Source organism: Stomoxys calcitrans, chromosome 1 (genome assembly GCF_963082655.1).
Source record: "Stomoxys calcitrans chromosome 1, idStoCalc2.1, whole genome shotgun sequence".
NCBI lineage: Eukaryota > Metazoa > Arthropoda > Insecta > Diptera > Muscidae > Stomoxys > Stomoxys calcitrans.
The window spans coordinates 24377740-24515938 of record NC_081552.1 but is presented as its reverse complement, the minus strand read 5'-3'; the positions used below and the strand labels follow the sequence as shown (position 1 = coordinate 24515938).

General features: G+C 38.6%; 7 protein-coding genes across 12 annotated transcripts in view; 5 read left to right on the top strand and 2 right to left on the bottom strand.

Moving 5' to 3' along the window:
• Positions 1–6941: 6941 nt before the first annotated feature.
• On the bottom strand, positions 6942–9167 carry LOC106082089 (trafficking protein particle complex subunit 12). Of its 2 annotated transcripts, none has more exons than XM_013244414.2 (6): positions 8972–9167; positions 8606–8913; positions 8204–8542; positions 7897–8142; positions 7665–7840; positions 6942–7602 (listed from the first exon to the last, which is right to left on the bottom strand). In XM_013244414.2, the coding sequence occupies exons 1-6, from the start codon at positions 9105–9107 to the stop codon at positions 7221–7223; spliced, it is 1587 nt and encodes a 528-aa protein (XP_013099868.1). In that variant the 5' UTR covers positions 9108–9167; the 3' UTR covers positions 6942–7220. The 2 variants fall into 2 exon arrangements, with proteins under 2 accessions (XP_013099868.1, XP_013099869.1); XM_013244415.2 differs by having other exon boundaries at positions 8978–9167.
• Positions 9168–25284: 16117 nt separating this feature from the next.
• Positions 25285–42325, top strand: LOC106082105 (mRNA (2'-O-methyladenosine-N(6)-)-methyltransferase). 3 transcript variants are annotated; one of them, XM_013244435.2, is made up of 5 exons: positions 25285–25360; positions 38758–40825; positions 40894–41019; positions 41083–41211; positions 41274–42325. In XM_013244435.2, the coding sequence occupies exons 2-5, from the start codon at positions 38775–38777 to the stop codon at positions 42055–42057; spliced, it is 3090 nt and encodes a 1029-aa protein (XP_013099889.1). In that variant the 5' UTR covers positions 25285–25360; positions 38758–38774; the 3' UTR covers positions 42058–42325. The 3 variants fall into 3 exon arrangements, with proteins under 3 accessions (XP_013099889.1, XP_013099888.1, XP_059225189.1); XM_013244434.2 differs by having other exon boundaries at positions 25290–25484; XM_059369206.1 differs by lacking the exon at positions 25285–25360 and adding an exon at positions 28776–29954.
• Positions 42326–63188: 20863 nt separating this feature from the next.
• LOC106082086 (peroxisomal membrane protein PEX14) lies at positions 63189–64613 on the bottom strand. Its single transcript, XM_013244408.2, has 3 exons — positions 64287–64613; positions 63893–64201; positions 63189–63829 (listed from the first exon to the last, which is right to left on the bottom strand). The coding sequence occupies exons 1-3, from the start codon at positions 64389–64391 to the stop codon at positions 63383–63385; spliced, it is 861 nt and encodes a 286-aa protein (XP_013099862.1). The 5' UTR covers positions 64392–64613; the 3' UTR covers positions 63189–63382.
• Positions 64614–65306: 693 nt separating this feature from the next.
• Positions 65307–66714, top strand: LOC106082085 (metaxin-2). Its single transcript, XM_013244407.2, has 2 exons — positions 65307–65673; positions 65737–66714. The coding sequence occupies exons 1-2, from the start codon at positions 65566–65568 to the stop codon at positions 66532–66534; spliced, it is 906 nt and encodes a 301-aa protein (XP_013099861.2). The 5' UTR covers positions 65307–65565; the 3' UTR covers positions 66535–66714.
• Positions 66715–80922: 14208 nt separating this feature from the next.
• LOC106082111 (E3 ubiquitin-protein ligase mind-bomb) lies at positions 80923–90048 on the top strand. 3 transcript variants are annotated; one of them, XM_059370637.1, is made up of 8 exons: positions 80923–80958; positions 81027–81133; positions 86271–86831; positions 86888–87556; positions 87620–89038; positions 89106–89375; positions 89434–89706; positions 89788–90048. In XM_059370637.1, the coding sequence occupies exons 3-8, from the start codon at positions 86433–86435 to the stop codon at positions 89926–89928; spliced, it is 3171 nt and encodes a 1056-aa protein (XP_059226620.1). In that variant the 5' UTR covers positions 80923–80958; positions 81027–81133; positions 86271–86432; the 3' UTR covers positions 89929–90048. The 3 variants fall into 3 exon arrangements, with proteins under 3 accessions (XP_059226620.1, XP_059226621.1, XP_013099901.1); XM_059370638.1 differs by lacking the exon at positions 80923–80958 and having other exon boundaries at positions 80990–81133; XM_013244447.2 differs by lacking the exons at positions 80923–80958; positions 81027–81133 and adding an exon at positions 82276–83290.
• A 2832-nt stretch (positions 90049–92880) lies between these two features.
• Positions 92881–94345, top strand: LOC106082084 (small ribosomal subunit protein mS31). The gene is made up of 2 exons (XM_013244406.2): positions 92881–93028; positions 93087–94345. The coding sequence occupies exons 1-2, from the start codon at positions 92991–92993 to the stop codon at positions 94216–94218; spliced, it is 1170 nt and encodes a 389-aa protein (XP_013099860.2). The 5' UTR covers positions 92881–92990; the 3' UTR covers positions 94219–94345.
• A 6256-nt stretch (positions 94346–100601) lies between these two features.
• The window catches only part of LOC106089962 (phosphatase Herzog), a 342933-nt gene continuing 305335 nt past the window's right edge, over positions 100602–138199 (top strand). The window contains exons 1-2 of the mRNA XM_059360243.1: positions 100602–101489; positions 108074–108436. Of these exons, the coding sequence (XP_059216226.1) occupies positions 108364–108436 (73 nt within the window). The 5' untranslated portion in view covers positions 100602–101489; positions 108074–108363. The remainder of the gene's footprint in view (positions 101490–108073; positions 108437–138199) is intronic.

Genomic DNA, 138199 nt, shown 5'->3' with positions numbered 1-138199 from the left:
CAAAAAATGTTCTCAATTGATACCGTTAACATTTAATCAAAAACGATAACTACAGATAATCGTTTATAATTCGTGTCTTCTTAGTAGTTCTGTTCTTGGTTCTAAACTATATGGGAAGAGAGTAAAATTTGGACTTTCTACAGTTATCGATTGTTATCTATAGTTTTTTGAAGCAACGATGTGCTGTTTAGTAAGAAAAGAGCATCTTACGTCTTCTCTATAACACTCTACACAACATAACGCTATAGAGTTTCATAAACATTTTGAGACGTAGATGTTAAAACTAACTATATTTGGAAATGCCGATCAAAACTTGTGTGAACGGCCCTAATCGCTTTTTATCGAGGGCAATTCAAGGCAACGGCATGCTGCATAACTAAGTTAGTTATACCATTTTGCCCATATAAGGCGCTACGTGCTATCCAGTCAAATAACGCTATCGATAAATTTCAATAACATTGCATCAAAATCGATAACAAGTGATAAAAGTTTATAATTCATGTCTTCCTAATTGTTCTGTCTTGACTTAATATATGTTGAGTAAAAACTGGATTTTCGACAATAATTGCTTGTTATCGACCGTCAGCTAAGGGATCGTCTGACATCTACTCTGTGAAGTTTTACACAACATAAAGCTATAGAATTTCATTAACATTTTGAGGCGCAGAGATTAAAATTAACCAAATTTGGACATTTTGCTTAAACTCATGTAATCGGACATAATCAACAACGTGCTTCATAGTTAAGTAAATAAACCCATTTGGTCTATCTAAAGGTCTACAGTGCTATCCAGTCAAATAATGCTGTGGATATATATCGATATACTCAATCAAAAACGACAACTTGCGATAAATGTTAATGATTCATGTCTTCTTAATAGTGCTGTCTTGATTTTAATTTATATTGAGTAAAATCGGGATTTTCGACAATAATCGTGATGTCGCTAGTTAGCTAAGGAGAACGTCTAACGCCTTCTCCGTAAAGCTATACACAACATAAGGCTATAGAATTTCATTAAAAATAACCTTATTTGGAAAATTTTATCAACATTTGAGTTATCGGTCATAATCATTTATTATAGATGGTAATTCAAGGCAACGACATTCTGCATAGCTAAGTAAAGTATCTCATTTGCTTTATATGTAACCTCACACAGTTATTCAGTCAAAAACTCTCTCTCTATAATTGCCGGTAACAATCAAACAAAAACGATAACATAGGATAATTGTTAATATTTCATGTCTTCTTAGTAGTGCTAATATTGATTTTAATTTCTTAAGTATAAAATAACGTTGAACAACAGTTATCGATAGTTTTTCATTTCTGTGTTTTATTTTAGAAGTACTATATAGTGTAAATCACGATTAATCGTTTCTTATTATCTATAACTACATGTTATCGAGAACTTAACAGTACAACTTTGCACTGATAGTCTATCCAGAACATCTGACTTGCACTGGATAGGACTTAAAAAAACACAGCAATTGTGATGTGATGTGTTGTTTTTTTCTGCGGTCGATAGCACCCGATAATTCTCATGTCATACGATAACTCATCGTAAGTCCTGTTTGTTGTTTAAAGATTGCTTGCTTTATTTTAGCCCTATCCACTACGAGTCAGATGTATCGTATAGAATTCATTGCAAAGTGCTCTTCATTGTGCTAAAAGCATTTATCATCCTATAAAGCTCGATAACACTCAATAACGGTTAATAATCGGCGATACCTGTCGCCTAGTTCTGTTTTACTTTATTGATTGGATTTTAGTTATCTCAACAAAAAGTAAACACTGGAAATTTGGACGGTTATGGCTTGTCATTGTTAATTATGCAAATCAAAGATTTTCTGCTCGATCAAAAAGATTGTTCTATATCGCGCTCTATATACCTATTCAGTTAACCGTTGCTGCCAATAACGGCCTAAATCATGTGATACCTCTTCATAAATTCTCTTTTGCTTCCGGGTTTTATCTCGAATATAAAGTAAACTGTATTTTTGATTGGCAACGTTGTCACCGATAGTTATCCATACAGTTTTTGCGAAACAGCTTAAATCATTAGACTTACTCTAAACGGCATAGCTTTGCAATAAAACTTTGGCGATAATTTCTGTTGCTTCATGCATCTGATTTACTATACTCTATAAAATGGACATAGCTTTTCAACAAAACGTTCATATAACTTTCGACCACAAGCGATAATTTCTGTTTCTTCATAAAAGAAGAGCATCTAATTTAGTCTTTTTAAAATAGACAAAGCCTTCCTATAAACTGTGGCTAAAAACTTTCGATAACATACAATAATGTCTCTTAATGTAGGAAGGCTAAACTAGACAACAATAAAACATCCCCGATAACTTTTGATTATCGTCGATAACATGCAATAATTTAGGTTTTTAATGTGGGAAGAGCATCTGATTTACTCAATATAAAATAGACTTAGCTTATAAATAGAATGTATCCAATAACTTTCGATGAGCATCGATTACAAGCAATAATTAATTTTTAAGCAAGAAGAGCATCTGATTTGCTGTGTTTTATTGCAGCTCTAACCAGTGCAAGTCAAAAGTTCTGGATAGAATTTCAGTACAAAATTTTACTGTAGATAATAATAACCGATTAATCGTGCTTTGGAGGTCACCGTAGCGCAAAGATTAGCATGCCCGGGGTCAAAATTCCGGCGAGAACAGCAAACAAAAATGTCAGCGGTGGTTATCGCCTCCACATGATGCTGACGACATTTGTGAGGTACTGTATGCCATTTGGCATGGCAGCCATGTAAAAACTTCTCCACAAAGAGGTGTATCACTGTGGCACGCCGTTCAGATTTAGGATATAAAAGGCAGGTCCTTTATCATTGAGCTTAAAATTGAATCGGAGAGCACTCATTGATATGTGAGAAGTTTGCACTTGTTCCTTAACGGAATGTTCACGAGCAAATTTGCATTTGCAATCGTGATTTGCACTTTTAAGTGCCAAAATAAAACACAGCATACATAAAATCGATATAACTTTCCAAAAAACATTTTCGTTAACTTTCGATTGAATCGATAACAAACGATAATACTTCGTTTATGAAGAGCGTCTGATTTTCTCAATAAAGAAACAAGCAATAATTCACGTTTTTTCACATAGGCAAACATCTGATTTACTCAATATAAAATGGACATAGATTTCCAATAAAGATTCGCCTATATTTTTCGATTACGTTCGATAACAAGCTATTACACATGTTTCTTCAAGTGGGAAAAGCATCTGATTTGTACAATATAAAATGGACGTAGATTCCCAATAAAGATTTGCCAAAAATGTTCGATTACGTTCGATAACAAGCTGTTACCTATGTTTCTTCAAGTGAGAAAAGCAACTGATTTATGCAATATAAAACGAATATAGCTTTCTATAACAAGTTTTGTAAAACTTTCGATTAGATTGATAACAAACGATAATTAATATTCGTGTAAAAAGAGCATCTGATTTATCCAATATAAAATAAACATAAATTTTCAGCAAAACGTTGCCGATAACTTTCGATAACAGACCATAACTCAATTATTGCTTTAAAATTCAGTGTACTTTTTTCGTAATTCTAAATTTCCAACTGTTCTCGATTGTTTGCTATTTCATGTTTAGCTTTGTATTTTGTTACAAAGCTACAGTGATCGTTACTCAAAAAAGTAGTTAAAGGTATGATCCTAGCAAACATAAAATGTAGAGGAAAAGAAGACGTTGTACTATTCGGTTTCGAGTTTTATCTTTATTTTGAGAAAGATAAAATATTCACACACTTAAGGTTATTATAGGAAAATAGTCGATTATAGAAACTCTCGAGAAAGGTTGATCTTACTAATTGTGAGTGGTTCAAGAAGCCCGTAGGAAACAATTTTCAAAAAACATATATAAGACAACGTTAGCAAGAGTTGTCGATATCATGCAATAGTAATCGATATAATGCAATAACAACCGATAAAAGCCAATAACTGGTATTTAATAATACTACATTTAAAAAGCCCTAGTGTACAGTGTATGCAGAGCTCTAAATTGGACCCATGTATTGCAAATCATTTGTTACTGGCTATATACTATACAGTTAATAGTCCAAAAATCATGATTATGCAGACTTCGGTCCTAGGTATGAAAAATTCTGCACACAAAGTTATTTTACATTTAAAAGAAAAATGTTTCGTACATAATCTAAATAATTGATATGGTAATGAATTGTAAATATTTATATTAAATAGAAATAAGTCATAAAATGACTGTTTAATCTACTCAAAAATCTTTTGTAAATGTTTTGTAATTCTCTGTCTCCAAATTACTCATAGTCGATGTAAATTTAAGTTTATGCCAATACACAAATGCAATACGAAAATAAAAATATAAGATAATACGAGTATATTTGAAAGAAACAGATTTAATAAAAAAAACATAAAAAAAATCTATTAAAAATGAACTTGTTTTACTCATTTTTCCTTAAAAAATTTTTGTGTAAGCATTACTTCTTCAACAAAGCTGTGATGTTTGGCTAAAAATGTTTTAAAAAAATTTTTTTATTTTTTTTTTATTTAAATTTATATATATTTTTTTATATTCCAGATCCTGGAGCTATTCTCCAGGACACAGTCGATGCTACTATGAAATTTTCTCTAAAAACAAAATTCAATGAAATCTTCGGGGAGCGAACCTGGAGCGAACCCTCTCCTTACCCTAAAAGTACGACCCAAAAATAAAAGTGAACCGATCGGGACAATATGGGATTCAAATGAACGGTATTCAGGAGTAGACTACGAATTTCATATTAAAAATTGGATCTAAGTAACTGGAGGGCCGCCCTGACCCCAAAGCCTCCTAAAATAGGTTTATTGGACGATAATCACAATATGGGACTCGAATCAAAGGTAGATTACAAAAATGGGCAGAAAGAGGGAAAAGGCTTTTTAGTTTGTTGATATTGGAAGGGGGCGGACCCTCTTCGATTACCCCAAAAACACCACCTAAAATCAAAGTGGACCGATAGGGACAATATGGCTATCAAATGAAAGGTATTGGGGAGTAGAATACGAATATGGTATTAAAAATTGAAATCAAGTATGCGAGGGGGCGTCCATCCCCAAAAACTCCCCCAAACAAACATAAATATCAATATGTTACTCAAATGAAAAGTACTCGGGACTACTGATGAAAAGATGAGGTCCAAGTAATTGGGGGTCGCCCCACTCTCAAATGGGACTATAATTCGACACTAGCTAGATGATCCTCAAATTAAAAGTATTTGGTAACAGATTACGAAATGACATTAAACGTTGTGCCCAAGAATCTAGGTGGTGCTTTACCTCCTAAAAATGACTCCAATAGTTTATTTGATCCTTTAAAACAATGGGGGATCAAGTGATAGATATTTTTAAGTGGAGTGCGTCATTCAAATTTGTGCTCAAGTGGCAGATGGATGGAGGCGCCCCCCATCAAACGGCTGTATACACCAATCATGACAGTATGAGGTTAAATTCAAAGTATAAGGTCAGATCCAACTCTGCTCATATATCTAGCGGACCACCTCAACCCAATACAGCTGATCAATTATAATGACCTAACAGGACATTGCCGCCATACTCCCAAAGTTATGACGTTCAGTGTGATAGGAGCAGTTGCAAATCTTAACATCAAGGTGGCCGCCATTTTTAGCTCATCGACATGGTGCCTTCGTTTCCTAGACAAGCCCGAACAAGGTGCTGCTGTCCAACACTTTCATGTTCAAAAGTTTTACCTGGCTTAAGTACTAAGAACTGTCGCCGCCGTACCTAATATAAAGACCGGCAAATTAGTTCTTTACCACTAAGAATCGTTTAATATGGCAATTTGATTTGATTACAAAAAAAGACTAAATAATGACTATTCAACAGGTACCTATATAGCAAGTTATAGACTCGGCAACTAGCACATTATAGGGGGGTGTCAGTTCATTGAAGCGGCGATGGGTGTACTGTCTGAAGCCGACCCAATCGGTCTTCTTTTGATTGATAAACGTTCGGCGCTCGGAGGTTATGAAGTCGGGGGGTCGGTCGATGTTAAGAATTATGGTAAGGTGGTCTGATCCCATAGAGGTGACGGCTTCCAAGGTTACGTCACTCAGGAGATCAAGGGATGCAATGAAAATGTCTGGCGTGCAAAACGTGGAGCCTTCAATTTGCTATGCCAAAACTATGCCGCGCTGGTCGTTACCTAGGGGAGAATGCCATAAAACGTGATGCGCATTAAAGTCTACTAGAACCAGACGATTATGGCCAGATAGTAGCCCACTTATGTCGGGCTTGTAAGCCTGTCCGTTAATTGGGTCACAGCTACCAACCGGCGGTATGTACACGTTGTATAGCTCTATCTCGGCAGTACCGGACCTAATTGCTACCCCCATGCACTCCATATAGGGGTCACTAGCAGCGAGATGCGTCTATACTGCACGGAATGGTGTATCACGAAGGCCAATCCCCCACCTTCATTCCTTGAGCGATCCTTACGTAGCTCATTGTATATGTGACAACTTTGCAAGCTGCATGTGTTGTTCAGCTTTGTCTCCTGGATCGCTGCAACCTGGACCGTTGCAATTCAATTGCAGAAATTATTGCAATTCAATTGCGTATATTGTTGTTGTTGTAGTAGCAGTGTGTGGTACACAGCCCTTGCCGATGAAGGAATTCATCGGGTCAATCCGGTACGTACAACCGGCTGCCATGGGATTGGTTGCGTATATTGCCGCACGGGAGAGGTCGAGGAGGTCACATAGTCCGACGACGATGACGCAGAACCCACTCCATGCACGGTTCTGGCAAACTAAACGGAACCAGAACTTGAATTGATCAACAAACATTGTTTCTTTATGGTACATATATTCGTGTAAGATTACTCAAAGTACTCCCTCATCTGTTTGCCCAAACAACTTATAGCATTAGTAGGTTGACTAGATCATGATTACTATTTATCAAGAGTCAGCATTCCTCTTAAACTCCTTCCTTATTCTTTCTATTCAATAGAAATATTGATATTTATTGAAATATCGTGAACGTAAATATCTCTAATAAATAATGATAAATTAAAAATTGTTATACAATGGAGGGATACATACATACATACACATGCCACAAATACTTTGCTATTATAATAAATGTCTTTTTTCTGCTTCCAATCATTTCTTAAGCAAAAATCCAATCAAATCATCCAGAGGTGGCTATTTAATTTGGTGTCTGTAACTTTAAACAAATCTCTAAACTTATATTCAAATCAGGTTTGTAACGATTAATTAGGCGTAGGAGGTTGAGTTTTTTGTTTTTAGAATTATTCGACTCCAACTCGTAGAGGGTAGAGAGATTAACCAGCAAACTCTCATTGAGGGACTTTTGAGGATTCAAATTAATGGCCCTTTCGAAAAGTGTAATGGCTTCTTTTAGCTTTCCTGCATACAAAAGACACACACCCATATTGTTAAGAATCATTGTATTGCCCGATTCTAAATGTAAAGCCTTTTGGAATGTGGCATAGGCTTCGGGAAAATCATTTTGGGCCACAGTAATAAGGCCCTTGTCCACCAAATCACGTATATCAGGTTGGGAATAGCTAAAAGAATATTTTTGGAAAACACAAGTTATTAATATGGCCATCCAGCAATATTTACATACATCTTTCTTAATCTTCGAGCTTCGGCAAACTTCTGCTCGGCACCAAAAATATCACCTATCTGCAAGTATATTCTGCCCCAAGCCGAAAATAGAGCACGTCGTTCCTCTTTATCCAAATCCGTGCCATCGGCTATCATGGTGCGCAAAATGTCATCAATAAGATTGTATTTTTTTAACTGAAATATGTCAAATTAGAAATTTTTTAAATGTACATCAAGGTCTCCAGCCTTACTATGATAGCACAATTAACAATGGCGTGCAGAACTCTTAGTTCCCTTTTCTTCCAAAATTCCTGAGCTTCTTTTGATTGTTTGGAGGCAAAATAAAGTTTGATATCATTTGCAATGACATAAAGCTCCGACAAACGATCTAAAGCCAACTGAGGATTGCCCAAATAGATAGGCATTTCGGCCAATAACAGACGAAAGGAAAAGCAAGCTATGGAGCCCGTTTTGCCAGCATACATTTCCGGATAGAACTGTAAAAATTATGAAAAGTAATAAAATATCAAAAAAAAAAAAATGTCCACACCTTCCTACCTCAAAGAATACATCTGGTCGATTTAGTCGATCAAAAGGTTCTGCCTCTTTCTGCAGCAGCTCATATTCCCCCAGTTTAGCCAACAAAGCCAGACGTGTAAACCACAGTTGCAAAGAATGTGGTGAATGCTTGGCAGGCTGGCCAGCGCGCCCATATCCTTGCCCATAAATAGTTAATAAACGCCCAGTTAAATTGATGGCCGATCTATAGCAGCCAGATGCTATAAGAGATCTTAAGCCTCTTTCATCTTGGGTAACGTTATCTGCTCCGGGTATTTTACGGTTTGCCATTTCAGCCTCACCCAGATGCTTAGAAACTGCCAAGGCTATTAAATCCGGCTGTAGCAAATATGAAGTGAACATTCCATTTAAGTTGGATTTAAAAAAGTTTTGACAACTTACCAAATCTGTGGCAGTTTGTATTCCCGGTGTGGTTAAAAGCAGCGGTTGACCACCACTTTGGCTAGCTGGTGATTCCCAGAAATTTCTCACATCATCGGGCATTTTTAAGTCTTCTTCTAACTCTGCTTGATTTTCTATATACTCCGGAGTTTTGAAACCTCCAGTGAAATTGTTCGAGGTTAAATTTACTGCATTGCCAGTTGTGGCATTTGCAGGATGCACTACAGGAACTTGAGTTGTTGTAGTCTGGTTTTGTTGAGGATTTATTGTACTGTTAAGCTTTGGAGTATTCTGTTTTTGTGTTGTGGCTAAAGAACAAAAAACACAATAATTTTTACATCTAATTATGTCTACAAATCTTCAAACCTGTACCCGTTTCCATAGTTTGTCCCTTATTTGACAGCAGTTCATCAAAGAAGCTTGGCGGGTCATTAACAAAATACTGACTTAGACTAGGTGAAGCTGCAGCATTTTGCTGATTATTTACATTTTTATTTTCCATATTTAAATAAATCAAATCCTATTCCTTTTTTTGTAAACAGAAAAATTGCCCTTGACTCGATCAGCTGTACAATGTTTGTATGACATATTGTCCAGTTAGTCTAAACGAAAACGTAACATAACTGGTTGCTAGAACGTCCCCAAGGTCAAAACAGAATGAGCGCGTTGTGCTTTGTTTTTGAGCGTCACGTTAAAATATGCAACTGTGCACAAAGCACAATGCGTTCATTATGTTTTGGCCTTTAACATTGTCATATCTGCTGCAAAGTGGATTAACGAAGGTGGTCTCCAAAAACCCCGTTTACACTGCTCATTAAATCCGAATTTAAGGCTCTCGTCAACTGAGGTCGAAGAACAGTGAGGTCGAAGTGTGTGGAATCCCTTAATAGACTCCGGTTTCACGACATATATAGTCCTAACATGGTTAGCAGATACGAAGGCATCGTATTGGTGCTCGACCAATTCTTGTGTATATGTACTCGTCACCGAGTGGATTCACCTTTTCATGGTGTTCCAACCCATCAAACTTATCCTAAACTATTGACAATAAATTGTAAATAATTGCACAGAGAAATCAGAAAACAGGAATAACAGTTTTCTAAATAAAAATTTTTGGTTTTAAAATTTGTTCAAACTTTAAAATTTATCAGCTGACACGAAAACGGAACGTCAAATTTTGTTTTTACTGAATTCTAATTTCTGGTTACGGTCGACAAACGTTCGGTAATTGTTTTCTTGTGTTTTCATTAGGCAAAATAAAACAGCTGACACATTTTTCTACATTTACGAGAGCATAACCAGGCCTCAAGACATAAGGTCTGATTGGTCTTCCTAATATCGTAAAAGTAGCACAGATTACATTCATGGAAGTTGGCATATCGACTGAGGTATTTTAACCAATTCCTCTTTATGTTCCTTCGTAAATAGAAACATAATTTGCAAATTATTACCAAATTACGCTCAATTGTGTTGAAAAAGTTTGTAAAAATTTTCTTTATCTCTTGGCCGTTTTTATCAAGATTAAACAATTATTTTTTATTTAACGAAAAAATTGTAAAATGTTAACACAATACCCCAAGCAAAAAAGGCAATTTCATACATGTTTGATCGTAAACTATAGGGGTTACTAGAAAAGAAGACCAAGCAGTTTGACCATATTGTACAATTCCTATAATCTTTGGTGGTCTCACGTGAACAGCTGAAAACAGCCGGCCAGTTTGACGGTATTAAGGTGTCAGTTCTGTGTTTACATTCACAGCAAACTACCCCATTTTTTTTGCACGTTCTTCTTGTTTGTGTTCTCTTTCTCTAATTATACTTGCACATGTACACACACGAGCGTAAGTTTCTTTGGCTGTGTTGAGAACAATGGCAATTTTGAAATGACATCTTGATGATGGATTGCACCATATGATTTGTGGTTGTACAATCTTTAATTGTTTCGGCATGTATCTGCTGCTTAACAATACTGTGGGGATGGTAGCGCAAATTCCCACTAAGCCCCAACAAAACTACCTTGATTGGAAAATGCCGTAAATTGAAATGTCAAAGTGATTTTAGAAATAAACTTTGTTTTACAGCTTATCTTCTTCAAATGTGTTCTATATATTTGTATTTTCATTACAAAATACACTGTTTTGTTGGTGGAATATCGTATCAAATAGAACATCTTTTTGAGATTTTAGAAACAAAAATCACAGCTGTGTTTTCCAGCCTTTGAAATTTAGATTTACTGCAATATCAAAACAAAAATAAAAAAATTTTACTCAGCTCTTCGCATGACCTCGCCTTATATATGCATCCTGACTTTAAAGCTGCATTAAGTTTTGTGAATATGGGCATTAGGTTAGGTTTAAGTGACAGTCTGCCATCAGACTCACTTTCGTTTTCGTCCATTGTGATACCACAGGAACAGAAAGAGGAAGATGCCTTCTAGTTCCTGCCATTGAACCATCCAGATCGCTTTAAAAGGCCCAATAACTTGCGAATGTTCACATCAGCTAAATCAAATGAGAACCTAAAGTGGAACTCCTTCTGGCTGCTAGTGTGGGACAAACACACATAAGGTGTTGTATAGTCTCTTCTTCTTCGTTGTCGTCACAGCTTCTGCAAAAGTCGTTGCTGGCAACCTTCAGTCTATCAGCATGTTTTCCGATTAGACAGTGACCTGTCATGACGGACATAATGACTAAGACGTCTGTTTTAGCCAATGACAGCAAAGCGGTAGACCTCTTCAAGTCTAGATTAGGCCACGTAGTTGTGGATACTCACTGCTGCCTCTTTGCGACCGTCTATCATTCGTTGTCCTTTGGGCCTGGTCCTGAAAAGTTAGTGTCACAACCTCTTCCGGTGCTACGTTGTCCGTTTGAGAATTATCCGGGAAATGTGTATCAACGAATAGTTCTAGTGTTTCCTCACTAGATATTGTCCATACATTCTCTGACTTTGCATACAATTCGGAAATTGGAAAATTCCATCAGCTGGGCTGATGACTTTACGTTGCATCATGGCGAAACAATTAAAGATGGTCTCATTTGTACAACAACGTCCACCGTTATGCCATCAAGCTGACCGACGTTTTGCCAACACACACACAATAATTTATGTGCATGTGTGTATACTTGTGCGTACATGAGCAGAGTTCTCCCATATGCTCTGCTCATGTACGCAGAAGATAACAACAAAGAGAATGCAAACAAAAATCTGTCATCATAATACCGTCAAAGCTGGCCGGCTGTTAACACCCGCGTGAGACCACCTTGTTTAATCCGCCTTGATCTTGTATAAATTTGCAAGTCAGATGTTGTGGATAGAATATCAGTGCAAAATTGTACTGGTAAGTTATCGATATCATGCGATAACAGATAATAAAAAAACGACTAATCGTGATTTGCACTATAAAGTACTTTATTTTTTTATAAGAACAGAAACATGTCTGATATTCTTACTTTAACTTTAGGGTACTCCAAGGATCGGTCCACTAGGGACCCCTTCTAACTATGGCGCGAGTATCAGAGTTGCACTAGTCACTGATTTTGGCAGATAGTGCATTCAATAGTTTGTTGTTGGGCAACTGCCACTACCTGTAAATGAATATATATCTTGATTCTAACCATGTTTATTGATTCAAACATTTGTTTGCAGAGTTGCATTTTTCAACGCAACGCTCAAAAACAAAGCTCATTGTGTTTGACCTTAATGGCAGGTACTATGCATGACATAATTAGCAGCTAGCGTACTGTAAACAGCTGAGTAAAATTTTTTTCTCGCGAAGTGCACTACCTGTCAACGAGTTTTTGCTGTGTGTCTGTATTGTAGTGAAGAACCATAGCACGCACATCCAACGAAAAATGACGCGCGCTGATTACTGATTTTGGCAGATAGTGCACTCAATATTTTGTTGTTGGGTAACTGCCACTACCAGAAAATGAATATATTCTGGTACTATATACGTTTTTTTTGAAAACCCATTTTTTCGCCATTACTTGTTTGAAACAATACACAAATAACAATGATAAAATAACTTTTTTAAAATTTTACCAAAAGTAATAAGGGAATGTTCCACTGAATGAAATCAGCAAGTTGTTTTGATTTAAAATCTATTATCTAAAAAAGTAATCGGCGAGAAATATCGCCTTTAATGCATTTTGACGGTTGTTGGGACGAAAAGTCGAACTCAGCTCTAGGCATGACAATAATTACCAGGTAGTGTACCGTAAACAGCTGAGAAAAATTTTTCTCGCGCATTGCACGAGTTCAACGGGTTTTGGTTGTGTGTGTGTATTATAGTTAAGAACCACAACACACACAAACAACGCAAAATGGCGTGAACTAGTTACATACTGTTGCGTGTGGGGCGGGGGTGACTCGGACACAGGCATGTATGGGCATGGGTGTACTATTCGGCCGGTCGCCGGCATGAAAGGGTTTTCAGCGCATTCCATGGGAATTCCGCGTTGGTGCTGTCTCCCACTTGTATGTCTGGTGCCACCTTTGATTTAGCGGGGATGCCGCAGGGATCCTGTGAATGGACCCTGGCCAGATATATATTATTTTTGATTTAATTATTTGCATGATGGCTCGTTTCGGCGAGCAGTATTATTGTCTCATGGATTAATTCCACGTAGAATTCCAAATTGGCACGATTGATGCTGTGGCGAACTGTGGGTTTGTGGCAGGATGCCTTGGATAACGCCGGCCAAAAAGGTTTTTTTTTATTGGAATTTTCGGTCTTGCTTGGTGATGCTTGTGCGTTGGTGGTCGACGAAGAAAAAAGCAACGTGTTTTTTTCAACATCTGATTATATGGTATTGCCATCAGATAACATTGACGGAGTGACGGAGTTGCCACTGATGGGGTTGTATGTGGCAGCGGCCTAACCTAAAAGCGTCTGGCGGAGGGACATAATGGCTGCGGTTTTTGTTGGTAGGCCCAAGGCAAGACATGTAAACACAAAATAAGAGGGAAAATTTGTGAAAATGGGGGGAAAACACGAAGAGCGTCACCCGAAAGAGGGTATAAAAGCGACTGGGGCAGAAACGGCGGAGGGTAAAAGTCGTCGTGAGTCGTTGGAGAGACAATTAATTTCAAGTGCAGTCCAGTGATCACAGTGTTAGCGTCAATCGAATAACGTGTGAATAACAAAAGGCAGACGTTGATTTAAAACAGCCTAACATAAGATAAAGACTATTATTAAAAACATTTTTTTTATTAAAAGAGTAATAATTTCTTTTATTAAATATAAAGTTGGTGGCAATTCTTTAATAGCCCACAACCAAACCAAATCACTAATATACTGGCCTCCAAGATCCGTTGACGGGGGCCAGCGTTTTTGTGTTCCAAGGCTTCCTTTTTGATGTCAAAGCTTCCATTTTGTGTTCCAAGTCAGCTAAGTGTTGTGCCAAGCCTTATCCCATCCACCAAGGTGCCTGTGCGAAGAAATATAAAAAAAAAAATAACCAAGCAATTGCTGCCAAAAAGGTAATAAAGTTTGAAAAGAATACTTACCAGGCAGGCTGTCTCAATCCAGAATTTGGTCATCTGGCCATGTATAATTGCCTCTAAGGCAACCCCAATCAAAAGCTGAAAAAAAGGGACCACCAAAAATAATTATAATACAATAGGTTAAGATATGTGTTAGTGTCGTTTGTGGTGTTAATCTAAAGTTTTTTTTTGTGATTTTGTAAAGGTTATTAAGACCAGTTGTATTAAAGAGAAGAGTGAGTGTAGGATTTGTACGTTATTTTTTTAACTTTCTAGACAGGGAAGTAATCTAATTGTATAGATCTCATAAAGTGGAGGTCAGAACCTGATTAAGAGAGCTCTTTTAGTTAGATAGGCATAAAGTAATATTCTCGCGCCAAAAAGGCCGATAACTACTGTCTAAGTTTTTTTTTTAAATTAGCAAATCTGAACCAATGATTCACAAGTAAAGTTAATCTGGTTTTAGTGACTTATGTGTGTTAGTGTTTTTTTTTGTTATGTTTTGTTTTGTATAAGACCTTTTTTTTTTATATACCCAAATTATCAACATTTTTAGCTTCAAAGTTTTAACTAATAATTCCTCTCATTTTTATATGTCAATAAATGTAATTTCTGTAATCTGTGTATAAGATCAATATGATGTGCTAATTTGTTTTCGATGAGGAGGCAAACTGAGGTTATAGGTTGATAAGGTGAGTGTGTGTGGAGTTCGGGGTTCTTAGGACGATGTGGGGTGAAGGACATTAAGAACCATGGAAGGGCGGGCAAGTGTAGGGGCATAAGACCAAGCTCCTTCGTTCAAAAATGGTGTGTTATGTGTGTATGATCGTTTTTTTTTTGTTTGTCATTTTTTTTGTGTGCATTTTCTGACAAATTTTAGTGTTCGTCCCTCGGGCTAAGTGTGGTGGGTTGGAACCGTCTGAGGTCTTGCCGCTAGCTGCCGGATACCAACTTAGCGCCGTTAAGGGGGTACGTAACAGTATGGCGCCCAAGCGAAAGAAAGATGGCCAGCCATAGGCTTCTAATAGAAGCATCAAGCCGCGAATTGTGCGCGCTAAGTGACGCGAGCCAACATAATGGCGGCGAGACAATGGCTTGGTCAAGTATATGAATTACAGTGCAATACCAGCGAAGCATAGTGCAATAGCCAATAGGAAAATAATAGCTTAAAGAATTTATCGCATTTTTAATACTTTTCTATATTGCTGCCACAATTATGAAAGTAATTGTGTATAAAGTGCAATATTAGTTATAGATTATTAGAAATTAGGATATTTTCTTCCAGTACCTACGGGTCAGTGCAATAGCTTGTTTGTCTTTGTGTAACAAATGATTGTATTGTGAACGACCTTTGTATTTTGAATCCGTGAATGATAGAGTAACGTCCATAGTTTTTATGTCTAGGATATAGGGAAAGGCAGTGGCTAAATTTGTATCTATTAGAACTTCAAATGCTTTGCATTGCCAGGAATCATGATCACGAGATCTTTTATTTTAATTTCTATATTAAAAAAATGCCGTGAACCAAAATTCTATTCCCGTATATCTTTCCTTTTTGTAATAATTGTCCAGTCTATCGACACACCTTTTTGACAACCCTAATGGGACACTTAGAGAAATAAACATCCACACACTTGACTCCAATCAGCCTTGAAAATAAGACTTTCAGTGAGCCTCCTCGAAAAATTTATGTTTGTCAAGTTAATTAATTTGTTTGTGTATCTTAAACTAACCCATTTGTAGCGTTTAATATCTATCAAACCGTTGTATGTACTAATTTTTTTTATGTTTATTTTTTTTTAAGCCAACATTTAAACACCAAAAAAAAAAAAAAAAAAAAAAAAAAAAAAACAAAATATATAAAAATAACTAAATAAATATATAATAATACATATACATATATAGTAAAATAATAATTAAATAAAAATAATAAATAATCTATAAAGAAGAAGAACATAGTTTATAGGTATAAGAAGTTAGGCATAGCTTTGATTTGGCCAATGAGTTCTTCTACTGAGGGATTAAGGAGAAGCAAACGCGATAGACTCTCAGCTTTCGATTTAAGTAGGATATCGGTGCAAAAGCCGCCAAAATATAGCAAAGACACCAAAGGTGATAGAACCAAGAGCGTTGACAAGATGCAGGGAAACGGGCAGATTAGAGACCCCGCGATTATTGATATGTCACATACAATAAATGCACCGCCACCATCCACTAGTGGACAGGCGATCAACCAGGGGAATAGGGCTGTCAATGGTTCGAATCCTGCGGGTTCAGGTGTTCCAATGGAGGAGGGTGGTCCCGTCAATAGGGACATTGCAGACGAGCGCGGCGGTAACACGCAACAGATATTGCGGGATCTGGTACAAGAAAGCGTGGGAAGGGAGATGCAAAAGATTTACGCCGCAATCGGCAAGTTAAGTGAGACAGTGGCCTCTTTGGCCAACAATAGGACCCAGCCAGAGGCAGCCGTGCCTATGACGAATATAGATCGCTCGGTGGCAAGCAGAGCATCTACGTCTCCTCCCACGTATAGAAGTGACGGAGTTTCAGACCATCCTCAGAATCATATGCCAATTAATAATGGGTCCCAGGGACACAATAGAGGCTTCAAGATAGAGCGTTTTGGTCTTAATTTTAACGGCAACCCTAATGGTTTGTCCGTGGACGATTTTGTCTATAGAGTTGAGTACTTCCAGAAGCACTACAGGTTGAGTTGGGAGGAAATAATGGATGAGATCCACATTCTCTTGTCTGGCCCTGCATTGGAATGGTTTTGGTTGCAGCAACGAAACAAAACCGTTTCCGACTGGCCATCTTTGAAATATGCGATGTCAGAGAGATATCGGACCAGAAGATCCTGTTTTGAGGAAATGAGGGACATTTTGGAAAGAAAACAATTGCCAGGAGAAAGCATTGACGCTTTTTTCCACGATCTGAATTTGATGCGGTCTAAGCTTGAAAGACCTGTTTCTGAGTACGAAATGATAGGATTGGCAAAAAGAAATCTACGGAAATCTTTATCAAGCATAGTTTATTCTATGAATGTCTCTTCGTTGGAGCAACTCAGGGTAGAATGTCTCGAAATAGAGAAGACCTTCTTCAAGAAGGACTTTCAAGTAGTCCATCCCCCCATGAATAGGGCTATGCGAGTCAATGAGATCACTGACGAAAACGATGATTTTGAGCCCATTGCGCAACAAGAAATTTTGGAGGAAGTTGAAGCCATAACAAACGTAATAATTTGCTGGAATTGTCAGACTCCAGGGCATATATTTAGGGATTGCCCCTCTACTCAACGAAATTTGTTCTGCTTCAAATGCGGGAAACCAAACACTACAAGTCCTAAATGCATCAACTGTAGAACGGGAAACGGTCGAAAGAACCTGGTTACAGCGGGAAACCAACGTTCCACAGAGAGGCCCGCAATGCCCACACAACAGAACTAGAGGAAAAGGAGTTGAACGAAGCTAACTATCCGGCCATTCGGCATTATTTACCCGTTGAAGTAAGAGAGAAACATTATGAACAAGTTAAAAGGAGAATTTTTGGGGACGAAGACAATAACGCGGTGATTACTACCGCAAAATCAGCAAAGAAAGATAATAAAGAGAAGAACAATAAAAGAATAATAAAAATGCGAGAAAGACATAAAGAGAACAAGACACTGATAAAGCTAATTTGCGAATCTCTGTCTAAGTTTCAATCCACACGAGACCCTAGACCCTACGCCGTTGTTGAGCTGGGAGGCCGGAATATAAAAGGTCTGCTAGACTCAGGAGCCTCAATTAGTTTATTGGGGAAAGGATGTAGAGAATTGGCAGAAGAAATCGGATTGGAAATAAAACAATACTTTGCAAATATAAGAACGGCCTCAGGCCAACCACACAGAATATTGGGTAAGGTTCACATCCCCATAAAATATAATAATAAAGAAGAAGAAATATGCTTGTATTTATGCCCAGACTTGGAGCAGGATCTATATCTAGGGGCAGACTTTTGGAGGGCATTCAATCTAGCGCCCGAACTTTTTGCAATCGAAGAAATAAATCCTGAACTTCAGAAAAAAATTCATGGTGACTCAAGCCAAGAATCTGCCAATATGCACGAGTTATCAGCAGAACAGAGGTTGGAGCTAGAGGAAGTAGTAAAGAAATTTCCCTCTTTTGAGGAGAAAGGCCTGGGATGCACCACTCTCGAAAAGCATGTTATAAAACTGGTAGAAGGCGCTGTTCCCGTGAAGGATAAACATTATCCCCTATCACCAGCAGTTCAAGAAATTGTCTATCAGGAGATAGACAACATGTTGGCACTTAAAGTGATAGAGGAAAGCGATGGACCCTGGAGCAACAGGACAACTGTGGTACGAAAGCCAGGCAAGAATAGATTTTGCCTGGATGCTAGAAAATTGAACGCACTAACAATCAAAGATGCTTACCCGTTACAAAATATTGACGGCATTTTAAGTAGGATAGACCAAACATACTTCATCAGCAGTGTCGACCTGAAATTTGCTTTTTGGCAAATCGAATTAGAGGAAGAGGCAAGGCCATATACAGCCTTTACAGTTCCAGGTCGACCGCTGTATCAATTTCGCGTCATGCCCTTCGGGTTATGCAATGCGGCCCAGCGCCTTTGCAGACTCATGGATAAGGTAATACCCGCACGCTTGAAAACTAATGTCTTTATCTATTTGGATGACTTACTTATTATCGCCGACGATTTTAAAACTCATATTAAGATACTTGGAGAAGTTGCCGATTGCTTACAGAGGGCCAATCTAACCGTAGGTTTGAAGAAGTCCCTCTTTTGCTTCAAAGAATTAAAATACCTGGGCTTTATCATAGGTGGAGGTACGTTAAAAACAGATCCGGAAAAGGTAAAGGCGATATCCGAAATACGTCTACCGAAATCGCCGAGGGAAGTTCGCAGTTTTTTGGGAACAGCTGGCTGGTATAGAAGGTTCATCAAGGACTTTGCCTCTATATCAGCCTCGCTGACCGATACATTGAAAAAGGGGAAGACATTCACGATGACCCCAATGGCAGTCGAGTCTTTTCGAATATTAAAACAAGCCTTAACTTCAGCCCCGGTACTTAGACATCCGGATTTTTCAAGAGAATTCTACATACAATGCGATGCTTCGGATACTGGGATCGGAGCAGTACTATTTCAAAGAAACAATGAAGGAGAAGAAAATCCAATTGCCTTTTACTCCCAAAAATTAAATTCTTGCCAGAAAAACTACTCAGTAACAGAGAAAGAATGTTTGGCAGCAGTTCTGGCCATAAAACGCTTTCGACCTTATGTCGAAATGATGAAGTTTACCGTCATTACAGACCATGCTAGCCTGAAATGGCTTATGTCTCTAAAGGATCTAAGCGGACGGTTAGCTAGATGGTCCCTACAGCTACAGGCGTATGACTTCGCAATCGAGCACCGTAAAGGAACGGAAAATATCGTGGCTGACACGCTGTCAAGAATGCCGATAGAAGGGGTAATCGAAGTAGAAGAAATTGATAATGAAGAGTCATTGGATTTTGAAACCACCGCGTTTGAAAGCGAGGAGTATGTAGAAATACGAGAGACAATTTTAAGCCACAAGGAAAGACTTCCAGACCTTAGAGTAGATGGCGAGAAAATATACAAACGAATGAAAACGGATGAAGATACTAATGTGGAGTTTGAGTGGAAGTTATGGATTCCGCAAGATATATCACATGTTTTGATCGAAAAAGCTCATGGTGATATGACGTCAGGCCATGGTGGAATTGCCAAAACCTTGGGCAGGTTACGAACGTTTTATTATTGGCCTAAGATGGCAAGCCAGGTACGTCAATATGTTCGTAACTGTGAAGTCTGCAAAGAGACAAAACCCACTAATCAAATATTACGACCAGAGATCGGAAATGAAGTAATTACAGAGAGACCATTCCAAAAACTCTATATCGATTTCTTGGGGAAATATCCCAGGTCCAAAAAAGGAAATGCGTACATTTTTATTGTAGTGGACCATTTTACAAAATTTATTTTTTTGTACGCTATGAGAGAGGCAACGACCCAAAATGTAGTGCAGTACTTAGTCCACGAAATCTTTCATAAATTTGGAGTGCCAGAAACCATCCATAGCGATAATGGAAAGCAATTTATCGCTAAGGCATTTGAAGAAATGATTGAAGCCTACAAAATAAACCATATCAAGACCGCATTTTATTCTCCTCAATCGAACGCGGCGGAAAGGGTAAACCAGTCTGTACTGGCGGCAATTAGAACATACGTCGAGAAAGATCATCGGGATTGGGATTTATATCTCTCCGAAATAGAGTGTGCCCTACGCACAGCAGTGCATTCGGCCACAGGAGTAAACCCTTTCTTTGCCCTCTTCGGATTTAACATGTATACCAGTGGGACAGACTACAAGCTGGCCAGGAAATTAAGATCATTGACAGACCACGAAATCCTGCAGTTACAAAAGGGTGACAAACTAGCATTGATGAGGGAAAACATTGAGAGGAACATGCACAGTGCGTACGAAGCGAGTGCCAAACGGTATAATGAGAGAGCCCGTCGTGTGAAGTTTGTCCCCGGTCAGGAAGTGTTCCGTAGAAACCACCCATTATCGGATTTCAAAAACAATGTGAATGCCAAGTTTTGTAGAAAATTTCTGAAGTGTAGAGTAGTCAAACCCGTAGGAAATAATATGTACGAGTTGGAGACACTACAAGGCAGGCCTTTGGGATGCCACCATGCAAAGGATATTAAAGTATAAAATGAAGTGCAATATGACTGTGATGACTAATGAAACCAAGTGCAATATAGGTTAATGAATGTTGTGAATTGTCCTATATGTACGAGAGTGAGTGTCATCGAAAAGTCATAGACTTGCGTTTGGGGATACCCGCAATTATTCTGAGAGTAACCTATCCCGAGAAGATTCACTGAGTTCAGAGGCTAAAAGCTGTAAGGTTGAACGTGACTGCACCTGGAGTCTAGAAACATTACCAGCATTTGTGGTGTAACCCGAGCCGTGAATGGTGCTTTGACCCACGGAGGCTACTTTCGGCCACAGGGTAATGAACATAGTTCAACCAGCCAGCGAAGCTATCTGAATATCAGTAAATGATCTGAGTAGGATATGCCCGGCTTGTGAGATCTCAGGGCATGGGAGTTCCCCACGTACTACGAACTATGAAAATTTTTTTTTTTTCTCAATTTGTTTTTCTAAGTGCAATTTTTTTTATGTTCTGATTTGACTTCTAAATCCTCAAGCTGACTACCGCGGTTGTTTTTTAGGTAATTTTAAAATCATTCAATATTCTTTAACCCGGCTGGACCTTGAAACCGTGTGTTTTTACTAATAAACTTCTCTGAGTAGAGAGACAATCATCCGCGACCATGTCATTCTTCAACATGTGGTCATACATGGCACTAACGTGGGTTTGCCATTTCGACGTCCGGTTTAATGTTTATCATATTTTTTTTTTTTCTCTCAACCATTTTTTTTAGTGTATGACAGCTCGGCCCTTTTTGGTTGCCATTTTTCAACCTATTTTTAAATTTAGAAATTTTGATCCAAGATATTAGTCAGTTTTCGTACAAAATTTTTGAATTTTTTTTTTTTTTCCTTTAAAAGATTTGTATTATTTCTTTTTAACTTTGGGCCCACAAAAGTATTTTCAAAGAAAATTTATCAATAATTTTTTTTTGTGAGTAGAATTTTGTTTGACATACGATTCTGAAGGAATATTGGCTGTGAATTTGGGTGAACGGACCTTAAAGTTTTATTTCTTCATTTTTTCGCTTATTTTTGTTCGAGACTTTCCTAAGGGTTAGTACTCTATTCTGCTAGCGGGCTAGCCGCCAAATTTTTAATTGTTCCCCGAGCGGAATTTGACAGCAATCAAATGGTTTTGTTTCCTGGACAAAACACGTTCTTTTTTTTTATCTGCACTTATTGTTCTCTCTATTTAATTTATTTTTCACAAGTTAGTAATGCAAAACGAATCATTAAAAACAATGAAAAATACAAAAAGGATGCCGGTAATGGTTTCAAGTGTTTCCACTTACGCCTTTTTTGTCATTTCCGTACCATAAACAGAGTACTACTTTTTCAGCCTGTTTTCAGCTTGTTTGTAGCTTACGCTTAGCGATGTTTTTTTATATGGAGTTTGACAGCGTTCCGCTCGAAAAGCTGAAAAGAGTACTCAGCGTAAAGCACGATTTTTATGATTATTGTTTATTAGTTGGAGATATTTTCTCTATTAATTGTCTGTTCGATATATTTGTGTTAAACGAAATTATCGTACCTTTTTGTTTATTCAGTTGTTTTTTAGAGAATAAGGCGTTGAGACTTTATGGTTTTTTTTTTAGATGAAGAAAGTGAACACACTTTTTGGGGAACCCTGTCTTAACGAAAAGGGAAATATTTGTTTTATTTAACCTCTTTCGTGAAAATCTCAACGGCAGCCCTGGTGGTGCTGCTCACGGATGTATGAGGTGGCCATTGGCAGGGCCTTTTGTATGAGTTGGGTTTTTGTGTCCACAGAGGATCTATTGGGATTGCACTTACCTGGTGTGTTATGGATGGAACAAGCCCCGTGTGCTTCATGCGCTCGTGGAGGGTTTCAGATCCAAATTGCTTCCTGGAGGTCACCTGGGGATAGAGGCCAACTTGGTTCATTGGATCAGAGGGATTGTTATTATGTCACATACTTACCTTAATTTGATTCCACACACGCACATCGACCTTTTATTTGGAGACCAAGGAAAAGGCCGAAGTTTTGTTGCGTGTGGGGCGGGGGTGACTCGGACACAGGCATGTATGGGCATGGGTGTACTATTCGGCCGGTCGCCGGCATGAAAGGGTTTTCAGCGCATTCCATGGGAATTCCGCGTTGGTGCTGTCTCCCACTTGTATGTCTGGTGCCACCTTTGATTTAGCGGGGATGCCGCAGGGATCCTGTGAATGGACCCTGGCCAGATATATATTATTTTTGATTTAATTATTTGCATGATGGCTCGTTTCGGCGAGCAGTATTATTGTCTCATGGATTAATTCCACGTAGAATTCCAAATTGGCACGATTGATGCTGTGGCGAACTGTGGGTTTGTGGCAGGATGCCTTGGATAACGCCGGCCAAAAAGGTTTTTTTTTATTGGAATTTTCGGTCTTGCTTGGTGATGCTTGTGCGTTGGTGGTCGACGAAGAAAAAAGCAACGTGTTTTTTTCAACATCTGATTATATGGTATTGCCATCAGATAACATTGACGGAGTGACGGAGTTGCCACTGATGGGGTTGTATGTGGCAGCGGCCTAACCTAAAAGCGTCTGGCGGAGGGACATAATGGCTGCGGTTTTTGTTGGTAGGCCCAAGGCAAGACATGTAAACACAAAATAAGAGGGAAAATTTGTGAAAATGGGGGGAAAACACGAAGAGCGTCACCCGAAAGAGGGTATAAAAGCGACTGGGGCAGAAACGGCGGAGGGTAAAAGTCGTCGTGAGTCGTTGGAGAGACAATTAATTTCAAGTGCAGTCCAGTGATCACAGTGTTAGCGTCAATCGAATAACGTGTGAATAACAAAAGGCAGACGTTGATTTAAAACAGCCTAACATAAGATAAAGACTATTATTAAAAACATTTTTTTTATTAAAAGAGTAATAATTTCTTTTATTAAATATAAAGTTGGTGGCAATTCTTTAATAGCCCACAACCAAACCAAATCACTAATATACTGGCCTCCAAGATCCGTTGACGGGGGCCAGCGTTTTTGTGTTCCAAGGCTTCCTTTTTGATGTCAAAGCTTCCATTTTGTGTTCCAAGTCAGCTAAGTGTTGTGCCAAGCCTTATCCCATCCACCAAGGTGCCTGTGCGAAGAAATATAAAAAAAAAAATAACCAAGCAATTGCTGCCAAAAAGGTAATAAAGTTTGAAAAGAATACTTACCAGGCAGGCTGTCTCAATCCAGAATTTGGTCATCTGGCCATGTATAATTGCCTCTAAGGCAACCCCAATCAAAAGCTGAAAAAAAGGGACCACCAAAAATAATTATAATACAATAGGTTAAGATATGTGTTAGTGTCGTTTGTGGTGTTAATCTAAAGTTTTTTTTTGTGATTTTGTAAAGGTTATTAAGACCAGTTGTATTAAAGAGAAGAGTGAGTGTAGGATTTGTACGTTATTTTTTTAACTTTCTAGACAGGGAAGTAATCTAATTGTATAGATCTCATAAAGTGGAGGTCAGAACCTGATTAAGAGAGCTCTTTTAGTTAGATAGGCATAAAGTAATATTCTCGCGCCAAAAAGGCCGATAACTACTGTCTAAGTTTTTTTTTTAAATTAGCAAATCTGAACCAATGATTCACAAGTAAAGTTAATCTGGTTTTAGTGACTTATGTGTGTTAGTGTTTTTTTTTGTTATGTTTTGTTTTGTATAAGACCTTTTTTTTTTATATACCCAAATTATCAACATTTTTAGCTTCAAAGTTTTAACTAATAATTCCTCTCATTTTTATATGTCAATAAATGTAATTTCTGTAATCTGTGTATAAGATCAATATGATGTGCTAATTTGTTTTCGATGAGGAGGCAAACTGAGGTTATAGGTTGATAAGGTGAGTGTGTGTGGAGTTCGGGGTTCTTAGGACGATGTGGGGTGAAGGACATTAAGAACCATGGAAGGGCGGGCAAGTGTAGGGGCATAAGACCAAGCTCCTTCGTTCAAAAATGGTGTGTTATGTGTGTATGATCGTTTTTTTTTTGTTTGTCATTTTTTTTGTGTGCATTTTCTGACAAATTTTAGTGTTCGTCCCTCGGGCTAAGTGTGGTGGGTTGGAACCGTCTGAGGTCTTGCCGCTAGCTGCCGGATACCAACTTAGCGCCGTTAAGGGGGTACGTAACAATACACAGAATTGCACTAATCACTGATTTTGACAGATAGTGCACTGAATATTTTGTTGTTGGACCACTGCCACTGCCGGTAAATGAATATTTCTTGGCACTAGGCTATATCAGGATTCACTAATAATAATTCAGTGAATCCTGAGGCTATATATGGCGTATCAAATATTACGTCGAGAGCTGGCAAAAATAGCAACTCTGTATGTTGGCAAGGATCCATGTGGCAACGCGGTTCAAAATAGCTGCAATATGGCAACAAACCTCTGCAACAACACGAACCGAACATCGGCTACTCAAAACGATATCGCACTTCGGTCGTGGACGAACGGATGGAGAAAAAATTCTTTTTCAAGCTCCACAGAAAAAAATCACGTAAATTTCTCTGTTGATCTGTTTGTTTTTGTTTATCAAAACAGTACTTACTAGATGCCTTTGATAAATGTTAACAAGTGTTGCGCGTAAAATAATAAAATAAATTAAGCCCGAATTGATTACGGTGAGTTGTGCAAAGCCACCAAACAAAAAAACGAATACCAGCCAACGCGAGAAAAATAAATGGAATAATTCTGTGGTTTTTCGGTGGCTTCTTGCCAAACAACGAAATATATGAGGTTCAACGAACAAAATTAAACAAAAATTGCCATAAATTTGTATGGATTTTATGCAATAAGTAATTTCAACAAAAGCTGGAAAGCAGCAAACCTCTCGAAAAGGAAAAATTCAATGTATTCGTTTTTCTCGTAAGATTTGTGGCCCACAATCCGTGTGTATACGCCGTTCCCGTATGAGCAGAGACAGCAGCAAAAAAGAAAGTGTAGAGAAATTTCTGATACAATTAGTGGCGGTTTTTTCTTTTCGGAGTTGTTTCCCCCCCAAATTGTGGAACACCAAAAGGAATTTTTGTTATGTTGCAATTATCAAAGGCAGTATTGAATGACATGAAAATGTTGACCACCTTGTATTTTTTGGGGGGAAATTTTCATTGTGTAAAAAAAGCGCGCAATTATGTGACGTCGACATATTAACACTTGACACAACTAGTGGGGTCCGGTTTTGGATGAGCAGCATTAATAGTAATTTTTCACTTGGCGGGATTTTTTTTTTTTGTATATCTTTTGTTATTTCTTAATCTCTGCGGCAGTTTGGAGAGGGACTTGATAAAAGCGAAAGGTGCTGTCTTAAAAAATTAGGATTTTGTAAAATATTGATATTTGTTTTTTATTTTATATGTTATTTCTCTTGTAGTACTGTTTCGTCAAAACATGTTTTTGTTCATAATTTTCTTCTCTTTGAGTGTTCTTTTATTTTTCTGGTCATTTTTGCATTTATTTGGGTTTCCTCTTCATATGTTCGCCCTTTCTCTTTTCCTCTTGCTACATTTACTCTCACCCAGCTCGTGCTCTTTCATTGTATGATTTGTATATTCTCTGTGGTCCGCTCGCTCTTTGGTTTTTTTTGTTTGCATGTATATTTCTTGGCTGTGGATTTCGGAGAACTACTATTTCATCTATTTACTCTCGGTTTTATTTTGTGGTATGTTCGAAATACACACAAACTTGTTGATTGCTTGAAAAAGGCCGCCTCATTTCAGCAAGTGCTAAAAGAGAATGTTGTTTGATTAGAAATTGTTAGTTTCTTTTAAGATATTATGATTGATTGTTGATTGTTCATATGATGTGCCCATGTAAACATTAGTAAACTGAAATTTGTTTGCAATATTTCGTTTACCCAAAAAATACTAAAGAATTTGTCGGTACAGTAAATGGGTGCCTTACTGCAGTCTCAAGCGAATAATTGTTTTGCATGTACATACGGAAATGTAAATGGTAACCACAGAAAGCCGAAAGAAGGGCAAAACTAAATTAAAAAAATTGTGTTAACATGATCAAATTAGCTTGACACATCCCTTTGGGAAAAATCGTAAAGAATTACGAATTGATGGGCCAGTCATACCAGGCAAACAAAAAATAGTGATTTGATTTGATTTACTCATTGTTTTCGCACACAACAATAAACTTATAGTACCTATGCTAAGTTATAATGGTTAGCAATATATTTATTCACAATATGTAGGTTTTGACATTGGTTGGTATAAAAGATAATAAAGTATAACAATATTTTAATATTGGAACCAAGGCGTATTTATCAGGTGGCCGCATTAACCCAGCTGGGAGAATTTGGTATGTCAACTAATTTTTGAATTCGCCGTACAAAAATATAAACTTCAAATAAATAATTTATAAATTGCACGCGTCTAGCAACCTCATTCAATATCAGTTACACTCAGGGTACTTAGGTCTATTTTGTCGCCCCGAAAGATTCAAAAAGCGCAGAAGAACACTGATAAAATTTACGTCAGTACAATGCTTGACATTAAAATGAAGAAGATTAGAAGCCAACATAGATGACAAATCGGCCAGGCGGTAGGGTGAATCTACCTCCAATATGCAATTTACAGCTATAGTAGTCCAAAATGGCAAAAGGTCAATTGCATGAAGACAATTTAGACAGGACAGGTTTTTGTGTAGCCATAATCCCGCATCCACTCGGAATTCCAGGGCAGTCTCACAATAGTTGCTCAACCGTCTATGACTCCTCCTTCCCCCACAAATCAAGATTAAGACCGCCATGTGTAATGGCTTTTAAGACATTCAGTAGTAAGAGCGGCAACCCCATCACATCTAGGAGAGGTCTCAAAATACCAAGTTACCTAGTTTTTTGGCAACATACAATATTCACTCTGAACGGCCACACCTTGATGACGTAGTTATCATAGTGTGTTTTTCTCGTAGCCAAGAAATTTTGACTGTCCTTTTCAACTGGCCTGAAAATCCGACAGATATCCAAGAGCCAAAAAGGGTACACAACCCGTCCTTGTGGTGATTGAGCTCTAATCACAATCTTCCTTCATCAACCATTTGTTGGTATTCACTTGGTAGGTATCTACAGCTACAATAACCTTATAAAAACTATTTAAACCTGCCATCTTGGTTTTTTGTGGGTTGTTGTTGTTGTAGCCACATTTTTATGTGGAGCTGGCAATCGTCGTCAGGTTCCTGTAGCAAGTTCGTTCGGGTCCAAAGGACCGATCGCCGCGAGAACAGGGTTCCCATTGGTTATTTAAAGGCTTCAATAAACCGCCTTCTCATATCGACCTCTCACTGAGACTCCGCTCGATACTCGATAGTGGCAGCAATGAACACCACACAGATTGGACCTCAATGTTCCAGCCAGTTGTGGTTAAAGCCTCTGGTGCTAATTGGAATTTTGAACATTTATAAATATGTGTTTTCTTGCTTCACACAAAAATTAATAAACTTCTTTCTTCTTGCTCTGATTGGTCGAAGCAAATTTGCCGCAAATTTTAAATGTCAGGGCGAATCGAATTTTCTTTGCCCTGTTTACAAATTTTGACATATCAAGTACACTTGGAGAGTTTTGCTCTTTGTTATAACGGTAAAAGCTAACGTATGTATGTATGCATATGAAAAATGTCATAAAATATTATTTCAAACCAATTGTTAAACGCAGGTAGTATGTGTAAGATCGAATATTTATTGAGCTATACAGGCACATAAGTCAAATTGGAAGATTGCTTTCTATGGAAGCTTTATCTGGTTATGCATCGATTCGTACTATGCTTGACATGCATGTTAAAAGTCATAACGGATAAAAACTAGGCCCTCCAAAGTTTCAAGTTACAGAATCAGAATCATTTGTTTAGAAACGGCTCAATAGGAATGAAAGCGGCTTCGTCTGTCATAACGGAGTAGAGCCTTAACTATACAGGCTTGTCGACGAAGGCTAAATTCATCACATGCTATAGACGGCGCATGGTCTTCAAGACCGGCATTTACTAGTTAACTATTTGTTCTTGTCGTATCGTCATGAATGATGTATAGATCTGACTGATACGATGCTTCATCTAGATTCGCCGCCGCATAGTTTACAGTGAACGTCTTACGGGCAGTCAAACAGGTTTCTTTGTTTGCAACTTAAATGGTGTTGGTAAGCTAATCGAGGACATTGTGTCTACTTCTGGCTTGTGCTGAGGACTGTGCAGAGGATGTCAAATGTGACACTAAGTATAATGGAATAGCTGGGTTGTAATCGAAAGGGCACCGCAGTAAATAGTGTGACTGAGGATTTGTTGGTGAAAGGCTAAACTTTGTCGGGGATTTTACTCCACATTGGGGGATACCCTGTTTCACTCTGATTAGCTTTGGCTGAAACCTATCTCCGTCCTTTGTGCTCAGTGATTGCAATCAGTGTTTGGTGATACATGTTTATCTGCTGTTGCGATGATGTGGCATGGTCATTTGCAATATAGATGCTGATTCTTAGCAATTGGAAATTCATAAACACTCGCGAGGAGTAGTGTCTCAAGCCACCTATCTAATTAGAGATTGATTTGTACAATTCTGTCTTTGGCTTTAGTAGATGGTTCGTTGCCCTTTTCCAAACCTCGCAAACTATAGGAGTATTCACACACATATTGAAGGCTCTGTGTTAGGTACTCGAAAGAATTGCCAGCATCACTTTAGAAAATTTTGTGGGGCCCAGTGCCTTGGAAGTTTTGTCGCTGCAGATGAGTTTTGCAACTACGTCCACGCTGAATTGTTATGAATGTTCATCGGCTCAATGACCACGGAAGCTGCAAATGGTTTTGCTCCCGCTCTATTACTCTCAGAATGCGAAATAATTTGACAGTTAAACACTCCACAGCGTATGAGACCTTAACGTCCTTCCTACTGGGCTTCAAGTTTTGTGATTAGTCAGTCATGCTGACATATCGCTTTCTGAAAATAAAAAATACAAATAACTTAAATTTAGGGTATTCTCTCTTGTAGATTTTTTTAATATAGCCTTCAAAAATAATAAAATTAAATGTCATCACAGGGAAGACTCAACAGTGATTGGGCTCGTGTTGTACTTTGTGGATGGAATAAGATGCGGTGTCCCCGCGGTATGTAAAGAGAATTTTGCAACTTTTTGTGATTAGGAAGCGCTCTGTTGTTGTATGATGGGGTTTTTGTTGTCACATATTGGGTTTTTGTTGTTACATACAACATTCATACTTGCTTGTAGGGACAGTGATCCCAAACTCCAGCCTATTTAGATTAACTGCCTCGTTTCGGTTCATAGAACCTATTGTAACCATTGCCAGTCATACTCACGCAAGTTCATCAGCGGCGTAGTGCTCAAATCTCCACCTCGTGTGAAGGCCACCGTAGCATGTCCGTCTGTGACATTGAAATCGAATCCTGGTGAAAACATCAGAAAAGTTTTTCAGCATTAGCTATCCCCTGCCATGTAAAAACTCGTTTCCAATGAAGTGTCCCACAGAGGCATGCCTTTCGGACTCGAATATAGAAAGAGGTCCTTTATTTTTGGTCTTAAACTTGTATCGGACAGCACTCATTAATATGTAAGAAGTTTGACCCCGTTCTCTACAACAGTCGGTTGACTATCTACATACATAAGTGTAGCTGTCAACATATTTTAAAAAGATTCCTGGCCAAAACTCACTATACTTATAATTCTATCTGATAATGCTGTTTTGTAATTATCCACTTAAAATGCCAACACCCACATTAACATTTGTTTTGGTGCCATATGTGACATTAGGGTGATGACGTTTTTACAACCTCGTTTTCATGTACCATATTTGGATGGATTTTCGTATTTCGATAAACACGGGTGCGTCTACAAAGATCTGGGTCTGAGTCGAGTGGGTCTGGCTGGGCAGTTAAACAGATGACGTACATCTTGCACGTCGGCATCAATCCTTGCTCTATAGGAGTTGAGGCGGCTGCATCTGCCAGAACGTAATGGAGCCAGAACTACTCTGGTTTGCCGGGGGAGGTCAATTTCTTCAGGTGCAATGGGAGGCGGTCGTTCTCCAAGGACTACATTCACCCGGTAGCTATTTACCGCATCTGCTAACGTGTCTGCATGAGTGTTGTCTGGATCTGCTTAATATGCCGCTTGAGAGGTGCTCTCTTGCAGCGCTGAACCTCACGCTCTAGATCGTGTAGATCTACCTTAAGGCTTATGGGCGGTGGATATCTATCCACATGATGACGATTTGGATGGTCTTTGCGATAACAGCCCAAAAGGTATTGCCAAGAGAGCATGCATTTATGTCTTCGCACCGCACTGGTAGGATCTTCTTCTCCACATAAGAACTATGGAAACAGCCCGTCGTAGTTCGGGGCGGCATTCTGACAGATCTGAATATTGTTTCACTGCGTGTCACAAAGCTGACGCGACCACACTGGCGCTGCATAACTTACCACAGACTGGACATTTGCTTTGTACGTGGTCAACATGGTTTCTTTGGCTGCATCCCAAGTGCTGCCGGCAAGTGACTTGAGGACCTTGTTTCTACTTTTGACTTTTTCGCAAATTGCTGTGGCATGTGGAGAGAATGTGGAATGGAATGGATAATCGGTAGAGGTTAAACAGTACCGGAGATATCACCCCACCTTGGGAAAATCCCTGTTTCACTCTACAGTGCTTCGACTTCTTATCCCTAAATTCCACAAATGACTGGCGGCCACACAGATAATTCGCGACCCAACGTTTCAAGCCTCGCTGGAGGGACGTGTTGGCGATGTCCTCAAATAATTTGGCATGGTTGACCGTGTCGAATGCCTTCGATAGGTCCAGTGCCACGAGGATCGTCCTATCACATGGCGTGGGTTGATTGAAGCCACGGCAAATGTGTGCGGTGATGGCATGCTTACAATCGGCTGCCCTGGAATTGACTAGCTCTAGTGTAAAATTATGTAGAATTATATAGGATCATCAAACGCACGAGGAAGTTAAATATTCACGTCGTCATTGGAGAGGATCAATCTTAGTTGGAGGTTGTCCTTGTTGCGGCAGGAGTTGTACAAGTCTTGCATAACATTAATCACACGCTCACAGCACTGGTTCTTTCGGAAAATGTTGATTTAATCTCCATCAATTTTTTCCAGTGGGTCTTCAGGAAAAATGCACTTTAATTTTTCATTTTTTAAATTAATGAACAGATTTTACGCAACCTGTTCCGGCCAGAGCTAGAATTGCACGAAAGATCCAGCGTAAATTGCAGATGTTTGGAACCCGCCACTTTAAAATAAGTGAACCACAGCATACGACGATAAAGCACCCGATACCCATTATGTTGCCTCCATCAGACCTTTAAAATATACTGAGGGTCAATTTTCTTGATTGACTTGCATGATAAAAAATACAACGACGCCCTCCAAACAAAAAACTTAACCCTCAGTATACTTTTCAGGGTATAAATCCTGAAGGAGGCAACATAATGTTTTTGGGGTGTTTTCCCCAAAAGCACCCTTTCCATAGAGATGTAACGGAAAATACAATGACAGCATTTGTGGATCACAACATGTCAACGTTGATCGCCGCGGGAACAGGTTGGCCATTGGTTATTTAATGGCGCCAATAACTTGCCTTGTCATATCGAGCATTATAGGCACTCAGTATTTGTGCAAGAGCCGGTGCCGCCCGGCCTCTCACTAAGGCTCTCCACTCGATACCGCTGATTGTCCGCGACTGCCGTTGCAGCTACTTCGCATGGAGCAATCCACTATCCGCAACCTGTGGACGCGCCCGGTAGCTCGCAGCCAAGCTTCTCGTGAAAGCAATCAATGTTTCATCCTGTTCGGTGCTCACAGCTATCCCATGGTAATTTGTAAGTGGTTTGTGCGTGACGGGAAATAATTGCAAAATCCGTGAATTATATGAGATTTTATGTCAAAATTAAGATCACCGTTCAAATCCCAACATGTCTACGAATATTCAGGTTCAGCCTTATGCAAAAGTAATCACTTTCTCTTACTCTCCTAACTTTTGTTCCTACTATTTTTTTTTTCGCCACTGTACAAACATGAGTATTACTTGACCATCTTACTGGCTGTAATTTATAATGCAATATTCTTCTATATAGAAGGACTAGCCGAACCGGGCCCGCTCCGCTGCGCCTTCTTTAACTCTCTTATATCTTTTAGGGTTGGGACACTTCGCCTTAAATGTGTATATGGAATTCGTGCCACTGAACCCTATGTCCGCCTAAAACGCTGAACGCCCGGGTTCAAATCCTGGCGATAACATCGGACAAAATTTAAAGCGGTGGTGACCCCCTCTTTATGCTGGCGACATTTGCCATGCATGGTTATGTAAAATTTCTGCCCAAAGAGATGAGTTTTAACTTTAACCGAAAAACTTTCATTGATGTGTGTCCCTTCTCGGTTCCTAGGTAAACTTTTACTCCACTCCCAAAAAGTACTATATTATCGTATTGCTAAATATTTCCGGTTTAGAGAGACACTTGACCCTTAATGTAAATATACGCTTGGTGCTCTACTTTCAAATACATTTTATATGAGCGCCATAATGGCATGATCGGTAAATATGTTCTATTTGAGGGTGGGATGGACCCCAGGGACTTTGTCCCGAAAATGAGTATCAATTTTCCGAAAATCAATCAATTTAAACATCAAATAGCTTTTATATAATAGGGAGGTGTTTTCAGGTGGGGCAGTTCCCAAAACACATGGCTCTTCAATTGGATATCAAATTCGTTTTTTTCTCTCAAGCACCTTTCGTTTGAGCTCTATATTAGCGTGATTGGTCTATATACCCATTTGGAAGTCCTCCGAGGCACCGGACCCCAACAATAGAAACCATGTTTTGTTTTGACTGTAAGAGTGCAAACAAAATTTCGAACGAATCGCATTACCAATCGCCGAGATCTGGTGGTTTTAAAAATTAGGGTAATGAGAAGTGCTTTTTAGGGGAGGGATGGCACTCAGACATTTCGACTCAAATATGAATATCAAATTCGTGCTGCACTCCCAAATCCATTTAATGTGAGCCTCATATTGCCATGGTCAGTAAATGTGAAATATTTGGAGGGTCTTTTGGGGCTGGGGCGGCCACCGGCACTTTGCCCTGAAAATGAATATCAAATTCGTTCTTTACTCCCAAATGCAGTTGATTTGATCTCCATAATGCCATAATCGGAACTAAAGTTCAGTTTAGCGGGCGCTTTAGGGCGTACCCCCAAACAATTGGCTCCAAAATTGGATATCAAATTCGCTTTCTATTCTCCAATACTTTTCATTTAAGTCCCTTATTGTCATAATGGGTCAATCAACCTATTTGACTTCTTTTTGGAAAGAAAAGCGCCACCTAGACTTGAACACAAGTTTTATTGTAATATTCGTAATCTACTCCCAAATACCTTTTATTTGAGTCCCATATAGACATGGTCCGCTAATATGCCCATTTTGGGGTACTTGGGAGAGGGGCGACCTCCCATTTTATGCCATATTTGTAATCCACTGTCGAATATTTTTCATTTGATATCCATATTGACATGATCGTCGATCGTTTAGAGGAGTTTTTGGGTTGGGGAGGCCCGCTGGGTACTTGGGCCCAAATTTTAATTCGATACTCGTTTTCTAGTCTCCATTACCTTTCATTTGATACCCATGTTGTGCCTAATGGTCCACTTTTGGTTTTGGATCCATTGCCATCCAAAATCAAAAGTGGTTGCGCCCATCCGATATCTAAAAATTATATAGCCTATGTTTCCTTCAAGACAAACTTAAACAATCTGTGAAAATTTAAAGAAAATGGGTTCAGCCGTTTTTGATTCGACGGAACAAACAAAAAAACCGAGTCCCATATAGTCATAATGGGTCATATGCCCATTTAAGGAGTTTTTGGAGGGTCGGGTGACCCCCAATATTTCGATCTGAACCATATTGACATTTAACGCCCAATATGTCTGTTTGGGGGAATTCTAGGGTTGGGACGGCCCGATGGGTACTTAGACCCAAATTTTAATACCATATTCGTATTCTATTTTCCAATACCTTTCATTTGATATCCATTTTGTCCCGATCGGTCCACTTTTGATTTTGGGTGATGTTTTTAGGTAAAGAGGGTGGGTCTTCCCCCTTCCGAAATCAACAAACTATAAAGCCTATTCCTCCTTCATGATTCCATAATCGCAATCTACTCCCAAATACCTTTCATTTGAGTCCCATATTGTCATGATCGTCCAAAAAACTATTTAAGGGGGTTTTGGGGTTGGGGCAGCCCCCCAGTTGCTTGGACCCAATTTTTAATATGAAATTCGTTCTCTATTTCTGAATACCTTTCATTTGAGTCCCATATTGTCCCGATCGGTCCACTTTTATTTTTGGGTAGTACTTTTAGGGTAAGGGGGAGGGTCCGCCCCCGTCCGATATCAAAAAATGATATAGCCTATGTTTCCTTCCAGAGCCTTAAATCCGGATCTAATGAGCAGTGTAAACAGGGTTTAATCAATTAATCCAAACGTGTAATGATATATAAGCAAATCGCTCTAACTTTTTTATTTTTGCAAACTCGAGATGGCCTACACAGTGTCAAAAGTACGATCATGTACTTAGAAATGTCGAATTCTTACCGGAGGTTATTCAAGAGTATAACATTTGCGCATGATTATTCCATTAAGGAACAGGGACAAGTGTATACTGCTCTACTAAGTTTGTTCGCTCTGTGACAAGCTGTTCTAATTCGTCAGTTATTGACCCTTTCGGCCAGTCATTAATATGAGAGAAGTAACCCCGCTGTTCCTTAAATTCGCATAAGCGTAATTCATTTACAAACAGAAGAAGCGGGAAATAGAACAATATTTCGAAGCTCTTATTAAATATATGGAATCGTTCTTAAATACCTGCAAATTCTATCTCAATAATTATACGAACAGACCTAATACAAATACACTCCAATATGAATCTAATTACTATAACAAATAAATAGAAATTACAATAGTTGAAACCAACTTTTTAATGTGAACTTAACATACGAGCGAACTAATTGAAAGGCGTAGACATCCAAAATGAGTATGGAAATATTAAAAAAATAATAATAATAAAAATTATAATAAAAAAAAAAAATGAATACAATATTACTGCGTTTACTTACTTTTCCTGTTTTTTTTAGATTTTATTTTCTCTTTAAACTCTTATGCTAAGATATCATTAATTTCAAATCTTGTTCACGCACCACAATACAAGTTACCAATAAAAACAAACTCAATATTTAATAAAAATTAAAAAACAAAACCAAATGTGTTTTAATTTCTTCTTCACGACAGAGCATTAATTTGCCTTCTGCCAAAAATTAGAACTTTCCACTAATTTTGTTTGTTTGATATCGCCCTATTTGGCTTTAGCTCACTTGCATTTCTATTTTATTTTGAATCGTTTCGTTGTTTTTGCTTTTATTGGTCTTTGTGCGTGCCCCCTATTGTCGTATTTTTGAAAAGCAGCAATCGCAGTATACCCCACCGTTTACAACGAATTCTGAAAGACATCTAAAATCATACTTTAGCGTACAATCATTATAGACTTCTTTTTTTCGAACAAACGCAATCACCCTCCCCCCCCCCCCCCCACACACACACACACACACACACGCAAACACGAACACAGAGAGCCCCACATCCCATACACTTAATACACATATACAACAACCGAACGACGAGATTGGAGAACGGCTAGCCGAGATACGAAGGCAAAGGTAGACCCCATTAATATAAACACTAACAATTCTATAGGCCCCTCAATCTCATTGTCTGTCTAAAGAGCATTCAAACAACAAGCCCAAACAATTATATTCTCGCTTGCATATTGTGGAGATTAATTTAAGAGTTTAGCAAGAAGAGCAAGTAGAGGAGTAATTCAGTGTAGACGTCGTGCAGTATTTCCAAACACTGGTTTAAGTTGAATGAAAAGGGAATCCTCTTTAAAATACTATGTACATCTATTAAAGAATTAATGTAAACATTTTTCCAGCAAAACATTTTTGAAAGGACTTTCAAACAAATAAATAAATGTATATTTAACAAAGCGAAATATTTTGTATAATCCCGTTTTCGTTTTTTCATATTTCAAAATTTGCCCATGCACATTCCATTAAAGAACAGGGGCAAACTTTTCACATATCAATGAGTGCTGTCCGATTCAATTTTAAGATCAACCATTAGGGATCTGCTTTTAAGCCGAGTCTGAACGGCGGGCCAAAGTGCGACACTTCTTTGGAGAAAATTTTTTACATGGCATAGTACCTCACAAATGTCGTTAGCATTGGAAGGGAATAACCACCTTTAAAATTTTTTCTAATTTATCGCCAGGTTTCGAAACTAGGCGTTCGGCGTGGACATGCTAACCTCTATGCTACGTTGGCGGCCTCGGAAAAAATTTTACGTTTCGTAGTTAATTAGCGAGATATTGGTGTATAAATACGCCAAATATGTGTAGTTATATCAAATCAATCAATTGCGTTTATATTAAAATCAATAAAGTTGCGTATAGGACAATTTTATATTGATTGTTTTGAAATAGTGTAGTGCTGAAGACACATATGGTCTAACAGCTGATTAATGAGCAAATAAATGAAATTACATTCTTCAAAGCTAGCAGCAAAGAATGATATAAAAGAAAGATACACATATTGGAAGCTAAGTCTGGGTTAATAGAACTATAATGGCAACTATTTTTTGTTTTGTAGCGTGTTAAAGAAGATATACAGTTTTATAAATCATTTTTTTAATATTTTTGGATATTGTTTTTGCATTCATTCTCTTGTATTTGTGAATGTATTAAGAGTACGTTTTAAGAGAGAGAGCCTGAGAAATTTATTAGACGTCAAATGTTTTTTAAAGAGAAACCAAAAAGGGTGGGTAGAGGTGCTTTGCTTTTCTAATATACAGCTGTTGCATTTGAGGCATCACAGGTGAATGATACATACTTCGGTGTTTTCAATAAGGGCGCAACAAAAGTTGTTTTTAAATAAAACAAAAACGGTTGTGGAAATCAATGAAATTCTTTATTTCTGCGAATGTTCGTTCGATGCCATTTCATATGGAACTCGATTTCTTTCCAGGCATAAGCATAAATCGGCCGATACTGGTGCAATTTCGCGTTCGATATTCGTACTTGTTGGGATAGACCATAGACTTGACGTAGCCCCACAGGAAATAGATTAACGTAGCCCCACAAGAAATAGACTGGACCATTACCTGAGATAACACGTTCTTCAAACTTGTTTTCAATAAATTGATTGTGACATTCGCTGTGTGGCTTGTGCCGTCGCCCTGTTGGAACCTCATGTCCTCCAAGTCCATATCATTCAATTGGGGCCAAGAATATTCTGTCATCATTGAACGGTAGCAATTCCCATTCACAGTAACGTGCCGATCTTGATCATCAAGCAAGTAGTACGGCACAATGACGACGCCGGCCCATAAACCGCGCAAACCGTAACTTTTTTGGGATGCAATGATGACTTAAGGATTACATGTGTATTGTTGTCTGACCAATAATGCATATTTTGCTTATTGGCGAAGTCATTCCGCCAGAAATGAGCCTCATTGCTCAATTGGACGTAGCGCTCTTAACGTTGAGGCCACTGTATATCGTATATCTTTCCATCATGAAGTGGCAAATGTCAAAAGAGCGGCAATAAATATGGCGTCGTGTGCTATCCCTATCGGTCTACTATTGTAGCATCCCTGAGAAAACCCAGTTGTTTTTGTTTTTATAACATGGAGGATAACAATGTTAGATTTATTAAAACGAACTTCAACCAATAAAGTATTTGGTTTTAGCCTTTTCCGGCTTAATGTCTTTTGCTAATATTTAAATACTCTTATTATATTTTTTAATAACATGTCCTTCTTTTATCGCTCCATCTTGCAGCATAGCGCACCATTGCCATGGCAGCTAATAATAATCTACACAATCTTCATGGTATGCATCCGCATGGAACGCAACAAACAAATATGTCCCTAAACAACACCAACACTGGCGGTGGTGGCTGTTTAATGCCACAAAGTGTTATTGCTTCGACCGGCACGGTTAGCCCTATGGTGTCACACATGAATATGCACACAGCACAAAATCCCATTAATAATAATCAATCTGCTTGGGATCAGCTTACAGCTTCTACACACAATACAACAACAACAGCAACAACAAACTTGCATAATACTAATAATCACTCCTTGGTAGTTGGAGGAATAGTATCCCAAACCCCATCGATGTCAACGACAGCAGCATCGAGTATTTCGGCATCTTCATCCACAACTTCGCTAACATCTTTAATACATCCCGATCCAAATGCACCCTCAACTAGTGGCAGTGCTATGACTAGCCTTATAACTGGAGCAAATTCGCCTGCGGGGCCTACATGTTCGTCACCCTCGACCCCTATAAAGTCCGGGCCCAATCCAATGGAACAAATGGCTCATACACCTCAAGGTGGGCCGCCACCCATGTATTCGGCTGGTGGTGGTTATGGCGAAGAATTGACAGCTGAATTGGTCAATCAGGGTTGGAGGAAATTTTGGTCTAAACGTGAAAACCGCCCCTACTATTGGAACAAAATAACCGGAGAGTCATTGTGGGAAATGCCTGGAGCAAGACCCTTTGATCCTCTCACAGATCCCTTAGGCATTTCACATCCTACTGGGCAAATACCACCAATGCATCATCCACATCATCCCCATATGCAACAGCAGCAGCAACAACAACAACACCATCACCAACAACAACATCACCATTTGAAACGCAGACCCTCTGACGACATGCATTTGCACCCTCATGGACATCATCAGCCACCCATGAAGAAATTTGTTTTGGCCGGGCCCTGGGATCTGGAAGTTGGCACTAATGCGGTGATAGTAGAAAGGCCGCCCACACTCTTGCCGCAACCTCATCCCGAGATCGAAGCGCTGCGCGCGGCTTACACTATGAAACTGGTAAAAACCTACGAAGATCTCTGCATGCGTAGGGAGAACATAAAAGCTCCAAAAGATTCCTTTAATAGATGGTTAATAGAACGTAAAGTAATTGACACCGGCTGCGATCCCCTTTTGCCCAGTAATTGCATGCCTGAAATATCACCGTCTATGTATAGAGAAATAATGACCGACATACCCATTAAGATAGTTAAGCCGAAATTTACGGGAGATGCCCGTAAGCAATTGTCACGGTACGCAGAAGCAGCCAAAAATATCATCGAGTCACGCTCAGCGCCAGCCGAGTCAAAGAAGGTGGTTAAGTGGAATGTAGAGGACACTTTCCAATGGCTGCGACGCACCGTCGGAGCAAGCTATGAAGATTTCCAAGATCGTTTAGCCCACTTACGGAGACAATGTGAACCACACTTGACCGAAACCGTTAAGGGCTCCGTGGAAGCTTTGTGCGCAAAAATCTACCATCTGTCAGCAGAGCATGCTCGCAAGATAAGGGAGAGACACATTGCTCTGCTCAAGGAGCATGGAATACCCGAACCAACACCACCACCGCCGCCACCGCATCTTAAAAAGGTCTGGTGTTATCCCATACAATTTGCTGTGCCGTCTCCTCGAATGCCGGCTATTGAATATGTCCAGGACAGAGATCACATGATCATCAAATACACACCATCCACCCTAAATCAACCTGATGCTCAATATATAAACCTAACCCACTTGCAGAAACTGGAGCAACTGTATCGTTATAATTGTTTTGATGATAAAAAATTCGATTTATTCATAGGTCGAGTTTGGTGTCTTCTAAAACGCTATCAAACATTTTTGGGAAATGTATTAAACTCTTCACAAGAAGCCGAACTGACACAGGCCTCATTGCCCACACCAGTCTTTGAGTGTTTACATCGGCATTTTGGAGTTAGTTTTGAATGTTTCGCTTCGCCATTCAATTCATATTTTCGCCAATATTGTTCTGCGTTTGCCGATACAGATGCTTACTTTGGATCCAGAGGGTATGTTATCGATATACGATATTGTTGTTGTAACATATTTCTAAAGTAAAAAATCAATTTAACATTAGGCCATTTTTGGATTTTAAACCGGTGTCGGGTTCATTTCAAGTTAATCCTCCTCACTGTGAGGAATTAATAGATGCTGCTTTGGCCCATGTGGATAAATTACTTTCAGAGTCCATGGAACCACTTAGGTAAGACTAGGCCATCCCAAAGAGTTTGAACCCTTACCTATGAATGGCCTTTTTGTATTTTAGCTTTATAATTTTCTTACCAGAGTGGAAGAGTATATCTAAATTGGAAGAAAATATTTATAAGCGTCGCTCTATGGTGGTTCTTGGAATGGCTCACGAATATCGCCATGGTTATCAGCACATCATACCAAAGTAAGTATTGCTAACGATATATAAGAATTTTTCTACAAAAGCATCATCATCTGTTTCCCTAGAAGTGACGTAAATGTCAAATGTATGCAAGGCACTCAGGTAGTTTGGCTACAAAACAGTGCCGGCAACGCTCGCTGGGGTCCCAATGAAAATCGCGTTGAAGCATTGAGAGAAGCCTTCCGACCGCAACGGGATCGCGAGCGTGAACGCGAAAGGCAACAAAAGGCAGAAAATGCCGCCATCTCGTCGTCCACTCCACAGCCATCAACCTCCTCCCAGGGCTCCAGCAGCTCATCATCCCTGGGCCATGCATCACCCTCTTCCAATTTATCAAGTTCTGTAGGCAGTGGCGGATCAACGCCACAACATCAACAAATCTACACCACAAGCAATACAACTACCATGGGATTCTCACCCGCGGCTTCGACACTAACAACCTCTAATACAACTCCCACGTGTATGGCTTCGCCTTCGGGAGCCTCAACCTCTAGCGGTATTTCTTCAATCAGCAGTTATGGTGGCGGTGCTGGTATGTCACCATCTCATCTCTCGCCTCATACGCCGCCTTCCAATTACCATGCCTCAGCATCGCCGGCGCTTAGTTTACAAAGCGATTGTTCATCGCCAACATCATCTACAACATCTCTATCGCCGGCACCTCTTATGGATGGCGGCCATGCTACTACTTCGGCAAATGTCTCCATAACAGCTACGGCAGCCGCTGCAAGCTCAGTATCGGGCGCTTTTGCTTCATTGGTAAGTGGTAATGGTACAAATGCTGGACCGTCAACAACTGGCGCTATTACAACATCAACTGCACAAACAGTTATAAATTCGGCAGTTTAAATTGCGATAAGCCAAGGAGCCTAATAGGTATTTTTTTAATTTAACTTTAACAAATCAAAAAATACACACACACACACACACACAGGTATGATTATGAAAATCTTGCAAAAAAGAGTATGTGGCAACGAAGAGAAATTGTTTTTTAACTACATATATATTTTGCGAAGAAAAGTGTTCCCAATTGTAAAAAATTTCGTTACAAAAACAGCAAGTATTGCTGTAGAATATATCAGAGTTTTAGCCAAGGGCCACTGAGTTCAAAATCGTATACATTATTGTGTTTTCTCTTCAATTTCTTTGCATTTTTTCTTTCCTTTGTGCAGGAGATAAAAAGTCTTAAAGGAAAATACACAGGTCAAAAATTTTCATTTCGGTTTTACTCAGTATGTTAGACCCTATTAAAAAATGTACTATTTTCAGAGTGATCTGTATGAATAATAATATTTCAATAATATTTCAGCGAAGTGAGCATTACGTATAAAAGGTCTAACATTGACACTCCAAAACGATACCTGATAACCCTGATAACAAATTTCCATTCGTATTCGGAAAATTCTAAAAGCTTTTTAAACAGTTGCCATATGGCTTCACCAGGCCTTTTGTATTTCTAAATGGATACACCTTTGCTCCCGAATCTCCAACGCAAGTTTTTTTTTGTTGCTATAATGTGTTTCACCTTCCAATTGAAATTTGCCACTTTCAAACCATGAAGACAGCTTAGGTTTGCAAAGTCTCTGGCATTTCTAATGGATTAGTGCTTGGTCTACAATTCTTCACCCTCCTCAACCTCATCCGCTCTAAGGCTACAATGGCCACTTTTAAACCTTGCTGTTAGCCGCTTTACTCGGAGACCATAGGCCCTTTGTGTTCGCTACAGAAGGTAGAAGAGAAAAAGTAGAAGAAAAGAAGATGGATATACATCACCATTTAAGGTGCAACAATGCATAAACGCACATAAGAAAAAGAGTAAGGAACCAGGCCGTAACGGAACTGGAGAGGTGGGAAGGAATTAAGTCACGCAAAGAGGTGTTCCTCGTAATTTTGAGGCAGTGACACAAAATATGCTCGAATCCTCGTTGTCTTTAGACACCCTGTAGAAGGCCGCCTCTCCTTATGCCATGTGCGCGGTCATATTAGAAAGATGCTACCTACCAAGAAAAGAGGATTCACTGATTCCGGAGCACAATCCATTTGTGGCCATCTTGTCGGCCGCCTTGTTTTCCGCTACCACTTGATGGGCCGGAACCGTGCGGAGCCTGGTAACCTTTCCCATGATTCGAGGAAACTGCTTGCATCTTATAACCAGGCTCGAACTCACAGAGTCGTCCATAAGGCCTTTGGAATATGCAATCCACAGGCCCAGCACACGACTCTTTCGCGGGATGGCTGTGAACACCACAGTTGGTTTGTGTGGTGTTCATCATCATAGCGATAAGCTCGGCTGGAAGCTACGGGCGCGTCATCAAAGTGCGGATAGTGGGATGCGGAGTCGCAGCAATTGCAATCGCGGACAATTAGCGTCAGCTAGAAGACGGGCTCTTGTCTAAATACTGGGTGTCTATGATACTCGATATAACGAGGCGTGTTATGTGCGCCTTTACATAACCATGACGTTCCCGAGGCGATCGTAGCCACGTGACACAGAAGTTGGGTTGTTGCAAATTTTGCCCATGAACATTCCACTAAGGTACAGGGGCAAACTTCTCACATATCAATGAGTGCAGTCCGATTCAAGTTTAAGCTCAATGATAAGGGACCTCCCTTTTATAACCGAGTCCGAACGGCATGCCGCAGTCCGACACCTCTTTGGAGAGAAGTATTGCATGGCAAAGTACCTCACAAATGTTGCCAGCATTAGGAGGGGAAAACCACCGCTGAAAAATTTTTTCTGATGGTCTCGCCAGGATTCGAACCCAGGCGTTCAGCGTCATAAGCGGACATGCTAACCTCTGCGCTACGGTGGCCTCCAGTCGTAACAGAACACTTCGTGCAAAATTTCAGCCCAATCGGATAACAACTCCCAAGGCAGCCGATTGAACGTACCGGATTGACCCGATGAAGTCCTTCATCGGCAAGGGCTGCCGCCTCAGTGTACGACACACTGCTACAACAGCAGCAACAACTGCGACTTGTAGGGGTTCAAGAAGTCAAGCCTAAAGACCACTTTATAAAGAAGCTATATACAAATCCGAACCGATATGGCACATTTGCAACCCCCAACTACCTACATCAAAAAAAAAAAAACAATATACAGCTAGCTTTACGCGTTTGACCGCTGTCTTGATTTCGACAGACGGTCGGATGAAGGGACGAACAGACGAACGGACGGGTGGTCATGGCTAAATCGACACAAAATTTCGAGACAATCAAGAATATATTTACTGTATTATACCCACACCATCCCATTGTCGTCGGTATCCAATAAAAGTAAAAAAAGTAAAATTTCTCATCTCCAATAAAGGCTGGCACTATGTTGGTATTTTACAGTTGAAAAACATGTTTTTCCAGATTACTTTTTTGAAATACTACAAAAATCCCAATGATAACATGAGTAATGCCTTACTGAATGACATCAGCAATTCCTTTGCTTCAAAATCTATTATCTAAAAAATGTGATCTCGAAAAATATTGATTTTCGTCGTGTAAAGCGAATATAGTACCAACCATAAATTGGGGAGATTCCTTACTGCAGTACACCCCAGTGCAGGTGAATATGGGTTCTATTAAATCACACCTTTTCCAAGAGAAGCCGCCGACATTAAACTAAACTAAGGACTATGCGTTTGCTCAAGAAAATCTATTTTAAAACTATACTCATAAAATTTCCCCTAGAAATTCTCCAATTTTTACTTTTTCACTCATCAAAATTCCTGTACCCCCAAAGAGAAAATTTTTTCCCCGATCACAAAAAAAATTTCCGCTATTTTGACAACATTGAGTATGGCATTCATCGCCTCTCTTGGAGCTCTCTGCAGAGCCCAAATGCCAAACCAGAATTCCATAGGTGAGAATTGGTCGAACCGCTCTAAATATCTAGTGTACTGTCTCTGCCCTAAGACCCCAACTACTTCCTCTCGAATTTTGACAAGAGTAGAGCGCATTTAGTCCCCGTTTGACCCATTCCTTAACGTTTCTTCTCCAACCTAGTTATTGGTAGAAAAATAACGCCCAAGCACTTGGGCTCTAGAGAAAGCTGCAATTCTACTTCTGGGGAAAAGCATCAGCTCAGTATTTCTGGGGATAAAACCCCTCCTAGCAGAGTTCCTCTAGTCCCAATCTTCCAAATCGAACCCAGCCTTTCAGCATCGTATCAACCCAAAAGGGGGATTCTCATGTCCACCATAGCGCCCTGCATGGATTCCACCTTTAAATTATTAAAAGCCAGTTTTTGGTGTAAGCGTGCTGCATACCAGTGAAGGGTCAGGACGTGTCAATTAATTGTTGTTGTTGTACTGAAATTTACTTGTGGAGGTAGCGATCCTCGTACAGCTCCTATAGGTGAGCAGGCTTGTTCCGGTCCATAGGACCGATCGCAGCGGGCACGTTGTTGTTGTGTCAGCCACATTTGCATGAGGAGGTGGTTCATCGTTAAGCTCTTACGATCTCTTACGACCGATCGCAGCGGGAACATGACGGCCATTGGTAATTTAAAGGAGCCAATAACTCGCCTTGTCCTATCGAGCATTATAGGCACTTAGTATATAAAAGTCGGTGCCATTCGCCCTCTCACTGAAACTGTCCACTCGATACTGCTAATTGTACACGACTGCAGTTGCAGCTACTCCGTATGGAGCATTCCACTATCCGCAATCTGTGGACGCGACCGGTAGCTCCCAGCTAAGCTTCTCGCGATAACGAAGAACACCACACAGATTGGAGCTCAATGTTCCAGCCTGTGTGATGCTCATAGTTATCCTTTGCGGGCAGCGGAAACGTGATGTTCATTGGTTATTTTAAGACGCCAATAGCATGTCTTTAGCACTCAGCATGAGCATATAAGCACTTAGTATTTAAACAAGAGCCGGTGCCTCCCGGCCTCTCACTCACAAGAGACTGATTGACCTGCGGTCCATTCTAACTACCTAGATGAGACTGTCTCTGTCCAGAGCCCGGTAAATTTATTGATCACTCTTGTATGCGTCTCGCATAATGTTCCTGACCTAAGTCTCCCAAGAATAAGAGACTGATGTTCCTGTGGTCCTCACCAACCATCTAGAAGAGACTAAATTCGGTTTTGAAATACAGATTTTCGATTTTTTGAGCTTCCTATAGTAATCGATTTATAAAATTTTTTTATAAATCGATTTTAGGTAAACGATTTTAGGGAAAAAATCAATTTATTGTTAAATCTTGTTCACATATATTGTTCCTGACCTAAGTCCTCAACTTCTACATATAGATGTACTACAGGAGTATAGAAGATTTAGTCCCTTCTACACTCTCTTCTCGAAGCTACTTTTCCAACACAATCTTTGGCCAAGAATTAAAACTTGGAATTTACACTTATGGGATGGGTAGGTAGATACATACAGTTGTGTTCAAAATAATAGCAGTTTGCTCCTCTGAAAAACAAAAACAAAATATTATTTTTTTTTTAATATTTTTTGTATGAAGTTTCTTACGTAAAAGGAATTATGAATCGTTTCTCTAAGTTTTAAAACAATAAAATATATAATTAAAGCTACAATATTCAATTTCATTGAATAATTTTCCCCCAAAATTAACTGTTCAAAATAATAGTATTGATACATAACCAACCCAGTACTTTCAAAGAAAATGGAACAAAAGTTGAAAATAACTTCTAAAAATTTTAAAAATTATTTCTGTGCCTAGAGTAGTAAGCTGTTTTTTGATGTCTTCGGCATATCTGTGATGCATGGTGTCCCAGTATGATAATGGCATCTCTTTACAAGGTGATCCGGCATTCCGTTCTCTGAAACATAATTTCAATGTCTCTCCATAAATGCTCAATGGGATTGACGACAGGAGACTGAGCAGGTCACAGCTTAATCGGAACCCCATTGACCTGAAAGCACCCCTTGCCAATTTACTGGTATGTTTGGCGCCCATTTCAGAAGCATATTCCAGCCTGCATAATCTAACATTACTTGCTCCAAAGTTGTAACATATGCATAATGTCTTATATTTCATTATTGGATCTATACCGTTGTCCAGAAAGCTCTCACCAATCAATACTTTTGCTCCACCATGTTTGACGCTAATTTCGTTTACTTTTCGTAGTTTTCGGCTAATTCTCGCCTTTCTTTGGAAAAGTGCTTACTACGTCCCACTATTTACGGAAATTATGGTTTAAAATTTATTCAAAACCATTGCAACAGATTTTTAGCCATTTTCTATATTCAGTTTTTACTTTTGTATTTAATTTTATAACAAATCATTCGTACTCCTATTTTTTTGAACAAGGCGATTTAAAGACCAAACGACAAAATAATCAATGCCACTAAAAATATAATATTTATTATAAGCTTTTATTTGTAATTTTATTTTTTACTAAAATTGTTTTCCGAATACCCTTAATTATATATCACTTAAATTGGATGTTTATATACCAACAAATTTGACTTGTGAAAACATGAAGTGGTAACGCACCTATTATTTTGAACACAGCTGTAGATCTATATATATATATATATATATATATATATATATATATATATATATATATATATATATATATATATACAGATAAAATTCGACAATGCTTTGAGAGCTCATAAAATGTTTGTTTTGCCGATTTAAATGATAATTTAAAGATCAAGCTGAGGACTAAAAATACATTGGTTGGGTTGTGGGTATCCAAAAATCGGTCGGTAAGGGCCTAACTTTGCCGCGTTCGACCTGTTTAAAACAAAAAATCTTCACATCACATCTTTACAGGGTGATCCTGGTCTCACGGCATTCCATAGCTCTACCGCATCTGGCATTCGGTTCTCTGTACCGAAGTTTTAATGGCTCTCCATAAATGTTCAATGCGATTGATGACAGGAGACTGAGCTGGTCACAGCTTAACAAGAACCCCATTGACTTGGAAACCAGCCCTTGCCAATTTACTGGTATGTTTCCGGTCATTATCTTGTTAGAATACCAATTTCAGAAGCATATTCCAGCCCACATAATCTACCATAACTTGCTCCTAAGTTGTCTTATATTTCATTATTGGACCTATACAGTTGTCCAAAAAGCTACAAGCGAATCAATACTTTTGCCTCATTTTGTTTGACCGTCTTTTTTTGTAAATTGTGAAAGGTTAGGTTGGAGGCTACTATGTCGAACTGGATTGCCTATCGGTCTATGAACATCCGAAGTAGAATACCGGCAAGAACACTAGAAAAAAGTTTCCGTTGCCATCACTAGTTAAGGAATACCTGCAGACAGCGCCGAAATTTGTTGGCGCTTTATTCATATCTCTCGATAGGACTCGGCTAAAAGCAAAAACTTTAATCAAACAACCCTTATAATACATAAGAGAAGTCTCCCTCCTGTCTCTTTATGGAAAGAATGCTAATGTTTAAGTCGATCATCAGGGAGTGATATTGTTGTAGAAGCAAGCAGCAAGTACAGCTGTTTATATATATAACCCTGGTATTTGTGAGGAAATTCCTCCGCCATTTCGAACGAAGAAGGTTCGGTTAGGTTATTTCATTCGATACGAAAGCACACTCTATCACGTATGGGTAGAGATGGGCGATGGGTAAATAACCAAAGGTATTTACCCGGTAAATTGGGTAAATATCCGGGTATTTACCCATTTATATCCAAAAGCTGGGTATTTATAATTTTTTGAGATATCTTGGATATAAAAACATTTTTCAAAAAATTGTTCATTGTTTCGTGTTCTTTGTATATAAATCTGATCTTCTGATCTCATAAAATCGGATTTTAGCCGCTATATAGACCGATCTCTAGACTTAAAGTCTTGAGGCAAAAAATTGGAAATTTTTCATCCGATTTCGATTAAATTTGGCACTGTGAGTTCTGGTAGACCCGTAATCTTATCTGTGAAGTGTGGTTCTATATTTGAATATAGCTTCCCTATAGACCGACCACCCGATCTCCCGATATAGGGTATTGAGGCTATAAAAGATCAATTTATTACCCGAATTCGATGAAATTTGGCACAGTGTGGTAGATATGTGCCAAATTTCATCGAATTCGGGTTATAAATTGAATTTTTATAGCCTCAATACCCTATAGTGGGGGATCGGGTGGTCGGTTCTAGGGCAGCTATATCCAAATATAGTCCGATCTGAACCTCACTTCATAGAAATGAATAGGGGCCTACCAGAACTCACTGTGCCAAATTTCATCCAAAAATCGGATGAAAAATTACCAATTTATTGCCTCAAGACTTTAAGTCTGGAGATCGGTGTATATAGCGACTATATGAAACTAAGATCCGACCTTATGAGGACACAGGAGGTCAGGTTTATACACAAAGAATACGAAAACATCAAAAATTAAAAACAGCAAAATTAAAAATACCCAAATAAATACACAAAAAAAGGTATTTATTGGGTATTTGCCCAATAAATGCCCAATCGTTGGATATTCACCCGGTAGAAACCCATTTCTACGTATGGGGCAATTCGGCCTCAGGTTTGACTGCTGTTGTATAGAATTTCAGCACTTTTCTTCAAAACACTACAACTTTTGGTCTATATAAAAACATTCTCCTTCAGTTGCCTGATCTGCGATTAAGATAAATTTTTTTTTAAATCTATCACTATTTTGTATATATAATTTTTGTTTTATTTTTCAATAGATGTTAAGGCTTAAAAGTTTGAGTAAAACTTTAAAAATCACACAACATCTAAACGTTACACGCGCATATATATAAATATATATATATATGCAAATTTAATAATATTTAAGACAGATATCTAGAGATGAATCATCTAAGTTTGTGGCAATTTTTTCTAATGATGTTTTTTCTATATCATAGAAATTTTATTATTATTATTTTTTTATAACATAATTTATAAAACTTCTCTATATAAATTTAATTTATAATTAATTTACACTTCATACAATACTATAAAGACTACACATATTTCAGATTTATTTTTCATTATCTCATCGATATCATCGCCCATTTAAATGTACAAACGAAAAAACTGAAAGAAAAAAAATTATTATGTTATTCAACAAAAAATAAATAATAAAATAAGAGTAAATATAAATAATATAAAAAAATAAAAACAAACAAAATTAGATAAAAAAATTAAGATCACTCAACAAATCTCCTTAAACCCAAATAAATTCCATAAAAAAAAAAAACAAAAACAAAACGAAACGAGTTTTTTAAAACATAGAGAAGAAAATTAAAAAATGATGTTGAAATTTTTCTCAATCCAGCCCCCTCCCCCCATCACGCTCATTAATATGTACCCTCTTTGAAGACATTATTAGCAAAATTGTGTAAGTATTTGAAAGGAACAAATTTTGAAATGAGTCTTAAATAAAGAAAAGCCTTTTTAAAGCATTTCCTTAAGCTTTAGATTAGCTAAAAGAATTAAACTAACACTTATAATAAAAATACCATAAAAACAACAAATCCTTTAAAAAAAAATTACAGCATTAAAGTAAAATAGGTTTTCCATTTTTTTTTTCTTAACTCCAAATATTTTATATTTAAAGAAAAAACATCAAAATTTCAGTTAACCCAACATCCACAATTTCAATGAATTTGGTAATTTTTTATTTTTTGTAATCATCTATAAATTCCTATTATTTATATTGAAATGCCTACATTTTGTTTATTGGCACAACAACCCCCTCCCCCATAATATATAAAATCCATACTAATATTTAAAACACAAATACCACATTTTTAGCAAAATGATTGAAAATCGTCTATATAAGAGAAACATTTTTTGTTAAACTATAAAATAACTCAATATTCGAAAATAACAAAATAACAAAATAAAAAAATAAAAAACAAAAAATTGTAGTTGCAAAACAATATATGTGTTTAAATTGCATAGTGAGGCTAGGCAATGACGGATTATTTGCTTCTTTTTGCCCGAATGGAGAAGTTTGGGCTGCGGGTATCCTGCCTTCAGTATACATACACGGGTGGGTTTAAATGAGAAAGAGGCACCGGATCAAGAGTCTGGGAATCGGGGCGTAGGTCTTCGTTGTCTTGAAGGTGCTGGGGACGATTTCGTATGCGTTAATTCGGCCACGGACAGTCAGGCGATGATGAAGGCTCTGGTCCCAGACTTGTGTCGTCAAGACTGGTGTGAAGATGCAAGGAGCTTCTCCAAACCATGGGGAAGGCTGTCAGGCTTTGCTGGGTTCCGGGCCGACGAGCTGTCCAGTAAGTGTTGTTGTTGAAGCCACACGTTACAGTTATTCGCATCGACTCTTCTTCACTTTTCTTCTGTGTTTTTAGTCTTTTATACTCGCACTCTCACTCTCCCTCTCTGAGATCATTTTGAGCCGTAAATGGTTGTTGTTGTAGCAGTGTGTACCACATTGAGGCGGCAGCCCTTGACAAGGGCTTTCAGATTTGTTTGAGACAGATCCCAAAAATTCCATACTATTGGGTTGCCCATAAGTAATTGTCGGCAATATAGTCGGCGTTGACAAATTTTTTCAACGGCTTGTGTCTCTGTAATTGCATTCTTTTCTGTCAGTTATCAGCTGTTACTTTTAGCTTGCTTTAGAAAAAAAGTGCGCGAAATTTTGTTTACATTTGTTTGGCGTCAATTTTAATATGGGTACCACATGTATTGAAAGAAATTCATTTAACAAACCGAACCAACGCTTGTGATATGCACCTTAAACGCAATGAATTCGATCCGTTTTTAAAACGAATCATAACTGGAGATGAAAAATGGATTGTTTACAACAACGTTAGTCGAAAACGATCATGGTCCAAGCATGGTGAACCAGCTCAAACCACTTCAAAGGCTGATATCCACCAAAAGAAGGTTATGCTGTCTGTTTGGTGGGATTGGAAGGGTGTGGTATATTTTGAGCTGCTTCCAAGGAACCAAACGATTAATTCGGATGTTTACTGTCAACAATTGGACAAATTGAATACAGCCATCAAGGAGAAGCGACCAGAATTGGTCAATCGTAAAGGTATCATATTCCACCAGGACAACGCTAGACCGCACACATCTTTGGTCACTCGCCAAAAACTGAGTGAGCTTGGCTGAGAACTTTTGATGCATCCACCATATAGCCCTGACCTTGCACCATCAGACTACCATTTATTTCGATCTTTGCAGAACTCCTTAAATGGTAAAACTTTCGGCAATGATGAGGCTATAAAATCGCACTTGGTTCAGTTTTTTGCAGATAAAGGCCAGAAGTTCTATAAGCGTGGAATACTAAATTTGCCAGGAAGATGGCAAAAGGTTATCGAACAAAATGGCAATTATATATTTGATTAAAGTTCATTCTAAGTTTTATTAAAAATGCATTTACTTTCTTTTAAAAAATCCGCAATTACTTTTTAGGCAACCCAATAATTTCCCCAAAAAATTCCCAATTATATTCGGGTGTGTGTTACCTTACTTTCACTTTACGAAAACTTTTCACTTTCCCGCTGTCAAAATTAGCTGTTTTGTGATAGCAGGGAAAAGCAATTTTTCGAGCTCCCGTTCGAAAGATGAAAATATGATTTTTCTTGCAAAGCTATATGATTTGGAGATTGTAATGTAAACAAACATTGCTTTAAACCGCAGCAGTGGATGTTTTTTTTTTAAACAAAAACAAAAAGTGAGCTCGTAGTCCTATGTGTCCCGTTATGATACCAATAGTTATACTGACCTCCATCTTGCTTCCTTTCAGAAATAGCCTCGTCTTCTTATCTGGATCTGGACCTGAATCCCATAGGATTTTCGCCGTCCTACCGACCGTTTTGCTGGTCCACAATGTTCGTCGCCCACTCCCTTAACTCGGACTGCGTCGACCCGAAAAGCTTTGGGTTAATCAAGTTTATTGACGGCAGTCCTCTGGTCTTCACCGCCAAATCGTCTGCCCTTTCATTTCCCCTTACTCCGTTATGGCCCGGCATCCAAACGATGCGGATTTTGCCTCCTCAGAGAAGGCGTTAATCACCTTCTTACACTGCAAGTCTGTTCGTGACCTTAGCGTCCTGCTTGTTATTGCCCTTATGGCAATTTTACTGTCGGTTAAGATGTTCACACTCGACGTCCTCGCGTTAGCACCACACCACTTCACGCATTTCATGATCGCCCGGATCTCCGCCTGCAGGACCGTTTTGTGGTCAGGCAGTATAAAACAGATCTCAGTCCCTGGGTTCTCAATGTAAACCCCCAGGACTACTCTGTCCTCTAGCATTGATCCATTCGTGTAACATGATCTTCCAGATGGCAATACTAGGGTTCCGTCAATCCATTACTGTGCCGATGACAGCAGTGCCTCGCACTTGACTTCAAGGTTCACCTCAGGTATCCGAACGGAAACTTCTTCCCTTCCTTGCAGGTTTCCTATCGTCGCCTCGATTATACTGCGATGGTATGAGCTGCTCCCATCCTCAATCTATTCTCCCATCGCCTTAAGTCTCATAGCAGCAGTTGCTGCCTCACGCCTAATCTGTATGTCAATGGGTCAGATATCCCCCATACCCCAATAACACATCTTAAAATCAATATGGGTATCAAATTATCCAAAAAACTCCCCCAAACAAAGATATTGGACGTAAATATCAATATGGGACTCAAATGAAATGTATTCGGGACTAGACTACGAATATAACATAAAAAATGAGATCCATGTAATTGGGGATCGCCCCACCCCCAAATGGGAATATAATTCGATCATAACTAGATGAGCCTCAATTGAAATGTATTTGATAGCAGATTACGAATATGACATTAAACTTTGTGTCCAAGAATCTAGGTGGTGCTTTACTTCCTAAAGCCGCTTCCAAGAGTTCATTTGACCTATTAAAACAATGCGGGATCAAGTGATAGATATTTTTAAGTGGAGAACCTTATTCAAATTTGTGCTCAAGTGACAGATGAAGTGAGGCGCACTATTGTCCAACACCCCCACCAAACGGCTGTATACATCAATTATGACAATATGGGGTTTAATTCAATGTATAAGTTTGTGGACTGCGAATATGAAATCTTTATTCTGCTCATATATCTAGCGGACCACCTCACCCCAAAACAGTTGATCAGTTATAATGACCTAATAGGACCCTGCCGCCATTCCCAAAGTTGTGATGTTCAGTGTGATAGAAGCAGTTGCAAACCTTAACGTTCAGCTGGCCACCATTTTTAGCTCATCGACAAGGAGCCTTCTTTTCCTAGACAAGTTCAGACAACGTGCTGCTGGGCAACACTTTCATGTTCAAAGTTTTACATGGCTTAAGTACTAAGAACTGTCGCCGCCGCACCAAATATAAAGACCGGCAAATTAGTTCTTTACCACTGAGAATAGTTTAATAAGGCAATTTGATTTGATTTTTAAAAAAAGACTAAATTATGACTATGCAACAGGTAGCCATATAGTCAGTTATAGACAACTAACACATGATGATCAATTTTATAGGCGCTAAGCCGCTCCCCTTCGGTCCTCAAAATAATGGAAATTAAAGTACAGGAATTTCGTTGCGGTTGTTTACTGTATTATTTTTTAAATTTCCCACCCTAAGACGAGTCTTAACAATGGGTGTTTTAGGTATTTTAAGTGGCTATCTTTGCCATAGATAAAAATTTATTTAGTAGAGTGCGAATATCTAAGTTTGTGTTAAACTGTTAGAAGGGGAGGCTCAACGAACGTACACAGAATCAGAGCTATTGGAGAGTAGGTTACGTTACAGAGATGACATTTTTCAACGTCTTGAAAGCGAAAGCTCAGTGGAGCATGTTTGATTGAAAATTTAGCTGAAAGATAAGAAGCCGCCTTTTTACAGTCGAGCCCAAGTAGCCGATAAGCACGCATTTTTTTTTTTTTTTTTTTTTTTTTTTTGTTTTGTCACTCGATTTGTTCGCCAAGTCATTGAAAATAGCTGATTTTTAAGAATTAAAATCGGGAAATCGGTTCATATGGGAACTATATCATGTTATGGACCCATTCAGACCATATTTGGCACGTATGTGGAAGGTCATAGTAGATGTCGTTAAAATAATGTTTAGCCAAATCGCATAAGCATTGCGCCCTTTAGAGGCTCAAAGAGTCAAATTAGGAGATCGGTTTATATGGGAGTTGTATCAAGTATTTAAACGGTATGAACCATACTTAGCACAGATGTTGGAAGTCATAACAAAATATCTTATACAAAATTTGAGACAAATCGGAGAAGAATTGCGGCGTTAAGGGGCTCAAGAGGTCAAGATCCAAAATCGGTTTATATGGCAGCTATATCAAAACATAGACCAATATGACCCATTTAAAATCACAACTGACCTACTCTAATAGAAAGTATATGTGCAAAATTTCATGCGCCTAGCTTTATCCCTTCGAAAGTTAGCGTACTTTCGATAGATGGACGGACCGACATGGCTAATTCGACTTAGGATGTCAAGGCGGTTGTTGGGTCTCAGATGAATATTTCGATGCTTTACAAACGTAATGACGAAATTAGTTTATGATGGAGGGTATAACAAGAAAAACAAATTTAGTGGTCTAGGCCGTAAGTTTTTGTACTGATAATGATAATGATTATTATCGCAACTATTATTGAAGGAACACCCAGTGATGATATTTTTGGCATGGGTAAGCCGAAGATGCTTACCAAATGATGACAATGTGATGGGAATCAACAGCGAGCATCTCCAACAACAAATTCAGCGCCATCTATTGGGAGATAGAAATTATTTGAATAGCCAAGCAAACCCGAACAAAGAAAAAGAGCGCGAGAGGTACAGGAGAGTGTGTTCAAAGTTGATCATATGATTTTCTCTACTGTTTTGACAAGTTGTCTGTCCTTCGAATAAATAAAATATTCGAATAAATAAAATATAAATTTGTGTATTTATTTATTAGTTTGTTTATATGTTCCGTATAGACTCAAAAACGGCTGAACCGATTTACACGAAATTTTCACAGATGGTAGAGTTTGGGCCCCCGGATTATTTGATATCCGAAGGGGGAGAGGGTTCGCCCACATAACCCATTTTTCAAAACGCCAAATTTCGGAAATGTGTATACCGATTTGAGTGAAATTTTGAATGCTACCTTATGATACCCTAAAAACACGAAATTGGTATACAATTTTGGGGTCAAATTGCTTAGGGGGACGCCCCATCCCAAACCCCACCCGGACGGACATGTTTACCAATTGGGACAATATCGGTATCAAATGAAAGGTATTAAAGAGTATAGTACGAAATTTGCATACAAATTTCGTCCAAAGTGTTCGGGTTGTCCCTTAACCCCAAAATCCCCCCAGCAGGACTCACCGCTTTTGGGCAATATGGGTATCAAATAAAAATAAAAATTTATTCCTTGGTGTCTGAGGGGCCTCCCCACCCACCTAAACCCAATACCAATTGGGACAATATGGATATCATATGAAAGGTGTTTGGAAGTTGAGTACATCTGTTATAAGAATTTGGTCCAAGGTGTCTACGGGGCCTGCCCAAAACCCCCAAACCCTAAAAAATGAAAAGGTATTTGGGAGTTGACTATGAATATGGTATACATATTTGCGATAAAGTCTGGGACCGGCCTACCCACTAAATACCCATCAATATCAGTAGAATACGAATCTGATATCGAAATGTGGCATCAAGCTTCTGAGGGTCCACCCCTCCCCAAAAAACCTTCCAAATAGGACTTAATTACTGACCATGGCAATATGGGACTCAAATAAAAGGTATTTGAGAGTACGAATCTGATTTCCAAATTCGGGGGCCGCCGGTCGCCAAAGAGGACAAATTTTCGACCATTGCAATATGGGGCTCAAATGAAAGGTCTTTGGGATTAAAGCACGAATTTGATATCAATATTCGAGAAAAGTGTCTATGGGGCCACTCCACCCCCATAACAACACCCAAATAGGACGTATTTGTTGACCATTGCAATATGGGACTAAAATAAGAAGTATTGTATAGTATAACACGAATCTGACATATATTTTCAGAGCCAAGTCACAGAGTGGGCTCCCCACCCCCAAGAACACTTCATAAAACTGTCATGTTTGGCTACTATGGAGATATGAGGCTCAAATAAAAGGTATTTGGGAGTAGATCACGAATCTGATTTCAGCATTAGTCTTGGGGACGTCCCATCCCCATAGCAACCCCCCAAATAGGACGTGTTTGCTTACCATGACAATTTGGGTCTTAAAGAGGGTGGAGCTCGATATTGACAGTTTTTAGGGCCCATACCCCAAACCGGACATATTTGCTGACTTTTGCAATAAGGGGTTTGAATAAAAAGTATTTGAGATTAGAAAACGAATTAGATATCCAATTTTGATGCCAATGGCAATATGGGTTTAAAATGAATTATATTTGAGAGTAGAACTTGATGCTTATAAAGGGTGATTTTTTTGAGGTTAGGATTTTCATGCATTAGTATTTGACAGATCACGTGGGATTTCAGACATGGTGTCAAAGAGAAAGATGCTCAGTATGCTTTGACATTTCATCATGAATAGACTTACTAACGAGCAACGCTTGCAAATCATTGAATTTTATTACCAAAATCAGTGTTCGGTTCGAAATGTGTTCATTCACCGTTCAGCGATGAGGCTCATTTCTGGTTGAATGGCTACGTAAATAAGCAAAATTGCCGCATTTGGAGTGAAGAGCAACCAGAAGCCGTTCAAGAACTGCCCATGCATCCCGAAAAATGCACTGTTTGGTGTGGTTTGTACGCTGGTGGAATCATTGGACCGTATTTTTTCAAAGATGCTGTTGGACGCAACGTTACGGTGAATGAACACATTTCGAACCGAACACTGATTTTGGTAATAAAATTCAATGATTTGCAAGCGTTGCTCGTTAGTAAGTCTATTCATGATGAAATGTCAAAGCATACTGAGCATCTTTCTCTTTGACACCATGTCTGAAATCCCACGTGATCTGTCAAATACTAATGCATGAAAATCCTAACCTCAAAAAAATCACCCTTTATATTTTTAGGGCTGTGTTCGGGGGACCACCCCACTCCCCAAAACACCCATATGTCGGGCATATTTACTGACCGTGTCAATGTGGAGATCAAATGAAAGGTATTAGAGAGTAGAGCACGAAATTGATACCCACTTTCGGGACCAATTTTTTGGGGGTCTATCCCTTCTCAAAACATCACACAAACAGCAATTATTTACTGACCATCACAATATGAGGCTCAAATAAAAGTATTTGGGAGTAAAATATGATATCTATATAGCTTTCATTTGATATCCATATTTTTTCAATCGGTAAATTTGTCCAGCTGGAGGATTTTGTATTAAACTTTTGAATACCTTTTATTTGATACCAATATTACTCAAAGCGGTTAGTGTCCTGTTGGGTGGTGTTTTTTGGGGCGAGGGGCCCCCCGACACTAAGGTTAACATTGTAATGCCAAGTTCGTACTCTGCTCTCAAATACCTTTCATTTGATACCCATATTGCCCAAAGCAGTGAAAGTGTCCTCTTGGAGCCAAACTCTACCATCTGTGAAAATTTCATGAAAATCGGTTAAGACGTTTTTGAGTCTATACAGAACAGACAAACAAACAAACAGAGCGCAACAATTTCATTTATTTATAATAGATGAATTTGTGCTTGTTTGTCAGTTTGTTTGACTCAAAAACGGCTGAACCGATTATCTTGAAATTTTCACAGATTGTGTAAGTTGGTCTGGAAGGAGGGAGGCGAACCCTCCCCCTTACCCCAAAAGTAATATAATGCGCCTGAGGGAATCCATTAAAGGTAGTGCTCGTGAAGCTGTGGAATGTTTATTGGGAAGCTCTGCCAATGTTGAAGCCATAACGAATAATTTAAGGGAAACCTTCGGCAGACCGGAACAACTAATCAAAAGCCAGATTGATAAGGTCCGTAAAATTCCCCCTTTGGTCCATGATAATTTGGAGGCATTAGTAAGTTTCGCCAATAAGACGACAACCATGGCTACGTTCTTAAAAAACGCTCGTGGAGAACATCATCTTTATAATTCATCTTTGTCAAGTGAGCTGGTGGCCAAACTGCCGATTAATCGACAAATGGAATGGGGTGAGAAATGTCTGTTTTTAAAAGAAGCTCCTTCTATTTTAGATTTCAGCCAATGGTTAGAAACTTTACGTCGTGTGGCTGACATCGTCCACAATACCTTGCCATATGTACGAAATGTTTCCACTAATCTTCGCCAAGTCACACAACCAAGCCGAAAGTTCGCATGTGTCGCCGTTAAAAATTGTACTGTCTGAACGTCAGTCGAAAAATGTAAACACTTTCTGGAAATGTCTTGCGACGAAAAAGGGGAAAAAATAAAAATGCTAAAAAGCCTGTTTCTTCTGCCTTAAAAAAGGCCACCAACTTGGCCAATGCAGGTATAAAAAACCATGTGGAAAAAATAAGTGTTCGAAATATCACAACAATTTGCTTGATAACGATGTTGCGGACGCTGACAAGAGCGGTAAGAGCAATATAAATCCAGCACCATCACAACAGCCCGAGCAGAGAAATTGTTATTGCCCATCCGAATATGTAGAAAATTATTTCTACTTATGCTTTTATAGATGACGGTGCAAATGTATCCATGCTCGATAAAACAATTGCCAACGATTTAGATCTTCATGGTAAGCATTAACAATTATCGTTACAGTGGCTGAATGAGCATGGTGTGGCTCAAGACTCCGAAGTTCTCGATGTGACACTTAGTGGAATCGGGGAAGGAGATAAAAGATACACCATTAAAAATGTTTATACGACGTCAGACCTATCTTTGCCAGTACAAAGTTTTAATTTGGAAAGTATTGTAAAATGTGAAACAAATCTTGATGTATCGAAAATAAAATTTGTTAATTACAAAAATGTTCAACCCAAATTAATACTTAGCCTACATCATTGCTTTTTAACACTTCCCTTGGAAGTGCCCCGCTTGTTGTCAGCCGCTGGACCGATCGTAACCTCCACCAGATTGTGCGTCATCATTTATGGACCGACACCAGTAGAGAAAGCCCCACATACAAAACATGTCCTTCATGCCCGAAAACGTATGTTCCCCAATGACACTAAGGAAGATCCCATATGCAAAGGTACTTTGATATAGAGACACTCGGTGTAAAAGTAATTACATCAAAGCCTTTGCCATCAGAGAATAAACGTGCACTACAACTTTTAAACGAATTCTCAAGAAACGTTGATGAACGATACGAGTGCCGACTTCTTGGAAAGAAAATTTGTCCCCATTCCCAGAATCGTATGAAATGGCCCTAAAACGTTTGTATTATGTGGAGAACAAAATGGCCCGCAACAGTGAGTATGCGAGTGCATATCGTTTAAGAATCAATGACTGAAAAGGTTATACCAGAGGTAAACGAGAAGCCCATGAATCAAGACCATGTGTTTTATTTACCGCACTTTGGAGTGCAAAATATAAACAAGAAGGGATTCCGAATTGGTTTCGACCTACACTACGTCGACGATTACGTCGATTGTTTTGACACTGAGGACGAAGCTGTAAGTTTTGTAAAATATGTTATCAAGTTTCATAGTGCTGGTGGATTTGAGCTAAGAAATATCATTTCCAATTCGGAACGGGTGGTGAGATCTTGTGGACAATCGGCCAGCGGAGGAAACAGCGGTGAGTTTTTAAATAAAGGTAATATAGAAAGAATTTTAGGAATACACTGGGTACCAAGTCCAGATGTTTTTTGTTTTCGTATAAATTTCCATAAAGTGGAGAAATCTATTTTAGAATTTACCAAGGATCCCACCAAACGTGAAATGCTTTCACTAAACATGTCAATTTATGACCCATTTGGATTCTTATGCGAATTTATGATTACATCAAAAAATTTAATGCAACGAGTATGGAAGGCAGGTATCGGTTGGGACGAAGAGTTGCCTATTGACATTTAGAGGGATTGGAACCTATGGTTGATGGAATTTGAAAATCAATTCCGGATTCCACCTTTTTATTGCCAAGATTTTTTCAACACCACGGCTGATTTGCATATTTTCACTGATGCCAGCGAAGAGGTAAGTGTGGTGGGAATTAAAGTCGTGTTTGTAACGGATATCATTTGATGCATTTGGCTGTTACATCAGAAGATCCCGACCCATTGACGCCAAACCACTTTTTATTGAGCTGTGCAAATTCAATCCAAACACCAGCGCCATATGAACCTCGTCTAATGTGTCTTCGTAAGCAATGGCGTATTGTGCAAAATTTGAAGAATGGTATATGGCATCAATGGATTCGGGAATATTTGCCGGAGCTAACTTGACGTAGAAAATGGTGTCCTCCTTCTCATCCTGTCAACATTGGAAACCTTGTTTTCATCTGCGACTCAGACATTTCCCGTTCTCAGTGGAAGCGTGGAAGAGTTGTTGAATTGTTTACTGGCAAAGATGGCGTGGCGCGCTCTGCAAGAATCAGCACCAATTCCGGTTTTTATAGAAGGCCAATATCCAAACTTGCCATTTTAGATGTGGATACAGAAGATTTGAGTGGTGAAGCCTTCCCATCCGGGTGGGTGGCAAAGATGGTCACCCCTGAAGTGAGTGGCGAAGATGGTCACCCCTGAAGTGAGTGGCGAAGATGGTCACCCCTAAAGTGGGCAACGCAAAAAGGGTTGGATGTGGTATGAACCGCATCCATTGAACACTAATTATTATTGCAGTCTGATCATACACAGTAAAATTGATAATGTATTTGCAAATTTAGCGTCATTTGTGATAGTATGAAAGCCTTTCAGGCCTTGATTATTTCCTTTTTGCTTGCACAACTTAACTAAACACGTAAGGTTAACCTTTATAACTTGTTAAATTTTTATAAATTTTTACTTTTATTTTATTAGCGAATAAACATCACACAAACATTTGTCATCAATCATTTAAACAATGAATTGTCTTGTTATTTGTCTTGGGTGCCGACAAGGATTGTATTACTACCTTTTGATTGGTAACTTGTTTGGTTTATTCACTGCCGTCAGCCATAAGCAAGGGGGACGCACCCAGTAGCTCCCAGCTGAGCTTCTCGTAATGGCGGTGAATACCCCGGCACGGCCTTGGATATTGAGGTCCAATCTGTGTGGTGTTCATTGCGGTCACGAGAAGCTTAGCTGCGAGCTACCGGGCGCGTCCGGAGGTTGCGGATAGTGGAAAGCTCCATACGGAGTAGCTGATATGGCAGCCGCGGACAATCAGCGGTATTGATTGGAGAATCTCAGTGAGAGGCCGTGCGGCAGCGGCTCTTGCATAAACACTGAGTGCCTATGATAGTTCACATGACAAGGCGCTATCTTGTTCCCGCGGCAACGAGCTTGCTCACCAATAGAAGCTTGGCGAGGATCGCCATCTCCACCTACAGACATGTTGTTACAACAATAACATGGCGAACACCACACAAATCGGAACTGAGTGTTCCAACCCGTGTGGTGCTCATAGTCAACCAATGCCGGGACGTTAAACTATTAAAACGAACTTAGTTTTTCAAGCTACCTACCTAAGCAAGTTTTTTCACCTTTCCTATACAGAAATCGATGGAAATTACAAGAAAATTATTTATTTTACTCGTATCTTTAATTGTTCGTTTTTTACAAGAATAAATTATTAGAAGTAATAGCAAAAAGGCCTACAAACCAATTCTATATTAAAGGAGAAAAGATGAAAAATTACATACAAAAGCCTAGGAAAACTTACACATGTATGACTTTAATAGTAGAAAAGAACTAAAAATTTGGAGAAAATACATAACTTTTAAGGTATTATGTTTTCAAACACTTCTGTTACTCTTAAAGAAAGAAATAGAAAGTATTTCAGAATTTAAGAATACCCTACTTGCTTTCCTTTGTAGCCTTTGTTTTCAACGCTGCAACAACTTACATTTACAAAGACATACATACGTGACAAAAGCTGTAAAGGAAGCCAATTCAAATAAAACTATAAAAAACTATTACAATTAAATGAACAAAATGAAGATGCAACCAAATGGAGCATAATAAAGCAAAAAAGGACAGACTTACAAACACATAATTAATTTCAGTGTATATTGCCCTTAACACAATCTTATCAGACCAGATACATAATCTATTTACTTCAGTAAATAAATACGCTAGAAGAACATTCACACAATTATTGTGTGCATCTTTCATATATATATAAATGTATGCAGTTGCTTTTTTTTAAGGAAAATTAAGCCTATTTTGTATGATTTTACATAATTTCTAAGCTGGAATCACTGTTTTTGGTTACCACCTCGGTCTCGGATGAGCCTGAGCCGGAGCCTACATCATCATTTTTCTCATTATCATCCGATTGACTGTCTTTGTGATGACGTAGGTGGTGGGGAGAAGACGAAGACAGTTGCCAAGCTGGTATAGAAGCAGGTCCACCTACAACGCCAGACACCAGGGGTGAAGCGAATTGTTTACGATTCAATAATAAACCTTTGATAGCCTCCAAATCGCTCTTAAATTGATTAAATTCTCGCATAAATTGTTGGGTTTGATCGCGTTGTTCCCTAGCCAAGGACTCTTTGACTTGGGTCAACTCTGTTTTGACTTCTCCAATGCGAGTATCAACTTTTTGGTCAATATCTGACAAAGCTTCGTCTGTGGTTTTCTTCTTTTTGTTGCCAAATAAAAACGGTTCCAAGAATTTCTATAAAACATAACAAAGTACGCTATTATAGCCAAAAATATTCTGCTTTCATTGCATACATACCTTCCAGAAAGCATATATTGCATATGCCACTCCGCCTAATAGGGCCATTGAATGCAATATCTCTTTGAGACGGCCCAAAGCTGTAGTCCTCATGGGCTGTATGGCAAGTTGAGCATGAGTTTGTGTGGCATTTATGCCCATATTAATTACGGTCGGAGCATTGGGATCTTGTGTAAACACCCCGGCTCTTTCGCAGGCCATCTGTATCTCTTTTTCTGTAAGACCTTTGGACCGTAGAAATTGTTGTTTTTGTACTAGCGTAGTATGGCGTACTTTGGAATTTGTTAAAAAATTAACAGCAGTAGTTATCTATATCCAGATTAAAAATTTATTAGATTAGAGCTGCATAGACAGATAGACATGGGGACATCCAATTGTCATATGAGAAACTTACCAAAGCCTCACGTGGAGCCTCAATACATCCCGCCTCACCACATCCTTCGTTGTTGCCTTGTTCCATGGTATTGTCAAATAACACGGAATCTGTGTTATTTGACATATTTATACTTAATTCTACGGCGAGATTAATTTTAAACCACTTGTAAAATGTAAAGACAAAGAACTAAACGGCACTATTTCTCTTCTTCTTTCGTAATTTGTTTTCTTATATCACTTATCTTTAGTTATTGGATAGGTGTTTGCCTCATTAATTTATTAATTTAATTTCTTTTTTGTTTTTCGGTTTTTATGGCAGTCGATACAGTGAACGAAGCCGGGGCCTTTTCGTAGACGGCGGCGGCGGCTTGGGCAAACAAAGTAGTTGGTATTTTGGTTTGTGAAGGGTTAAGATGCTGCAACAGTAACAAACAAATTAGCATCAATTACAAATAAATATGAATGAAAATAATAAGTTTTTAGATGTAACCTAAAGCTGAGTTTTCTATTCAGCTTTTCAAGCGGAATGTTGTCAAACTCACTATAAAAACAATATTTCTTTCACAACATGCAACTCAATCAATCTGTATGAAATAATAAGGTTTGTGAAAGAATGTGTTGCGCTTATGATCTTGCAATTACAACAACAACATTTGGATAAAAGTGGAAGATGCTGACAAAGGCTTTTGGAAAGTTGTGCTTATTTAACAGTCAGTCAAATTTAACAACAGTCAAAATACTACAAAATCTAATTATTTTTACAGATAAATTTTGCATTTGTCTCTTTTTAAACTGTTTTGTGTTTCATTATATATTAATTACGAAGGGACACTCGTCCCTTTGCTTGAAATTACAAAAACACATGAATTTCAGTACCACCCACATTTGTGTGTGTACGCATGCTCGTAAGCAGCTAATACATTGTTTGATGCCATATTATTTTTTTATATGTAAATGGCAACATTTTGGCTAAAGAAACCCAAAAAAATCAAATGTGGTAACATTGACAAACCACCGAAATAAAGATTTTCGGAAATTTTTCCGTAAAAAAGAACGTAGTATCAGCCTTTATTTGCAAAAAGTTAATTGAATAGAGAAAACAGAAAGTGCAGATAAAAAAACGTGTTTTGGTATGGAAACAAAAACATTTAGCTGCTGTCAAATTCCGCTTCCGGAACAATAAAAATATCCGCGACTATTCCGAAAGCAGAATAGAATAGAAGCCTATTACTGACATCGATTTTTCACACGAACAACTGTCAAAACGCACCCTTCTTACATGTCGCTCTGTCTAAACTATGGCCATTATCTGGTTAGCAGATGATCGGGCAACACTAGTCTGGAGCTCACGTCATTTCTTGTCATATTTTTATTTTTGTTCAAACAGACAAAACAAAAATTATTGTGTAAGCTCAAAAACTTGAACATTTTAACATAAAGTATACTCTAAATGACTGTCTATAATGCAGACATCACAACTGCTAGTCGAATATAATACAAAGGAAAAGATGAGCGAACCATGGCCTGAAAATGCAACTCTCTACCAACCATACGAAGCCGAACAGATACTGTTGCCGGAGAACTCCAGTTGCCTTGCTGTCAAGGCATACCTGAAAATGTGCAATCTCCCGTGTGACGTGAGATCCTGTGCTAATGCTGAGTTTATGTCACCCGGCGGTAGAATGACCAAATTGCCGGTGCTACAAGCGGGAGCTTTTGTTTTCGCAGAATTTGAACCTATCGTAAATTTTGTGGAGCACAAAAGTGGTGCTATTGGCCAATCATTGGACGAAGACGAAAAGGCAGAAATGCGTACCTATGTTTCATTGACAGAAAATATTTTCACCATGGCCGAATATTACATCAGTTTTATGGTGCCACGGGTGTATGAAGAAGTAACCAGTCCACGTAATGGATGTGTTTTTCCTTGGCCCCTAAATAAAATACAAAATTGGTCCAAGCAACGAACAGCGAAGAAACTGCTGAAGGTCTACCAGTGGCACGACATGGAAATCGAAGATGTCATGGACAAAGTGGAGAAATGTTGTGAAACATTAAACATGAAACTAAAAGAACATGAGGGCCCCTACTTTTATGGGGCAGAACCTTGCGAATTGGATGCTATTGTTTTTGGTCATTTGTTTTCAGTACTAACAGTAAATTTGCCAAATATGGCTCTGGCACAAAGCGTACAAAAATTTAAGCCCTTAGTGCAATTTTGTCGTTTTATCGACGACAAATATTTTCAAATGAAGAACACCTTGTAAACGATCGATGCTGTTTTGTATTTTTATGTTATCCAGTCATTATGAAACTAAGTATATTTTATGACATGTGTTCTATTTTTTTGTTTTTTTTTTCTATCCTTTAATGAACAAATTTTTATTGTACCATAGATTTAACTGAGCTACTAATAAATTGTTGACGCGGACGTTTTCTCTTCCGAATTCTACATTTTCATCCACGAAATATAGTTTTAGAGATGGGTACATTAAAGGCCTCCTGCAAAACCAAAACCTAATGTAAGTCTTTAATGCATATTTAGGCATCCATATTTTAGCATGATGTGCGTTACAAGCGTTCGCTCAACATGATATTGGGGTGTATTAGAAAAAAAATATGCCAACAATGGGAAAAAAGTGAAAAAATTTAACAAGAAATTACCAAGAAAAAGCGTAATAAAAGTATAAATATTAAAATTTCCAAAATTTTTAGATAATGGATTCAAAATTAAAAAAATGGATTAAATTAAAAGCACAAATTCAAAAGTAAAATGAAAAATCCAGCAAAATATCTAAGCCTCATCACAGCGGTTAAGTCTTAAATATTTATCTTGCTGTTTCCACGCCTAACATCTTTAATTGAATAAGAATAAATTTTACAATATTTAAAAATGTAAAGAAGTAAAACTTCACCAGACAAACAGCGACAAATAATTAATAATTTTTTGTTAATTTCCTTTTTTCCTAATTTAAGTTATCAGGAAAGTGAAACTAATATTTTCATTTCCGCTCATATAAAAGACTGTGGCAGCCGGTTGTACGCACCGGATTGACCCGATGGAATCCTCATCGGCAAGGGCTGGTGTAACCGGTGCATGGAGTGGGTACATTTCCGATCTTGCCTCACTTCACTACGGGAGTATAGTCATACTGTGCGAACATAGCCAGTAGTGGGTCACAAGCGTCATTGTCGTCGACTTCGGCGTCCTCGTCGTCGGACTATGTGACCCCCCGACCTCTCCCGTACGGCAATTTACGCAACGGCAGGATCCTATCCCTAATATTGCCAGGCCAGTGCCGGGAAGTGTATTGTTCTTACAGTTAAACTACAACGGACTTCGTGGCAGGATCGATGAGATCGTGGACTTTATGAGTCGGAAGAGCATATTGGTCGCAGCGATCCAGGAGACAAAGCTGACAAACACCTGCAGCTTGCACAGTTGTCACGGTTACAATGTGCTACGTAATGATCGCTCAAGGAATTGAGGTGGGGGATTGGCCTTCGTTATACACCATTCCGTGCAGTATAGACCTATCTCGCCTGCGCTTGACGCTAGTGACCCCTACATGGAATGCATGGGGATAGCAGTCAGGTCTGGTACTGCCGAGATAGAGATATACAACGTGTATATACCGCCGGTTGGTAGCTGTGTCCCGATTAATGGCCAGACTTACAACCCCGACATAAGTGGGTTGCTATCTGGCCATAATCGTCTGGTTCTAGGGGACTTTAATGCGCATCACACGTCATGGCATTCTCCCCCAGGTAACGACCAGTGTGGCATAGCTTTGGTAGAGCAGATTGATAGCTCCACGTTTTTCAGGGTGAATGAGGATGCCCCCACTCGCCAGACATTTCAATTGTACCTCTGATCTCCTGAGTGACGTATTCGGCAAGCCGTCATCTCTTTGGGGTCAGACCACCTCCTCATAATTCTCACCATCGACCGACCACCCGACTTCATAACCTCTGAGCGCTGGACGTTTATCAATTATAAGAAGGCCGATTGGACTGGCTTCAGAGAGTATACCAATCGCCGCTTCAGTGAACTGCCACCCCCCTCTGATGTGCTTGTGGCCGAGAGTAAATTTCGAGACATCATTAACGCAACAGCCGCTCGCTTTATACCAGCCGGACTAATACCCCAAGTGCGGCCCAATTTCCCTTCGCAAGCAGTGGTACTCGCAGACGAGCGTGATGAAATTCGTGCTGTGGACCCCGCTAAACCCCTAAATAAGCAGCGAGCTGAATCTGGAAATAAACAGGGTAGTCAACGAACAAAAGCGGAATTTGTGGCTGGAACACTTGGAGCAATGTAACTTAGGCACCGGTGTAGGCAAACGGTGGGCCACAGTTAAGTCACTCTCGAACCCCTGTAGACGGCATGACAGGACCTCAGTCACTTTTGGCGAGATAACCGTGACTGATCCGAAGAGATGCGCCAGGTTGTTCAACCGTCAATTTATTGTGCATCCCGAGAGAGACAGGGCAAGGGGGAGAGCCATTCGCCGTATTCGTGGTCTCCGAGCCGATGAACAGCCATCACGTGGCGCCAAATCTTCTAAGGCGTTGGGCCCCGACGGAGTCTCTACATTGATGTTGAAGTATCTGGATTCACCTCGAGTTGAGTACCTTACCACTGTCCTCAACCTGTCATTGAACACTCTTATAGTTCCCGATGTCTGGAAAATGGGCAGAGTGATCCCGCTACTGAAGCCTGGAAAAGACCCGAGTTTGGGGGAGTCGTACAGACCGATCTCCCTTCTCTCACCAGTGGCAAAGACGCTTGAGGCATTACTCCTCCCGAGCCTCGTAGGAGAATTTCCATTCGCCGAGCATCAACATGGATTTCGGAGACTGCACAGCACAACAACAGCTTTGCATGCCATCACCGCACACATTTGCCGTGGCTTCAATCAGCCCAGGCCATGTGATAGGACGGTCCTCGTGGCACTGGACCTATCGAAGGCATTCGACCTCAAATAATTTGGCATTGCTGACCATGCCAAATTATTTGAGGACATCGCCAACACGTCCCTCCAGCCAGGCCTGAAACGATGAGTCGCGAATTATCTGTGTGGTCGTCAGTCATTTGTGGAATTTAGGGATAAGAACTCGAAATACCGTAGAGTGAAACAAGGAGTTCCCCAAGGTGGGGTGATATCTCCGACACTGTTTAACCTCTACCCATCCCCCATTCCACCCCCTCCAGACGGCATAGAGATCGTATCATATGCGGACGATTGTACGATCATGGCATCAGGCCCCCCACCTATTGATGACATCTGCGATAGGTTGAACGTCTACCTCAACGAGCTCCGCCACCAAATCTTCAGCCACATTGTTCACTACAAATACGCGTGAGGTGAATACTAAGCTAACTGTGATGGTCGATGGAGAAATGATTCCGACCATCAAGTGTCCCAAAATACTTAGCGTCACATTTGACAGCTCTTATACATTCTGCTCACATGCCACAGCAATCTGCGATAAAGTCAAAAGTAGAAACAAGGTCCTCAAGTCACTTGCTGGCAGCACTTGGGGTGCAGACAAAGAAACCTTGTTGACCACGTACAAAGCAATTGGCCGGTCTGTGGTATGTTATGCAGCGCCTGTGTGGTCTCGTCAACTTTGTGACACGCAGTGGAATAATATTCAGATCTGTCAGAATACCACCCTCCGAACTGCGACTCTCTCTTCAGTTCTTATGTGGACCACCTCCATCAGGAGATAAAGATCCTACCAATGCGAAGACATAACTACATGCTGTCCAAGCAATACCTTTTGGGCTGTTATCGCAGAAACCATCCGAATCATTATCTTGTAGATAGATAGATCTACACGATCTAGAGCGCGAGGTTCAGCGCTACAAGAGAGAACCTCTAGATCAAGCGGCATATCAAGCGGGTCTAAACAACATTCATGCAGACACGGTAGCGGATGCGGTAATTGGCTACCGGGTGAATGTAGTCCTTGGAGAACGACCGCCACCCATTGCACCCGAAGAAATCAACCTCCCCCGGCAAACCAGAGTAGTTCTGGCTCAATTACGTACCGGCAAATGCAGCCGCCTCAATTCCCACAGAGCTAGGATTGATGCCGACGTGCAAGATGTATGTCCCGATTGTAACCAGGGACCGCACGATACACGTCACCTGTTTAACTGCCCAGCCAGACCCACTAGACTCAGACCCAGATCCCTCTGGATGCACCTCACCTTAGTCTCAGAGTTCCTGGATCTGAACACCCAACAGAATCAAGCATACGAAAGAAAGAACACAGCAAACTGCTACAACCAGTCGTACATACAAATTGGAAGTAGATTAGGAGAAATCGAAAAAACACCCCTATGGTAATCCCAAATCGTTCAGACTGTGTACAAATAATGGAATTTAAAATTCATATTTTGTACTTTGTTTTAAGAATGTCGAAGAGCCTACCACTGTTCATTGTATCAAATTTCAGCGAAATTCGAGTAATAACCGTGCTTTTATTGTCCCAATAACTAAAATCGGGAAATCGGTATATATGGCACCTATATCCAAATATAGCCCGATCTTGACCATACTCAGGACAAATGTCGAAAGGCCCAGCAGAACTCATTGTGGTGAATCTCAACAAAATCGGTCAATAAATTCACCTTTTATGGGTATAAAACCTTAAATCTGTAGATCAGTACATATGGCAGCTACATGAAAATCTATATCGATTTAAGCCGTGTTGAACGTGGTTATCGCAGAGCTAACACAACTAGTTATTTAAAATTTCCGCGAAATCTGACAATAAACACGCCTGTTATGGGCCCAAGACCTTAAATTGAGAGATAGGTCTATATGGCAGTTATATCGAAATATAGACCGATCTTAACCATACTCGGTACGAACGTCGAGGGGTCTAGTGCAACTCAATGTGCCTATTTTCAGCAAAATCGGTAAATAAACTCACCTTTTATGGGCATAGAAACCTAAAATCGGGAGGTCCAAAAATCTGGACCGATTTGAGTTGCATTGAACAGGAATATTGAGGAGACTAACACAACTTGGTATACCAAATTTTTGCGAAATCGGATAATAAATGCGCCTATTATGGGACTAAGACCTTAAATCGAGAGATCGGTCTGTATGGCAGCTATATCCAAATCCGGACCGATCTAGCCCAAATAAAACAAGGATGTCGAGGTGCCTAACACAACTTACTGTACCAAATTTCATCGAAATCGGATAATAAAATCGATCTTTATGGCAGCTATATCCAAATCTGGACCGATCTAGGCCGTATTAAACAAGGATGTCGAGAGACTTAACACAAATCACTGCCCAAATTTCAGCGAAATCGGATAATAAATGTGGCTTTTATGGGCCTAAGACCTTTAATCGGCAGATCGGTATATGGTATGGGGGCTATATCAAGATATAGTCCGATATAACCCATATTTGAACTTAGCCTGCCTATGGACAAAACAGATTCTGTTAAAATTTTCAGCGCAATATTTCTAATTTTAAAGGCTACCGTGATTTCAACGAACAGACGGACGGCTAGATCGTCTTAGATTTTTACGATGATCAAGAATATATATACTTTATGGGGTCGGAAATAGATATTTCGATGTGTTGCAAACGGAATGAATATAGCCCCATCCTTCAGTGGGTGGTTATAAAAATATGGCATTTCAATCAGCTGGTGTACATTAAATAAAAAGGAACTATGGAATTATATGAAAGAAAGAGATGGAACTAGTTCCAGCAGTTCCTTACTTGGATAAGTTTCAATGAACTAGTTCCATCCGGAACTACCCAACTCTAGTCACAATCGGGACATACATCTTGCACGTCAGCATGAATCTAGGCGGCTGCATCTGCCAGAACGTAATTGAGCCAGAACTACTCTGGTTTGCCGGGGGAAGTCAATTTCTTCAGGTGCAATAGGAGGCGGTCGTTCTCCAAGTACGATTGTGCAACTATGTTGTGATTTTCTTTATTTCAATCACATACACAAGTTCAAAACATTAACATAAAAAATTGTGATGTGTTTGATATAAACAAATGGAATCATCCATTGGCGTTTAATTTCTTGGCGGGTGAGGAGGAGCCCAATATTCTTCGAGGCAACCCGGCACGGGATAACTATAAGCATCACACAGGCTGGAACTTTGAGCTCCAAACTGTGTAGTGTTCATCGTTGTCAAGAGAAGCTTAGCTGCGTCCACAAGTAGCGGATAGTTGAGTGATCCATACGGAGTAGCGGCAACTACAGGCGCGGATAATCAGCGGTATCGAGTGAAGAGTCTCAGTGAGAAGCCGGACGGCAACGGCTCTTGCATAAATACTGAGTACCAATGATACTCGATATGACAAAGCTGACTCATCTATGAAGCTTGACGAATTTGGCCACCACTACATACTGATATGTAGATATAACAACAACAAGAACCTCGAGGCACAAAGGACATTTTTTTCTTTTTGGGCTCCTAGAAGCTCTAAAGCTAAAGAGAGATATCCGTAACATTTTATAGACAACCTTTTTTGGATCTTAAATGTTAATATATGTAAAGAGTGATTTTTTAGCTATTATCTTTTTGACAACACTGGCTTAAATAGCTCACGCACGTTTCGTGTTTTTTTTTCACTGTCAAACTTCAGTTCGGTCTATAATTTAACCATAAATTGTCTTACAAATGAACAACGCTTACAAATTATTGAATTTTATTATTAAAATGCTCTGTTAAGAAAGTTCATTGCGCACTTCTTCCTGGATTTTTGGCCTAATGGGTACGTAAATAAGCAGAATTGACAATTTTGGAGTGAAGACCAGCCAGAAGCATTGTAAGAGCTACCAATGCATCTAGAAAAAGTCACAGTTTGGTGCGGTTTATGGGCTGGTCATCAATGGACCGTACTTCTTCAAAGATGATGCGAATTGTAACGTAACTGTGATTGGTGAGCGCTATCGAATGCAAAATGCAAGAGCTTGGCTTGCATGACATGCCACATGCTACACAGCACGCGTAAGAATGGACTTATTGAGAGGCGAGTTCGGTAAACATTTTATTGCACGTTTGGAACCGGTCAATTGGCTTTAGACTATTTTTTGTGGGGCTATTTTAAAGCTCATGTCTATAGATAGATAAGCCCGCTTCAATTGACGCATTAAAAGACAACATTGAAGCATTTATTCGTGAGATACTAAGCGGATGGACAAATTGCGTCGCAGTCACGGTCAACATTTGCATGAAATAATTCTCAAACATTAAATTATATGGACCGTACTATCGATTTAAATAAAGATTTCATGCATTTTTCTGAATTTTATGTGTTCTTTTTTTAAAAACTTTCCTATAGCTCTTAAAAAATCACCCTTTATAGTCTTATTTTGCTTTCCACTTTTGCTAAAAAAATTTTCGCTCGAAAGCAAGGCGGATTAAAAAAGGTGGTCTCATCCGAACAGCTGTTAACAGCCGGCCAGGTTTGACGGTATTAAGATGATTTTTGTTTGAATTATCTTCTTCCTCACATTTTCTGTGCTCACATACGCACATGTATACACACACGCACACAAATTTATTTGCGTGTGTTGGCAAAACGTCGATCAGCTTGACAACATGGCGGATTGCACCATATGCTTAGTGGTTGTTGTACAAATGAGACCACCTTTAATTGTTTCGCCATGGTTCGAGAGAAAATTATTAAGTGACTGGTTTTGGCATTTGTCTCGCATTGTTGACAACTGTTACGATATAGATGAACCCATTTTTGTATGGGAATGCTTACTTTTTTGTTCGGCTTGCCTGCCGAACGAACGCTTGCGTTCGACATCGACAAACAGGCTATAAGCAAGGCGAATAAAATTCTATTCGCCGTGAATTTCAAATTTTCGGCAAATTTGCTTCGACCAATCAGATCAAGAAATTTTTTATTCCTGAGTGTCAAGCAAGAAAAAACAAATTTAAAATGAGCAAAAATCCAATTAGCTCTAAAGGCTTAACCCAAAAAACCACCAAGATGGCAGGGTTAAATTGTTTTCACTACACTAAGAGAATTTTCCTTCACGAAAAAAAGTTATTGTATTTATGAAACTTTGTTTCATACATGTAAAGAAACTTTTTATAAATTAATAATTTTTATCATAAAAATAAAAATTATATTATTGAAATATGTCCACGTAAGTATACAATGAAAATCGTCTCATGAAATGAACGGAATTTTCCAAGTCAAGTTCAAGAAAACTACTTAATGTATACTTGGAAGAAAACTTAATGTATACTTTGTTTGTTTGTTGTCCATTTTTGTCCACATGCATTCGTTGTGTGCAAAAGAAAGAATGAAAAAACACACACACACATGCACAGAGAGAATTTTCCTAAATGTAATTTTCCCAAATGCACAGAGAGAATTTCCCCAAATGTAATGATCGGGTTTTTTAAATAAATATTATTGGGTTGCCCAAAAAGTAATTGCGGATTTTTTAAAAGAAAGTAAATGCATTTTTAATGAAATTTAGAATGAACTTTAATCAAATATACTTTTTTTACACTTTTTTCTAAAGCAAGCTAAAAGTAACAGCTGATAACTGACAGAAGAAAGAATGCAATTACAAAGTCACAAACTGTGAAAAAATTTGTCAACGCCGACTACATGAAAAATCCGCAATTACTTTTTGGGCAACCGAATATAAAAAGTTTTATTATATTAAGGCTGGTACAACGTTTTTTTAGGAAAAATTTCCCTAAATCGTTCTTTCAGTGGTTTGACAAGGTTACCACATTTGACTTTTTTGGATTTCTTTGGCCAATTTTACATATAAAAATTAATATGGCACTAACCAATTTATCAGCTGCTTATGTATTGGGTTGCCCAAAAAATAATTGCGGATTTTTTAAAAGAAAGTAAATGCATTTTTAATAAAACTTAGAATGAACTTTAATCAAATATACTTTTTTACACTTTTTTTCCAAAGCAAGCTAAAAGTAACAGCTGATAACTGACAGAAGAAAGAATGCAATTACAGAGTCACAAGCTGTGAAAAAATTTGTCAACGCCGACTATATGAAAAATCCGCAATAACTTTTTGGGCAACCCAATACATGCTTAGGGTTGGTATTCTATTCTGCTTTCGGAATAACCGCTGAAAGTTTTTTGCCATTTTCCTCACTGTGAACAGAGTACTTATTTCCGCCTATTTTCAGCCAACATTTCGCCGACGTTTTTTTATATGGAGTTTGACAGCATTCCGCCTGAAAACCTGAACAGAATACTCAGCTTTACCCAACCCTTCAAAATTAATAAATAATGAAACACAAAACTATTTAAAAAGTAAAACATTCAGCTTTTAATTGTAAAAATAATAAGATTTTGTAGTATTTTCGTGTGTATTGGTTAAATAAGCACAACTTTCTAAAAGACTTTGCCAGCATCTTCCACTTGTATAAAAATAATTTTGTTTGACCAAAATAACAACACTTTCTTTCACAATCGTTATTAAAACAGATTTATTACAAATAGCTTGTTATGAAAGAAGCAATTATTTTTTTTATTTATTTTAGAAGTATATTTATTTATATTTTTATACAAATATTGTAGTTTCTTATTTTTACATCCACAAATATTTTTTTTCCACCCCGAGTAAATACATGTGAGCAAGATCACTAAAACTTACAAACACTTAGTTACGATTACAAGTTTTAAGTAAGAAAACGACTTGTTTCGCAGCGACAGTGGTTGTGATCTTTTTGGGCGTCGTAAAATGTAAATTTCCCCTAGATGAAAAAACAAGTTAAAGCGAAATGAACACTTTTCATCAATATCTTCCGCTCATTTTTTTATATGGAGTTTCACCGAATATAGTACCAATGTTTATAAATATTGTGAAAATTCTTAATGAAAGAAAATATATGAATATCATCGTTTATGAAAAATGTTCTTATATTTATGAAACTTTGTTTCATACATGTGAGGAAACTTTTTATAATATTAATAATTTTTATCACATATATAAAAATTATGCTATTGAAACATGTCCACGTAGCTATACAATACAAATTGTCCCATTTACGAAAATTGGAGCGGGGAATTTTCCAGGTCAAGTACAAGTGAACTACTTAATGTATATATGGTTCAGCATTTTGCCAATATTTCTCGTTTGTTTGTTTGTTGTCCATTTTTGCTCACATGCTTCCGTTGTGTGCAAAAGAAAGAATGAAAAAAACACATACGCATATCTACATGCATGTTTTACATTACAACAATGCGCAACATGAAAACATGCACAGTTAGATCTTTGCGTCATTCATTCTACGCGAAATCTCGTAGCTATCGGGTGTTTTTAACTTTGCAGTGAAGTCAAAAGTGTAATAAGTAAGAACTGCCGATTGTATAGAGTTTTTAATGCAAAAAAAGTTTTGCAACATGAAATAAACATGGGGATATGTCATATTTCATTTGAATTCCACAATATAACAGGATCATCCCAAAACGACTATCGCCTGTACGATGAATTGAAGCGTAAGAACTTAGTACATAATTTGCAAAGTAAAGCCATTGATAGACCATCAAAATTTACATAAAAAAAGGTAACCGTGAAGCAATAATTTTTTTTTAACTGTGGAACACTTGTCTTCGTGTACAGCTTCGATTTTATGTATCGGAACGATCCAGCCTTCCCAGAGGCTGATCAAGAATTGCTATCCCCCTATCACTTGCACTTGCATTTATGACTATTATATCATAGGTTAGGTTTTAGTGGCAGTCTGCCATCAGACTCACTTAGACGTATTCGTCCATTGTGATACCACAAGAAAAGAAGAAGGAAGATGCCTTCTAGTTCCTACCGTTGAACCATCCAGATCGCTTTAAAAAGCCCAGTAACTTGCGAATGTTCACATCCGCTTAATCAGGAAGGTTCTCAAAGAAATGAGTGGAGAGAAGAATAAAGTGGAACTCCTTCTAAATGCTAGTGCGGGGCACACACACAAAAGGTGATCTATAACCTTCAGTGTGTCAGCATGTTTTCCGATTAGACAGTAATCTGTCATGACGGACACAATGATTGAGACGTCTGTTCTAGCCAATGACAGCAAATCAATAGATCTCTTCAAGTCTAGATGAGGCCACATAGTTTTGGAATGCTCACAGCCCCCTCTTTGTGACTATCTATCATTCGTTGTCCTTCGGGCCTGGTCCAGAAAACTTAGCTTACATGTCGCTAGAGGCATACCCACAGATTCCGGTGTCCTTGGAGTTTGTATGACGGTTCCTAGTCCCGCAAGCTCGTCTGCTTTTGAATTCCCTGGGATATCTCTGTGGCCCGGCACTCAGAAAAGGTGAATTTTGAACTGTTTAGCCATCTCGTTGAGAGATCTGCGACAGTCGAGAAGATATTTATGCCAATCGTCGTAATGACATTATATCTTAGTCATTCCACCACTTCCTTAATTGCAAGGATCTCTGCTTGATACACACTGCAGTGGTCGGGTAACCTCTTCAATATGACCAGTTCTAGATCTTTAGAGTACACCCCAAAGCCCACCAGGCCCACCGTTTAGTTTGAAGAAGAAGTCTATATAACTTCTGTTACCAGGGATATCGTAGTTGCAATCAGTTCTATCAGAAATAGTGGTACAGTACTTTTTTTCAAACAGGGGGTCAGATAGGACGTAATCCACACTGCCTGGAACATCGGATATTGTATCAAGTATAACACAGTGTCCGTGGTCACCACATGACCAATGAGAAAGCTCCTTTAACCTCACGGCAGTGGTCGTTGCAATTTTGGTAGTCACAATGTCCAGAGGCATTAGATGTAGCATTAAATTTAGTGCACCAGATTGTGTCGTCCTTAGTGTGATGCACAAACAAGCCATCCTTTGGATCCGGTTAAGTACTGAGCAGTAGGTGGACTTTTGAAGCGCCGTCCACCTGACCACAACACCATATAGCATAATAGGTCTGAGAACTGCAGTATATATCTAATACATGACACGCGGCCTAAATCCCCAACTTTTGCCAATAGCTCTCTTGCAGGTGTATAGGGCAAGAGTGGCCTTTCTTGTCCTTTCCAAAATGTTGGATTTGAATTCAGTTTCCTGTCCAGCAAAACACCCAGCTATTTTGCGCTTTCTTTAAATGGCACATTCTCTCCACCCAATGAGACAGGTTCCACTGTAGGCAATATGTATCTCCTACTGAAAAGAACTACTGCTGTCTTGCAGGAATTTATACCCAAACCACTTTCGGTAGCCTACTTTGCTGTTGCACGTAGAGCTTCCTGACGTATATCTCTTAGAGTGCTGGGAAATTTTCTCCTATCAGCTATTGCCACGTCATCAGCATACGCGACCACTTTTACGCCTTTTTCTTCCAGAGACAATAATATATTGTTAATGGCTTTATTTCAAAGTAGAGGAGACAGTACGTCTCCTTGAGGCGTTTCTCTGCTAACCCATCTTTTTAGATCCACAGATCCCACGCCTGCCGGAATGCATCTTTTAGTAAGTATGTTTTTAATAAACGTTCTTAAGGTAGAGTTGATGCCTAGAAACTCTAACTCCTTGATAATTGACGTCGGTTTTACATTATTGAAAGCACCTTAATGTCAAGAAATGCTACCATTGCATATTCCTTGATAGCGAGAGAACCCTTTTTGTAGCCGACTAGGTCGTGAAGTGCTGTTTCAGTGGATTTGCCTTTACTATATGTATGCTGCTACCGCGACAGGCGATCTCCAGGGATCTTTGCCCTATCTATCAACCTTTCAAAGGTCTTCAGCATATAGGATGACAGACTAATAAGACGAAAATATTTCGCCTTCGTGTGGTAGGGTTTTCCTGCTTTAGGAATGAAAAAGACCTTCGTATCCCTCCATCCCACAGGTATATATGACATTCTGATACAAGCAGAGTATATCTCCCTAAGCCAGGGAACCAGTCTATCAGACAAAGCTTGTAATTCAACCGATGATACATCATCAGGGCCTGGCGGCTCAGACACAATTTCGAATGGATATCAGTGACAACATCTTCTGGCGCCACGTTATCCGTTGGAGAATTTCCCGGGAAATTTATATCAGCCAGTAATGAGACTTGTTTATTTCAAAGCTGGCTACTACTAAATCTTCAGTGCTTAGCGACGGAAAAAGAAAACATTTAGACTACCCTTTGAAAGAATACAGATTCTGTGTCTCCCATTCCCCGTACCCTTGAGAAGTTTAAATCCCGGAATTTTTAGTCCACGTACCAATACTCCACACACCCATGGTTCCTGGATAAGAACCACGTCAAATCCCCCAGCAATCAGGAGGACCTTTAGTGACGCCGAAGCGGCCTTACAATGGTGGAAATTTATCTGTAGAAACCGGACCATAGTCAGCATTCAGAACTTCCACCACTGTTGTGTTAGCCACTCCACCAGGAGTTCATCCTCACAAGATTCGTTAGAACTTGTCATGATGAGGTTCCGAACGCATCCAGGGGCAGGTGAGAAAGCTGTGGAAATACTCTTTCTCAGGACACTCGCGCTTGCGGTGTGGACGATTTCTACTTAGATTCTTCACTAACTGCTGCTGTCGAAGTACTTTCTGAGTTCCGAGCTTCCCCGCTGGCGCGAACTTTGAGCCCAGTCCAACTTTGTGACCCACCCACACAGGGCTTGTCGGGTCCTGTTTCGATGCCATCCTCTCCCGTCTCGATTGTGGCAGGCGGATTTTCAGTCTCCTGCAATCCACCAGTCTTTAGCGATGTGATCGATAGTTCCTCAAGCAAGTGTTCAGCAGCAAATGGTGAGTCGTCTCCTGATTCCCCAACCCCACCGCTTCTATAGACCTTCAGTTTCAAATTGTTGAATCCGTAGGATACAACCCCTTCAGACTTGTTGAGGTTTGCAAGACAGCCGGAGTATAGTACGAATACTGCATGTCTCCGTTCAGCATCAACATCAGCCTCACCCAATCTACTAATCTTCCAGTCGGTGGTTGAAAGATTGGGACTACATTCCCGTAGTCTTCCAAGAATCACTTCAGGATTTGAGGGAATCTTTGGTATCAAAGCATGCGCCATTGGGTCGAGAAGGAATAACTTCCTTCTTGACTATTCGCCCTAATTCTTGTAGACATGGGATGCCCTCCAGGTGACCGCAGCCTTTTGGCTGACTGCGGTGCAGTTTCCGAATCTAGACGTTAATGTGTTTTTTTATCTAGGGAAAATTTACATTTCGGGACGCCCATTGAGAGCATAACCACAGTCGCTGTGCAACAAGTAATTTCCTTCGCGAAATAAACGCGATCGACAAACTTCTGATTGTAAATGAGTTTTTGTTAGTGTTAGTGATGTTGCTCACATGTATTTACTCTAGGTGTGTTAGCGGATACATAAGTAAGAAAGTATTTTTTAAATATAAACAAATATACTCGAAAAAAAATATTTCTTTCACATCAAGCAACTAAAGCAATCTGTACGAAATTACCTGCCTGCAATTACAACAACAATATTTGAATAAAAGTGGAAGATCCTGACAAAGGCTTTTGGAAAGTTGTGCTTATTTAACTTATAACAGTGAAAATACTACAAAATCTAATTATTTTTCAAATAGATGCTGCATTTGTCTCTTTTTAAATTGTTTTTGTTTGTTTACGAAAGGGTGGGTTTTGGTTGAAATTATAACACATACATGAATTTCAGTATGACCCGAACATTCACATTTGTATGTACACTTGCACGTAAGCAGCTGATAAATTGTTTGATGCCATATTAAATTTTTTATGTAAATAGCATCATTTTGGCCAAAAAAATCAAATGTGGTAACCTTGTCAAACCATCGAAAGAACAATTTCCGAAAAATTTTCCACCAAAAAGAACGTAGTACCAGTCTTTAGAAGGTAAGTGCAAAATTTGCGGAATTATTTGGAAAATCTTGACATATTAAAACTTTGTACCCTTTGATGGAATCATCCTCATCGGAGAGCTACGATGAAACCAACACCGTTCCTTTGAATATGATAAGGAGGGAAGATGTTGCCATGGGATTTAGTTGGTTTAGCTGGGCCGTTAAACAAGTGCCGCACAGTGGGATTAGAAAAAATTAGTGCCAATTATTCGGCCAATTGTGAACGGATACAGATATCTTCAATGATACCAAAGTGTCCGTAGCCGCCACATGAGCAAATAGAAATCTCCCTTAGCCTCACATCAGTGGTAGCAATTTATCTAGCCACAATATCCAAAAGTATTAGATGGTTAGTCCAAGTATCTTTGTCAGCACTACAAGTGTACTTTTGTATACGGTGATGGCATGTAAAGCAGTTGTAGTCCTATGCAGCCTTCGAAATGCATGCTGATGCTCGGCGAATTGAAATTCCTAACGATAGGAACGGGAGGAGTAGTCTCTCATGTGCCTTGGCTACTGATGAGAGAAGGTTGATCGGTCTGTACGACTCCCCTTGCTCGTGTCCTTTTCAGGTTTCAGTAGCGGGATCAGACTGCCTATGTTCCAAACATCGGGTACTACAGTAGTGTTCAGATAGGATGAGAACAGTTGCAAGGCAGATTCAGATTCTTCAGCATCAGGGTAGAGATTCTGTCTGGAACCAACGCTTTGCTAGACTTGGCGCCACGGATGACATTTGTAGCTTCGTGCACGGTTGTTGTAGCAGTGGGTTATGCACTGAGGTGGCAGCCCTTGCCGATGAAGAACTCCATCGGGTCAATCCGGTACATACAACCGGCTGCCATGGGATGCACGGTTGTTGTTGTGTTTGAAGTAGCAGTGTGTTGTACACAGAAAGACTCCATCGGTCAAATGCGGTACGTACAACCGGCTGCCATGGGATTGCACGGTAGTTTGTGATGGCTGTCCAGCGGCACGGAGATCACGGATACATAAAAGGCTCCCCTTCAAGCCTTTTTACTCTCGGGTCAATAATTTGACGTTTATCTAAGGAAAATACCTCAAAATATCGCCAGCATTTTTATTTAAAAAAAAAAATTGTTTTCCAAGTAAGCAAATAAAAAACCAACCAAAACAAGAATCAGCTGTTTTCTGAAAATTTTCACTGGAAGTCGTTCGCATACTTTTGCTTGCAAATTTTTTTGAAGAGAGTAAAATGGCTCTTGCTCTCCTGCAAATTTTTACTAGCAATTTTTTACTGGAAAAGTCCGCGAACAGACCTATTCTAGTTGTTGTTTGCATTATCATGTGCAGCAGCCGCACAATCAAAAGATTATAAAGGTGTTAATTATAAATTCAAACAATTAAATTGTGAAAAAAGGAACAAAGTGTGAAAAAAAATTAAATCCAAATAACTTTTTTGACGTTCTAGTGAGATTTAGATACAACTCTGGAGTTGGACAATTCCATCAGCTGGGCAAGTGAGCCAATCTTCTTAATTCAACCATGGTTTGTACCAAATTCAGAAATACCAAATACTAAACCGTCGCAATCGTACAAGAAAAAGACTTGATTTCCCTTTTCAACAATAATAATTTACTTTTGTATTTTCGTCGTGAGCTTACAAGAATAAGTAAAGCCTTCTTCAAAATTAGAGACCAACATTGAGAACAGCGAATTTGTTTACATATCGCTGGGAAGACAAAGAAACAAATTTTTTTTTTTGGTGAAATACAATATATTCCATCTCACACACACAACGTCGCATACATACATAGCACTTTTTTTGTTTTATACACATTCCACTAACTTTAGTTCAACAAGAGAGTGCAATATAAATTGAATGGCTTGCGCAGCACCAGCAGGCAAAGATGCAAGCACAGTTCCATCTACGTCTTTAGTACCATCTGGTGCTTCAGGTGCATCGTCTTCCGGTAGTTCTGGTGCAGTAGGAGGGGTCGGTGGAGTTGGTGGGCCTGCGACAGGGCCAGTCGTAGCCCCATCGTCAAGGGGTGGCGCCACAGCTCAAGCAGCCGGTGGCTCAGGGGGCACAAGCGGCGCTGGTATTGTTAATCGCCAGTCGCGTTTTGCCATTGAAGGTGTAGGTGCCCGAGTCATACGTGGACCCGATTGGAAATGGGGCAAGCAGGTAAGTGAAATCGCCAGTTAACAAAACAAACGCATATTGTTGCGCCTATATTCGTTAACCTTTCATTTGACACTTTGTCTTTCTTGTGTGGCAATAGTGTTTGGTTGATTGAAAGTAATTGAATTCATTATTACTCACTGTTTAGGAATCTTAATATTATGCATATGTACATACATATATAAAAACATTAAAGAGTGGACTCCGTTGTTGTTGTAGCCACGATCACTGCATGTCTACAGATTGATTATTTCCCAGATCTTTACTTACATACATACTTTAATTGTCTATGACAGAACATTTTTACCACTAGTCGAATGTAGAAAAACGTTCCAAGCGCCTCTATCTTTTGCGGTCATTCTAAAATCTCTTACACCAAGTTTCGAGGTGTCTCCCACGACTTGATTTTTCCATCGGGCTTTTGATTGTTGTTGTAGTAGCAGTGTGTGGTACACTGAGGCCCTTGCCGATGAAGGAATTCATCGGGTGAATCCGGTACATACAACCGGCTGCCATGGGATTGATCGGGCTTTTGGTCTTCCCGGTTTGCGTGTACCACCATGTTTGCCTTCAAAAGACTTCTTTGCTGGAGCTTTTTCATCCATTCTAACAACATGACCTAGCCAACGCAGCCGTTGTATTATGATGAGTGTAACTATGCTATCGTCTGCATACAGCTCGTGGTTCATAACAACACGGGTAGTATCTGTGTCTTGTATCGCGTAATCTTCCTCTTTCGAGAGGTGACCTTTTTTTTAAACTGCTCACTTAACCCAAAGTAGCATCTGTTTGCCAGTATTATTCTTTGCTTTATCTCAAGACTGGTGTCATTCTTTTCGGTTACAGGGGTCCCGATGTAGATAAAGTTGCTGACTATCTCAAAGTTGTGGTTCCCAACTTTCTCCATTTTCTTTATCTGCTCGGTTGTACAAGGCGTTTTGGGAGTTGAAACAATCCATTTCGTATTATCTCCATTTACAACCAGACCCATTTTTACTGACTCTCTTACGATTTTTCAAAGGCTGCAGTTACTACTTCCGGTGAGCGACCTATGATGTCGATGTCGTCAGCATGGGCGAGTAGCATGTGTTCTCTTGTGATTAGTGTGCCATATCTATTCACATCTGCATACCTTATAATCTTCTCCAGCAGGATATTAAAGAGATCGCACGATAAGCTGTCTCGTTTGGTGTTGAATAGTTCCGAGAGATTCTTTCCTATTCTTACATAGGAGCGAGTATCAGCAAGTGTCATCCTGCAGTCTTATTAATTTTGCAGGGATACCAAACTCAGACATGGCTTGAAATACCTTTGAACGTAAAGGGGTATCGAAAGCGGCTGTAGTCAACAAAGAGATGGTAAGTGTGGATTTGTCTTCCTTGGGTATTTTCCAGTATTTGACGCAGTGTTAATATCTGGTCCAGGGTGGATTTATCAGGTCTAAAGTCGCGCTGATAGGGCCCAATTATCTCATTGACTTTAGGTTTTAATTTTGTTCAGTACGCTCGAGAGTATCTTGTATGCGATGAGGAGACTTGTTCCACTGTAGTTGGCACATTGCGTCTTGTCTCCTTTCTTGTGTACGGGACATAGAATGCTGAGGTTCCAATTATTGGGTCTTATCAGCGTGTCGCCTCCGGTTTTAAATAGTTCAGCGTGTAACCCGTCGGCGACTGCTGCACCAAAGCCATCGGTTTAATGTATAATTCTTTGGTATAATTTCCGAAATTCATTCTGACTCCCGAACATTTCAATTCGCTCACACTCACGTCTTTCCATTTGCTTTTTCTTTCTGCGGAATAGACGTTTCTCTTCTCTTCTTTTCTCCAGATACCTCTCCTTCATCTGGTGCGTTACTACTGATTGCAGGATTGCTCTCTATACTGCATTTTTGGCTTCAGTAGCATCTCGACACTCTTGGTCGTACCATGGGTTTCTTGGTGGAGGCTTCCGGTACCCAAATACGGATTTCGCGGCATTTTCCCATGGAGTGGGCAATAGTTTGCCACTGCGCCATTATATCATGTATTATTGTATCGGAACAAGGAGTGCTTTCATCAAGCAGTTGGGTCAGTCGAGTGGAGTATGCCGCTGTCATCTGTTGTGTTTGCAGCTTTTCGAGCTTCTGTGCAGTGTCAGATCGTTTGGCTTTGTGAATATTTTTATGTTGAAATCTGGTGCTGCAAACTACCATGTTTTTTTAGTTTTTATAATTCCTTTGTTTCTCATAGTTTTCTGGGGCGGGTGGCCCATCGCCCCAACCGCATGGGTTTTGTGGTATTGCACATGTATCCCTCGTTGTGGCAGCCGCTTGCTCCAGGATCCGACACTCGACTCCAGCCGCCCCTAACCTGGGAACAGACGCTGATGTTCGTCATTAGTTATTTGATGGCGCCATTAACTCGCTTTGCCATCCTGAGTATCATTGGCACTTTGCAGTTACATTTGTTCATATTGCCCGGCATGTAATATGTAGTTGATTTTGTTGGTGTCGTGGGGTCTGATTTGCATGCAGGACGGTTATCGGAGAGAGTATTGACTAACCTCGAAAGATACGAGTTTAGTTTGTTACATCATTCTGGTCTACAATATCTTGGTGGATATTTTACAAACTCGCTCTGTTGTTGTTGTTGTAGCCACCTATAGGTTAGCAAGCTCGTTCCGGTCCAAAGGACCGAACGGCAGGGTAACGTTACAGCCATAGGGTTATTTAAAGGTGCCAATAACTAGCCTTATTGTTATTGTAACAGTACGATGTGTTCAATCCCGACATACCAACTCTGCATCAATGTTGGGGTGCGACCCAATGCTTCTGCTGTTAAGTCGAGCAGCATTGACTGGGCAGATAAACAGTGTTCAACAAATTGGCTTCCATTATGGCTTGCACAGCGTATCTGTGATCTATTTCAGGAATTTTTCACAGCCAAAAGTTTGAAACAATTCTGGTTAATCCTTTTTAATTTACATATTCATCTCTCTTTAGGACGGTGGAGAAGGCCATGTTGGTACTGTACGCAATTTTGAATCATCTGAAGAAGTCGTCGTTGTCTGGGATAATGGAACAGCTGCCAATTATCGTTGCGCCGGCGCTTACGATTTACGCATTTTGGATAGTGCACCCACTGGCATTAAGCATGATGGCACCATGTGTGATACGTGCCGTCAACAGCCAATCTTTGGAATTCGATGGAAATGTGCGGAATGTGTCAACTATGATTTGTGCTCAATTTGTTATCAAGGTGATAAACATCATCTTAGACATAGATTTTATCGTATTGCCACACCCGGAGGAGAGCGTACCATGTTGGAACCAAGACGTAAATCGAAGAAGGTAGCGGTACGTGGCATTTTTCCAGGTGCCCGTGTTGTACGTGGTGTAGACTGGCAGTGGGAAGACCAAGATGGTGGTGTGGGCAGACGTGGTAAAGTGAATGAGGTACAAGATTGGTCTTCTGCTTCACCACGTTCGGCAGCCTATGTAGTATGGGATAATGGGGCAAAGAATTTATATCGTGTTGGTTTCGAAGGAATGGCCGATTTAAAGGCAAGTAAAAAATTAAAAAAAAAAATATTCGCTTAACTCCCCCCTTTTTTGTTTAGGTTGTCAATGATGCAAAGGGTAACACGGTCTATCGTGACCACTTGCCTTTGCTGGGTGAAAATGGCCCTGGCAAAGGACCCCACGGTTTTCAGTTAGGTGATAAGGTCACTGTCGATTTGGATCTAGAAATTGTGCAGTCTTTGCAGCATGGCCATGGCGGTTGGACTGATGGCATGTTTGAATGTCTTAATAATGTTGGTTTAGTTGTGGGTATCGATGAAGATCACGACATTGTAGTTGGCTATAATTCAGGCAATCGTTGGACTTTTAATCCCGCTGTACTCACAAAGGTGTCTTCACAGACAACGGCTCCACCAGAATTTCAGGTGGGTGATATCGTTAAAATCTGTTCCGATGTGGAGAGCATAAAGCAGCTGCAACGCGGCCATGGTGAATGGGCCGATGCTATGCAATTAACATTAGGCAAAGTGGGAAGAGTGCAACAAGTTTACCATGACAATGATTTAAAAATAGAGGTGGGCAATACTTCATGGACTTATAATCCTTTAGCGGTGACAAAAATCGCCTCGGCCAATACGGATGGTAGCTGTGTGCCAGTTATATCAAGCGGAGAACGCTTGTCGGCAATATTGAAGAAATTATTTGAGCCCAGTGTATCGGGTGATGCCACTGAGGAGTTTGTTAAAGCAGCCGCCAATGGTTATGCCGTAAGTATTGAAATGATTATGTTTATGGCTTGAGATAAGCAAAGACTTTTTTTTGTATTTCAGGCCCGTTGCGAGGAGTATCTCACTGGAGCCCTACAAGCCTCAAGCAGTGCATCTTCTGTTAATACTCAAGCTGCAGGCACCAGTGGCTCTTCGTCCAGTGTGAGTACTATTGCCGACGTTAATGGTGTTTTTGCCGGTCACACCGCATTGCAGGCAGCAAGCCAAAATGGCCACATTGAGGTTATTCAAGTTCTCTTGCGTCACAATGTTGATGTGGAAATCGAAGATAAAGACGGCGACCGTGCTGTACATCATGCAGCTTTTGGCGACGAACCTGCTGTAATTGAACTTCTCTCTAAAGCAGGAGCCGATCTTAATGCTCGCAATAAACGGCGACAAACGGCTTTACATATTGCCGTGAACAAGGGTCACCTAAATGTGGTTAAGACTTTACTTAGTTTAGGCTGTCATCCTAGTTTGCAAGATTCCGAAGGGGATACGCCATTGCACGATGCTATCTCCAAGGAACACGATGAAATGTTAAGTTTATTGCTCGACTATGGGGCAGACATAACTTTGACTAATAACAATGGCTTCAACGCTTTGCACCATGCCTCACTGAAAGGAAATCCTAGTGCTATGAAAATATTGCTTACCAAAACCAATCGCCCTTGGATTGTGGAAGAGAAGAAAGATGATGGCTACACTGCTTTGCACCTGGCAGCTTTGAATAACCATGTTGAAATTGCAGAACTTTTGGTCCATAGTGGAAAAGCCAACATGGACAGGCAAAATGTTAATTTGCAAACCGCTTTACACTTGGCAGTAGAAAGACAACATGTACAAATAGTTAAACTTCTTGTACAAGAGGGCGCCAATTTAAATATTCCCGACAAAGATGGTGACACTCCCTTGCATGAAGCCTTGAGACATCATACACTATCCCAACTCAAGCAATTGCAGGATGCGGAAGGTTTTGGCAAACTATTAATGGGCCTACGCAATCCCAATAATAAGAAAGCTTCGGCATCTATAGCATGTTTCCTGGCAGCTAATGGAGCGGATTTGACTTTAAAGAATCGCAAACTGCAAACACCTTTGGACTTATGTCCTGATCCAAATCTCTGCAAAACTTTGGTTAAATGCTACAACGAACGTAAAACTGATGACTCCGAATTACCGGGCAATGTGGCCGGTAGCACCTCAAGAGCACGTGCTCTGGCAGCAAATCCTGCAGCGGCCGCTGTTGTTTGCTCCCGACCTTTATCGGTCATAGACACCATTGGGTTACATGCATCATCCAGCAACTTACCAATGGCAGCATCGGGTTCAAGCAGTGCTGCCTTGAATACGCTGTCGCAAGATTTATCTCAATCTCTGACCTTAGAAACTTCCTCAAAACTAGAAGCAACAAACAATGTTTCAAGTCTCGAAGAATGCTTCCTTTGTTCGGATTTCAAGAGGGATACGGTATTTAAGGTAAGCCGCAATATCATCTGCAACTATCTATAAAAAGAAAGATATTAAAAAAAAAATTCTTTTACAGCCTTGTGGCCATGTATGTTGTTGCGATAATTGTGCTCCGCGGGTTAAGAAATGCCTTATATGCCGTGAAACTGTGGCCTCGCGAGAGAAAATCGATGAATGCCTGGTTTGCTCCGATCGCAGGGCTTCGGTGTTCTTCAAGCCTTGCGGTCACATGGTAGCCTGTTCCAATTGCTCCAGTCTAATGAAAAAATGTGTATTATGCCGTACACAAATTGATGAGATGATGCCGTATTCTTTATGTTGTGGTGGTGAGAGTAGCATTGAAAAGGTATTTAAAATTTATAAGCCCTAGTTATAGGACTAAAGAAAAGACATTCATATTTCAGGTTCAAAATCCCAATGCCCACAATGAGAACGAAAAACCCCAAGGAATGTTGGTTAGTGGTTGTGGCATTAACACTTCAGGTCATGGAGTGGCCATGAACAATACTGTGACCACCACACCCAATGGTAATAACAATCATGTTCAGGCCCAAAACAACATACTGACTGCTAACAACACTGCTAACAGCGTTCTATTGGCGCCATCAAATGTCAACAATTTCCAAGTGGACGATGTACAAAAGCTTAAGCAGCAACTGCAGGACATAAAAGAACAAGTGAGTATTTTATCATCTCAAGCTGATGATGGCTTTAATGTCTGTGGTATATATATTGTTTTTTGTTCATTTTCTTTGCAGACAATGTGTCCAGTGTGCTTTGATCGTATGAAAAATATGGTTTTCCTTTGTGGCCACGGCACCTGTCAGAACTGTGGTGACCAAATCGATGGTTGTCCCATTTGCCGCAAGACGGTGGAAAAACGCATTTTATTATTTTAGAATGCCATATATAATTCCCTATTACTCAACACCAACCAATTCCTTTAAATAACCTGCCTTATAAACAAGTTTTGTTTAACCTTTATTAGTACTCTTAATGAAATTTTAAGTTGCAAGATACCCTTTACTATTTTTTAACATTTTCTCAAATATTATGTGGAATTTTTTTTTAAATTTACTTTTGAGTCTATTAGTAGCAGGAATATATATCGACATTTTTATATTCCGCTCATCTACAAGGCTCTCTTTTTAATAACTTGCTAAAAGCTCTTATTTTTTTTACTTCCTTAGGTAATGCGTTCTTTCTCTCTATTTTTTATAATTTATATTAAACTATACACACAAAATACAAAAATATATATTCTAGCATTAATATTTACTCGAAATATTCACAATTATATATTTTTTTATTTTACGGTTACAATAAAATTCAAACAAAATCTAAAAAACTTCAAATGAGCATTACCCAGTCCGGACGAGACAGTTTTTCATACGGACCCTTGGTATAATGTTTATAAGTTACGTTTTTTGTGGGCCACGTATCGGGGTTAAACCCCGTTTACACTGCTCATTAAATCCTAATTTAAGGCCATTAAATCCGGATTTAAGGAACAGCGTAAACGGTGTGTAAGTGTGGTTTTTGTCACCGAGGTTACTAATACAGCATAACCTATTATTCGGTGATGGCTTAGCGATAAAACTACATTTTTAAAAGACTTACAGGGATGCTTTAAGGGTCGATTTTTTTAAAATATTTCTGTTCTTGTTATCTATAAATAAATGAAACTAAAGTTTGTTGGAACAATCGCTCTGACAGAAGGGGAGGGGTGTGGCCTTGCTTATTTCAAAGAAATTGAAATACAAGGTCGTTTACTCGTGCTCGAATTATGGAGCGGTAGAAAGTTTATTTATTGAGGTTATTTTAGAAGGTGTAGTTTACCTACCGAATGGCAAATTTCGATTCTTTCAAACATGAAATATCCGACCTTCTTCCCCGATACAGGAATATTGTGATAGTGGGAGATTTCAATAGAAATCTTTTTGATCCCGCCATCGCTAAATAATAAAATTCCAACAAAATCTAAAAACTTCAAATGAGCATTACCCAGTCCGGACGAGACAGTTTTTCATACGACCCCTTGGTATGATGTTTATAAGTTGCGTTTTTTGTGGGCCACGTATCGGGGTTAAACCCCGTTTACACTGCTCATTAAATCCTAATTTAAGGCCATTAAATCCGGATTTAAGGAACAGCGTAAACGGTGTTTAAGTGTGGTTTTTGTCACCAATCGCTCAGACAAAAGGGGAGGGGGTGTGGCCTTGCTTATTTCAAAGAAATTGAAATATAAGGTCGTTTACTCGTGGTCGAATTATGGAGCGGCAGAAAGTTTATTTATTGAGGTTATTTTAGTAGGTGTAGTTTACCTACCGAATGGCAATTTCGATTCTTTCAAACATGAAATATCCGACCTTCTTCCTCGATACAGGAATATTGAGATAGTGGGAGATTTCAATAGAAATCTTTTTGATCCCGCCGTCGCTGCTACCATAAGGCAGTCCTGCAACAGTAGGGGAGTGTCTGTTTCCCATAACAGCTCCCGATTCATTTTAATGTTTTCCATCAATCTTCCTCGTTGATTGATTACTTTTTGCTGTCACAACCACAATATTTGTGCCGTACCGGCCAAGTTATTAGCCCTAATATATCAAGGCATACATTTGTATATATCTCTCTCAACATCTCCGTGGGGAGAAATGATGAATTTTACGAGTTTTTTTATTACAACAGATTCAGTGAACCAGAGTTGCTTGAAAAGGTGGCTTCAGCTGGTCTTGAACGAATGTTTTCGACTACTAATGTTAATGATCAACTTGAGTTATTAGAGTGCGGTTTAGACAGGAGTTATTCCGTTTTTAAGAAGAAGATGTTTGTGAAACAATACGATTCGAAAAATTGGATCAAGTGTGCTGAGATCAAGTTTCAGCAGTCAATGGCGGATTTGGCTTATAAAGGTTTTTTCGAGATAGAAGCGATGATAACTGGAGAGCATACTGCAAACTGAGGAACCGCGCTAAGACAGTGAAAAGAAGGATTAAGAAGAATGTGCATCATGCTCTGTTGTAGTACTTCTAAGGATTTGTGGAAAGTCATTAGAGATAATTAGACTTCTCATGACCAGTTCCTCAGTTTCTACTGGCAACTCTCCCAGGGTACTCAATGAGCTGAATCGTTCATTTGTAGACAACCAATCTGATGTACAAGACGATGTGTTGGAATTTCTGCGTTTCGCTGTTAATGACGGCTTTTCTTTTAGCAGCATTGCTCCCGGTGAATTATTTGATGCTTTTATGTCAGTTAAATCTAATGTCGCTGAGTGTGACGGGTTCCCGATGGATTTTTTTAAGAAAATTTTCCCATTTATTTCCTATATTCTTCTTTTTTGGTTAACAAAATAACCATGATCTCCACATTTCCAAACAGCTGGAAGATTGTAAGGATTAACCCTATAAGGGTTAGGGTTAAGGATTAACCCATATATGGCATTTTCGAGATTTTAATGTAAAATCCTGTGTTTTTTCCTGGCTTTGCCCGTTTTTTTTTGGGATTTAACTGACATACCCAAGCTTTCATGCGTATACATAAATGTGCATATCGCACACATCCATACACAGTTGCATATTTTGGTACTTTTATCAATTATTCAGCCATTAAATTGGGTTTATTTGGGATTAAAAATAAATCCTGCAAAAATGGGATTTATTTTTGTATGGTAATACCCGGAAAAAAACCCAGGATTTAGCACTTAAATCTTGAAAAGGCCATATATCCGCATTTAGTGGTTAATGTGAACTAACCTCCCAATTTTTATTGCAATGTTGGCGTACATATCTAATATTCGTTATGTTTTGGCAACAGCTGTTTTACCACTACCTCTAAGTCGTCAACAGAAAAACATTAACGCCGCCAAACAACAGATAAGTCTTTGATATTCTTGCTCATGTAACTGGAAGCGAACTTTGGCAAAAATTTAATAACTTTCAATAAAAAGTAATATTTAAATATGTTAAATATTCGAAAAACGAAAGAGCTATTCCTTAGGTAGGTTTTTAATCTGATGTTTTTGCGCAAAAAGTGAAACAAGCAATTTTGTTTGCAGAGGTGTGACTTCACGTTTCTTGGCAGGCATAAGAAACTATAGCCGCGACTACGATTCCTCCGATGATGAAAAAGATCACAAGAAATCTAAGACAAAAAAGCCAAAAGCACCTGACGCTACAACCCCTACGGCGGAGGAATCTGCCTCTTCCAAGTTGAATCGCCTGTTGGCTTCCATGCAAACCGATGATCAGCTGAGTTTGAATAAAAATATTGATGTTGTGCCTCGTCCCGGCGAAGCTAATAAGAAAAAGAAGTTGCAATTGAAACAACAAGCTGAATCCAAAGATATTTTTAGCGCTGCGAAACGTGTGGCATCCATGCTGGGTGAAGAAAACAAACAACAAACCGAGTCTGAATTATTAACTAAACTTTTGGGCAAAAAGATAACAGCACCTGCAGACTCTGAAAAGTCGCCGACGTCAGAGACTTCTGCTTCGGAAGCGGACATTAGTTTGAGTGAGTTGATAGTGGGCATGAAAATTGATCGCCGCCAATCTTCAAAAGACTCCCCACCTTCACGTAGTGAATATGTTCGCCGTTCAATTGCTGCCAAAGGTAGTCAAAAGCAACAATATCGTAAAGATGGCTTCAGTGAAAGGCGACCCATGCAACGTAGCCGCGAGGCTGCCACCTATACTGGTAGTGTCAATCTATTTGGTGGCGAACCTTTAGGCATATTTACTGATATCACACATCTTAAGGATTCCACTGACTTGTTACCCACTTGGGGACATCTTCATGAGCAATCGCTAAAAATACAGGTTAGCCATCCACCCTCAAACTATTACGAAAAATTGGCTTTGTGGACGGAACAGGGTAAGGTATGGCGATTCCCCATTGACAACGAACAGGACTGGTTGGATGAAAAGGACGTGGATTTTTCGGAACACATTTTCTTGGAACAACATTTGGAAGGCTGGTGTCCCAATCGCGGTCCCATAAGGCATTTCATGGAGTTGGTATGCGTGGGTCTGTCTAAAAATCCTTTTATTACAGCTAGGGAAAAGAAGGAGCACATCCTTTGGTATCGCGATTATTTTGAAGCTAAAAAGGATATTCTAAAAGATCTTATGGCTGAAGAGAAGAAGCAGAAGAAAAATGTTAAAGTTAAACCACAAGTGGAGGCCTAAAATTAAATGCTAAGTTTTTGTTTTTGTAACATGAGTCGAAAAGGAAAATTTTAACGATTGTAGAAGAAGCCAACAACTATTAAAAAAATGTAATATACAATACAATTTCAAATTTGTGAATTTTTAAGATTTTTGTTGTTTTTTAATAATATGGTTTTGATATATAAAGAGTTGCACTATATTATCTGGTTCCCCGACGTCTTCAATTTTTTTCTGTTTGATGTCTAATGGACTACATTAAGGTTAAAATGTTATATAAAACAATTTTTTCCTAAGTATAAATAAATAATAATGAATGACTACTCAGTTGAAACAACTTCAATGAAAATACCATAATAATTTTAATTATAAATTACATGGAACAAGATACGAATTTACACAAAAAACACTATTGGTGAATGATTGACTACTCTAATAGCTTCAACAATTTGAAGTAGCTGAACACAGCAATTAAAATTCTAAAATTTGATATCAATAAATATGTATATAAGTTATGGCTTTTATGCATTTTTAAACAAACAGAGAATTGCTTATAAAAATGAGTTCCGCCGAAAAATCTGCCAAAAGTGGATCTGAAAGTCAATGCAATCATGTTATATGCCCAATTTATGTCTTGATAAAATAAAACGTATATTCCTCAACTAGCCACAATATATTGTAGAACATCTCAGAGCCAGGTTCGTTTTTCACAGAAAGCGTTATTCTCTACATGGGCGGATAATAAATCTAACGACTCAACCATGGTCCCACCAGGTCCTTTAGTTTGGAACCATCCGTATAGAAACTATGCAACTTCTGTTACCAGGGATATCGTAGTTGCAATCGGTTCTATTAGGAATAGTGGCACAGTACTTTTTATCAAAAAGCGGCTCAGGAAGGGAGTAACCTACACTGCCTGGAACATCGGATATTGTATCAAGTATAACACAGTATCCGTAGCCGCCACATGACCAATGAGACAGCTCCCTTAACCTCACGGCAGTGATCGCTGCAATTTGTCTAGCCACAATGTCTAGAGGCATAAGATGAAGCATTAAACATCAGATGGTGTTGTTCTCAGTGCGTGATGCACAAACAGGCCATTCTTTGGATCCGGATACATTTTGAGCAATAGGTGGACTTTTGAAGCGCCGTCCACAGGCCACAACACCATATAGCATTATAGGTCTGCCAACTGCAGTACATACCCAATGCATGACACGGGGTCTAAACCCCATCTTTTGCCAATGGATCTCTTCCAGGTGTTAAGGGCAAGAGTTGCCTTTCTTGCCCTTTCCGTAATGTTGGATTTGAAGTTCTATTTCCTGTCCAGCAAAACACCCAGGTATTATGCGCTTTCTGTAAATGGAATAGTCTCTCCTCCCAAGGAGACAGGTGCCACTGTTGGCAATATTTATCTCCTGCTGAAAAGAACTACTTCTGTCTTGCACGGATTAATACCTAGACCACTTTCGGTAGGCCACTTTGCTGTTGGACGTAGAGCTTCCTGCATCTTTTAGGACACTTGCAGTGTGGACGATTCCTCCCTAGATCCTTCACTAGCTGCTGCTGTCGAAGTACTTTTTGAGTTCCGTGCTTTCCCGCTGGCGCACATCTTGAGCCCAGTCCAACTGGATAACCCACCCTCACAGGGCTTGTCGGGTCCCGTTTCGATACCATCCCCCCATGTCCCGATGGTGGCAGGGTTCAATCCGTCAGACTTTAGCGATGTGGTCTATAGTTCCTTAGGCCCAACCCCACCGCTTCTATAGACCTTCAGTTTCAATTTGTTGAATCCGTAGGATACAACCCTTTCAGATTTGTTGAGGTCTGCGATAGAGCCGGAGTTTAATACGAATACTGCATGTCTCCGGTCACCATCAGCCTCATCCAATCTACCAATCATGCAGTCGATTCATGATCTGAGGGAAAACTTGGTATCCAAGCAAGCGCCATTGCTTGAAAAGGAATATCTTCCTTCTTGAATAAATCAATCTAGTGCTGTACCTGGCCAAATCTCACCAATCTTTTTCAGCGCACAACGATACACTTCAATCGAGCGTTGATCCCCGAAGGCAATTAGTCTGTATCGGCCCTGATACCACCCTGCAATGTCACAAAATTCCGCAAGGACATCGGAGTATGCTGATGACAGTCCACTGATTATCCCACTGCCATCACCAAACTGTCCCGAGCGGCATTAGCAAAGGATCTTGGACCTATCTAACTATTGTTCTCCTTAGTTCTTTTAGGCATAGGATGCAGATTTAATTCCATCCACATAAAGAGTGTGTTGGTTTGCCGGGACAGGCCGATGGCCTAGGCAAATTATAGCCATGCAAAGAAAGATTAGGTTCGGTCTTGTCCTTAAGACTCAAAAGCCACTGCTGACCAGTCGTCTGTCGGCTAGTGGAGCAGTCGCTCCACCAGTCGAGGTTTCAGTAGCAGACAGCGTGATACGGCCTGATACCAAAACCGCAGCTGTTGGATCTTCGGAGTCCATTCTAAGTCTACTTCCGGGCTCTAGATCTGCCGCTCCACTGGAAACAGACGCAAATCATCAACCGACTAATGGATACCCCTATCGCAGCAATTCTTGAGTGACTTAAATTTTTCAACTTTGACGACTGAAAATGAGCGTCATACTGTGTTGCCATACGTGAAGTAGTTTTTTAGGCGTCAACGTTAAAAGATTTTAATTTTTGCGCGATGCTTTTGTGGGCATTGTTTGCCAAGTTGCATTTTTCAACACAACGCTCAAAAATAAAACTCAACGCGCTCATTCTGTTTTGGCCTTGATCGCGTTAAGGAGTTTAGCGTTAAAAAGACAACTGTGCAAACAAATAGCAACAAAGGAACTTGCAAAAGTAAAACAAGTTTAATTTTGACGCATGGTACAATTAGGAGGTAATGTCATTAGCACAATAAAAAAATTTATCCCCAACCAAGGCGGATTTAAAATGGTGGTCTCACGCGAACAGCTGTTAACAGCCGGCCAGATTTGACGGTATTAAGATGTCAGATTTTTGCTTACCTTCTCTTTGTTGTCTCTTCTTTCTAGCATATTCTCTCCTCATGTACGCACACGTATACACACACACACACACAAAATTTCTTTGTGTGTGTTGGCAAAACGTCGAACAGCTTGATGGCGGATTGCACCGTATGATTTGAGTTTGTTATACAAATGAGACCACCTTTAATTGTTTGTGTGCGTGTGTGTATGTATGAGCGGAGCGGAGAAGAGAAAGATGACAAGAAAGAGAATGCAAACAAAAATCTAACATCTTAATACCGTCAAAGCTGGCCGGCTGTTAACAGATGTTTGCGTCAGACCACCTTTTTAAATCCGCCTTGACTGGTTTGTTGCTTAAAGGTTGATACTATACTCGGCTTTCGCGTTGAAACTCCACATAAAAAAAAGAGAAAAAATTGCTGACCACTGTTCGTTTCGCTGTAACTTGTTTTTTCATCTAGGGAAAATTTACATTTCACGACGCCAAAAAAGAGCACAACCACAGTCGCTGCGCAACAAGTCGTTTCCTTAAGCCTAGTACTGACTCCATTCACAGCGAAATTGCCTATTACAATACATATGAGCAAGACAAATTTAACAGGTAGGAGCAGTTGGCCAACAAAAAAAATCGAGTGCACTATCTGTCAAAATCAGTGATTAGTGCAACTCTGATTTTGAGAGTGTTACTAGTTGGCGCCATTTTTCTTTGTTTGTGTGTGCTGTGTTTCTTAAGTATAAAACACAACCGAACGTTATGAAATCTCGTTGACAGATGGTGTACTCCGTAAGAATGTTTGCTGTACCCAGGTAGTGGGTAAATTTGTCTTGCATGTGAGTTTGGCGATCGCGTTTATTATACATGAGAAAACGACTTGTTGAGCATCAACTGTGATTGTGCTCTTCTTGGGCGTTATGAAATGTAAATTTTCCCTAGATGAAAAAACAATTTATAGCTAAACGAACACTTTCCATTAATATTTTCCGCTTATTTTTTATATGGAGTTTCACCGCGAAAACCGAATATAGTACCAACCTTAAGATTTTTGTAAAAAAATCACAGCTGTGTTATCCTGCCCAGGATTCACTGAATAAGGTTAAGCCAAGCGATCAGCCGATATACTTTTTTTTTAATATTTGACAGTACTTGGCATTGAGGATGTCAACTTGTTCTCTTTTAACATTCATTCTTTGTTTACGTTTTCTCCTATATGATGACATTTTCAATCGTCAGATTTGACATCCTTAATGATGTTTATGGGGCCTATCCACTTTATGTTTTTACATGTGACCTAACCTTCTATTAGTGAATCCTGTATCCTGCCTTTGACATTTATATTTACTGCAAAATCAAAACAAAAATAAAAAAATTGTACTCAGCTGTTCGCATGACATCTTAATACCGTTAGATCTGGTCGGTTGTCAACAGATGTTCGCGTGAGACCATTTTTTTTATATCTGCCTTGGGCAATGGTTTCAGGATGACGCATTCTACACATGTGAACTTTAAATTGTGATCACTGTTTAACAAATTTTAATTAACAAATAATGGACCAAGCGTAGTTTACTGGCCCATCACCGATTCCTCTGAAAATGACACATATTGTACAGCCTGGCGAGCTGATTCCAACGATAAAATTCCCGGGGGACGACCCTGAGTCTTGAGAAATAAGCCTCGAAAGGGTCAGTCAAAACTATTGAGTAACTCTTAGGGTTTCCATCCGATTTTTACAACATCATCAGAAAGCTTGTTTCTAGAGCTCTCCGACATATATTTGGTATTAATGTCATTTTTTGTTTGTGGGTTATAAGCAAAAAACTAAATTTTTTATTAAAATATTGTGAAAATGTGGGCTAATCTTTAAAAGTGACCAATATAAGCTATATATTTTTTCTATGTGACTTTAAACGCCTGACCTTTAATTTCATATATAATTTATAAGCTTTGCTATATTTAAAAAGTAAAATTTGGATGGCAAAAAGAGTTTTAATTAAAATACTTTTGGCTTTTTCCCACTGTTGGACATATGGAGGAGTAGAAAATCTCAAATCCGGTCGAAGGCCGCCAAAGTTGTCCAACTTTGCATTGCAAGGAGAGTTTTAATAAATATTCTTTTGACTTTTTCCCACTGTTGGACATTTGGAGAAGGAGAAAATGTAAATTTCGTTATTAAAAAAGTTATCTTGGTGTATTTTTAGTTTTGATGTAAGTTAATAAGGTGAATTATACATCAAATGAAAGCTTAGCGGAGTGGCTATTTAATCTGATGTAATTTAATTTTCTTTTTATAGGAAAATTTTGAATAAATTGTAGTTTTTTGAAAAAAATTGTTCAAAACTTTACTATTTTCATTCAAACTAACAAAGTTTTAAAAATTCCATATTGTCTGAAAGATTTAGAAAATCAACAAAATGGTTTCAATTTTTTCCAAATCGGTTTAAAAATAAAAAAGTTACAAACATTTACATTTTGAACTTTAAAGGCCTATATCTCATGGACTAGGTTCTTCCCCAACAAAATTTTATTACAGTTTCATTTATCACATTGAACTACCACCTGAAAAAATTACCTCATTTGCAGAGGGCCCGTAGACTGCACTTGCTCCCAAGATATATTCACTTACAGGTGGTGGCAGTTGCCCAACAACAAAATATTGAGTGCACTATCTGTCAAAAGCAGTGATTAGAGCAACCCTGATCTTGTGAATGTAACTAGTTCGTGCCATTTTTCGTTGTTTGTGTTATGGTTCTTAACTATAATACGCACACACACAACCAGATAGTGCACTTCGCGAGAAAAAATTGTGCTCAGTTGTTAATACACTACCTGGTAATTATGTCATGCTTGCTTCCAAACCATTTCAAACAGTTTAAAGGTTCATGTCATATTAACTTGAGCGTTTCTTTTATCGCACGACAAATCTCTTAAGGTGAATAACAAGAATGGGATATAACTACTTGCTAGTACGTTATAAATTCTCTTTGTATTTTGTTTTGCTCTCCATTTTTTTCTCTTTTGCTGCAACTCTAGAAAGAGATAGCATGTCACATTCTTCTAGTCGTCCTTTTTTTTAATGTTCACTAAAACACAATTAAGATGTTTGGCGATGCTTTGTAGAGAAAAAAAATTAACAAATCTTTCAAAACTCAAACGTTTGTTGTATTCCTCACATGTTTGAACCAATAGGTTTCAAAAGTTAACTTGTTTCTTTGTTTTATTGAATTAAATTAACATTATTTTTAACTTTTTTTTCTAAATTCTACGAACTTTTTTCCAATAGTATTTTTCTTATTCCGCTTTTGCATTAATACTTGATTGTGCTTTCTTGTTAAGTAATGTCAGAGAGTTGGTTATATGGTTTGTGGCGCAACGCTCTCATAAGTCATTTTCTAGCTGCTGGCAAAATCGTATTGAACGGAAACGGAAAAACGGTTCGCGGATTTTTTTAATTTTTTCAAAGTAGAACGAAAGCAAACACGGCAATTATTTTTTAATAAACTCAATTTTTGTGCGATTAAGTTGCAACAATATTGTTTGTAAAACAATTCTAACGAAAAATGTAAAAGCATCTGGATATAAAGAACCTAATTTGACTGTTGCTCGCAACAACAATACCAACATACCGTGGATAATAAATACTGTAAACAACGGATCGACGACCACACGAAAACGATAGCAATAGCAATAAAAGTAATAATAACAACAACAAAACAGTGAAATAAAGAAATAAAACAAGATAAAGTCGTCAAGCAAAACAAAAAGCAACAAATTTCAGACGCAAGTTAAATAAAACCGCAACATTTTCGGAAAATTAATCTACAAGTTCTATAAATAACAAAATTTCATGAATCCCACAAAATTTCAAGGCATATAGTGAAATAGCGTGAGAGAGCAACCAAAGAAGAAGAGTGAGAGAGCACAAGCAAGTATATTGAATGAGTGTTAAGTGCATTTAAGCAAAAAAAAAAAAGAATATAAAATTAAGAAAAACAACAAGAAAACCACGGCAGGCAGAAAAAGAAGAAGCAGCAGCAAAAGCCATCCATCCATCCGTCTCTCGCGACCACAAAACACAATTTCATTAAAATTCTTTCTGTTCTTTTTGTGTTAGATCCTACAATTCCTATTCATTTTTTTGTTGGTTTACTATCTCTTTGTTCAACCGTATATGTGCAATATCTAAAAATCAAAAGTTTAAAACAGGAAAAATCAAATACCTAGTTTGCTTGCTTGGAGAAGTAAATCGAAATCCAGAATCATCAATAAGAAGTAGCAAAGGTAAGAAGATAAAGTCAAAGCAAACGTCGAAAAATGCATCGCAAGACAGTAGCAAGAATAATGATATCATGCCAAGCTTTAAATTTGAATGGAAACGCAAATATGTACACAAGTTTTAAATAAATCGTTGCCTTAAAAACAAAAAAAAAATTAATCATTCTTGCTTTTCGCTCGCCCTTCCCTTCGTAACATAGCGTAATTTGTTGTTTTAAGCAGACTTGATTCATTTTGTTTTTGCCTATACTCTTTGTTTCGTATTCTTCGTATTAATTTACTCAACTACAGAAACTAATTTGATACGAATGAGGTCTTTAAAACGTAATTGAAAAATTCCGTTGTTGTTGTCTCCGTTAGCAGAGAACCGGCAGAATACATTGTGTTTGTGTGCGTGCGAGTTTTTTCTGCGATATGTGAATGACGTCTGTCTCGTTAACGAAACAATGTTGCCAATAGTACGAAAAATAATTACGTCTATTGGCTGATACTATGTTTTACCATAAATAATGAGTAATAAGTAATATTCTACTGAATGAAATAAGCAAGTTTTTAGCTTTAAAATCGATTATCAAAAAAAAGTAATTGGCGAAAAATAACTGTTTCACATCGAAATCAATATTTTTCACTATTTGAAATCGATTTATAATAGAGGTCTTTTACCCTCACAGACAAACATGAATCGGAAAGCAGTCATTGATACAGGATTCACTGAATAAGGTTAAGCCAAGCGATCAGCCGATATACTTTTTTTTTTAATTGGCAGTACTTGGCATTGAGGATTGTTCTCTTTTTACATTCATTCTTTGTTTACGTTTTCTCCTATATGATGACATTTTCAATCGTCAGATTTGACATCCTTAATGATGTTTATGGGGCCTATCCACTTTGTGTTTTTGCATGTGACCTAACCTTCTATTAGTGAATCCTGTCATTGATATGAGAACATTTCTTCTCAGTTCCTAATTGGGATGCTTGTAGAAATATTTGCATTACCATATTATGGAGCCATACTATTTGATCTAGATGTTCTCGCTTGTAGCGCTGAACCTCACGCTCAATGACTGGCGACCACACAGATAATTCGCGACCCATCGTTTCAAGCCTGGCTGTTATTTTTAGCTTGCTTTAGAAAAAAAGAGTAAAAAATGTATATTTGATTAAAGTTCATTGTAAGTTTTATTAAAAATGCATTTACTTTCTTTTAAAAAATCTGTAATTACTTTTTGGGTAACCAATAGTTGCATGGGTGAACTTGTGGCGCATTTTAGCTCACTACATATAAGGGATGATAGGGAAGATAGCTATCGCAGCCCTTTTATTCCCCCCTACTCCGTTATGTCCCGACACCCAAACGATGCGGATTTTGCCATCCCCAGAGAAGGCGTTAATCTTCTTCTTACACTGCAAGACTCTTCGTGCTCCTACCGTCCTACTCATACTCGACGTCCTCGCGTTAGCACTACACCACTTCACGCAAACAGATCTCAGTGCCTGGTCTCTAAACGTAGACCCCAGGCCCACTCTGTCCTTTAGCTTTTATCCATCCGTATAACATGATCTTTCAGACGGCGATAGTCCCGTCAATCCAAGACGGTGCCGCTGGTAGCAATGCCTCCCACTCGACCTCAAGGTTCATCTCAGGTATCCGATCGGAAAACTCTACCTCCTTCCAGGTTTTCTATCGTCGCCTTGATTATACCGCGAGAGTATGAGCTGCTCCCATCCTCAATCCATTCTTCCATCACTTTAAATCTCATAGCCGCAGTGGCTGCCTCACACTTAATCTGTATGTCAATGGATCGGACATCTAAAAAAGTCTCCAGCGTGGTCCTCATCGCTCCGCCTATGCCAAGACAACATGTTCTCTGAATCTATTGTCGCATAACTTGCCTTGCCGGAGTTGGGTATAAATACCACCCTTGCCTCCTGTCAGACTTTCGGAGTATATACAAGTCCCAGGCACGTTGTGAGAATATTGGCCGTTTGGGGCGCCAGATAGTCTGCCTTTTTATACCCTACACCACCACTGTGGTACAGAGTATTATAAGTTGGTGAATTTGTTTGCAACGCTAAGAAGGAGAAGAGCTAGACCCTTTGATAAGTATACCGATCGACTCAGAATCACTTTCTGAATCGATTTAGCCATGTCCGTCTATCCGTCTGTGAGTCCATGTATTCTTGTAAACAAAGTGCGGGTCGTATTTATTGCTCAATCATCACGAAATTTTGCACATATCACTTTTTTTGCTCAAGGACGAACGCTATTGAATTTGGTAAAAATTGGTTCAGATTTAGATATAGCTCCCATATATATGTATCGCCCGATTTTTACTTAAATGGCCGTAATAGCTACAATTCAACCGATCTGCGCAAAATTTGGAACGGACAGTTTCGTTACTGATCCTAACATTTCTGCAAGATTTCATAAAAATCGGTTCAGATTTGTATATAGCTCCCATTTGCACTTATATGACCTTAGTAACAACAATTTTCAAACGATCTGCACAAAATTTTGGCACAGACAGTTTTGTTACTGGTCCTAACATATCTGCAAGATTTAAGCAAAATCGGTCCAGATTCAGATATAGCTCCCATATATATGTATCGCCCGATTTGCACTTAAATGGCCGTATAAGCTAAATTTTTCTACCGATCTCCACAAAATTCGGCACAAAAAGGTTTTGTTAATGATCTTAACATATAGGCAAAATTTCTTTAAAATCGGTTCAGATTTAGATATAGCTCCCATTTATATGTATCGCCCGATTTGCACTTAAATGGACGTAGTAGCTACAATTTTCAACCGATCTGCACAAAATGTGTCACAGACAGTTTTGTTACTGATCCTAACATATCTGCAAGATTTCATCAAAATCGGTTCAGATATGGATATAGCTCCCAGTTAGGAATTCCGTTTTACTTACAAAATCCTTAATTGTTTCCAATACCACTCCCCTAAGTTGGTTCATGTCTGATATTGTGTCTCCACCTAAGTGCTGGTATCTGTTGAACGCGAAAGCCGGGCAGTGACAAAGGAAACTTTTTCTCCATAGCAGTCCACCAAACTACTGAGGCGTAAGTAAGTATTGGTCTAATCAAGTACCTGTAGAGCCAGTTGACTATCCTACAATTCAGGCCCCATTTCGAGCCTACAGCCCGATACATCTGTGAGCCTTCTCAGTACGCTCCTGAATGTGACACTTCCAATTTAGTTTCCTGTCCAAGATCACACCTAAGTATTTGACCTTGTCCGATATCGAAATCGTCTTATTGAGGAAACGTGGTGCGTTAAATTGGTCCACCTTCGTCTTCCTTGTGAACAGGCATATTTCAGCCATCTCTGGGTTAACATTAAGACCTCTTGGTCTAGCCCAGTCATATGCCATATGCAAGACCCTTTCGGCCCTTCTGCATAGCTCGTTCTGATCCTTACCCCTTAGAAGTATTGTAACATCGTCTCAGTTAGCATCGTCTCAGTATGGTCACCCATAGGAGTGGCGATGAAATATCCCCCTGTGGAGTGCCCTGTGCCATTTTCTCCCTTATATTTATGCCATGGGACACACAATTTATCCACCTGTTCCTTAGCATATGGTTTATCCAGTCTCTAAGGAACGGGTCCGCCCCAGCGGGTACCGCCCCCTCGATGTCAATGCATACCGCCAGTGTGTACGTTTTGGGATCGAAGAATTCTTCTATTTTATGCACAACCTCGTGCAGGGCAGTCGGCAGTCTCCACCAACCTTCCCTTTACATAGGCATGTTGTTTGTATTTGAGCTGTTCGCTGGATGTCGTACTCTTTATCATGGTGTCCACAATACGTTCCATGGTTTTAAGTAGAAAGGACGTAAGGCTTATGGGTCTGTAGACCTTTGGTGTCGCATAACTTGCCTTGCCGGGCTTGGGTATAAACACCACCTTTGCCTCCTGCCAGGCTTTCGGAGTATATGAAAGTCCTAAGCACGCTGTGAAAATTTTGGCCAGACGAGGTGCCAAATAGTCTGCCTCTTTCTGTAGTAACGCCGGAAATATTGTAGCAGTGTGTTGTACACTGAGGCGGCAGCCCTTGGCGATGAAGGACTTCGTCGGGTCAATCCGGTACGTACAACCGGCTGCCATGGGATTGAGGTGAGCATAATGATCGAACATTGTATGCAATGGAAACATTAAAGTGACAGGAGATACACCACACCAACCATGATTTGACGCGTTTCGACCCCTTGGAAAGAAGGGGGGTTTGAGGGCTTCAAAGGTCGTACATTAGTAGGTTGTATTTGTCTCGAAGAAATTGTGAAAGAGGTCCGATCTGTGTGGTGTTCATTGCTGTCACGAGAAGCTTAGCTGCGAGCTACCGGGCGCGTCCACAAGTTGCGGATAGTGGTCTGCTCCATACGGGGTAGCTGGGATGGCAGTTGCGGACATTCCCACGGCGATCGGTTCTTTGGACCAGAACGAGCTTGCTCAGCTACAGGAGCTTGTTTTAACTGAGCATTTTTCTAATTACTTCTTCAAAAAACGGTGATTGATATTATCATTTTCGTGATTGAAGCAGTTTCAATTAAAAAATCAATTGGATCAATTAATTTCGTGATTGAAACCGATTTTTATTTTTTCCGTTTTGTCTAGTTTGATGAGGCGTTAGTTCTTGCCTATTAAAGACCCCCATCGGTTCAATCTGGCATGTACAACCGGCTGTCATGGTATTGTATTTTATAATAATTGTTGGAAGTGATACCAAAAAACCACATGCAAAATTTCAGTCAAATCGGACGAGAATTGCGCCCTCTAAAGGCTCAGGAAGTCAAGACCCAAGATCGATTTGTATGGCAGCTAAATCAAAACAAGGACCGATTTGGCCCATTTACAATCCCAACCGACCTACACTAATAAAAAGTATTTGTGCAAAATTTCAAGCGGCTAGCTTTACTCCTTCGAAAGTTAGCGTGCTATCGACAGACAGACGGACGGACGGACATGGCTAAATCGTATTAGAATGACATGACAATCAGGAATACATATACTTTATGGGGTCTCAGAGGCATATTTTGAGGTGTTACAAACAGAATGACGAAATTAGTATACCCCCATCCTATGGTGGAGGGTATAAAAACGTCGGCGTAACGCTGGAGGAAAATAGGTGAAAAAGTAGTACGCTGTTTATAGAGAGAAAAGCGGCAAAAAGAAATTTAGTGGCAACGCTTGACATCATTGTCGGCATCAGTTTTGTTATATTGGTTTCAATGGTTCGTTTTTCCTTTTTGTTATTTTATTTATTTGCGAAAAACAAAAATAATAAAACCATAAGTGCGGTTGGGATTGTAAATGGGCTATATCGGTCCACGTTTTGATATAGCTGCACTTTAAACCGATCTGGGATCTTGACTTCTTGAGCCGCTAGAGGGCGCAATTCTCGTCCGATTTGGCTGAAATTTTGCATGAGGCGTTTGGTTATGCCTTTCAACAACTGTGCTAACAATTGTTCAAATTGGTCCATAACCTGATACAGCTGCCATATAAACCGATCTGGGGTCTTGACTTCTTGAGCCACTAGAGGGCGCAATTATTATCCGATTTAGCCGAATTTTTGTACAACGGCTTCTCTTATGACCTTTAACATACGTGTCGAAAATGGCATGAATCGGTTTAAAACCTAATGCAGCTCCCCTATAAATCGATCACCGTATTTTATTGGGTTGCCCAAAAAGTAATTGCGGATTTTTCATATAGTCGGCGTTGACAAATTTTTTCACAGCTTGTGACTCTGTAATTGCATTCTTTCTTCTGTCAGTTATCAGCTGTTACTTTTAGCTTGCTTTAGAAAAAAAGTGTAAAAAAAGTTCATTTGATTAAAGTTCATTCAAAGTTTTATTAAAAATGCATTTACTTTCTTTTAAAAAATCCGCAATTACTTTTTGGGCAACCCAATACTTCTTCAGCCCCTAAAGTGCTCAATTCTTACTAGATTTGGCTGAAATTTCACACAATGACTTTTATTATGGTCTCCAATATTCAGTTCAATTATGTTCTGATGTGAACCATAACTTGATATTGTTCCAATAACATAGCAATTCTTTTCTTTTATCCTTTGTTTGCCTAAAAAGAGATACCGTGACAAGAGCTCGACAAATGCGATCCATGGTGGAGGGTATATAAGATTCGGCCTGGCCGAACTTAGCACGCTGGGAAATTAACGATAGTATCCATCGATACTATATCGATACGATATCGAATAAATATCGATATTTATTATTAAAACTATCGGAATTATCGATGGTTGCGATTATCGATAGTTTGCCAGCTCCAGTACTTTGCCATGTAAAAACTTCTCCCCGAAGAGATGTCGCTCTGAGGCACGCCGTTCGGACTCTGCTATAAAAAGGAGGTCTGTTATCATTGAGCTTAAAATTGAATCGGACAGCACTTGATTTGTGAGAAGTTTGCCCTAGTTCCTTAATGGAATGTTCATAAGCAACTTTTTTTTTTATAAGTTTTGTATAATTTAAATAAATAAAAACTATTTCCCAATAATAGCAAATTTTTTAACAATTACAAAATTTTAATACAACTTTAACTTTTTTATTTTCAGATTCTTCTGTTAAAACGCGTTTCGTTCTTCCCAGTGTAAAATATCATTCGAGAGCAAAAAATTTAGAAATCCTGAAAAATTGTGTTGAGTTTTTTTTTATTTGTCCGGCAACAGATACCTATATAAGAGAAATTGTTTATATACGCCTATGTTGTCCAACTTGCAGCAGGTCATCACTATTTTTTTGAAATCTAATTTCAAATCTCGTCAGTTTAACGTTTTCTTCTTCGAACAAAAATTTTAAGTTTTGTATTTTGTTTATTTTTGTGTTAAATACATTTTATGCTTAAATGGATGCAACATCTATAATCACCCAAGTCGCCCGCGATGACGAACAACTGAATGTATATCCAAATGAAAAAGGTATGTAAGTTTTAATAAATTTAAAGTACTTTCTTTTTTTGATATATTGGGAAGTAATTGCGGATTTTTCATATAGTCGGCGATGACAAATTTTTCACAGCTTGTGACTCTGTAATTGCATTCTTTCTTCTGTCAGTTATCAGCTGTTACTTTTAGCTTGCTTTAGAAAAAAAGTGTAAAAAAAGTATATTTGATTAAAGTTCATTCTAAATTTTATTAAAAATGCATTTACTTTCTTTTAAAAAATCCGCAATTACTTTTTGGGCAACCCAATAATAAGGAAATACAAAGTTTTAATACAATTTTAAAGGAACTAAGACTCTCTGGCTCCGTTTTTGTCAGCATGGCATAGAAAACCTGTAGGATGGACAAAGCCCATTTTCATATTAAAGGCAAAAGAACTGCACCAAACAAAATAAAAAGATTTTTGATAGATATCTCTTTTTGTATTTAACCAACACGTAGGGGACGTATAGGGGACTATACATGCAGTGCATTGCGTTGGTGAATGCAAAATCAGAAGTCGCAGGAGGGAAAGAGGGAGTAGTATTTATTTACATTTGTCAAAAATCGATTGCACATTCATAATGTTCGGGCAAAAACGCGTTTTCATGGTAATGCAGGATTCGATCAACTGGCCAGTCGAAGTAGGGAGGCTTCAGGGATAAGAAGACGTATCTCTGGGCTGTAAACAACATAATAGTCTCGATAAAACAGCACCACATTCAGACGGTGGTCAAGGGAAACAATAGAGTTAGATACCCTGCCATCCTCGCCATCGCTCTCCTCTCCTCCCCCGGAGTTATAGGCCTTATCCATCTTAGACCTTAGGTAGATTGTATTAATGTTGAGAAGATCAGAGGAAATGAAATACTTTTTGTGGAGTTTTAGAAAGCCCAAGCACTTGTATGTTTCTTCCGAGACTTCGAATAAATGTTTTGATCAACGGACATCACGTTGTATACTTATTCCTAGAACACAAACAAAAAACAACAAAGCATTTTACAGAAATAACATAAAACAAGTAAAAGTGTGCTAAGTTCGGCCGGGCCGGATCTTATATAAACTCCACCAGGAATGGAATTGGTCAAGTTCTTTTCCCGGTATCTCTTTTTAGGCAAACATTTGATAAAAGGAAAAATTACTATAATATTGGAGCTATAATATTAAGTTATCGTCCGATTCCGCCCATTATTGAATTGAATGTTGGAGAACATAGTAGTAGTAGAAGTCATTGTGTAAAATTTCAGCCAATTCGAATAAAAATTGCGCCCTTAAGGGGCTCAAGAAGTTAAATAGGAAGATCAGTTTATATGGGAGCTGTATCAGACTATAGACCGATTCAGACCATAATTGATACGTATATTGAAGTTCATGAGAGAAGTCGTTGTAAATCGGATAATAATTGCGACCTCTTGATGCTCAAAAAGTCAAGAATCCAGATAGGCTTTAAAGGCGGCTATATCAGGTTATGTACCAATTAAATCCATATTTGGCACAGTTGCGACCTCTTGATGCTCAAAAAGTCAAGAACCCAGATAGGCTTATATGGCGGCTATATCAGGTTATGTACCAATTAAATCCATATTTGGCACAGTTGTTGGAAGTCGCAACAAAATACTTCTTGCAAAATTTCAGCCAAATCGGATAAGAATTGCGCCCTGTAGAGGCTGAAGAAGTCAAGACCCCAGATCGGTTTATATGACAGCTATATCGGGTTATGGACCGATTTGAACCACACTTAATACAGTTGTTGGAAATCGTAGCAAATTATGCGAAATTTCAGCCAAATCGAATAAGAAATGCGCCCTCTAGTGACTCAAGAAGTCACGATCCAAGATCGGTTTATAGGGCAGTTAATCAAAACATGGACTGATATGGCCCATATACAATCCCAACCGACCCAGACTAATAAGAAGTATTGGTGCAAAACTTAAAGCGGCTATCTTAGCTCCTTCGAAAATTACCGTGCTTTCGACAGACGGACGGACGGACAAGGCTAGATCGACTAAAAATGACGATCAAGAATATATACTTTATGGGGTCTCAGAGGAATATTTCGAGGTGTTACAAACAGAATGACGAAGTTAGTATACCCCCATCCTATGGTGAAAGGTATAAAAGCTTGTTGAAATTGGTCCGAAATTTGGCACAATATTTTTTATAGAAAACAAAAATAAAACGTGTATAAAAAACAAACAATTCCTTTTTTTATAAATAACATAAAAAGGTGTATAAAAGATAAGTTCGGTCAATCCGAATCTTGGATTCCCACCACCGTAAATCAATCCTAGGTTTTCGGTCGAGACTTTTTGGAACCAAAAAGCGAAAACATATATGGACGGACGAGCGAACTTCGCAAAATCGATCTACGATCTACAGAACATGTGGTTGTAGGATTTCGAATAAATATTTTGACGAGTTGCGGTGGTGGGTATTAAAATACTTGAGTGATATATTTCGCAAACATAAGCAAACTTTTTTTGTTTTGTCCTCTCGTTCAGCTCAAAAATTTTGAATTTTTCGAAAAATTTAACATTTATATGCGATTTGTTGGACGACAAACAATAGATAATCGCTACATAGTTGTATTTTTGAAAAGTGGCGCAAAAATTTTAAAAGTATGGCACACAAGTGACATCGTCCAAAAAAGTGTCAAATTTGATACTAAAGTCTAATATGTTGGCATCAATCGTAGCTCTGTAGGAATTGAGGCGGCTGCATCAGAATGAACGCAATTTAGCCAGAAATGCTCTGGTTTGTCGAGGTAGTTGTTCACCGCATCTGCTACATGTTTGCGTGAATGCTGTCTAGACCTGCCTGATCTAGAATTTCGCGCTCACGCTCTAGATCAAATGATATCTCTGGGTGGTGGAGGCCTATCCACAAGGTGGTGATTGGAATGGTCCCTGCTGTAGCAGACCAGTATATAACGCTTAGACAGCATGTAGATTTGCATTCGCAAGAATAGGATTTTTCTCCTAACGGGGATGGTCCACATGAGAACCTAGGCTAGACAGCCCGTCGGACTGTGGGATATAACTGAAAAAAAAAAACTATTAAAAAATCTACCGTTTGAGAACAGGTAGAGATATCCCTTTGAAATTCGTAAATCGCAAAATGCCAAGCCTACACAAAAAAAATATCACGAAAAAATAGAAATGTTTTCAATTCAAAATTAATTGAATTCGTTTTTTTTTTCAATTAAAATCGTGATTGATATTTTTGTTATTTGCAATTAAAAAAATTAATTGATACAATCATTTTTTTAAATTGAATCTAAATGAAATTTTCAATTAAAAATTAATTGATTATACAATTTTTTTAATTGAAATGTGATTGAAAATTGTTCTTTTTTTTAAATTAAACAATAACTACCTAGACCACAAACTTTTTTTTTTCTTTTGTCACCCAATTCTTTCACCAATTCATTGAAAACGGCTAAATTTATAACGGGAAAAAAGCTGTTTTCATAAAATTGGCGAACAAATTGAGTGGAAAAAACAAAAAAATTTATTAAACTAGGCAGTTAGTTCTTTCCATCATTTTTTAATTGAATCGGAAACTTTTTTAAACCCATCAGCACTTTATAGACTGTTATGACTGTCTTCATATAGAAAATAAAACTCCCCTATAACAATCGTTCGACAAGCTTTTTAAATTTGTAAAAGCAATTCTATTCTTATTTATGCATGCAAAAGATGCATATTAATGGCATAACAGATTCCTTAGCATCGGTCTAATTATAACATTTTCTAGATAAATATTTTTCTGTTGGGTTTACTTCTTCAATTTATCTAATTCATAAAGTTAATGAAAAAAAAAAATATATATTAATAACTGTTTGTCTATGCCGGTAGCCCTCCAGATGACCGCAGCATTTAGCTGACTGCGGTGGAGTTTCCGAATCTAGACGTGTAGTCTTTGCGGTAGCCTGTGCAGCGAGTCCCCGAGCCCAAGTTATGGAGTCTCCCTCCTTAATAGTGAGAGTCTTAGGATCATTCGCACCAAGCCTCTCAAAAAAACCTGAGAGCGATGCGCCTTCTATTATTCCGACCTCTTAAAGAGCAGTTTGGTTTGCCGGGGAAGGCCGATGGCCTAGAAAAATTCTAGGCATGTGAAGATAGAAAAGGTTCGGCCTTGTCCTTAACCTTCGAAACTGGTGTCTTCGACAAAAGCCCCTGCTGACCAGTCGTCTGTCCGGCTGGAGCTACCGCTCCACCAGTCGAGGTTTCAGTAGCAGACAACATGCTACGGCCTGATACCACCACCGCAGCTGTTTGGTCTTTGGAGCCCATTCCAAGCCTTCTCCCGGGCTCTAGATCTGCCGTTCCACTGGAAATAGACGCAGATCATCAACCGCCTAATGGATACTACTATCGTAGCTATCCTTGAGTGACTTCAATATCTCCTCCAAAAAAAAATGACTGGAAAATTCTTGCGGAGCGAAATAACATTATGTCCGCTCCACTCAACGGTTCAAACAAGCCGAAAATCTTAAATCGTTAGCTACTTTTACCTTAGAATCTTTACTACTCCCAAATATTTTGTTTTTGAAAAATTTTCTTTCACTATTTTATAGAGCTTAAGGCGCTATTACACGGCATGTAGATGTCTTATGACATGTCACTTTTTGTATGCACATGTAATTGTAAATGTTTGTCAAAATTGTCAGTTTACATACGATTCATAATTTTTGCTTTCATACCTGTATGTTATTTTCGTATTGTTGAAGCTCGTTCATTCGATCTTCAAGCAACGCCATCTGCATTACACTCGTGTACTAATCTACCGTTCAAAAACATACAACATCCCTATTTAACCATTTGTTTTGCAATACAGGTTCATGCAATATCATCAGTTGTCATTGTCATTGTCATTGTCCAACTATTAAGATGTCCTACTAAAACAGTAAGCTTTATGGTGTTTTATTTTAATTTGCTTCAATCTGGTGCTAAATTAAACTCGTATGACATAACATAAAATTTGAGCAAAAGCTGATTTTTTTGTGCGTAAAAATTGTTAAAGTTGTGCGAATGATGGGTAAATCATAAATTTGTATAAACAAAAATCTAATTTCTGGCTGCTTTTATTCGACTGACAACAAACACAGCTGATTGCTTTATGTTTTTGTCAGAAAGAATAGAGCACGTTCTAATCAAAAAAAAACTACATATGCTTTTTTCAACTCAACATGTGCTAAATCCGACATGTCATAGGACAACTACATGCCGTGCAATAGAGCCTTTACTGCTTACCATATACTATACTGATTCTTAAAGATCATACCTATTTACCTAAAGTAATTAAACCTGCAAGAGTTCTAAAGATAGATAAAACCACTGCTATTGACCATCACATTCACTTGACAGTGTCAAAGATGACTCATCATCATTGGCAAACTATAGTAGTTTTGCTATCTAGTTGATGTTTCTTTTTTCATATCGACTTGACTGCACAAGTTGTTTACATGTGTTGAGTCTGCCTTTATTGTAATCATCGTCATCATCGCAAGCCGGTTTTATTCCCATAGTGGGTACACAACAGTTTGCCCAGCGTTCGGCGTTACGACCATTCGTTAGTTGTCATTTCTTATACGTATCGTATCATGAATTAAAATCGTTTGGGCTTTTTCTTTATTCAGAGCTTCGCTGCTGCCGCTAAGCTTACAATGTTCATAGCTGACCTTTATATTTCATTGCTTCTTGTCCATGCCTCAGTAACCACAACGTACTCTTGTGTCTTTTTCGCCAACAAATACATATTGTCTGCAACGGAAAAAGAATGTGAAAGTTATCGTTAATTCATTCATTCATTTATTTATACGCTGCGACGAAAGCGGAATTGCTATCGTCTTTCCCTTAGCCCACTACCATTAGTCGTCATCTACTTACATGTATATGTGGTCTTCTTCTTGACAACTCCCTTTAATCTCTTAACCACCGTACAGCGCACTCTGTGGATATTTACCTGGTGATTGTGTACTTTTTGTTTCAGCTGCTGCCTGCCTATCTTCTTTTTTTTTTTGTACATAAGAATAATAAAATAATAATAATAATAAGAATATTGTACAAAAATTTCTTTTTTTTAAAACATTTTTTTTCTTTATACCTTACTGAGAAAAAAATTCAATTTATTTGCTATGTTTCTTAGCCGACTAAAGAGTCAACATATTTTTTCTAGGTTCGTTCCATTGTTCGCTTTTGTTCTGTAACGGTAATTTTATGGCTGGGATATATTTTAATTAAAATTTCTATGGGCACGGAACAGACAGTAAATGGACATAGATAATCGACCATCGACTCTTTTAAGAGGCACGAAATACAAAGATTAGAAATAAACGAAGAAAATTAAGAGAAGAGAGTGTTTAGAGTAGAGTAGTGTTTTTCTACAGTTTTTATATTCCCCTAATTCCTTTTTCTTCTGTCTTAAGGTTGATACTATTGTATATTCGTTTTTCGAGGTGAAACTCCATTTAAAAAAATTAAGGGGAAAATATTGATGAAAAGTGTTCATTTCGCTATAACTTGTTTTTTCATCTGATGAAAAAATGTACATTTCACGACGCCCAAGAAGAGCACAATCAGTCGTTTTCTTATGTAAAATAAACGCAATCGCCAAACTTCTTATTGTAACTAAGTGTTTGTTAGTGTTAGTGATCCTGCTCACATATACTTACTCGGGGTGGAAAAAATATTGTTTGTGGATGCATAAATAAGAAACTATTTGCATATAAAAATATAAATAAAAAAATTAAAAAAAAAAAATCGAGAGTGCGCCCTATAAAGCGCAATTGACGAAATTGGTATACCCCCTTTCATTCAGATAGCCTCATTCGTTCGAACGTCTACGTGATTACGGCTATCTGTTGAACGGATGGACTAATATGGATAAACTGACTTAACCCATTAACGCCGAATGGTTAGAAAATACCTAAGAATAGAACTGTTTTAGAAAAATTCTAGCTCGTGAGTTCGCCCTATAAAGCAGGGCAGTGGAGTCGAGCAATTTTTATGCGATTTGATTTGGCATGAGGTGTATTGGTATGACTTCGAACAACTGTGCTAAGTATGGCTCAAATCGGTTCATAACTAGGTATATCTGTCATATAAACCGATCTTGGATGTTGACTTCTTGAGCCGCTAGAGGTCGCAATTCTCATCCAATTTGGCTGAAATTTTGATTGAAATTTGGTTGAAATATTTTCTACTAGTTTGTCCGGAGTCTGAGTCGAGATAATTTTCTCGACTTTGACTTCGGGTACAATTGCTCGACTCCGCTGCCCTGCTAAAGGGTACTTTTTTAATAGCTGTAGGAAAGTTTTTTAAAAAAAAAAAAACATAAAATTCGGAAACATGCACGACGTCTTTATTTGAATCGATAGTACAGTCCATATAATTTAATGGTCCATACGTTTTGCTTAGTGAACAATTTTGTCATACTCTGTTCAAAATTTTTTTTCTATCAGCCAGCATGCAGGGGATGTCCCCTATGAATGCAGTGCAAAGGGGGTGGGAAAAACAATAGCCGGAAGTCGATTCCACATACGAACTGTTCGGGCGAAATAAGAATTCTCTCTATAATGCATTGTGCTGTCCGCTGGCCAATCAATTACAAACGGGTGTGAGTTCCTGGAATGTCTAGTATCCCTGATATATTGTATATCCTTACATTAGGAATAAGAAGACGAATATCAGACGAACACACACCATGAAAGTACCGATAGATCAGCGCCAAACAACCCACATTGCGACGATGATCAAGGGAGGCAATAGAGTTGGATACCCCAATGTTCCCAATCAACACCATCGCTCTCCTCTGTACACGGTCCAGTAGCTCCAGGGATGATTTTGAAGCTACAGCCCATACATGTGAGTTGTACTCCATTTTCGGCCTTACGAAAGTGGTATAGATGTTAAGAAGATCGGACGGAGTGAAGTAACTCTTACACCGTTTAAGGAAGCCTAAACACTTGAATGCTTCTTTCGACACTTCAAATAGATGTTTAACCCAACGGACATCACTTTGTACTTTCATGCTTAGAACATCAAGAGCTTCTGATTGGTCAGCATTTATACCGTTGATAGACAAAGATGATCGTAATGGGTCAGTGAATCGTTTGCAGCACTGAGTCTTCCGTGCATTAAAATCTACTCGATTCATTCGACCCGCCTTTTGTCTCCAATCTCTTGAAGACTCTGCCTATGGTCGAATGAGTACGAATGGCAGAGATTACTGTCATCCGCAAATGAGTAGATCGGATTCGGTGTTTGACCCAACAGATCGTTGATGAAAATATGAAAAAAGAGACAAGCTTTGATAGTAGTGCACCGTGCCAGACTCTATCAAATGCCTTGGAGATATCCAGAGCCACAACCTTACTTTCACCAAACTGGTGGATTGAGCGACTCCAACGTTCCGACAGAAGTGCCATGAGATCGCCCGTAGAGCGATTTCTGCGGAACTCATACTGTTGGTCGCTAAGAAGGCCATTATACTCTAAACACCTCACAAAATGGTGATTAACCATGCTCTTCATGACCTTGGAGAGAGCGGAGCATATCGCAATTGACTGATAATACGCAGGGTTGCTCACCTCACCCTTCTTGGGTATTGGCTGAACGTTCGCAACATTCCAAAGCGCCGGGAAGACTTCCGCACGGTTGAAAAGGTTGCGTAATGGACGAGCGAGCATCGAAGAACACCTGCGTAAGACAAGTGTTGATATGCGGGTACGGGGAGATTCTCAAGAACCCTTTTAACTCCCCGTGTTCAAAAAAATATTTAGGGCATGACGCTAGATACATTTTCGATTGAGGGGAGTGATTGATTGCTATCCGGCAGGAAAGAGTTCCCTGCAAATATATCAGCCAACAGGTTAGCCTCTTAATTCCTCTTGTAGAAGCAAGAACCGAAGTACGCAGACTCTGTTCGTAAAGAAATTCTTCGCGCCTAAGCACATTGGCGCACGAAAATCTTGCCTGTATGCGCAGCAGTTCAGTATTGGCATTTTTATCCCTCTCTGCATGTCTGGTTAAACCAACTTTTGTCGTCTGATTTAGCCGTTATAGTCTTAACTGGAATAAATGTCCTCATTGCATTTAAAATTATCTTCTCAATCATTTTAGCAGTAGCACTTATATCGTCATCTAGAAAACATAGTTTCCAATTAAAATGCTGAAAGAATCCATTGGGCTCAGCCCAACGTGCTTTTTCGTATAAAAATATTGATTGCTTCGGGACTGGGGAGGAAGCAGTATGAAGAGCAGAATACGAAAAATATGATGAAACAATGCAGTGATCGGAGTTACCAAGAGGTAATACTTTTCAAGGTGTGAAGTTAAAAAAAGGTCAAGAGTATTATTTTGGTGCCCTTGGACACATGCGCTATGTGTCGGTTCGTTTACTAGTGGCGCCAAACCATTGTGCGCAGCGAAAAGCTCAAAGTATTGGCCCTCAGGAGACGCAAGACTCGAATGGGAAAGCCAGGAGTTGTGGACATTGAAATCCCCAGCGACAACGGAAAATCCTCCAAAATATTTGTAATGGAATCAGAGAGGGCGTCAAAGCCGTTCATGGAACCCTTTCTTTCTGAGTTTGGACTTTTATATAGAAATCCGAAGTGCAGTATATGTGATTTAATCCCGAATTTAACCCAAAAGGGAGTTAAATTCAGGATCCTGTGAGTCCAGGAATCTCGCGAAAAAATGCTTCAATGTTGTCTTCTAATGTGTAAATTGAAGCGGGCTTGTCTGTATAGACATGAGCTTCAACATAGCCCCACAAAAAAGTAGTCTAAAGGCGTAAAATCGCACGATTTGGGAGACCAATTGACCAGTCCTGAACGCGAAAAAAAATATTCACCGAACTCGCCTCTCAAAAAGTCCCTTGTTACGCGTGCTGTGTGGCATGTGGCACCGTCTTGTTGATACCACATGTCATGCAAGTCAAGCTCTCGCATTTTGGCCAAAAAAAAGTTTGACCCTTCACAGTTACGTAACGATTCGCATCATCTTTGAAGAAGTACGGTCCAATGATGACACCAGCCCATAAACCGCAACAAATTGTGACTTTTTCGGGATGCATTGGTAGCTCTTGCAATGCTTCTGGCTGATATGCACTCCAAAATCGACAATTCTGCTTATTTACGTACCCATTGAGCTAAAAATGAGCTTCATGGCTGAAGAAGAAAAAGAAGCGCGCGATGAACTTTCTTTACAGGTCACGCATTTTGTTAATAAAATTCAATAATTTGCAAACGTCGTTCGTTTGTAAGACGATTACAATTCATGGTTAACTTATAGAACAAACTTAAGATGTTTCACAAACGGAACAACAGAAATAATGCAACATACAATAGAAGCCAAAAGAGAATGGTTTACGAAAGAGACTAACAAAGACATACCATGCGACGTTAAGTGGTTACCTTCTCTAGGCTTCAAATATTCTTTTCCAACGACAAAAGAGACTTTTGCACTTTTTAATGTAATAGCCGAGGGAGAAAATTGTGTACAAACATTGGAAAGCAAAGAGAGCAACAAGAGAATTCACGTATTAGAGAGTTTAAGAAGGCGCATCGGAGCGGGCCCGGTTCGGCTAGTTTTTTTAGTTCGGGTTGCCCAAAAAGTAATTGCGGATTTTTTAAAAGAAAGTAAATGCATTTTTAATAAAGCTTAGAATGAACTTTAATCAAATATACTTTTTTTACACTTTTTTTCTAAAGCAAGCTAAAAGTAACAGCTGATAACCGACAGAAGAAAGAATGCAATTACAGAGTCACAAGCTGTGAAAAAATTTGTCAACGCCGACTATATGAAAAATCCGCAATTACTTTTTGGGCAACACATGGGAGTGATTTTAGTAGTTTTGTGGCACAGAGTTTACATCAGAAGATGCGTCGTCCGTCTATCCGTCCGTCCGTCTGTCTGTCGAAAGCACGCTAACTTACGAAGGAGTGAAGCTAGCCACTTGAAATTTTGGACAAATACTTTTTATTAGTGTAGGTCGGTTGGGATTGTAAATGGGCCAGATCGGTACATGTTTTGATATAGCTGCCATACAAACTGTTCTTGGGTCTTGATTTCTTGAGCCTCTAGAGGGCGCAATTCCTATCCGATTTGAATGAAATTTTGCACGTGGTGTTTTGGTATAACTTCCAACAACTGCGTTTAGAATGGTTCAAATCGGACCATGTCCTGATAGTGCTGTCATGTAAAACGATCTGGGGTCTTGATTTCTTTAGCCTCTAGAGGGCAGAATTCTCGTCCGATTTGACTGAAATTTTGAACGTAGTGTTCTGGTCCAACAACTGTGTTACGTATGATTCAAATAGGTTCATTATCTGGTATATCTGTCATATAAACCGATCTTGCATCTTGTTCTTTTTTATTTCTTTAAAATTACGCCCACAGCATGCAGAACAATCAACGGATTTGTAGGGAGGTAGAAAACAATTAAAAATATTTTTCATATTAATAACGACACAGAATTTCACTCCTAGTGCTACTAAATGGCGTGGCTTTGGGGCAAGCCATTTGGACTCGCCAATAAAATGGAGGTCCCTTGTCATTGAGCTTAACATTGTAATGGACAGCACTCATTGACCGGTGTTTCATAATGGCGTTTTTATCAATACCAAGGATACAATAATGATTTTTTCTATTATTACAAATAAGTGCTTATTCTTGAGCTTCATCGAATGTTGTATGTAATGACGTTTGTACTACCGGTGCCACAGATGGTATTCCTGTTGATAACCCGTTATATTTTAGCAGCTAGTAAATCTAAGGATAATGAGTTATCCATTATTTTACATGCCAAAAATAATGACATGTACTTACCAAGTTTTTGTTGGGTATATATTCAACAATAGATACAAGTATTCATGGATTGCATTGATATTTCTAACACTACATTCTCTTTTAAACATTATTTGGTCATGACCTCTATTTGACAGGCCGGCCGTCTGTCTTCTATGTTATGGTAAACATCGTACAAATATATTTAATAGAACATGTTTTTAAATGTAATCCTTTGCGAAATATTCTGTTCATTTCATTTATTCGTTGCTGATGAACTATTGCAAAAATAAAAAATTAAAATTAAATTTTCCTCGAAAAGATAACTGTCTGGTTGTAACCTCAATTTTCAGTTTTTATTTTCATGTCTTCCACTGACATTGCATAAAAAAGTCGACATTATGCGAGAGTAAAAACAAAACACAAAAATACATCATACATCAACACCAAAGCAAAAATGACCTAAAAACGCATTTGGTTTTTTTTCTCTTTCAACATAATCAAAAATATTCTACAGTGGATAGAAACAAATAAATGAAAGTAGTGGAAGATTTTAATATAATTGAAAAAGTTGGAGGATTCTATAGACTATGCTACGCATTACGACCTCTTACTAACCTCTAAGTTGGATATCATAGAACGTTTGTTCGACTAGTCGCACTCAGAATAGATTTCTAAGCGCATCGATTTTCTGCGCTTCTTCAGTTCTGACGCCTACTTTTGAGATGTCTTTCTCCACTTGGCCTTTGCATTATAGGTTTGGTCTTCCCCTGCTGCATGTACGATCAGGGGCTTCTTCATTCATTCGAAAATCATGACCTAGCCAACATAATCATTTGGATATTTGGATATGTCTGACTATGCCAACAACGTTTTAGGTTTTCACAGCTCGTGGGTCGCACTTCAACCTTCAACCTTACTGTCCTCGAATTCAAAGAATTGGCCGCAGAAGATGCAAATTTGCTCTTGAACATTCCATTAAGATATTGGGGCAAACTTCTCACAAATCAATGAGTGCTGTCCGATTCAATTTTAAGCTCAATGATAGGGAACCTCCTTTTTATAGCCGAGTCTGAACGGTGTGTCGCAGAGCGACACCTCTTTGGACAAAGTACCTCACAAATGTTGCCAACATTAGGAGGGGATAACCACCGCTGGAAAATTTTCTGATGTTCCTGCCAGGATTCGAACCCAGGCGTTCAGTGTCATAGGCGAACATGCTAACCTCTGCGCTACGGCCTTCGTTGGCCGCTGTCATACCGTTGCCATAGATCCCAATTTTCGAGGGTGGTAGATCCACGTTCAGCATTTGAATTGCGGTTATCGTAACGGCATAGATATCGGTTTGATACCCCGGTTCCGTCTTGCAGGCAATGGCGAAAATCAAGATCTTAACATTCTTCAACCTACCGTCCAATCTTCGGTGTGGGGAAAGCGAATTTTGAAAATCCTATACTGTATCCTTCTCGCGTCAACTCCTACAAAGCTAGAGTTGATGAAAACGTGCAGGATGTGTGTCGCGATTGGGACCAGGGTCCACACGACAAACATCACCTGTTTAACTACCCTGCCAGACCAAAAACCCCATACACTCGTCCGGTTCCATCTTGGAGCCATTAGTGAAAAACGAGATCTCACCTTTCTTAAATCCACCGTTCAATCGTCGATGTGGGGGAAACGAATTTTGAAAATCCTATCTCGTATCTATCCAGATAGTCTAAAACCTTCCTTAACTTTTCCTCGGGATTCATATCCAGAAAGAAACTGGCTATACTCGGGATTCATATCCAGAAAGAAACTGGCTATACCCATCCTCTTTCAACGTAGCTACTCCTCTAAGCTTTAGCTCAAACTAGGTGGCATGGGTTCCAATAAAATAAAATTAAGCAAAGCTTCCAAACCAGTCTTCGGTGTGGATCTACTCAACGTCTCATTGGGAATTCCCCGAAAACACCACGCATGACCGAGTCCACCTTCAGACTTATGCAAATACTGGATGAACGTTTCACCAAGCTAACCGATAGACTAACGAATCAATTGAAAGCGATGGTTCTAGACACGGAAAATAGCATTCTGAGGGAGATCGATAGTAAAATGTCTGAATTTAGAACTGATTTCAACAATGCTCTTCAACGAGTTTTCAGCTCGAAAAAGGTGGTTGATTGATTTCACAAATATCACATCAGAGTTTGCTGAACTACATGTATGCGCTATTCGGTATTAATTGTTGTATCCTAAATCCCTTAAATAACGGTAATTACACTTGCCAATTTGCAATTAAATTTATACCAATCAAATTGCAATTAAATGTACCTCACTCTTTTACGAATGCTGCTGATGCATTTTTCTCTAATCCGTATAACCTCAATCATGACGTTTATGGCTAGTACAGACAGAGAGAGATTCCCAGAACGTTATCAAGAATCTGGTCAATATTTTGTCCAAACAAAGAAGTAGCTTAAACATATGCCATTTTAATACTCAGTTTAGATAAATTTTTGAGAAATCGAATATTGACATTATTTGTGTATCGGAAACATGGCTCTTTTCTGCTGCACTTATAAATTTAAAGGGCTACTCCGTTTATAGATCTGACAGGTAAAGTCGTGGAGGTGGAGTTGCAATATTTGCAAAAAATAATTTAAATGCTAAGTTCGTGTCTAAATCCAAAACTGGTGAAGAAATTGAACATCAAATAATATGAAAATGTTAATGGGGTATATTTATAGGCCCAACAATAATGTTGTTCTCGATCTTCTTCAGAATTTGCTCCAAAATGTCACTATGGGGTATAATGAGGTATTCATTACAGGGGACTTTAACTCAAACTTATTAGACAATCCTGTTTTGGCTAATAACATGCTAACCCCACTCATTTCACAACTACTATCAAAATGCTGTTAAATCTGTTTTTTGTAAACAATTTATCCAATATTCTACCCTACGATCAGGTTTTAGCGTCATGTTTCTCCAAACATGACTTAATATTCCTTACGTATGAATTCCATTTACAACATATTAACCATACATATGCCTTCCGAGACAATGCAGAAGTTTGAACTACAGTGATTTAAGCGACAAATTCAGTCTGGACAAGACTGGGGGGTTCCTAATTGGACATTGCGGGGGTGAGTGAAGTGAGCGATGTGTGGAATTTACAGTTGTGATGTCACTTTCGGAATTCCCTCTGTGGAATTTGTTGTTGTTGTGGCCGTGTGTTGTACACTGAGGCGGCAGTCCTTGCCGATGAAGGACTTCATTGGGTCAATCCGGTACGTACAGTCGGCTGCCATGTGATTGCTATGGAATAAGTGGCCTGCATTTGAGTATACTGTGGAATAAGTGGACTGTATTTGCGATGTTTTCTTTTACTTATTATTCCTCTTGCCGAGAGGAATAATAAGTCAATTAAGAATCGAGGTAGCCAAAAAGTAAAGGTGAAAGTAATAAGACGGTAAGAATCGGGTTATGACATAACCAACGGTTAGGGTTATTATTGTAGAGTAAGTGATGTATTGTAATCCAAGGAGACAAGGAGAGTGGCTACAAGTACTAAAATTTGACAACGGATAATTCACAACAATCTTATATTCTATTATGATTTAGTACTAAGGGATTTCAATTCAATTTGTTATACGATATATATAAAAAGTCACATAAATTGGAATGATATAAACAGAATAACAACAGCTGATCTACAATTAACATTTCTTCAAGAGAACATTCTTCATTTGTATGATTCCACAGTTCTGATCAAAAATAAGAATATTAGTCAAAGGTCTAAGCCCTGGTTTAACTTGTGACTTCAAGGCTCAATTAAGCACAGACATCAGCGTATTTCCGGTGAAAACGCTTCATATATTTCGTACCTCCCGCAAGTTTGTGAATAGAGCCATGAAGTACTATGTAGATCGCTTAAGTTCCGCAATAGACTCAAAAAGTACGTGACATTGGTCTTGGGATAACAAAGGCTCCTTCCACCTTTCAAGGTGATGTGGATGAATTGAACAAAACGCTCATCAAAACATGCAAAGATTATCCCAGCTTTGAAGTCAAATATGGAATACAGGCCCATAGCAATACTATCTTATTTATCTAAAATATTCGAAAAAATACTGCACAAGCAAATAACTGACACATCCACCGTTATTCTTTGATAATTGATACACAATCGGGTTTCCGGGCCGATCATGGCTGTATCAGTGCATTAATAGTAATTTCGGAATCTATAAGATGTGCGATCGATGATAACAAACTTTGCGTTTTTGTTCTCCTCGATCATTCTAAAGCATTTAACACAGTTGATCATCGCAATCTCTGTTTCAAACTTCCAAGTTTCCTCAATTTTTCTAACACTTTAACACATCTTATACATTTTTAACTTTCCGATCGATCAGAATCAGAGTATTCTGGAATCATCTGGAATAAAAATCATTGAGTGTTGATAAGGGTGTACCTCAAGGATCTATCTTGGGACCTCTACTTCTCACACTCTATGTCAATGACCTTCCTCTTCAATTGGTTTATAGCAAATCACATGTGTATGCTGATGATGTACAAATCTACATAACCTGCCCTTTGAACGATATTGCACAGTGCATACGGAAATTAAATGATAACCTCAAAAATATTATTAAGTGGGTCACAGCAAATGGTCTTTATTAAATCCACATAAGCCCAAAAGCATTATTTGTCATACAAATAAAAAGATTTCTTTGCCAAACCTAGATATACTACTGGATCAACAAAAATTTGCGTCCAGTACCAATGATTTGGTGGTAATTTTTAACTCAACTCTTAGCTGGGGAGTCATATAAATGTTGTAGTAGGACAAACTTATGCTAAATTGTGTGCCCGGTGGCAAACCCATTCGTTCACTCCACCTAGCAAAAACCTTTCTGGTACCTGGTTTAACCTATGGCTTCGAGCTCTTTGCAAAATTGTGACGCATCGAGCAAACGAAAATTAAATATAGCTTATAACAGCATCACGGGATTCGCAGAACAGAACATGTGTCCCCTTTTACTCGTTCTCTTTACGGTGTTAGCTTCAATGATTTTCGTAACATGAAAGCTTTAATGTTCCCACATAACATCATAGTAAAACAAAAACCTATTTAACTATTTAAAGATTAAAATTTATGAGAGTTCGACCGGGCCGAATCTTAAGAACCCACCACCATGGATTCTGGTAAAATGTTATACAAAATAAATTTAGTTAAAGGGCTTAATTCTATATGCCAAACATTCTACATCCAAACTTCTGTCAAACCATCAAAAATTAAAGCTCTAGGAACCGAACAAGACCGTACTTAACACAGTTGTTGGAAGTCATTACAGAACACTATGTGTAAAATTTCAGCCAAATCGGACAAAAATGGCGGTTCCACGGGTTTAAGAAGTCATATCGGAAGATCGGTTTATATGGGAGCTATATCAGGTTATAAACCGATTTTAAGCGTACTTGGTACATTTGTTGAAAGTCATAACAGAACCCTACATGCAAAATTTCTGCCAAATCGGACAAAAATTGCGGTTTGTAAGGGCTCAAGAAGTCAAATCGGGACATCGGTTTATATGGGAGCTATATCAGGTTATAGACCGATTCGGACCGTACTTGGCACAGTTGTTGATTGGAAGTCTCAACAGAACACCGCATGCAAAGATATGGCGCATTTACAATCCCCAACGACCTACATCAATATTAAAGATCTGTGCAATAATTCAAGCGTTTAGCTCTACGCGTTCGACTGCTATCGTGATTTCAATTTTTTTTTATATATTTTTGTAATTTTTAAATTTATAAATTTTAAACTTTATATCATAAATCCTAAAATGGTATGTATCAACAACAATATTGTTGTACAGGAATAATTAATAAAATAAAATAAATAAATAATCGGTGTCGTGATTCTAATGCAGGCAAATAATCGATTTCTCTCGAGGCCCCTAGTACGATTCATGAAAACAAGTCCTTCTAACATTAAACGGCATATCAAGCGAGTCTAGTGAATTTAGTCCCATGCCAGATGTACTCGACTCAGAACTAAATCCCTCTGGATGTACGCCACCTTAGCTAAAAATATCGACAAAAAATCGTTTGCACTAACGATTATGTTATTCTCTTATTCCTCGTTAACAGAAATCGTTATCTATTTTATCTATTTGGCAACTCTACCAAAAAAAAAAAAACGAAAGGCACAAAGAGGAATCAACAAAAATAATAAATAATTCTGCTCATAGCCTGAAATTCTTCTTTTATTTATTTAATAACATCACAAATCTACATAAAATGTACACATTTAGGAATATATACTTTTTGGGCAACTCAATATATATATATATATATATATTTTCGATCGTCTTGACATTTTAAGACGATCTAGCCATATCCGTCCGTCTGTCTGTCGAAAGCATGCTAACTTTCGAAGCAGTAAAGCTAGGCACTTGAAATTTTGCACAAATATTTCTTATTAGTGTAGGTCGGTTGGGATTCCAAATGGGCCATATCGGTCCATGTTTTGATATAGCTGCCATATATAACATATCTTGACTTCTTGAGCCACTAGAGGGCGCTATTCTTATCCGATTTGGCTGAAATTTAGCATGAAGTGTTTTGTTATGACTTCCAAAAACAGTGCTAAGTATGGTTTAAATCGGTCCATAACCTGATACAGCTGTCATTTAAACCTATCTGGGGTCTTGATTTCTTGAGCCTCTAGAGGGCGCAATTCCTATCCGATTTGGCTGAAATTTCGCACGACGTAATTCGTTATGACTTCCAACAACTGTTTTAAGTGTGGCTCAAATCGGTGCATAACCCGATATAGCTGCCATATAAACCGATCAGGGATCTTGACTTCTAAGGCCTCTAGAGGGCGCAATCCTTTTCCGGTTTGGCTGAAATTTTGCATGAAGTGTTTTGTTATGACTTCCAACAACTGTTTTAAGTGTGGCTCAAATCGGTGCATAACCCGATATAGCTGCCATATAAACCGATCAGGGATCTTGACTTCTAAGGCCTCTAGAGGGCGCAATCCTTTTCCGGTTTGGCTGAATTTTTGCATGAAGTGTTTTGTTATGACTTCCAACGGCTGTTTTAGGTATGGGTCAAATCGGTGCATAACCTGATATAGCTGCCATATAAACCGATCAGGGATCTTGACTTCTAAGGCCTCTAGAGGACGCCATTCCCATGACCATACGTGTCCAATATGGTCTGAATCGATCTATAGCCTGATACAGCTCCCATATAAACCGATCTTTCTATTTTACTTCTTGAAATCCTATAGGGAGCAATTCTTACTCGAATTGGCTGAAATTTTACACAATGACTTCTACTATGGTCTCCAACATTCAATTCAATTATGGTCCGAATCGGACTATCACTTGAAATAGCTCCAATATCATAGCGATTATTTTCTTTTATCATTTGTTTGCCTAAAAAGAGATATCGGGAAAAGAACTGGACAAATGCGATTTATGGTGGAGGGTAGATTCGGCCCGGCCGAACGCTTTTATTTGTTTCATGTTAAGAACCACACGCTACCACGAAATGTTTTAAGAAAAAATAAGAGAAAAAATACTCTTAAGCCATCGTAAATACTAATCCTTATTTATTTCGTTAAAATAAACACGAAATAATTGCTTGACGTTTAGTTAACGAATTTCTATTCGTTACAAAGATCAAGACATACGTATACGGTCTTTGTAACGAATGTAATTTTAAAAGTGGCCCACATTAGATTCATGCAAATTGGCATGTCGAATGGAGCATTTTAACCAATTCCTCTTTTTGTTCTATCGTAAATAGAAAATGAATTTGTAAACTATTACGAAATTACGTTCAAATGTGTTGAAAAAGTTTGTGAAATATACAAATAAAATTTTTCTTTATCTTTTGGCATTGTTTATAGCAAGTTTAGATTACTATTCTTTATTTAATGGAAAAATTGCAAAATGTAATCATCATACCGCAGGTAAAAAACAGCAGGTTCACACACGTATGAACCTTATCTGTGCGACTTACTACAGTAAAAAAGAAGACCAAGCAGTTTGACCATTTTGTACATTTCCCAAAAATCTTTGATTTTTTAGCGAAAACAGCTGATTTTAACTATGTCGATTATCGTTAAACGTGGCTACTGAACACCAAATTCTTTAAATTTTCCATTGTCGCTTTTAGACTAAACGATTTTCGTTAAAAAACACTTTACTGAATTCCACCACTGGAAAGATAGAACACACAGTTAAAGCAACAACAACAACCATAAAAATTTCTCATATGTCAGTAATGATTTAATGATGGACGTATACATGCGGCACATAATTTTTGGCCTTAATCAACACTTCTTAACGAATACCCTCTTGCAGGTGATCAAAGTCACAGAGCCTTGTGGGTTCTTTTCTCTGTATTCCATTTCCCGATCTTCCCTTTTTAATCATTGTTTTGCGAAAAAGTCTGCCACACCACAGTGCGTACGCCACTCTGCAACCCTTTGTTTATTGTTATTGATATCGATATCGATAAACACATGACCTATGAAAGAAAGTTATCGCCCTACAGCTCACAAATTATACCGCTATTCTGAATATCGTTTGTATTGTTTCAAGCAATGCCATTACAATTTCGCCATATAGATTTCAAAAAATCACTGCACATTTTTGCCAAACTTGTGGGAGTTTTAAAAATGCTGTAAATATTTTTTGTAGAGAGAAAATTTTTTTTGTTGTTGTCCCCATTGTTACTTTGACTGTTTGGGTTTTTGTTTTTGCGTCGCTGATAGCTGTTTCGTGTCCATTTCAAATTGTATTTAATTTTGAGGCAATTTCTCATAGACAAAATTACATTTTGACAGAAAAAAAACTCTGTTTACATCAGAAACAAGTATTATTCTGTGTGCTGTGACCCTGTATGGGTATGGTGGTATGGTGCACCAGCACTCCTCACTCCACATAGCCTGCTATTTCTATGGCTGGTCAAATATATGACCATTCGTCGTCTGACTTTGTGGACGGCTCTTCTTGTGCTTGGCTTGCTTGCCCTCCCCAATGTTCATAATGTTTACCGATTTATTATTTATATGAATCTCTGGCCGAAAATGTTCGCTTGTCTTTTGCAATGGTGTGTAAACAAAATACAATTCATAAAATATGTAAACGACAGCCTTCAGTTTAAGATAAATTCGCATTTCTAATTTTTTTTTTCTGAAATAAAACGCAATTCTCTGCGTTCTGAGAGGAGTAGTGTAGTTATGTATACGAATTTCATTGAAAATCGAAACCAATATAAAAAGTCCACAACAATAGGAACAACACTTGGAAAGAACATTTGTAGTTAGTTGTTTTTAGAACAAAAAGAAAAATGAAACACAACAAAAAACTCGTTTGGTTACTTTTTCGCTTAGAATCTCTTGGCAGATTTTGCCTTTATATGCATGCATCCCCAACCGTCTCGGCCCGATCTGAACCGATCCGGCTTTGAAAGCAGTTTTATTGTTATTTGCATTGAGTTGTGTGATAAAATAAAAAAAACATCATAAATTGGTTTGTTACTCGCAAGATTTGCCTGAAATTGTTCGTCGGATGCCGCCGCCGCCGTCGCCGTCGCCGTCGCCGCTGTAAGTTAAGCGAAGTGAATGAATCCTACACACATGCCAGAGAGTTTTTATTTTGTTACTTAAGATAGTCAGTTTAGATTTGTTTCAGAATTTTTATATTCATACATACTCGTAATCATTTCCGTTTTAATATTTTCCATAGATATTCAAATGTGTATCCACCAGTTGTTGGTTCACTGCTAGCTTAAGCTGTTGTTTGGTTATCGATTTTTTTCGATTGTTTCTTTTTTGATTTTGAAATATTTATGATTAGTTAATGAATATGCATGGTGTGGAGTTACGTTACTCTATGTTTGGTTTCATTTTCGATTGTTTCCTTTAACACATTTTATATAACTTTCTGTTTTTTTTTGGCAAGGGGTCAAAAGAGCGGTTGATAGTATTAAATTTATTCATTTAAAACAAATTTTTTTTTGAATATTTGTATTAATGACGTTTTAATTACGAAAAATGTTGTCAAGGCTAATTTTTCCCAATTTTCGAAGATCTTTTTATTGTAAAAGGTGGTTTGATATGAAGGGCCGCTGTTGATTTTGAATTACTTTAAAGCGTTGCTCTATTGTTTATCTTTCCACGGCTCAAATTGAGTTAGTCTGAAAATGGGAAATTCGAATAATATGCAGAAAAACAAATTGATGTTAAGGTGTGTATCACATTCAATGTCGGACCTTAAAAATTTAACTATCCAGTTGATCAGTGCAAAACCACACAATCCAATTAAGGGTTGGTATTCTATTCTGCTTTCGGAATAGCCGCTGAAATTTGTTATTGTTCCGCCAGGGGAATTTGACAGCAATCAAACGTTTTTATTTCCATACCAAAACACGTTTTTTTTTATCCGCACTTATTGTTTTCTCTATTTAATATATTGGGTTGCCCAAAAAGTAATTGCGGATTTTTCATATAGTCGGCGTTGACAAATTTTTTCACAGCTTGTGACTCTGTAATTGCGTTCTTTCTTCTGTCAGTTATCAGCTGTTACTTTTAGCTTGCTTTAGAAAAAAAGTGTAAAAAAAGTATATTTGATTAAAGTTTATTGTAAGTTTTATTAAAAATGCATTTACTTTCTTTAAAAAATCCGCAATTATTTTTTGGGCAACCCAATATTTAATACGGACCACTTGCACTATATGTGCATGTAACTAGTTCGCGCTATTTTTGGTTGTTTATGTGTGGCATGGTTCTTGACTATAGTACACACACACACACAACCAAAACTCGTTGACAGATAGTGCACTTCGTGAGAAAAAATTGTAAAATTGTATTCATTTTTTTAAATTTCACAACTACTTTCAATCATTTTTTTGCTCCTTTTCCCTTTTTTAATTTGTTTAGTTACTTAAGTTTAACACTTTACTATTTATATAATTTTCTTCAACTCAACACCTTTTATAACATTTATTGTGATCATTTTTTCCTATGCTGCGATACTGATGGTAGAATGGTAGAAAATGGTGGTCTTAGCTAACCATTCCGCTAGGGACTTGACGGCGAATATGATTAGAATTCCGACAGGGCAACGGAGTGGTTTGAGGATTTGATGACCTTCGATTTATTTTTGAGAATTCAGGTTTGGATGCTATTTGTGTATGGGCTGAAAGAGACAACTCCTGACTCTTTCATTAGTCTTGAAGGGTATACGGTCTTCAGGGCTGATAGACTACGCAGAGGAGGCGGCACTGCGATTTATGTCTGCAGCAATTTAAGGACTCGCATGTGTGCCAGATCGGAAGATGATGATAGCATTGAATATGTGTTCATTGAAATATCTGCTGTGGAAGGGAAGCTGTTACTTGGTATTGTCTATAGGCCAAACAACAACATTGACATGGGACCATTCATGGAAGTAGTGGAACACCTCACTATTACCTATTCGTATGTCATTATAGCAGGTGATTTTAATTCTAACAACCTTTTGGACACAGGTCTCACCTTGCAGATGCCTTCATTGGGCTTATTACCGACCAACACATCCAAGCCGACTTATTTTGCGTCCAGTTCCAGCACCCTTCTAGATTTGTTCTTTGTCAGTGAGATTTCAAATATTTCCTTGTATGACCAACTATCCACATCGTGCTTCTCTAACCATGATTTAATTTTTCTGTCCTACAGCTTTGAAATTCTTAGAAGCGAGGTGTCTTATTCATATAGAGATTATAGTAGATTGGACCGCGAAGCCCTGCCTTTATTAATTTCCGATATCGATTGGAGTTTATTGTACTATATGGAATTGGTAGACGATCAGGTGAACTTTTTGTCTGGAAATGGGTGTGCTATTCAGCATCTTATGCTCACGGTCAGAATGAGACGAATTTGCCCAAGGACTAAACCTTGGTTTTCGGCAGATATTCGTGTTGCAATTGAGACCCGAAACACTGCATGTCGTAGATGGAAGCGTTTTAGGACGTCGCACCTACGAGAGAATATCGCTCCAACAGAGCAAGAGTCAATAAGTTGATAAAATCTGCCAAAGTCAACTACTCCTCGGCGATCGGTTCGAAGAAGACTTGGAAGGCCATTATCGACATTGGCATCGGTTGCAGGTCCCCTGATATATTTACTTATGTGGATGTGGACGAACTTAATGCTACCTTCACGAATATCCCAGCAAACCCCATGGATACCTGTCTCGAATTTATGAATGGGCAAATGCTAATGGTTTGTGCCTTAATCCCCTTCCAAGTCCAAGTGCATGGTTATTAAGAAAAGGGTTTCACGTTACACTTGCAATCCTGTGTTGTTGTGGGTGACATTCAACAGTGCCTATACAGATCATATTAATGCTGCTGTTGGCCAAGGGTATTCTAAGCTTCGCTCGCTTTGGCCCACTCTACAATTCACTCCTCTTTGGACTTAATATATATATATATATATATATATATATATATATATATATATATATATATATATATATATATATATATATATATATATATATATATATATATATATATATTTATGGGGTCTCACACTCATATTCCGAGGTGTTAAAAACAGAATGACGATATTAGTATACCCCGCTCCTATGGTGGAGGGTATAAAAATGAAAAATTCATTGAAATGCCTTAAATAGTGGATTAAATCAATGTCAATATCGCATTTTTGCCTACCCATATAAAACTTTACAGACCCCACAAACTTTAGACTTGTAATTTTTTGTGTATATTTGATTTTTACCAATGCAATACATGCTAATTGATTTCATCACGCAAAATTAGCCAAATATTGAAATTCTAAGTTCAAATGAATTGCAAACTTGATTATACGTATTAACACCTTTTGTCTCATCTGGTTAGGCAATGCCACTTAGGCAAAAACGTTGCCACTCTATATTTTTGTATGAAAAATACGGCAATGGAAAGTTGTGTAGAGTTTGTATGGACTTTGTAAGAAACAAATTCATACTTCCTATAAAAAACACTTCCAGAATTTTTTCCTATTGCCCCTTCGTGCCTTGAAATAGGTTTAGAAATTGTGAAAATATTTTTTGATGTTCCGATGTGACTACAGTTTGTTTTCAGTTTCGTATTTTCCCCATTTCCCCCCACCATAGGATGGAGGTATACTAATATAGTCATTCCGTTTGTAACACCTCGAAATATTCTTTTAAGATCCCATAAAGTATATATATTCTTGATCGTCTCGATGTTCTGAGTCGATCTAGTCATGTCCGTCCGTTGGTCGAAATCACGATAGCTGTCGAACGCGTAAAGCTAGCCGCTTGAAATTTTGCACAGATACTTCTTATTGATGTAGTTCGTTGGGGATTGCAAATGGGCCATATCGGTTCATATTTAGATATAGCTCCCATGTAAACCAATCTCCCGAATAGACTTCTTGATCCCCCGAAAGCCTCAATTTCTGTCCGATTTGACTGCATGTAAACCATGTAAACCAATCTCCCGATTCGACTTCTTGATCCCCCGAAAGCCTCAATTTTTGTCCGATTTGACTGCAAAATTTCAGCCATCTGTTCAACAGACAGCCGAAATCACGCTAGCGATGGAACGAAAACGTCTATTGGCATACAATTTTTCATAGATACTTCTTGTTGATGTAGGTCGGTGCAAATGTGTCATTTGGTCTAGGTTGATTTTACTTTATCATATTAAACATGCATTGGAAAAAGTACAGCCAATAGACAGGGTTGTCGAACGTGGTTAATGTGGTAATTGTACCATAGATGCGTTTTCGCAATTAATACGATTCAAATACAACATACCAGCGCACGGTCCTTGAAGTCATCACACCTAATATGGTTGAAAAGTCTTCTAACCAAAGACGAAACGGGTCCCATAATGGTTGGTGTGTGTTGCTGTCTTTGACTTTCCTTTTCCATTTTTGTCCATTTTGTTTTTGAATACGAAATTCATATTTTTAATGGCGAATTTGCTTAAATAAGTTAAATAAAAAAAATACAATAATAAATTTTTTTTGTGCTCTACATGGAAGTACGCCTATTTTTACAACTACCTCAACTAAAGAATTTGTTGAAAGTCAACAAAATTTCAATAATTTTGTCTGTCAAGTCTCTTGTAGAGACTTACTTACGTACTTCAACAAATAATGTCTTCGATTCAATGCTAAAATTCGTTGAGAGTTTAAAGTTTCACAGATCCTGAATCTGGATATTTAGTAGAATCGAAAACGATAGTATGAACACTAGAAGCACCCGTTGGTCTTTATATCCCACGTGGTTTCGTAATGATATGGGTTTATGGATAGAAAAATCACTTAATTCATAATAATTACAATTATTATGAATTTATTCAATGTCTTGAATATCTGAACATATTTCCAGATAGAAATTTTGAGTTGTAGCGAAGCGCACCTCGCCAGATAGTATAAAATATGAACACTTACACATTTCTAACAAAAATCTCTGCTAGAAATTAATTAATTTCTTTAAATTTCAATACAATTTTTTTTAAGTTTTTAAATTGAAATTAATAATGAAAAACAAATGTTTTTGCTGCTGTCTCATATTTTTTTAAGTCTTTTAAATAATTAAAAGTAAAATTAAATAAAAAAACACAATATTTTTGCTGCTGTTCGCTATTCTACTGTTGGCGTTCTTTTGTCAGCTTTAATTGTTTTTTTAATTTTGCCAATGGCGGAACTTTGGCAAAATATCGATAGAAAAAAATAACAATCGATGTCGTGCCAACAAATGTAATATCGATGGTATCGATAGTAGCATCCATATTTTGCCAGCTGTACCAGGTGCGAATTTCAAATTCTTTTTCGATACACCTCGTTCCTTGTAGGCTCTATTGACCGTATCTCTGCTCGGGCGCCACAGCGACAACAGGATTGGTTACTTAAGTGGATTAGAAATGTTGTGGTTATAGACTAAAACATTAAATTTTACATTTTTAATTCACTAAGTTATAATACCCTGTAGTGGTGTAGGGTATATCATTTTAAAGCTCTTAAAATAAAAAAAATAAAGTTGTAAGTGTGAGCGGTATTTGTTACACCACTCGTATACCCACCATAATATGTATGTTGGTTGCAGCATATGAAATATTCTTAGGGTTCCTACACACTTTAAGATAAATTGTTCAAAGAGAATGATTCAAGTTGATTTAACATTTTGTGTTTTATATGGCGAACGTTGCCTTTTTAATAATGTAAACAAATTATTAGCAGTAATTTAAGGTTGATAAGAATGAGCCAATGTCAATAACAACATTCTTATTATTATTCATTAAGTTAATGAAATGTAAATTGTTTCGTATTCGCATAATATAATCATATACTCGTATATATGTATGTATATGGTTTTTATCAATGAACTAAAAACGTCAATTGTTGCCATGTAATTGTGTATTGTTTGCCCTTAATTCCTTATCAACACCTCAAATATATTTTGTGTTTCATTCTATATGCATATATTTTTTTGTTCGCCTCCAGGCCCTTCCTTATACCCAACGATTGATACACAACAATCGCAGACAAATGCGACATTGGTCAATTAGTGTGACCACTCAACCAACCATTCACACCAGTCATTCAAGCGGCATGCATTAACATATATGTATGTCTGTATGCAGGGACGTAGCCAGGATTTTATTTGGGGGCGGGGGTCCACCCCACATTTTTCCAAAATCGAAAATTTCCAAAATTCTTTTTACTGCAAATTCGGAAAAGATATATCAATTTTTTCTTTTTTAATTGTGGTAGCTATTGGGTGCAGGAACTAACACATCGACGGTGACATTTAGTCAAAGTCAGAGCTGAATTTTACACCGATTGCCAACACAGTGCAAATATCTTTCGGAAGTTGTATTAATGGCTTCGAACGGTATAGGAAAGAGATATGGTAATGAAATTCGGATTGGCGTAAAGTAGACGACTGAAACCAGTTACAACAATATTTCCAATCATGTTTTGGGGGAAAATTGGCTGCAATTTTTTATATCCCAAAAATCAAATGAAAAATTTTCTCCAAATTCTTAGGAGTGAGATTTCTGGAATCCGTTTTAATGTCTTGTGGCTATACTCCTACTTCTTTGAACAGCAGGTTTTATTTTATGCCAATATAATTAAATCCAGCTTTCTTCGCTAAATGGTCATAAAATATTATGAAAATGACTTTGTTGTTGTAGGGGCACAGGAAATAAAAAGATTTTTTTTTGCTCCCGATGGTACACCCAACAGTAACTGTATAGCAATTTTAATAGCTTTAGCCTTATCCGTAAAGACAGAACATTTTGAATGTTTTAGTGCCTAAATGTACGAATTAAAAAAAAAAACTCTAGTCGGCCGATAAATACGCTCAAGGTGGAACTGTATCGCAATTTTGAGATCTTTAGCTCAATCCGTAAATAATGTACCATTTTGTACGTTCTAGTACCTAAATGTACAAATTTCAAAACAATCTTCTAGTCATCCGTTACATACTGCCAAGATGTATTTGTATCTCTAATGTTACAGATGTAGCTCAGTCTGTAAATAAATTACCACAGTACGAAAGAGAACGAATATCAAAAAAATCTTCCAGTCCGTCGGTACAAAGTGCCTAGATGTCATTGTATTCCAAATTTTCAATCCGTACAGAAGGTACCATATTGTACGTCTTAGTACCAAAATGTGAGAATATCAGCAAAATCTTCTTGTCGTCCGGTATATACTGCCAATATGTGCCTGTTTCCCAAATTTCAGATCTGTAGCTCAATCTATAAAGAAAGTGCTAAATAATACCAAATACAGCACTTGAGTACTTTTTATTCCACTCCTTGTAAAATTTCAAATTCCAAAACATCGATCATTTTTATCAAATTTTTTAATTTCACCCTTCTCCGTTCACTGTAAACGTAAATAAGCAATTTCGTACTTTTTGGTACCAAAATGTATGATTTTTTAAAAATTACTTAGTCAGCCAACATATATTTCCTGGTAGAATCTACATGTTGAATTTCAGAACTCTAGTTGAATCCGTAAAGAAAGTATGAAGTGGTACCAAATACGGTACTAAAGTTTCTACCGTTTCCATTACTATTTTTGATATTTTTTCTATCTATCTTAAAGAAAGTATGAAGTGGTACCAAATACGGTACAAAAGTTTCTACCGCTTCCATTACTATTTTTGATATTTTTTCTATCTACCACCTTTATTTCGCAACAACAATCATTTAAGCCAAAAGTCGAAGCTCTAGCTTTACCCGTTCGCCCTATGAGAAATACTTTTTTGAGCTCTAGCTCAATAAAAAAACATGGTAGCAACATGTACCAATTGTGGTACTAAAGGTACCATTTTTCGGCAAATTTTTGTCACCAAAACTTTTTTGTTTTGAGACGCTCTTTAATTTGAGCCCAAAATCATAATTCCAGCCCCATTCGTTCGCGCTGGGTAAAATGTCACCATTTCGTACTTTTTAGTACCTAAACGTACGAATATCACAAACCCCAATCTTATCAATCACACGTCTCTTTTACATATAGAGATAAAATTTCATAAAAATCGGACAACGGAATTGAGGTTCAGCTGTGATGGGTTAAAATTTTGTCTTCAAAAATATTTACTGAAATTTGACTAAAGAAAATTTTTTTGGAAACTGTTGTTTGGGACAGTTAAGCTCAATAAAAAGACTTTAAGAATGTTTATGCAAAATTAAAATTTTGGTTTTAAAAAATATTCTCGAGGTTAGGTTGTCTTTATTAACTATTTCGCTGAAATTTAGTCCTTAAAACAATGAATTAAAATGTAGGCTTTAGAAATAATTTAATAAATTTTTTTTTTTTTATAAAAATTTTGTCTTTAGAAAAAATTTAAAGAAATTTTATCTAAAAACCAGTAAGGAATGGCAAAAGTCGGGCGGAACCGACTCTATAATACCCTAC

Bases quoted from the DNA above. Each gene is read 5' to 3' on its own strand.
- LOC106082086 (XM_013244408.2), bottom strand. From the start codon at position 64,391: ATGTCAAATAACACAGATTCCGTGTTATTTGACAATACCATGGAACAA. The intron at 64,202-64,286 runs GTAAGTTTCTCA...ATCTGGATATAG, and splicing joins AGGCTCCACGTGAGGCTTTG to ATAACTACTGCTGTTAATTT. The intron at 63,830-63,892 runs GTATGTATGCAA...TATGTTTTATAG, and splicing joins CAATATATGCTTTCTGGAAG to AAATTCTTGGAACCGTTTTT.
- LOC106082085 (XM_013244407.2), top strand. From the start codon at position 65,566: ATGGCCATTATCTGGTTAGCAGATGATCGGGCAACACTAGTCTGGAGC. The intron at 65,674-65,736 runs GTAAGCTCAAAA...TCTATAATGCAG, and splicing joins GACAAAACAAAAATTATTGT to ACATCACAACTGCTAGTCGA.
- LOC106082105 (XM_013244435.2), top strand. From the start codon at position 38,775: ATGGCAGCTAATAATAATCTACACAATCTTCATGGTATGCATCCGCAT. The intron at 41,020-41,082 runs GTAAGACTAGGC...TTTGTATTTTAG, and splicing joins GAGTCCATGGAACCACTTAG to CTTTATAATTTTCTTACCAG. The intron at 41,212-41,273 runs GTAAGTATTGCT...CTGTTTCCCTAG, and splicing joins TATCAGCACATCATACCAAA to AAGTGACGTAAATGTCAAAT.
- LOC106082089 (XM_013244414.2), bottom strand. From the start codon at position 9,107: ATGGAAAATAAAAATGTAAATAATCAGCAAAATGCTGCAGCTTCACCT. The intron at 8,143-8,203 runs GTAGGAAGGTGT...TAATTTTTACAG, and splicing joins GACCAGATGTATTCTTTGAG to TTCTATCCGGAAATGTATGC. The intron at 7,603-7,664 runs GTATGTAAATAT...ATATTCTTTTAG, and splicing joins GCTCGAAGATTAAGAAAGAT to CTATTCCCAACCTGATATAC.
- LOC106082111 (XM_013244447.2), top strand. From the start codon at position 82,985: ATGGCTTGCGCAGCACCAGCAGGCAAAGATGCAAGCACAGTTCCATCT. The intron at 83,291-86,270 runs GTAAGTGAAATC...ATCTCTCTTTAG, and splicing joins ATTGGAAATGGGGCAAGCAG to GACGGTGGAGAAGGCCATGT. The intron at 89,039-89,105 runs GTAAGCCGCAAT...ATTCTTTTACAG, and splicing joins AGAGGGATACGGTATTTAAG to CCTTGTGGCCATGTATGTTG.
- LOC106082084 (XM_013244406.2), top strand. From the start codon at position 92,991: ATGTTAAATATTCGAAAAACGAAAGAGCTATTCCTTAG. The intron at 93,029-93,086 runs GTAGGTTTTTAA...TTTTGTTTGCAG, and splicing joins ACGAAAGAGCTATTCCTTAG to AGGTGTGACTTCACGTTTCT.